Genomic DNA, 144179 nt, shown 5'->3' with positions numbered 1-144179 from the left:
GGCGAATAAATCAAAATGTCATCCAAATACACAACCACATTCTTACCAATCAAAGGTCTCAGGACGTTGTTAATAAGGTTCTGAAAAAATGCAGGTGCATTGGTAAGACCAAAAGGCATCACCAGATTCTCAAAATGACCTACCGGAGTGTTAAAAGCAGTTTTCCATTCATCACCCTCCTTCACTCGAAACAAATTGTATGCCCCCCGGAGATCAATTTTGGAGAACCACTTGGCTCCCACTAACTGGTTAAACAAGTCTGGAATTAACGGCAATGGGTAGGAATTGCGTAAGGTAATCTTATTAATTTCACGAAAATCCAGACATGGACGTAAACCGCCGTCCTTTTTTTTAACAAAGAAGAATCCAACTGCCACAGGCGACTTAGAAGGTCTAATATGACCAGCAGCCAGGCTAGTCTCCATGTACTCCTCCAAAGCCTTTCTTTCAGGGATAGTCAGATTAAACAAGCGACTTTTGGGAAGAGTAGCACCCGGAACAAACTCAATGGCGCAATCATAATCCATATGAGGAGGTAAAACTTGCGACTCCTCCTCCGAAAAAACCCTCCAAAAATCTTGAATACTCCTGCAGAGCGTAAACAAGCTATACGGGCGTAACTGACCTTTTTTTTTTCTTTACTTAAATGACGCTCACAATACTTAATCAAATGGTCAGCTTTACCACAATAAAGACACAAACCCTCGGCGAATATCCGGTCTTTTTCCTGAGAGCGGAGTGACATCGCCCCAACCTCCATTGGTTCTCCGCTGTCAGAGCAGATTTTCTGGGAACTAGGACCTGACGTTACAGGAGTTTTTACATCATTCACCCTGGACCTCAGTCTCCTGTCTATACGAACAGCTAACTACATAGCTTCCTGCAGAGTCTCAGGTGCAAGGAATGCAATTAGCAAATCTTTAACCCTTTCACTCAGACCAGCAAGAAATAAACATTTCAACGCAGAATCATTCCATTTAACTTCTGAGGCCCATCTCCTAAAGTGTGTGCAATAATTTTCAGCATCATCTGACCCCTGATTCAAATGTCTAAGTTCTGATACAGCAGATGAGATTCGATCAGGATCGTCATATAATTGCCCCATAGCAGAAAAAAATTCTTCAACAGACCTTAAACACGGATCATTAGGCTGGAGAGAAAATGAGTGACAAAAGTGACATAATAAAACCAATGCGCTGTGATTCATTCCCAGAGGATCTTGGTCTCAAACGAAAATATAACAAACAAGCATTTTTAAAGGAAAAAAAATCTTGCTGTTTACCATTAAAACATCAGGCAGTCCTACCTTGGGTTCGACAAAATGCGCTCCAGAACAGCTACTCACGTGTTGCTGGAGCTCGGCCACCTCTAGAGACAATCCCTGCAAGCGTTGAGTCAATTCCTGGATGGAAACTGTTGCATCGGCGTCTCTGCCTCCTGCTAAGCAGAGACGCCGTCCCTCACACCTTCCTGCCCACCGCGCGGCGTCCTCCTGCGCTCCTTCCCTCGCTGCTGCCGGCGCGCGCGCTCCTTCCCGGGCACTGTGCTTAGGGCGCGCGCACGCTCCCCCTCTCTTAAAGGGACCGCGCGCACCGTCCTAAGGAGTCCTCGGCCAATAGCTGGAGGACTTCCCATATATAAGGCACCTCCTCCAAAATGGAGGTGCCTGAGCAAAGTTGTTGCAAAGCATACTCACCTCTGCTTCAGCCCTCAGTTCCCGTTGCCAGCTTGACTTCCAGTCCTGTCTGCCTGCTTGTCTTCCCTTCAGCCCGACAGTCTGTCTCCTGCATCCACCAGTCTGTCTATGGGCAAGTCCACCTGTGGAACAGGAAGCACCTGCCGGTTACCTGCCTGCTACCTGCCGTACCTGCTAACCCGCTCACCTTGGAGCGCTCACCTGCTACCCGCCTGCTAGCCTACCTGGAGGCTCCGCCGTCACTTGCCGTGACCACCTGCCTGCCAGCCAAGAGACTCTTACCCGCTCACCTGGGAGCGCTCACCTGCTACCCGCCTGCTAGCCTACCTGGAGGCTCCGCCGTCACTTGCCGTGACCACCTGCCTGCCAGCCAAGAGACTCTTACCCGCTCACCTGGGAGCGCTCACCTGCTACCCGCCTGCTAGCCTACCTGGAGGCTCCGACGTCACTTGCCGCGACCACCCGCCTGCCAGCCAAGAGACTCTTACCTGCTCTTCCGTAACTTCCCGTGACCACCCGCCTGCTCACCCAGAGACTGCCATCTACCTGTTGTGTCCACCCGCTACTCCGGTCAGTCCCTGCTATCTGACCCGTGGGAGCCTCCGGCTCTAATACAAAGTCGTCTTCAGTATAACACCTGCCCCTCGGGGTCCCTCCTTGTTCCAGGGCACAGAGGTTCCACCACCCGGCCCCGTTACAGTTTGCTTGGGCCATGGAATCCGGTGGCGCCCAAGCTCCCTCGCTCTCTGACCTGTTCCATGAAGTCTCCCGTCAGAGATCCCAACAGGAATCCATCCTGAACCACCTGCGCAATGTCAACTCCCGCCTGGACACACTGACTGCTCCACCTGCATCTGCCTCCAGTCGTACGACTCACGTCCCGGCAGCACCGCTACCCATCAATGTCATGGTACCCGGTCCGGGTCCCCGGCTCTCTGCACCGCCTCATTTTGCTGGAGATCCCGCCTTGGCTCGAGGCTTCATTAACCAGTGCACCCTGCATTTTGAACTCTTGACACATCACTTTACCACCGACCGGGTCAAAGTGGCTTTCATCATGTCCCATCTCACTGGGGAAGCACTGGCTTGGCTAAATCCCCTGTGGGAGAGAGGGGATCCCCTGGTATCCAACTTGTCAGCTTTCCTCACTGCTTTCCAGAGAGTCTTCGATGAACCGAGACGAAAGACCTCGTCAGCCTCCTCTCTGCTACGTCTCCGCCAAGGGAGTCTCACCGTAGGCCAATATGCCATACGGTTCCGTACCCTCGCTTCTGAGCTTGCCTGGGATAATGAGGCCCTGCTGTCCGTCTTCTGGGAGGGTCTTTCCGGTCGGATTAAAGATGAACTTGCCGGTCGGAACATCCCTACCACCCTAGACGACCTGGTGTCACTTACTACCCGGATTGACATCCGGTTCCAGGAACGTACCAAGGAGACCACCCGTGAGAGAAGGTTTCCCTGACTTGCTCCTAACTTCCAGAGACCTGTCTCTTCTTCAGTCACTCCCCGGGCGCACTCACCCGAGCCCATGCAGGTCGACCAGACCAAGTTGGTCAAATCCCGCCAGGAGTCACGCCGGGCCGAGGGGAGCTGTTTCTATTGTGGCAGTAAGGAGCACCTGATCCGTTCCTGCCCGGAGAGGCCGGGAAACGCCGGTGTCTAGGATCACTCGGAGAGGTCGTCCTAGACAAAAGTAAGTCCTCTCCCTCCCTGACTTTGTCTGTCTCTCTCTCCTGGGGAGAGAATCGGCACTTTGAAATCGCCCACCTGGACTCTGGAGCTGCTGGGAACCTCATCTCCCAGTCCTTAGTAGAGAGATACCATATTCCCACCAAGCCTCTCACTGAACCTTTGTCAGTTGCCTCCGTGGATGGTAAACTCCTTCCAGCGCCCATCCTGCTCGTCACTGAACCCTTAACTCTGCAGGTGGGAATGCTGCACTCTGAGAAGATCTCCTTCCATGTGCTATCCGGACTCTCTTACTCCCTGTTGCTAGGTCTACCTTGGCTCCAGACACATGAACCCGTATTGAACTGGCGATCCGGTGAAATACTCCAGTGGGGTCCAGACTGCCATAAAACCTGCCTGGTTCCGGTCCGTCCAGCTCGCCCTCCGCCTACTCCAGCTAATCTACCCGGTCTCCCGGCTCCATACTGGCCCTATGCGGACGTCTTCAGTAAAAAGGAAGCAGAGACGTTGCCACCCCATAGGCCATATGACTGCCCGATCGACCTAGTACCTGGCGCAACTCCTCCCCGTGGGCGTATCTACCCGTTGTCTGCGGCCGAAACCCGGGCCATGTCAGAATACATTGAAGAAAATCTGGCTAGGGGATTTATCCGAAAATCTACCTCCCCGGCTGGAGCCGGATTCTTCTTTCTCAAAAAGAAAGACGGCTCGCTACGTCCCTGTATAGACTACAGAGGACTCAATCTAATCACTGTAAAAAACAAATACCCCCTGCCGCTCATCTCCGAATTGTTTAACCGTCTCAAGGGCGCTAGGATCTTCTCCAAGCTGGATTTACGAGGAGCATATAACCTGGTCCGTATCCGTCAAGAAGACGAGTGGAAGACAGCATTCAATACCCGGGACGGTCACTATGAGTACCTTGTGACGCCCTTTGGTCTCTGTAACGCCCCCGCTGTCTTTCAAGAGCTGGTCAATGACATCTTCCGTGACCTCCTGTACTCCTGCGTAGTGGTATACCTGGACGATATCTTGGTCTTCTCTCCGGATCTCCCCACACACCGGAGGGATGTTCGTCAGGTCCTGCTTTGGCTTCGGCAGAACCACCTCTATGCCAAATACGAGAAGTGCCTCTTCGAACAGACCTCCCTTCCATTCTTGGGCTACGTTATCTCCCAGACAGGTCTGCAAATGGATCCCGATAAGCTCTCTTCTGTTCTTAAATGGCCCCGTCCTGAAGGTTTGAAGGCGATACAGCGATTCCTGGGCTTCGCCAATTACTACCGTCTTTTCATCCCACACTTCTCGTCCCGGACTGCCCCCATATCTGCGCTTACCCGTAAGGGGGCAAATCCAAAGGTATGGTCGCCTGAAGCCGAGGAGGCCTTCCTTTCCTTAAAGAGAGCCTTCGTCTCTGCCCCCGTCCTGCACCGTCCGGACTGTAATAAGCAATTCTACCTGGAGGTTGATGCCTCCTCCTCCGGAGCCGGAGCGGTACTCACCCAAAAATCTTCTACCGGGAGAATGATAACCTGCGGCTTCTTCTCCAAACTCTTCTCCTCGTCTGAGCGCAACTACTCCATAGGAGACCGTGAATTGCTAGCCGTCAAATTGGCATTGGGGGAGTGGCGCTATCTGCTTGAAGGGGCTCTTTACCCGGTAATCATCTACACGGATCACAAAAACCTGGCATATCTCCAAAATGCGCAGAGACTCAATCCTCGCCAGGCCCGGTGGTCGTTGTTTTTTGCCCGCTTCGACTTCATTCTTCATTTCCACCCGGCGGACAAGAACGTCAAAGCTGATGCTTTGTCCCGGTCCTTCCTGTCCTCCGATCAAGAGGAGGAGCCTACGCACATCATTGACTCCTCCAAGGTGATGAATGTGGCCCCCTTGGATTTGACTCGTCTTCCACCCAGTAAGACGTTTGTAGCAGTACCAGATCGGGAGAGGGTTCTTCGCTGGGGACATTCTTCTAAACTAGCTGGCCATGCTGGCCAAAAGAAGACCTTCCAGCTCATTACCTGGCATTACTGGTGGCCTACCCTGCGTAAGGACGTTGTAGACTTCGTCACGGCCTGTTCATCCTGTGCCCGTAACAAAGTTCCCAGACATCTACCAGCTGGCCATCTCCTGCCCCTGCCCGTAACTGCTGCTCCATGGCAGCACATTGCTATGGACTTTATCACCGATCTTCCTGTTTCTGCTGGTTGTACAGTCATTTGGGTGGTCGCTGACCGCTTTTCTAAAATGGCCCACTTCATTCCCCTGCCTGGTCTCCCATCTGCACCCGAGCTGGCTAAAGACTTTATCCGCCACATCTTCCGTCTCCATGGCCTACCCCTCCACATCGTGTCGGATCGTGGGGTTCAGTTCACCTCACGCTTCTGGAGAGCCACATGTAAGCTGCTAGACGTCACCCTGGATTTCTCCTCCGCTTACCACCCACAGTCCAATGGTCAAGTGGAGCGGATGAATCAGATCCTGACCAACTACCTCCGGCACTTCGTTAATGCCCACCATTCGGATTGGGTGGATCTCCTACTATGGGCCGAGTTCTCTTATAATAACCATGAGAGCGAATCCTCTTCCAAATCCCGGTTCTTTATAGTCGGTGGCCAACATCCCCGGATTCCAGTTCCTGTCTCCGCTTCTGTGGACAACCCTGCCGCAGAGTCTCTTGTCAGCGAATTTTCTACTATTTGGGAGAGTACCAGGTCCGCTCTTCTTCTGTCCTCCGAGCGGATGAAGAGATATGCTGATAAGAGACGTCTGGATCCACCTCAATTCCGTCCGGGAGACAAGGTTTGGCTCTCTTCCAAACATGTGCGGCTCAAAGTACCCTCCTACAAGTTGGGCCCTCGGTTCATCGGACCCTTCGAAGTCCTCAGGCAAATTAACCCAGTGGCCTACAAATTAAAACTCCCGGCCACCCAACGCATTCCCAACAACCTTCAACGTATCCCTCCTCAAACCCGTTGTCCTTAACCCTTTTTCCGACAATCCAGGTGCTCCTCCTACTCCGGTTTCTGCTGAGGACGTCTTTGAAGTGGAGAGTATCCTGGCCACCAAGAGGGTAAGAGGGAGAACCTTTTTTCTGGTGGATTGGAAGGGGTTTAGTCCTGAGGAAAGAACTTGGGAACCCAGGGAGAACATCAACGCTCTGCTTCTCCTTGAGAAATTTCTCTCTGGCCTAAAAAAGGGGGGGCCTAAAGGGGGGGGTACTGTTGCATCGGCGTCTCTGCCTCCTGCTAAGCAGAGACGCCGTCCCTCTCACCTTCCCGCCCAGCGAGCGGCGTCCTCCTGCGGTCCTTCCCTCGCTGCTGCCGGCGCGCGCTCCTTCCCGGGCACTGTGCTTAGGGCGCGCGCGCGCTCCCCCTCTCTTAAAGGGACTGCGCACACCGTCCTAAGGAGTCCCCGGCCAATAGCCGGAGGACTTCCCATATATAAGGCACCTCCTCCAAAATGGAGGTGCCCAAGCAAAGTTGTTGCAAAGCATACTCACCTCTGCTTCAGCCCTCAGGTCCCGTTGCCAGCTTGACTTCCAGTCCTGTCTGCCTGCTTGTCTTCCCTTCAGCCTGACAGTCTGTCTCCTGCATCCGCCAGTCTTCTATGGGCAAGTCCACCTGCGGAACAGGAAGCACCTGCCGGTTACCTGCCTGCTACCTGCCGTACCTGCTAACCCGCTCACCTGGGAGCGCTCACCTGCTACCCGCCTGCTAGCCTACCTGGAGGCTCCACCGTCACTTGCCGTGACCACCTGCCTGCCAGCCAAGAGACTCTTACCCTCTCACCTGGGAGCGCTCACCTGCTACCCGCCTGCTAGCCTACCTGGAGGCTCCGCCGTCACTTGCCGTGACCACCTGCCTGCCAGCCAAGAGACTCTTACCCGCTCACCTGGGAGCGCTCACCTGCTACCCGCCTGCTAGCTTACCTGGAGGCTCCGACGTCACTTGCCGTGACCACCCGCCTGCCAGCCAAGAGACTCTTACCTGCTTTTCCGTCACTTCCCGTGACCACCCGCCTGCTCACCCAGAGACTGCCATCTACCTGTTGTGTCCACCCGCTACTCCGGTCAGTCCCAGCTATCTGACCCGTGGGAGCCACCTGCTCTAATACAAGGTCGTCTTCAGCATAACACCTGTCCCTCGGGGTCCCTCCTTGTTCCAGGGCACAGAGGTTCCACCACCCGGCCCCGTTACAGAAACCATATTGATCCCCGAATTTCTTTACTTTTAGTTTTTTCTGGGGGGGCTGGACTTACTGTTATGATCTGAAACAAGAACTAAGGAAAGATAGGGGAAAGCTGTCCCTACAGTAAGACTAAGCTGAATCCCTACGATGTAGCAGGCTGCCTGTTCCTAGTGAACAGACCCGCTTTTGTCCTCGGTTAATCTGAACGAAGACCTATAGAATTAAGGGAGGGGTCCCTAAAAGAACTAAGGACTGGGACAAAAATGGGACACCTCCTAAACAGAAGTTGTTGTAGAACACAAAAGACAAACTGACAAAAATGTACCAGAGGTCCCAGAGGACCAAGCGAACTGACAGAGATAGGCACCGAAGCACCAGGCTAGCAAAACAGTCAAACAACACTGAAGTCCAGCAAAGCCAGAAGGGCGGAGCTGGAATATATAGGCAGATGGTCACGTGACCGCAAAACACAAGATAGAAAAAACTAACAGGAGGGTTCTGTTACGCTCGCGCCCGGACTGACTGGTGTGAGCGTGATTAGTGATCCCACTGTACCATGAACCGAGGAGTGCCTGGAGGGGCGTAACTAAGTATCAACCCGATCCGACCAAGGTCGCACGGCGGCTTAGTCGACTCCGTGGACCAAAGAGGAACCGAGCAGAGGGACCAGGTGCGACTCCAGGTCAGACCCCGGTCACAGTTGTTGACCCATACCGGGGAATGCAGGAACAGGCAGGTTAGACTGGTATGCAGACAGGTGGGCACTGGCAAGCATGGCTGGTATGCAGACAGGTGGGCACTGGCAAGCACTGCTGGTATGCAGACAGGTGGGCACTGGCAAGCACGGCTGGTATGCAGACAGGTGGGAACTGGCAAGCACGGCTGGTATGCAGACAGGGAGATACTGGCAAGCATGGCTGGTATGCAGACAGGGAGATACTGGCAAGCACGGCTGGAGTGCAGACAGGGAGATACTGGCAAGCACGGCTGGAGTGCAGACAGGGAGGTACTAGCAGGTTGGAGCGCAGGCTGGATAGGGTCCAGTACAGACTGGGAGACAGGTACAGAGCCGCAGATGCGGTAGACAAGCAGAGTAAAGCGAAACCACCGGAGCGGAGGACAAGGCTGAGCAGAGAGGAACTGCTGGTGCGGTGAGCAAGCAGAGCGGAGCGAAAACCGCAGGTGCGGTGGGCAAGGCAGAGCAGAGCGGAACCGCCAGAGCGGTGGGCAAGGTAGAGCAGAGAGAAGCCGCCGGAGCGGTGGGCAAGGCAGAGCAGAGAGAAGCCGCCAGAGCGGTGGGCAAGTCAGAGCAGAGAGAAACCGCTGGTGTGGTGAGCAAGGCAGAGCAGAGAAACCGCCGGAGCGGTGGGCAAGTCAGGGCAGAGAGGAGCCGCCAGAGCGGTGGGTAAGGCAGAGCAGAGGGAAGCCGCCGGAGCGGTGGGCAAGTCAGAGCAGAGAGAAACCGCCGGAGTGTGGGTAAGGCAGAGCAGAGGGAAGCCGCTGGAGCGGTGGGCAAGTCAGAGCGGAGAGAAACCGCCGGAGCGGTGGGCAAGACAGAGCGGAGCGAAACCACAGGTGCGATGGACAAGGCAGAGAGGACAGGGCTCTGTTCACATGGAACAGACAGGAAAATGCAGGAAGATGGCTAGAACACAGGAGGAAGATACAGAGGAAGGGAAAAGGGAGAAGCAGAACCAGATACACACAATGTACTTCACATGAAGTAGCAAGTGGACACAAAACTCACAAACAGAAGTACAGAGACAGCGAGTTGGAGTTAGGTGCAGGTTCAGATACTGCAGGAAAAGGGAAGGTACGGACATAGAGACAAACAGGTAACAGGCTAGGATACAGTTCAGACAGGAACTGCTACTGCAATGAGATACAAGAACGAGCCTGGGTATACAGCCCCCAGAGTGGCGGAAACAGACTAGAAGTCACAGGTAACAGGCCTGGGAATACAGCCCCCAGACTGGCGGAAACAGACTAGAAACAGGACAGGACCTGGCAATTCAGTAGCAAAGACTAACTGAGTGAAGGTGTTGCTCAGGCACCTCCTACTGGGTGGAGGGGGTTTAAATATCCAGTGACTCACAGCAATAGGCTGGAGACACCTTAGGGGTGCGCCCACAGCAGCTATAAGAATCAGGAAGTAACTGGGCCACCGCCCTAAACAGTCAGTCGAGAGACATGCACATAGTATGAACTGGAGCAAGGTTTGTAGGCTGGACTGACAGGTAAGATTGCAGTCTTGCATAGTGGGAGGTGGTGCACTATGCAAGCACGCCGCCAGGGATGTTACAGGTTCTAACAATTACAAGGTATATACACATAAAGTATATTGAAAAAAAATGACTTCACTTACAATCAGCAGCTGGAACATCCAAGGCATAAACACATTGGCTTTTGGATGTAAAACAAATGACACTGACTTCATATAAAATCTGAAAAATACAGACATTCAGATCCTCATGGAAATATGGATCAGAGCTGAAAATGAATCCATGGTACCCATCGGAAACAGGGAAATTTCTGTCCCTGCCCAGAAAAATAAAAACATCAAACAGGGTCGCTGCTCAGGCGGAATATTGTTCTGTTATAAGGAAGAGCTCCACCAGTACATCAAACCGGTGAAGGGAGGGGACAACCACATATGGATCAGAATTAGCAACTCCATCCTCACCTCTCAGTCTGATGTCTTCTGCACCACCTACATACCGCTGCCAGAGTCACCGTACTTCAATCCAGTTAGCTTTGAGACTTCACAAGGAGAAGCCGCCCATTATCAGGCCCTGGGCAAAGTTCTCATCTTTGGAGACCTCAATGCAAGAACAGGGAGAGAAAAATACTTCTGACCTTCTGATGGAAACATCTATATATTTGGAGCACAGACCGACGGCCACGACTCAGTATGGAGGGAAATAGCTATGACAGTACAGTAAATACAAGTGGCAAAAAGCTCCTGAACTTATGTGGAAGTTTAGAACTTCATATTCTTAATAGCCACAGCAAGGGAGATGCTGTAGGAAGGTGTACACTAAACTCGCATGTAGGAAGGGGAGTGTAGTAGATTATGCCTTTACAAGTATGGACCTGGCCAATATCGGCGCCTTCATAGTCACCCTACAAACGCACCTGTCAGATCATAGTCAACTTCTTCAGTACATGAAATCTACAAAGAAATCATCCACACAAAAGCCTCAGCAGAGCAGCCTCTTCAAACTGCCTTCATCCTATAAATGGTTCAAGACATCGGCAATAAAATATAAAGAGGCTCCCAGCAGACCCAAAATACAGGAGATGCTCCACCACTTCTACAACTACAAGTACAAGTCTAACCCAAAGGGAGTGAGTCAAACTGCAAAACACCTTAATGATATGTTCTACTCCATGGGCAGATTGTCTGACCTTACAAAAGGCAACTACAAGAGGCCAAAAGAAAAACAGATCAATGGTTGGTTTGACAGAGAATGTAAAGCCGCATGGAAGACTCCGAGAATAGCTTCAAACAAGAAATACAGAGGCCCCAACCACCCAGGTCTGAGGGATGTCTATGACACCATACAAAGGCAGTACAAAACCATCCTCAGGAGGAAGAAGCAGAGTTACATCTCTACCAAACTTAACCAGCAACAAGACACCCTCGAAGACAACTCCTTCTGGGAACTATGGAACCACATGGACATAAAAAGCAAGACCGAAAACAACATCGATATCCAAAATGGCAACATCTGGCTCCAGTACATCAGATACCTCTACAAAGACATCCGGAAGGAAGGACTGAGCCAAGAACAGAAAAATCTAACGGCAAAATTAAAGGCAATGGAGTAAGAGTATGTGAGACAAATACACCTACCTGGGCCTGGAAATTCACCAGTCAGGGTGCTTCAAAAAAGCCATAGAGACCTTGAAAGATGAGGCCTGGAAAACCTTCTATACCATCCAAAGGAAACTCTACCAGCTGAAGCCACCAGTGAGGGTCTGGCTAAAAATCTTCAATGCTATCATCACCCCAATCCTTCTGTATTGCAGCAAAGTCCAGGGCCCTGACACATACCCAGACTGGTCAAGGTGGGATTTCAGCCCAACAGAGATATTCCACCATGAATTCTGTAAGCACCTTCTCCAGGTCCATCGGAGAGCACCTCCAACAATGTCTGTCAGGCTGAGCTGGGCAGATTCCCACTGCACCCAGAAGTTCTGAAGAGTATGCTGTCATGTCGGGCTCACCTACATGGTAACAATCCAAGCTTCTATCACCATAAAGCTCTGCTAAATATATAGGTGGTCCACACGAACCAGCTCCCCCCGGAAAAACTCACCCAAACCCAACCGGACCAAAATACCAATCATAGCAGCCTGACAAAAGTCAGAATGAGGAAGATGGTAGACCAGGGTCAGGAGAGGTATGTCAGTGACTGGATGAACGATATCATCACCTCACAGAAACTGAACATGTACAGGAGTCTACAGAGAGACTACAGACTGGCCCCATCTCTGGAGAAACTTCCGGACCCCAGAGACCACAAGTTCCTGAGCCGAGATACAGTGGCATGTAAAAGTTTGGGCACCCCTGGTAGAAATTGTGAACAATTAAGCAAGTTGAAGATGAAATGATCTCTAAAAGGCCTAAAGTTAAAGATGACACATTTCCTTGCATTTTAGGCAAACAAATATATATATATATCTATATATATATATATATATATAGATATATATATAGATATATATATATAGATAGATAGATATATATATATATATATATATATATATATATACGTATATACAGTACAGACCAAAAGTTTGGACACACCTTTTCATTTAAAGATTTTTCTGTATTTTCATGACTATGAAAATTGTACATTCACACTGAAGGCATCAAAACTATGAATTAACACATGTGGAATTATATACTTAACAAAAAACTGTGAGACAACTGAAAATATGTCTTATATTCTAGGTTCTTCAAAGTAGCCACCTTTTGCTTTGATGACTGCTTTGCACACTCTTGGCATTCTCTTGATGAGCTTCAAGAGGTAGTCACCGGAAATGGTCTTCCAACAATCTTGAAGGAGTTCCCAGAGATGATTAGCACTTGTTGGCCCTTTTGCCTTCACTCTGCGGTCCAGCTCACCCCAAACTATCTCGATTGGGTTCAGGTCTGGTGACTGTGGAGGCCAGGTCATCTGGCGTAGCACCCCATCACTCTCCTTCTTGGTCAAATAGCCCTTACACAGCCTGGAGGTGTATTTGGCGTCATTGTCCTGTTGAAAAATAAATGATGGTCCAACTAAACGCAAACCGGATGGAATAGCATGCCGCTGCAAGATGCTGTGGTAGCCATGCTGGTTCAGTATGCCTTCAATTTTGAATAAATACTCAGCAGTGTCACCAGCAAAGCACCCTCACACCATCACACCTCCTCCTCCATGCTTCACGGTGGGAACCAGGCATGTAGAGTCCATCCGTTCACCTTTTCTGAGTCGCACACAGACACGGTGGTTGGAACCAAAGATCTCAAATTAGGACTCATCAGACCAAAGCACAGATTTCCACTGGTCTAATGTCCATTCCTTGTGTTCTTTAGCCCAAACAAGTCTATTTTGCTTGTTGCCTGTCCTTAGCAGTGGTTTCCTAGCAGCTATTTTACCATGAAAGCCTGCTACACAAAGTCTCCTCTTAACAGTTGTTGTAGAGATGTGTCTGCTGCTAGAACTCTGTGTGGCATTGACCTGGTCTCTAATCTGAGTTGCTGTTAACCTGCTGGTGACTCGGATAAACTTATCCTCAGAAGCAGAGGTGACTCTTGTTCTTCTTTTCCTGGGGCAGTCCTCATGTGAGCCAGTATCTTTGTAGTGCTTGATGGTTTTTGCAACTGCACTTGGGGACACTTTCAAAGTTTGCCCAATTTTTCGGACTGACTGACCTTCATTTCTTAAAGTAATGATGGCCACTCGTTTTTCTTTACTTAGCTGCTTTTTTCTTGCCATAATACAAATTCTAAATCTATTCAGTTGGACTATCAGCTGTGTATCCACCTGACTTCTGCACAACACAACAGATGGTCCCAACCCCATTTATAAGGCAAGAAATCCCACTTATTAAACCTGACAGGGCACACCTGTGAAGTGAAAACCATTTCTGGTGACTATCTCTTGAAGCTCATCAAGAGAATGCCAAGAGTGTGCAAAGCTGTCATCAAAGCAAAAGGTGGCTACTTTGAAGAACCTAGAATATAAGACATATTTTCAGTTGTTTCACACTTTTTTGTTAAGTATATAATTCCACATGTGTTAATTCATAGTTTTGATGCCTTCAGTGTGAATGTACAATTTTCAAAGTCATGAAAATACAGAAAAATCTTTAAATGAGAAGGTGTGTCCAAACTTTTAGTCTGTACTGTATATATATACATTGCTCTGAAAAATAAAGGGAGCACTTAAACAACAGAATATAACTCCAAGTAAATCAAACTTCTGTGAAATCAAACTGTCCACTTAGGAAGCAACACTGATTGACAATCAATTTCACATGCTGTTGTGCAAATGGAATAGACAGCAGATGGAAATTATTGGCAATTATCAAGACACCCTCAGTAAAGGAGTGGTTCTGCAGGTGGGGATCACAGACCACATCTCAGTACCAATGCTTTCTGGCTGATGTTTTGGTCACTTTTGAATGTTGGTTGTGCTTTCACACTCGTGGTAGCATGAGACGGACTCTACAACCCACAGAAGTTGCTCAGGTAGTGCAGCTCATCCAGGATGGCACATCAATGCGAGAAGGTTTGCTGTGTCTGTCAGCGTAGTGTTCAGAGGCTGGAGGCGCTACCAGGAGACAGGCCAGTACACCAGGAGAAGTAGAGGGGGCCGTAGGAGGGCAATAACCCAGCAGCAGGACCGCTATCTCCGCCTTTATGCAAGGAGGAACAGGAGGAGCACTGCCAGAGGCCTGAAAAATGACCTCCAGCAGGCCACAAATGTGCATGTGTCTGCACAAACGGTTAGAAACCGACTCCATGAGGGTGGTATTAGGGCCCGACGTCCACAGATGGGGGTTGCGCTCACAGCCCAACACCATGCAGGACGCTTGGCATTTGCCACAGAACACGAGGATTGGCAAAGTCGCCACTGGCGCCCTGTGCTCTTCATAGATGAAAGCAGGTTCACACTGAGCACATGTGACAGATGCCGGAGTCTGGAGACGCCGTGGAGAGTGATCTGCTGCCTGCAACATCATTCAGCATGACCAGTTTGGCAGTGGGTCCGTAATGGTGTGGGGTGGCATTTCTTTGGAGGGCCACACCGCCCTCCATGTGCTCGCCAGAGGTAGCCTGACTGCCATTAGGTACCGAGATGAAATCCTCAGACCCCTTGTGAGACCATATGCTGGTGCGGTTGGCCCTGGGTTCCTCCTAATGCAGGACAATGCCAGACCTCATGTGGCTGGAGTGTGTCAGCAGTTCCTGCAAGATGAAGGCATTGAAGCTATGGACTAGCCCGCCCGTTCCCCAGACCTGAATCTGATTGAGCACATCTGGGACATCATGTCTCGCTCTATCCACCAACGTCACATTGCACCACAGGCTGTCCAGGAGTTGGCGGATGCTTTAGTCCTGGTCTGGGAGGAGATTCCACAGGAGACCATTCGCAACCTCATCAGGAGCATGCCAAGGCATTCTAAGGAGGTCATACAGGCACGTGGAGGTCACACACAATACTGAACCTCATTTTGACTTGTTTTAAGGACATTACATCAAAGTTGGATCAGCCTGTAGTGTGTTTTTCCACTTTAATTTTGGGGGTGACTCCAAATCCAGGCTTACATTGGTTAATAAATTTGATTTCCATTGATAATTTTTGTGTGATTTTGTTATCAGCACATTCAACTTTGTACAGAACAAAGTATTCAATGAGAATATATATAGTCTTATTTTTTATTTTTTTTATTTTAAAAATTACAAAAAGGAAAATGGGCCAATGCAAAAGTTTGGGCACCCTTGTGTGCTCCGATAACTTTGACCGTGGTTTCAGACCATAATTAGCCTGTTAGGGTTATGGTTTGTCCACTATCATCGTTAGCAAAGGCCAGGTAATGCAAATTTCCCAGTTTTTTAAAAACCCCGCCTCCTCTAACCTTGCCAAAAAACAGCAGCCATGGGTTCTTCTAAGCGGCTGCCTAGCACTCTGAAAATGAAAATGGTGGAGGCTGACAAAGCAGGAGAATGCTGTAAGGTAGCAAAGCGTTTTAAAGGTGCTCTTTCCTCAGTTCGAAATGTAATTAAGAAATGGCAGTGAATAGGAACAGTGGAGGTCAAGATAAAGTATGGAAGACCCAGCAAAATTACAGTGAGAGCTGCTAGTAGGATTGCTAGAGAGTAGTGACGATCGAGTATGCCTCATTAACCCTTTTGGCGAGCATGCTCGGGTGCATGCTGAGTATTTTGGCATGTTCGGAGTTTCATTCATTGTCGCCGCGCCTGCAAGTGCATGCAGAGATAGCCTGGCGAACAGACATGGAAAAGTCATCAGAAGAAAACCTCACCTGCATCCTCACCATAAAATTCAGCATCAGAAGTATGCAAAAGAACATCTAAACAAGCCTGATGCATTTTGCAAACAAGTCCTGTGGACCGATGAGGTTAAAATAGAATTCTTCAGCCACAATGATCAAAGGTATGTGTGGAGAAAAAAGGGCACAGAATTTCAGGAAAAGAACATCTCGTCAATCATTAAGCATGGGAGTGGATCAATCATGCTTTGGGGTTGTGCTGCAACCAATGGCATGGGGAACATTTCACGGGTAGAGGGAAGAATAGATTAAATTAAATTTCAACAAATTCTTGATGCAAACATGACACCATCTGTATAAACGTTGAAGTTAAAAAGAGGATGGCTTCTATTAATGATCCTAAACACACGTCAAAATCCACAATAGACTACTTCAAAAGGCGCAAGATGAAGGTTTTACAATGGCCCTCACAGTCCCCTGATCTGAACATCATTGAAAATTTGTGGCTAGACCTCAAAATAGCAGTGCATGCAAGATGACCCAGGAATCTCAGAGAACTGGAAGAATTTTCCAAGGAAGAATAGATGAAAAACCCTTAAACAAGAATTGAAATACTCTTGGCTGGTACAAAAAGCATTTACAAGCTGTGATACTATCAAAATGGGGTGCTACTAGGTACTAACCATGCAGGGTGCCCAAAATTTTACATCGGTCCATTTTCCTTTTTTGTAATTTTTAAAATGTAAAAGATGAAAATATATAGATTTCTTTAGCCTAAAATGCAAAGGAAATGTGTCATCTTTAACTTTAGGCCTTTTACAGATCATCATCTTCAACCTGGACCTGGAGGTGAAAGCTCTGGAGCTTTATTTTCAAGTGAAGGTGACGCGCCCCCTGGGCCGTGTGTGTAGGGGAATACCCGGAGCCGAGTCTTTGTGTAACGCTGGGGGTTGTAGTCTCCGTGGCTGCGACCCGGTCCCGTGGCTCAGGGTGGTCAAACCAGTGGCGGATCTGTTTATTTGGGTTTTGTAATGCTTGAATGTCCGACTACGCCACCCGTGGATTGCGGTCACTGAGAACCGCCACTGCGGGCAGACCGCTGAGGCTGATGTTGTGTGCGCAGCAGGGGGTAGTATAACTCCCCACGGGAGGAGTATAGCCTCAGGGCAGTGAGTGCGGATGGTGGGGGTGATGGTGCGTGGGAGCAGCATAATGACTCAGAGTCCAGTGATGCAGTCCAGGGTCTTTACTCACAGTTTTACACTCCAAGCCACTTCTGCAGATGATGGCTGCCCACGTCGTGCTGTGCTCACCAGGTGAGGGGCTCGGCCAACTCCCAGGTACCTTTGGAGTGCTTTTCAGGACCCCCTTCGTGTGTCCTTTCTCTGGCCTGTCGTACCCCACAATTGACCACGTTTCTGTCCAGCTGCTTTGAGCCTTGGCGGGCAAACGTATGTTCCGTTTCCCTGGGCCCTATGTGGTGCCTTCCTAACGGGTGTAGTGAGGGGCCGTAACATGTGCAATGCCACGGCCTCCGGTTACTAGCTGAGGGTAGTTGCTCTCCTCCACTAGATGAGGGATCCGGTTCCCTTTTCTTGGCCTGACCCCCCTACTCTGGTAGCGGGGGGTGTGCAGTGGCGGCTGGCCGGTCCGCACCCTTGGGGTCCCTTCAGTCTTCTCCTAGAGCTTCCTCCATTCTTCTCCCTTCCTTCCTTCTCCTTCAGGCCCAGGCCTTAAGACTTGGCCTGCCTGCGGAGCAGAGCCCATGCAGAGCCTCTGCTCCAAGCCTCCTTCTCTTTCTCTGCTCTCTCTCACTTTCTATTCCTTTCTCCTCTACTCTAAGATGGTGCCCACCATATATACTCCCCTATACAGTGCACCCGGGATCTACTCTCCCCACCCACACACTACCGGGTTTCCCCTTTCTAGGTGTTCCCTCCCCCACTCCAGCCAGGGACAGGGACAGTTGTGCTCACTCTTGGGAGCATTGTCGCCCTGTCCCCCGGAAATGTGGGGTAGTGCATGTGGGTGTTAGGGTCCTGAGCCATACTCCATCCTTACCTGGAAGTGAGATATCACACCTCTGGGTGAGATGCAATACCTGTGTAGCAACCGAACCCTCGGGGCGCTACAAAGGAAAGCTAAACCTTGTGCTGTTTGTTCCTGAAGTGGGCAGTTTCTAGTAGCCACAAGGACTGTTTCATACATTATGTTTTGTTTTTCCTGTTAGGCTGGGAAGGCCATTTTTGTTTTGCTAACGTTGCCGTGGTTTATGCAGTACTCTTAGTAAATCAGGGGAAGATGTAAAGAGACAGTGTTCCTGTGTCTACCTGTCACGCACAGTGTGGGAAAGACTAAGTGCAACACAAAGGGATGAGGGGAGGGTAGCCCAACGCTAGGGAAAGGGGGAGTGGAGACCCCTAGGCAGATCTAATATCACCCTACCTGTCCTACTGTCTGTAGAGAGGGTCTGCATCTATCGCCGAACAGGAAACCTAATCCCTGTATATCCCTAGAGCTATGCCCTAAATAGGGAGGGGGGTGAGGACTGGTCAGTACCCATTATAAACTAAAGACAACAAGGGAGACAAACAAAGAGGGGAAAACTTAGCTTCAGCAGACACCAGAGATATAACACCAAACGTCCTCCAAGGGCACCAGAGAGGAATCTAGCCGACTACTATTGCGCCAAGCCTTCACAAGGGAAAATGAGAATATCACCGGCGACTACCTGAAGCAGACTGACAGTTTATAAACACCCAGACCAGGGTGAGTCAATCAGAGCAGGAGGGAGATTGCCGCTGAGTCCAAAAGTCAAAAGGATTAAAAAAGCGTCTGCAATGCCAAACGCAGTGACCTTCTGCAGCCAGATCCAGAGAGACTGTCTGTTACATCTGACACACCCGTGACACTACCTCTATGTGCAGCCAAGTTAGCCGATCTACCACAGTTGGTGTCAGAAGTGCGGGTAAGATCCCCAGGAAGTGATGGCTGGGTAAAAACTGCATGTCTTGAGTGAAAGTGGCTGTAAGAATTGAACAACGGTCAGACAAAATGGAAGAGCCACTGGCGTACCGTCCACAGTGGCAGACCCTGCGGCCGCTATGGGGCCCCTGAGCTGGGGGGGCCGTTGTCAGGGTTTTTATAAACAGAAGCAGTGTGTGGAGGGAGCAGTAGGAGGAGCGTCTATTTGACTGGCAGCTGAGAGAGGCAGCCGGAGCTGAGCCATAGGAGGGCAAGACTCCAAAATCCGGCTGAGCCCGCGCTCCTGCAGTTTTATCCCCAGCCATCTCTGAGCAGCAGGAGCAGTTCCGCGCCGGGTGAGTGTCAGCCGGTGCTACTGAAGTATCTTTTTGAAAGTGTCCTGACAGCTCCAGTCCAGACATACAGGAACAGCATCGTCGGTGAGTCAGCTGTGTGCTCACTGACAGTATCAGCCATACTATCGGCACAATAGCGGGCTCACTGAGGATGCTGTTGTGTCCTGACCCTGACCCCTGTCAGCTATAGATCCCGATAAGCGCAGAGCGCGGTCTGTGTTGGTGACCCCTCACCTCCTGCAGAGAAGCATTAGGCTGGCTGTGCCCAATCTGCCCCTTGCAGGACACAGCAGCCCCACTCAAGATTCCCACAGATGTCATTTACACTCCCAAACTGCTCTGAAAAACTTCAGTCTTCAGAATTGAGCTGCCAGCCTTATGTCTCTGCAGGAAGTGAGGGTGAGGGGGTCACCAGGACACTGTGCTCATCAGGATTTATAGCTGAAGAATAGATTCACCTTCCAGCAATGTCATATAAACACTATATATATATATATATATATATATATATATATACACACACATGTGCCTCCTGATGAAGGCATTCCGAAACGCACGTCGGGGCGGACGCGCAGGCCCCTGGAGTACCCACATCAGGTAACATACCCTTTCATTTGTATGAGGCATATTTATGCCTATTGTTTATTAAATATGCATGGCTTACTATCGCCAGTGACCCACTGGTCACACCAAGATTAATTATTCTGCTTGGTAGCCAATGTGGGAGGGTTTTTACTATGCACTATAGTGGTCTTATTACATGAGCTATTATATGTGCCACTTACACTATTTTGCTATTTGCTCCGGTCCTGTGCGCCCTATTGCTCACTCTGCACATGTGTCATGTTTCTTCGCCTGTTGTGATATTTTTAAATAATAAATTGATACTGTTTTTCACCATAATTTTGACTCTTGATAATTTTTTTCTCAACCCCCCCCTCCTCCCCTTTATGGTTATTGTAATGATCTGTCCATAACTGTCCATTACTTGGCAGCTATATTATTTGTAGTCCGATCTGTTAAGATATTATAATCATTATGCTGCTACTTTCCATGAATCTCCTTCAACACACGTGTGTGTATATATACTTGTGTGTATATACATGTGTGTGTATCTGTGTGTGTATTTATTTATTTATTTAATTCACTTATATGGCCCCATTAAATCCACAGCGCTTCTACGTGTGTGCATATATATGTGTGTTTGTATGTATATACATGTGTGTGTATATACACGTGTGTAGATACTGTATATATGTACACGTGTGTGTATGCGTATGTATATAGGTGTGTATATGTGTGTGTATCTATACGTGTATATATATGTGTGTGTTTTTGTGTGTGAATATATATATGTGCTTGTGGGTGTGTGTATATATATATGTGTGTGTGTGTGAATATATATATAGGTCTTTGTGTTTGTGTGTGAATATATATATGTGTGTTTGTTTGTGTGAATATATATATATATGTGTTTGTGTGTGTGTGTATATATATATATGTGTGTTTGTGTGTGAATATATGTACATGTGTGTGTATGTATACATATCACAAGCATAGTATATGTAGAAATATGCGAAAATTCCACAGTATTGCAAAAAAAAGTAATTGAGGCAGAACTTCAGCATGAGAGAGGATGATTGGAGAAGATCTGCAGAGAGTAATAAAGGCTTTTATATGCCAGTGTGGGCGAGGCCTAACACGGTCGAGTGCTATCTGATGTTTTGCATGATATCACTTGGACCAATGTTATACTATGGGGCAGAGCAGATCTGCAATTTTTTCTACATACCAAATTGGTCTGTGGAAAAAAATCACAGTATGCTGCGAGCCACTCTGGAATTCGGATCACACGCACTCACTCAAGTCTATGGATATGTGACCCCGGCTTTGCACTTTTTCCCTCTGCACTTTGCAGTGCTGCCTCAATTCTTTTATATAACTTAATTAGTCTCAGAGCAATAAGTCGCCAGAGGAGTCTGGCAGTGGCTGTCCTATAGAGGAGTCTGGCAGCAGTTCTCCTATAGAGGAGTCTGGCAGCGGCTCTCCTATAGAGGAGTTTGGCAGCGGCTCTCCTATAGAGGAGTCTGGCAGCGGCTCTCCTATAGAGGAGTCTGGCAGCAGTTCTCCTATAGAGGAGTCTGGCAGCGGCTCTCCTATAGAGGAGTCTGGCAGCGGCTCTCCTATAGAGGAGTCTGGCAGCAGTTCTCCTATAGAGGAGTCTGGCAGCGGCTCTCCCATAGAGGAGTCTGGCAGCGGCTCTCCCATAGAGGAGTCTGGCAGCGGCTCTCCCATAGAGGAGTCTGGCAGCGGCTCTCCTATAGAGGAGTCTGGCAGCGGCTCTCCTATAGAGGAGTCTGGCAGCGGTTCTCCTATAGAGGAGTCTGGCAGCGGCTCTCCTATAGAGGAGTCTGGCAGCGGCTCTCCTATAGAGGAGTCTGGCAGCGGCTCTCCTATAGAGGAGTCTGGCAGTGGCTGTCCTATAGAGGAGTCTGGCAGCGGCTCTCCTATAGAGGAGTCTGGCAGCAGTTCTCCTATAGAGGAGTCTGGCAGCGGTTCTCCTATAGAGGAGTCTGGCAGCGGCTCTCCTATAGAGGAGTCTGGCAGCAGTTCTCCTATAGAGGAGTCTGGCAGCACTTCTCCTATAGAGGAGTCTGGCAGCGGCTCTCCTATAGAGGAGTTTGGCAGCGGCTCTCCTATAGAGGAGTCTGGCAGCGGCTCTCCTATAGAGGAGTCTGGCAGCAGTTCTCCTATAGAGGAGTCTGGCAGCGGCTGTCCTATAGAGGAGTCTGGCAGCGGCTCTCCTATAGAGGAGTCTGGCAGCAGTTCTCCTATAGAGGAGTCTGGCAGCGGCTCTCCCATAGAGGAGTCTGGCAGCGGCTCTCCCATAGAGGAGTCTGGCAGCGGCTCTCCCATAGAGGAGTCTGGCAGCGGCTCTCCTATACAGGAGTCTGGCAGCGGCTCTCCTATAGAGGAGTCTGGCAGCGGTTCTCCTATAGAGGAGTCTGGCAGCGGCTCTCCTATATAGGAGTCTGGCAGCGGCTCTCCTATAGAGGAGTCTGGCAGCGGCTCTCCTATAGAGGAGTCTGGCAGTGGCTGTCCTATAGAGGAGTCTGGCAGCGGCTCTCCTATAGAGGAGTCTGGCAGCAGTTCTCCTATAGAGGAGTCTGGCAGCGGTTCTCCTATAGAGGAGTCTGGCAGCGGTCTCCTATAGAGGAGTCTGGCAGCGGCTCTCCTATAGAGGAGTCTGGCAGCGGCTCTCCTATAGAGGAGTCTGGCAGCGGCTCTCCTATAGAGGAGTCTGGCAGCGGCTCTCCTATAGAGGAGTCTGGCAGCGGCTCTCCTATAGAGGAGTCTGGCAGTGGCTATCCTATAGAGGAGTCTGGCAGCGGTTCTCCTATAGAGGAGTCTGGCAGCAGTTCTCCTATAGAGGAGTCTGGCAGTGGCTGTCCTATAGAGGAGTCTGGCAGCGGCTCTCCTATAGAGGAGTCTGGCAGCAGTTCTCCTATAGAGGAGTCTGGCAGCGGTTCTCCTATAGAGGAGTCTGGCAGCGGTCTCCTATAGAGGAGTCTGGCAGCGGCTCTCCTATAGAGGAGTCTGGCAGCGGCTCTCCTATAGAGGAGTCTGGCAGCGGCTCTCCTATAGAGGAGTCTGGCAGCGGCTCTCCTATAGAGGAGTCTGGCAGCGGCTCTCCTATAGAGGAGTCTGGCAGTGGCTATCCTATAGAGGAGTCTGGCAGCGGCTCTCCTATAGAGGAGTCTGGCAGCGGCTCTCCTATAGAGGAGTCTGGCAGTGGCTGTCCTATAGAGGAGTCTGGCAGCGGCTCTCCTATAGAGGAGTCTGGCAGCAGTTCTCCTATAGAGGAGTCTGGCAGCGGTTCTCCTATAGAGGAGTCTGGCAGCGGTCTCCTATAGAGGAGTCTGGCAGCGGCTCTCCTATAGAGGAGTCTGGCAGCGGCTCTCCTATAGAGGAGTCTGGCAGCGGCTCTCCTATAGAGGAGTCTGGCAGCGGCTCTCCTATAGAGGAGTCTGGCAGCGGCTCTCCTATAGAGGAGTCTGGCAGCGGCTGTCCTATAGAGGAGTCTGGCAGCGGTTCTCCTATAGAGGAGTCTGGCAGCAGTTCTCCTATAGAGGAGTCTGGCAGCAGTTCTCCTATAGAGGAGTCTGGCAGCGGCTCTCCCATAGAGGAGTCTGGCAGCGGCTCTCCTATAGAGGAGTCTGGCAGCGGCTGTCCTATAGAGGAGTCTGGCAGCGGCTCTCCTATAGAGGAGTCTGGCAGCGGCTCTCCTATAGAGGAGTCTGGCAGTGGCTGTCCTATAGAGGAGTCTGGCAGCGGTTCTGCTATAGAGGAGTCTGGCAGCGGTTCTCCTATAGAGGAGTCTGGCAGCAGTTCTACTATAGAGGAGTCTGGCAGCAGTTCTATAGAGGAGTCTGGCAGTGGCTGTCCTATAGAGGAGTCTGGCAGCGGCTCTCCTATAGAGGAGTCTGGCAGTGGCTCTCCTATAGAGGAGTCTGGCAGCGGCTCTCCTATAGAGGAGTCTGGCAGCAGTTCTCCTATAGAGGAGTCTGGCAGCAGTTCTATAGAGGAGTCTGGCAGTGGCTGTCCTATAGAGGAGTCTGGCAGCGGCTCTCCTATAGAGGAGTCTGGCAGCGGCTCTCCCATAGAGGAGTCTGGCAGCGGCTCTCCTATAGAGGAGTCTGGCAGCGGCTGTCCTATAGAGGAGTCTGGCAGCGGCTCTCCTATAGAGGAGTCTGGCAGCGGCTCTCCTATAGAGGAGTCTGGCAGCGGCTCTCCTATAGAGGAGTCTGGCAGCGGCTCTCCTATAGAGGAGTCTGGCAGTGGCTGTCCTATAGAGGAGTCTGGCAGCGGTTCTCCTATAGAGGAGTCTGGCAGCGGTTCTCCTATAGAGGAGTCTGGCAGCAGTTCTACTATAGAGGAGTCTGGCAGCAGTTCTATAGAGGAGTCTGGCAGTGGCTGTCCTATAGAGGAGTCTGGCAGCGGCTCTCCTATAGAGGAGTCTGGCAGCGGCTCTCCTATAGAGGAGTCTGGCAGCGGCTCTCCTATAGAGGAGTCTGGCAGCGGCTCTCCTATAGAGGAGTCTGGCAGCAGTTCTCCTATAGAGGAGTCTGGCAGCAGTTCTCCTATAGAGGAGTCTGGCAGCAGTTCTCCTATAGAGGAGTCTGGCAGCGGCTCTCCTATAGAGGAGTCTGGCAGCGGTTCTCCTATAGAGGAGTCTGGCAGCGGCTCTCCTATAGAGGAATCTGGCAGCGGCTCTCCTATAGAGGAGTCTGGCAGCGGCTCTCCTATAGAGGAGTCTGGCAGCGGCTCTCCTATAGAGGAGTCTGGCAGCAGTTCTCCTATAGAGGAGTCTGGCAGCAGTTCTATAGAGGAGTCTGGCAGTGGCTGTCCTATAGAGGAGTCTGGCAGCGGCTCTCCTATAGAGGAGTCTGGCAGCGGCTCTCCCATAGAGGAGTCTGGCAGCGGCTCTCCTATAGAGGAGTCTGGCAGCGGCTGTCCTATAGAGGAGTCTGGCAGCGGCTCTCCTATAGAGGAGTCTGGCAGCGGCTCTCCTATAGAGGAGTCTGGCAGCGGCTCTCCTATAGAGGAGTCTGGCAGTGGCTGTCCTATAGAGGAGTCTGGCAGCGGTTCTCCTATAGAGGAGTCTGGCAGCGGTTCTCCCATAGAGGAGTCTGGCAGCAGTTCTACTATAGAGGAGTCTGGCAGCAGTTCTATAGAGGAGTCTGGCAGTGGCTGTCCTATAGAGGAGTTTGGCAGCGGCTCTCCTATAGAGGAGTCTGGCAGCGGCTCTCCTATAGAGGAGTCTGGCAGCGGCTCTCCTATAGAGGAGTCTGGCAGTGGCTGTCCTATAGAGGAGTCTGGCAGCGGTTCTCCTATAGAGGAGTCTGGCAGCAGTTCTCCTATAGAGGAGTCTGGCAGCAGTTCTCCTATAGAGGAGTCTGGCAGCGGCTCTCCCATAGAGGAGTCTGGCAGCGGCTCTCCTATAGAGGAGTCTGGCAGCGGCTGTCCTATAGAGGAGTCTGGCAGCGGCTCTCCTATAGAGGAGTCTGGCAGCGGCTCTCCTATAGAGGAGTCTGGCAGTGGCTGTCCTATAGAGGAGTCTGGCAGCGGTTCTGCTATAGAGGAGTCTGGCAGCGGTTCTCCTATAGAGGAGTCTGGCAGCAGTTCTACTATAGAGGAGTCTGGCAGCAGTTCTATAGAGGAGTCTGGCAGTGGCTGTCCTATAGAGGAGTCTGGCAGCGGCTCTCCTATAGAGGAGTCTGGCAGTGGCTCTCCTATAGAGGAGTCTGGCAGCGGCTCTCCTATAGAGGAGTCTGGCAGCAGTTCTCCTATAGAGGAGTCTGGCAGCAGTTCTATAGAGGAGTCTGGCAGTGGCTGTCCTATAGAGGAGTCTGGCAGCGGCTCTCCTATAGAGGAGTCTGGCAGCGGCTCTCCCATAGAGGAGTCTGGCAGCGGCTCTCCTATAGAGGAATCTGGCAGCGGCTGTCCTATAGAGGAGTCTGGCAGCGGCTCTCCTATAGAGGAGTCTGGCAGCGGCTCTCCTATAGAGGAGTCTGGCAGCGGCTCTCCTATAGAGGAGTCTGGCAGCGGCTCTCCTATAGAGGAGTCTGGCAGTGGCTGTCCTATAGAGGAGTCTGGCAGCGGTTCTCCTATAGAGGAGTCTGGCAGCGGTTCTCCTATAGAGGAGTCTGGCAGCAGTTCTACTATAGAGGAGTCTGGCAGCAGTTCTATAGAGGAGTCTGGCAGTGGCTGTCCTATAGAGGAGTCTGGCAGCGGCTCTCCTATAGAGGAGTCTGGCAGCGGCTCTCCTATAGAGGAGTCTGGCAGCGGCTCTCCTATAGAGGAGTCTGGCAGCGGCTCTCCTATAGAGGAGTCTGGCAGCAGTTCTCCTATAGAGGAGTCTGGCAGCAGTTCTCCTATAGAGGAGTCTGGCAGCAGTTCTCCTATAGAGGAGTCTGGCAGCGGCTCTCCTATAGAGGAGTCTGGCAGCGGTTCTCCTATAGAGGAGTCTGGCAGCGGCTCTCCTATAGAGGAATCTGGCAGCGGCTCTCCTATAGAGGAGTCTGGCAGCGGCTCTCCTATAGAGGAGTCTGGCAGCGGCTCTCCTATAGAGGAGTCTGGCAGCAGTTCTCCTATAGAGGAGTCTGGCAGCAGTTCTATAGAGGAGTCTGGCAGTGGCTGTCCTATAGAGGAGTCTGGCAGCGGCTCTCCTATAGAGGAGTCTGGCAGCGGCTCTCCCATAGAGGAGTCTGTCAGCGGCTCTCCTATAGAGGAGTCTGGCAGCGGCTGTCCTATAGAGGAGTCTGGCAGCGGCTCTCCTATAGAGGAGTCTGGCAGCGGCTCTCCTATAGAGGAGTCTGGCAGCGGCTCTCCTATAGAGGAGTCTGGCAGTGGCTGTCCTATAGAGGAGTCTGGCAGCGGTTCTCCTATAGAGGAGTCTGGCAGCGGTTCTCCCATAGAGGAGTCTGGCAGCAGTTCTACTATAGAGGAGTCTGGCAGCAGTTCTATAGAGGAGTCTGGCAGTGGCTGTCCTATAGAGGAGTTTGGCAGCGGCTCTCCTATAGCGGAGTCTGGCAGCGGCTCTCCTATAGAGGAGTCTGGCAGCAGTTCTCCTATAGAGGAGTCTGGCAGCAGTTCTCCTATAGAGGAGTCTGGCAGCAGTTCTCCTATAGAGGAGTCTGGCAGCGGCTCTCCTATAGAGGAGTCTGGCAGCGGTTCTCCTATAGAGGAGTCTGGCAGCGGCTCTCCTATAGAGGAGTCTGGCAGCGGCTCTCCTATAGAGGAGTCTGGCAGTGGCTCTCCTATAGAGGAGTCTGGCAGCGGCTCTCCTATAGAGGAGTCTGGCAGCGGCTCTCCTATAGAGGAGTCTGGCAGCAGTTCTCCTATAGAGGAGTCTGGCAGCGGCTCTCCTATAGAGGAGTCTGGCAGCGGCTCTCCTCTAGAGGAGTCTGGCAGCGGTTCTCCTATAGAGGAGTCTGGCAGCGGCTCTCCTATAGAGGAGTCTGGCAGCGGCTCTCCTATAGAGGAGTTTGGCAGCGGCTCTCCTATAGAGGAGTCTGGCAGCGGCTCTCCTATAGAGGAGTCTGGCAGCGGCTATCCTATAGAGGAGTCTGGCAGCGGCTCTCCTATAGAGGAGTCTGGCAGCGGCTCTCCTATAGAGGAGTCTGGCAGCGGCTCTCCCATAGAGGAGTCTGGCAGCGGCTCTCCCATAGAGGAGTCTGGCAGCGGCTCTCCCATTGAGGAGTCTGGCAGCGGCTCTCCCATAGAGGAGTCTGGCAGCGGCTCTCCCATAGAGGAGTCTGGCAGCGGCTCTCCCATAGAGGAGTCTGGCAGCGGCTTTACCATAGAGGAGTCTGGCAGCGGCTCTCCCATAGAGGAGTCTGGCAGCGGCTCTCCCATAGTGGAGTCTGGCAGCGGCTCTCCCATAGAGGAGTCTGGCAGCGGCTCTCCCATAGAGGAGTCTGGCAGCGGCTGTCCTATAGAGTCTGGCAGCGGCTCTCCAATAGAAGAGTCTGGCAGCGGCTCTCCTATAGAGGAGTCTGGCAGCGGCTCTCCTATAGAGGAGTCTGGCAGCGGCTCTCCTATAGAGGAGTCTGGCAGCGGCTCTCCTATAGAGGAGTCTGGCAGCGGCTCTCCTATAGAGGAGTCTGGCAGCGGCTCTCCTATAGAGGAGTCTGGCAGCGGCTGTCCTATAGAGGAGTCTGGCAGCGGCTCTCCTATAGAGGAGTCTGGCAGCGGTTCTCCTATAGAGGAGTCTGGCAGCGGCTCTCCTATAGAGGAGTCTGGCAGCGGCTCTCCTATAGAGGAGTTTGGCAGCGGCTCTCCTATAGAGGAGTCTGGCAGCGGCTCTCCTATAGAGGAGTCTGGCAGCGGCTATCCTATAGAGGAGTCTGGCAGCGGCTCTCCTATAGAGGAGTCTGGCAGCGGCTCTCCCATAGAGGAGTCTGGCAGCGGCTCTCCCATAGAGGAGTCTGGCAGCGGCTCTCCCATAGAGGAGTCTGGCAGCGGCTCTCCCATTGAGGAGTCTGGCAGCGGCTCTCCCATAGAGGAGTCTGGCAGCGGCTCTCCCATAGAGGAGTCTGGCAGCGGCTCTCCCATAAAGGAGTCTGGCAGCGGCTTTACCATAGAGGAGTCTGGCAGCGGCTCTCCCATAGAGGAGTCTGGCAGCGGCTCTCCCATAGTGGAGTCTGGCAGCGGCTCTCCCATAGAGGAGTCTGGCAGCGGCTCTCCCATAGAGGAGTCTGGCAACGGCTCTCCCATAGAGGAGTCTGGCAGCGGCTGTCCTATAGAGTCTGGCAGCGGCTCTCCAATAGAAGAGTCTGGCAGCGGCTCTCCTATAGAGGAGTCTGGCAGCGGCTCTCCTATAGAGGAGTCTGGCAGCGGCTCTCCTATAGAGGAGTCTGGCAGCGGCTCTCCTATAGAGGAGTCTGGCAGCGGCTCTCCTATAGAGGAGTCTGGCAGCGGCTCTCCTATAGAGGAGTCTGGCAGCGGCTGTCCTATAGAGGTGCCTGGCAGCGGCTCTCCCATAGAGCAGTCTGGCAGCGGTTCTCCCATAGAGCAGTCTGGCAGCGGCTCTCCTATAGAGGAGTCTAGCAGCGGCTCTCCTATAGAGGAGTCTGGCAGCGGCTGAGGAGCTGATCAAGCATCTGGTCCAAAGCCAGTACCAGCAGCATCAACAGCACCTGCTGCAGGAGCACCGGGAGCAGCAGCAGCAGCACCAACAGCAACAGCAACAGCACCAGCAACAGCTCCGACAACAGGAGCAGCAGAATGATTTACTCACAGAGGCGGTTCGTGGCACAGCAGTAGCTCCGATTCCAATGTCAGCTGATGATTTCTCTTTCCGGAAGGCGGTGAGGAGAGCCTTGCAGAAAATGACCCTGTGGGACGACATAGAGGCTTTTTTAACCGTTTTTGAAAGTGGCGCTGATAGTAAGAAACTCCCGCCAGAGCAGTGGGCAGAAGTCACACTTAACGGGGGAGCCACGGGAGGCCTACTATAAGTTGGCCTTACAGGATGCTAAAGAATATGAAAAATTGAAAACAGAAATTTTGGCGCGCTTGGGAGTGAAAGTGTCTGTCAGGGCACAACAGGTCCACGCTGGGCATATCAGTCTGCTGCACCTCATCCAAAAGTGGCTACAGACGGAGTCCTTTACACCAGCGCAGATGGTGGAGCGAGTGATGATGGACCGGTTCGTGCATTCCCTTCTGAGCCCGATGCAGACTTGGGTCGCCCAGGGAGATCCCCGGAATGCCGATGACTTGGTTGAAAAGTATCAGGGGATCAATGGGTCCTTGGGGAAGCAACCCACTCCATACAGGGGGGGTGGAGGTTAAAAAAGGGGTGGGGCATCCAAACTCCAAGGAGGCGGCGGAGGTCATGAGGAGGACCTCATTGGGGGATGCAATTTGCTGGAGATGTCACTGCCCAGGTCATGTAGCTGCCGATTGTACCCTGAACACCGAGCGAATGGATGCCGATGTTCATTCTACGCATATCCAGCTTGCAGCGTGGACTGTCCACCTGGCGAGGGTCCTCAAACGTGGCCTGTAAAAGTGAATGGTCTGCAAATGACTGGACTACTAGACTCAGGGAGTTTGGTGACCTTTATGAGGGCCACACTCCCCCTCCAATTGATCCCCGGGAAGAAGTTGGATGTCCGCTGCATTTACGGGTATGCTAAAGACTATCCGGTGGCCAGAGTGGTCATTGAGACGGCCCGAGGTACTGAGTCTCATGAGGTCGGCGTGGTCCAGGATTTATTGCACCCAATTATCATAGGCCAGTACTTTGTGTTGTTTTGGAACTTGGGAGGGACGGAGACCTCGATTGCTCGGGTTAGAAACAGGTTGGCCCTAAAAAAGTCTCACCAACCCCAGAGTCTGACGAGTTTCCCTCCTGTGTAGTGGGTGAAGAGGAGAAGGTAATATCCCCTGAGGCAGACATTCCTGAGATAGGGGTGATGTCACGCACTGTCTAGCGCTGAGTATCTGCCGTCTATTCTAGATGCCGCTGTAACTTTAACTGTGTTATTTCGTACTGCATGAGTTAATGCCAGTTCTATTGCCGTGTCCTGGTGGATGTGAGTTAATGTGTGAGTCTCCTCCCCCTAGCCTTTAAGTAGCCTCTCCTTCCACCAGGTGGGGCTGCTGATAGAGTTTCACTCTATAGCTGGAAGCCATGCTGTGCTGACCTGCCCGTTTGTGCCGCTGAAGTCCTTTCCTTAGAAGTTGCTGTACCTTTTTCAGTGGAGGGAGGTGAGGGGGATTAGCGCAGGACTTGTGGAGGAGTTAGGGCTTAGGGTGGAGACCCGAACCTTCTCACCACCAGAGATACCTTCGGGGTCAGGGCTACTCAGGTTTCCCAGTCCAGGGACAGACTAGTTTTCCCTGCTCACCCAGCCCGTATCTGCCATTTTCTCACCAGCATTCCCCCTACACCGTGACAGAAAATTTTGGGCTCACCCAACATAGGGAACTAACTCTAAAAGAGATGTTCAATAAGGTAACCGCTATAAACGGCATAACACAGGAGTCGGGCTGACACCAGGTTTCCCTATTTCATATTGAGTGGGGACTTATTGTACTGGGTTACTAAGCTGAGGGAGGAAAGAGTGGAGCAATTGTTGGTATCAGGACCCTATAGACAAAGGGTGTTGGACAGGGCCCATTCACATGTCTTGGGTGGCCATCTGGGGGTGGATAAAACTGAAGAACGAGTCATGTGGAGATACTATTGGCCCAGATGTCACCGTGAAATCCTAAGGTATTGCAAATCCAGTCCCACCTGTCAGTTAACTGCTACCACCTCTCCCTTCCAAAATTCTCTCGTGCTTCTAGTCATCAAGGCAGGGCAACAGAGAAACCAGGTTGAAACTCCATGTTGGCTGGACGGGCCAGAAGGGGACACTAAGGATGTCACCGTGGCAGACACACTGTCAACGGCACAGAAACAACAGTGTAGAGAACTGCTTCAGCAGAACCAGGACCTGTTTTCGGAGTTGGTTGTACACAGGTTGTTGAACATGGAGTTCTAATGGAACCACATGTGCAGGTGAACCAAAAGCCATATAGAATCCTGAAAGACCCCCACAAGGTGATTTAGAAGGAGGTGGCTAAATTTGACGCATATCCGATGCCCTGCAGCGATGAACTCATAGAGAAGCTAGGGTCATCCAGATACATCACCTCCCTGGACCTAATGAAAGGTTACTGGCAAATCCTCCTCCCTCAAAGTGCCAAGGAGAAGATGGCCTCTTTTGTACCTGACAGTTGCTTCCAATATACCATTTGGACTGCAAAGAGAACCAGCTACCTTCCAGAGGGCCATGGACCGGCTCTTAGCTCCTCAAAAAAGTACGCCGCAGCTTACCTCGACAATGTGGTGATATTCAGCCCAGATTGTGGAAGCCATCTGCAGAAGATCTAGGCCGTGCTGGATACGCTGAGGAAGGGGGGTTTTACCATAAATCCAAAGAAGTGTGCCATTGGGAAAAAGAAGGGAAAATACCTGGGCTACATCATCAGAAGAAGCAAAGTAAAACCGCAAGTGAATAAGGTGGAGGCAATCCAAAATTGGCCGAAACCGGTAAACCGGTCTCCAAGAAACAGGTTCCGGCATTTCTGAGAATGGTGGGATACTTTTAGTGCTGTATCCTGAATTTCACCATGATAGCCACACTCCATCTTCTTAAGGGCACGAAGACGTCGATGGCCAAATGGTCTCTTGAATCAGAGATGGCATTCCAAGAGTTGAAACTCAGGTCTACAGGACTTCAACTTTCAGGTGGAACACAGGCCTGGGAACCTGCACGGTAATGCTGATGCCCTGCTTATACTTCCCTATTTGGTGACCGAAGGTAAGTCACTGGGAAAGTACTGGAGGAGAGATATGTAGCATTGAGATTGTTAGCTCCAGTAATATAAACAGAGGAAAATGCTCCAGCACATAAAGTGCTGAGAGGGGTTAATCAGCCATGTTTAGTGCTAGGGTGATTAAACAGCTACAGAGTGGGAGGAGTCCAGAGGATAAATACCCAGCCTTCTAGAGCATTTAGTGTGGGGTGGGCCTGGTGGTGAAAGCTCTGGAGCTGTATATTCTTGTGAAGGAAAGCTAAACCTTGAGTTGTTTTGTTCCTGAAGTGGGCGGTTGCCCATAGCATCAAGGACTGTGCCATACATTATGTTTTATTTTTCCTGTTAGGCCGGGAAGGCCGTGTTTGTTTTGCTAACATTGCCATGGATTATGCAGTACTCTTAATAAACCAGCGGAAGATTTATCTCTATGTGCAGCCGAGTGAGCCGATCTACCACACACTGTAGACTTAGTGTCCACGGTTTTGCCATCAAATCCGGCCGGCACAGACAGAGCTATAAGCCCAAGGAGGACAGACTGTGCCCACACTGTGACCTGGAGGATGAGACCCACTTCCTGCTACACTGCACCAAATACTCAACAATGAGGGACACTCACTTCAGGAGACTTTCCAAACTTCACAGATTTCAGCTTCATGAAGGAGGAAGAGAAAACGTATCTGCTGCTGGGGGAAGAAGAAAGTGTGATGGAGATAGCAGCACAGTATGTGAGCGCATGCCAGAGGCTGTGAGAAAGAGAACTATGATATGCCATGGACTTCCATAGCCCACATCCTGGATGTGCTCCATCCATCGTTCCTACAGTCCCATTCCCTACCCATTATTTCCACAGCCCCTATTCATATTCCCTATTATGCACTTGCTTTGGCAAAACTAATGTGTATTTAATCCTGCCAATAAAGCTTCTTTGAATTGAATAGATAGATAGATATGTGATAGATAGATGATAGATAGATACATGATAGATAACTAGATAGATATGTGATAGAAGATAGATAGATACAATAGATAGATAGATAGATAGATCGATTGATCGATAGATATCCAGAGAAATGGAAGCAGCTCTCCAAAATCCAAATATATGAGTTATTTATAGATAGATAGATAGATAGATGCCCAAGGAAGAAGAATTGAACATGAGGTCATAAAAGAAGTAAAAAACAATTAACTCAAAAGTAAAAAACCTTTATTAACAAACAATACAATACAAGCACTGTTGAAGACGGGTGCCCACACGAAAATAAAAAACAACAATTATTCATCTATAGCTGTATATACATGGATATATAAAAGGCATATTAAAAACCTCACAGGAAGATAGATAAGAAAAGCAGGCAGCACTTCAAAACATAAATGAGAAAGGTTGTTCCCAACGTTGCCACACTATATGGGCTAATAAAGTCCACCTTTTTCACATTTATTTTTTGGAGTGCTGCCTGCTTTTCTTATTTCTATTTTTATTACAAACGGATAATTGTTTGGGAGGCTTTGCCCCAACAGCTATTTCTACGGTGCTGTTCCAACTTCTCCTTATAGCTAGATAGATATGTAATACATAGATATGTGATAGATATATGGATAGATAGATAAATAGATATATAGATGGATAGAAAAATAGATTATGGATAATAGATAATGAGATACAGTGGTGGCCAAAAGTTTTGGCACCCCTGCAGTTCTGTCAGATAATACTCAGTTTCTTCCTGAAAATGATTGCAATCACAAATTCTTTGGTATTATTATCTTCATTTAATTTGCTTGCAAGGAAAAAACACAAAAGAGAATGAAGCAAAAATCAAATCATTGATCATTTCACACAAAACTCCAAAAATGGGCCAGACAAAAGTATTGGCACCCTCAGCCTAATACTTGGTGCCTTCTCCAAACTGCCATTTTGAGATCTCTCCACAGGTGTTCTATGGGATTCAGGTCTGGACTCATTGCTGGCCACCTTAGAAGTCTCCAGTGTTGTCTCTCAAACCATTTTATAGTGCTTTTGGAAGTGTGTTTTGGGTCATTGTCCTGCTGGAAGACCCATGACCTCTGAGGGAGACCCAGCTTTCTCACACCCTACATTATGCTGCAAAATTTGTTGGTAGTCTTCAGACTTCATAATGCCATGCACACGGTCAAGCAGTCCAGTGCCAGAGGCAGCAAAGCAACCCCAAAACATCAGGGAACCTCCACCATGTTTGACTGTAGGGACCGTGTTCTTTTCTTTGAATGCCTCTTTTTTTTTCCTGTACACTATGTTGATGCTTTTTCCCAAAAAGCTCTACTTTTGTCTCATCTGACCAGAGAACATTCTTCCAAAACGTTTTAGGCTTTCTCAGGTAAGTTTTGGCAAACTCCAGCCTGGCTTTTTTATGTCTCGATGTAAGAAGTGGGGTCTTCCTGGGTATCCTACCATACAGTCCCTTTTCATTCAGACGCCGATGGATAGTACGGGTTGACACTGTTGTACCCTCGCACTGCAGGGCAGCTTGAACTTGTTTGGATGTTAGTCGAGGTTCTTTATCCACCATCCACACAATCTTGCGTTGAAATCTCTCGTCAATTTTTCTTTTCCGTCCACATCTAGGGAGGTTAGCCACAGTGCCATGGGCTTTAAACTTCTTGATGACACTGCGCACGGAAGACACAGGAACATTCAGGTCTTTGTAGATGGACTTGTAGCCTTGAGATTGCTCATGCTTCCTCACAATTTGGTTTCTCAAGTCCTCAGACAGTTCTTTGGTCTTCTTTCTTTTCTCCATGCTCAATATGGTACACACAAGGACACAGGACAGAGGTTGAGTCAACTTTAATCCATGTTAACTGGCTGCAAGTGTGATTTAGTTATTGCCAACACCTGTTAGGTGCCACAGGTAAGTTACAGGTGCTGTTAATTACACGAATTAGAGAAGCATCACATGATTTTTCAAAGGGTGCTAATACTTTTGTCCACCCCCTTTTTTAGGTTTGGTGTGGAACTATATCCAATTTGGCTTTAGGACAATTCTTTTTGTGTTTTTTCATTGAAGACAAATTAAATGAAGATAATAATACCAAAGAATTTGTGATTGCAATCATTTTCAGGAAGAAACTGAGTATTATCTGACAGAATTACAGGGGTGCCAATACTTTTGGCCACCACTGTAGATATGAGATTGATAGATATATAGATATGTGATTGATAAACAGATAGATAGATATAAAGACAGATAGATATGTGATAGATAGATATGTGATAGATATATAGATAGATTTGAAATTGTATCTTGTGATTTTTAGAATATGGTGAGTACATTACAAATAAAGCGTAAGTAGAGCCAATTGTCTGTACTGCGAGTGACACTAGAGAGAAGAGGCGCTGATCTTACTGCAGCTACGTTTGCGTTGTATTAAACCGCCACTTGGAAATGTGTACACAACTGAATCTCCTGCTTCCTCCCCCTATACAAATGTGTGAGGAAGGAGCTCACACTGCTGCCATTTCAGTTTGTTATTTCAACACCTTTGTGGTTATAGAGGGAGGAGATGGTCTTTAGCACACATCCGGTTGTGTGGTCTTAGCAGAACAGGAAAGCTGAAAACTGTGTTGCTATGTAAAAGGTGAGAAACCAGCAGCTGCTTTCTTTTCTAGGCATGTGACATGAGTCTTTCCCACTGACAGTTATCAAACAGCCTATATTAATGCTGAGGCCTAAGGGGTAACCCTTTATATTGCAAGACTCATTAAAGGGTTGATTGTGACTTGTAGGATTGCTGATTCCAATAGGTGGCGCTATAGAGTTCAAGTCCTCTTTTTCTCTGAACTGGCGATTTGCAAATTAAATTTCCCAGAGGAGCATTGCATGGCGAATAAGCCTCCTTACCTTGGCATGCCAGAGCCGGTGTGTCACTCTCCACAAGGAGAAACATTACCCCTTAGACCTCAGTCCAGAGCCTCTCACCTAGCTAAAATCAGTTTTCATACCGACGAGGGCCAGTAGCTTGAAACACCGTGTCTGCAAATTAAGATTCTGATTTAGCTATTATCCTAAGTCATATTGCACGACTCGTTAAAGGGTTGATAGTGACTTGTAGGATCGCTGCTTCCAACAAGTGGCGCTATAGAGTTCAAGTCCTCTTTCTCTCTGAAGAGGCAATTTGCATATATTAATGCTGTATTTTATTATGGTCCATGCAGGGGCGGACACTGACAGCTTGGAGTCCCTGTACAAGAAATGTGTTTGGGCTCCTCTCCTTTTATGGCGACAAAGCTAAAGATATATATGTATAGCCACACATACATATATACCTCTTACATAGTCTCCTTTATTATGTATATTACCATTCCGTATTACACAGTGCACTCTCTTGGTATGTACAGCACCGTCACTTACATATTGGATTATATAGCGCCCTGTTTTTTATTACATAGCGTTCTCTCTTGTTAGGTATATAATGCAATCACTGCTGATGGAGCATGGGAAATCTTCTTCTTGGTCTTCTGGTCAGATGCTGTCATGGGTGTGTAAGAAGTGACAGATAGTCGCCCTGCAGTGGGTTACAGGAGATCTCTACGTTTGACATTGCAGACATCTTCTTAGAGGCTGTCTCTAGGACCCAGCGGCTACCTTCCTCTGGCTAATTAACACCCTGGCCTGGGTGTATAAATACCTGCTGTGTTCCAGAGGGAGGTGTTGGCGATATTCATTACTTCTTGTGAAGGCTTTAGCAAGAGTAGTACTTCCTCTCTGGTGCCTGAGGATATGTGCGCATTTGTCTGGAGTTGTCTAAAGCTAAGCTATTTCCCCCTGTTTGTCCTCCCTTGTTGTATTTAGTGTTCAGTGGGGATCGACTAGTGCTCATCTCCTCCCTTCCCTAGCCTTAGCCAACGCCAGGGAAAGACAGGGCGAGGAATGCGTGTGGCGATTGGTGAAGAGCCAATACAGGGATGTTAGGGGAGACAGGGTGATATTATATCAGTCAGGAGGTCTCCACTCCCCCTTTTCCCTAGAGTCTGGACTTCCTTTCCCTCTTCCCTTTGTGTTGCACTAAGTCTTTCCCACACCTTGCGTGACGTATGCTGCCCCATCAGCAGTCATTTTATATCTAACAAAAGAGGACTATGTAATGAAAGAGGGCGCTGTGAATAACAAAAGTAACAAGAATACACTATATAAGGGACAGCATTGTACATAACAGCAGCGGAAAGGCACCATATATAACTAGAGAGGATGGTACATAATAAGGGACGGTGTTATACATAACAAAAGAGGAAACAATGTTACTAAGGACAGCGCTATACATAATAAGTGAATACACTATATTCTAAGGGACTGTGCTATACATAATAAGGTTTGCCTTCTATGAGGAGGTGAGCTCACAGCTGGACCGGGGAGAGTCAGTGGATGTTGTATACCTTGACTTCTCCAAAGCGTTTGATACCGTGCCACACAAAAGGTTGGTATATAAAATGAGAATGCTTGGTCTGGGGGATAATGTGTGCAAGTGGGTAAATAGCTGGCTGAGTGATAGAAAGCAGAGGGTGGTTATCAATGGAGTAAGCTCAGGGGGTGTCAGGGTTACTAGCGGGGTGCCTCAAGGGTCTGTCTTGGGCCCTATATTATTTAATATATTTATTAATGATCTAGTGGAAGGGTTGCATAGTAAAATAGCAATATTTGCAGATGATACTAAACTTTGTAAAGTAGTTAACACAGATGAGGATAGGGCACAGCTACAGGAGGATTTAGATAAATTGGGGAGTTGGGCCAAAAAATGGCAAATGGGGTTCAATGCCGATAAATGTAAGGTCATGCACATGGGAAAGAAAAACAGCAGTCACCCATACATATTAAATGGGAAATCGTTGGGGAAATCTGACATGGAGAAGGACCTGAGCGTCTTGGTTAATAGCAAATTAAATTGGAGTGCCCAGTGTCAGGCAGCAGCTGCGAAGGCAAATAGAGTCATGGCATGCATCAGAAGAGGAATAGGGGCATATGATGAGAACATTGTTCTTCCTCTGTATGAAGCGCTGGTAAGGCCGCACTTAGAATATTGTGCACAGTTCTGGGCTCCGGTGCTCAGGAAAGACATATTGGAGCTATAGAGGGTACAAAGGAGGGCGACTAAGGTAATAAAGGGAATGGAGGGACTAGAATACCCAGAGAGGTTGTCAAAATTAGGCCTATTTACGTTGGAAAAGAGAAGGCTTAGGGGAGACCTCATAAACATGTATAAATACATCAGGGGGCAGTACAGAGATCTCTCCCATGACCTGTTTATACCAAGGATGGTGACAAAGACGAGGGGGCACACTATGCGTCAGGAGGAAAGGAGCTTCCTGCACCAGCATAGAAGGGGATTCTTTACGGTCAGAGCCGTGAGACTCTGGAACTCTCTGGGAGAGGAAGTGGTGATGTCCAACTCACTTAATGAGTTCAAGAGAGGCCTGGACGCCTTTCTTGAGAACAATAAAATTACATCTTATGCTTAGTGATAGTTAATTAATCCAGGGATTTAATCTGACTGCCAGATTGGAGTCTGGAAGTGAATTTTTTCCTCAATGATGTAAATTGGCCTATACCGCATGGGTTTTTTTTGCCTTCCCCTGGATCAACGCTGCGGAATAGCTGCAGTGCACAAGAAATAGGCTGAACTGGATGGACGCTTGTCTTTTTTCGGCCTTATAAACTATGTAACTATGTAACTATGTTACATTCCTGTATCCGTGTGCAGTGTCTGTGTGCTGCCTGCTTTTACAGACGCATTGAGCATGTCCTATTCTGATCCTCAAAATTGGATCAGAACAGGACATTCTCTGACCCTCTCAGATCCATAATTTTCACAGATGTGTGGAATGGACCTATAAAACTCTACATGTCCTTGTGCCGTCCAATATAAAAATCTGTCAGCACACGGACATTTCACACAAATGTGAGAATGCAGTCTAAGGGATTTTACAGATAACATTACCACTCCAAGTCATGCAGTACAGATATAGAATAATATTTACATCCAGGAACTTAACCACTGACGTCTCATCTGATTTGAGTTGTATTTTGCTGTTTCTTCTCCATCTGGTCAGACCTTCATGTCGACATCTTCCAGTCACGAGTCGTCTTGTCACGATGATCGTCGCAGCCCTGGACAAGGACAAATATATTGTATAGATACATGTGTCTCACCCGCACTGCGCCCCTGAATACAGATATGTACCCCACCATTAACATGGTATTAGCCACACACCAATCAAAATATAAAGTGATAAGCAGCACTGTTCCCCCCATTAACTATAATCTCTGCCACCCAATAATATAAATTATTCAGTCTCTGTGGCTCTCCTCAATTAACTTTAAGGCTATGTGCACACGGAAAATATGCAAGGCTTTACAGAACCAGCAAAGTGAATGAGGTCCCTAAAGTCTCATGCACATGTTGCTTATTTTTTCCTTGTAGATTTTCAGCAGATTAAAATCTGCATAATGTCAATTATTTTAGCCTATTTCACCTATACTAATGAGTGGGGGAAAATATGCAACAAAAGTCATGTCAAAAATGTGGCAAAAAATTGTATTTTACACAGATTTCTTTCTGCCAACACATTAGGATATGCAGCAGAATTTTAAGTCCCTGATAGTGTCATAATGAATTGTGAGATGGGGAGGATGCTATCATGGACTTAGCACTTTCCTCCACCACCCAATTCATTTTACATCCATATCTAACGTCCTTCTCCCCCTCCACCTATTCATAAGTCCATTAAAAGTCCCCCTTAATCCCATCCCAATCCAGCACCCCTCTCATTGTCCTCTCCCCCAACCCCCTCATTGTCCTCTCCTCCACATCCATCATTGTCCTTTCACCCACCCCATCATTGTCATTTACCCCACCCCCATCATAGTCATCTCCCCCACCCCATCATTGTCCTCTCCAACATCCATTATTGTCCTATCCCCTTCCCATTATTGCCCTCGTCCCCACATCCTGCATTTTCCACTCCCCTACCCCCAGCATTGTCCTCTCCCCCACCCCATCATTGTCCTCTCCCCCACACCCACAATTGTCTTCTCCCCCACCCATCATTGTCCTCTCCCCCACATCCATCATTATCCTCTCCGCCGCCCGCATCATTGTCCTTTCCCCACCCCCATCATTGTCCTCTCCCCCACATCCATCATTGTTCTCCCTCACATCCATCATTGTCCTCTCCACCACCCCCATCATTGCTCTCCCCCACCACCCCTCATTGTCCTCTCCCCAGTGTATTGGTAAAAAACAAACACAACAACACTCACCTCTCTGTCCGTTCCCCCGCAGCATCATCGTCGCCAGCAACTTTCTAAATGATACAGACGTGCTTCATGCTGACATCATCAAGCCGCACGCTCCTGTGTCAGAGAGAAAGCGCCAGGCAGGAACCAGAGGACATGTTCCTGCAGCTCCGCTGCCATTTTCTGTTGTAGGCAGCGGAGCTGCAGGGATTGCTCTCTGCCCGCCGCACATAATGAGAGCAATCTGGCCAAGGGCCCCGAGAAACATTGCCTCATTATTACCCGCACTGCAAAGGCCCCCCTCCACCTCTGGGCCCTGATGCAGCTGCACTGGCAGTATTTCCTCCCCTGGGTCCATGTTCTTCAAGAACTAAGAAGTTAAAAAAAATCACAGAAAACAAATGTATGCATACAGTTTCTGCAACCCTGAGGGATGTTAAAGGGATTTTCCAGGAGTTAAAAGTTTAAGATTTTCTATAAACAGACGCACTTACCTAAAGGCTGTGTTTAATACTGAAACTCAGCTAAATTAAATCCTGTATTATACCTTTAAGGGTTCGTTCACACGACGGTATTTTCAGTCTGAGGGCAGTCCAAGGTAAAAAAAAACAATGTTATTCAATGGGGCAGTGGAGATGAGTGACTTTTTACCGACTGAATCTGTGTGTGAAAAAATCTCAGCATGCACTAGTTTTTTTCCTCATATTGAATGAGACTCACCCATGCAGGTTTATGGGTGCGTAAAAAAATTGGATGCTGTACAGAAACAGTATATTTTTTACAGATACATTGCAGTTCGTAACACAGGAAGATGTAAATGGTCTTGTAAATAATTAATAGCTGTTGCTGTTAAAAAAAAAAGATTGTATATGGACTGCACATGGATGACAAGTGAGAAAGAAATCGTCCAACTTTTCTGGGTGAAACTCTGAACGATTTTTTTTATACACTCGTGTGAACCCACCCTAAGGCCACGGCTCCACTATCAGTATTTGGTCAGTATTTTTCTCAGAAGTGGGAGCCAAAACCAGGAGTGGGTGATAAATGCAGAATTGGTGACTTGTTTCTATTATACCTTTTCTCTGATTGTTCCTCACCTGGTTTTGGCTTCCACTCCTGAGAAAAAATACTGACCAAATACTGATAGTGGGGTCGTAAAATACAGGTAACCTAATTAAGCTAATAGATGCAAAATCTGCAATATCAGAAACTCACCAAATACTCATAAAGTGGATCACTCACAATATAAGGCTAGGATCACACTATCGTATATTCTCTCATACGATAGAATCAGGCTGATTATGCTAACCACACTCTGATCCGAGTGCAATCGAGTGTGATCATAGTGTGATCTGAGACGCCCTCCCTGAGCGGTGGGGTACCCGGAGCCGGGCCAATGTAGGGTGGCGGTGTGGGATGTCATCGTGGCCGTGACCCGGTCCATGCCCAGGGCTGTCTCATGAAAATAATGGGCTTGTTGATGAGTGGTTATTCGACTATGCCACCTGTGGTTTCTGGTGAGGAGCCACCAGCGCTGCAACAGTCCTCTGAGGCTGATGTTCTGGCAGCTTGGTTGGAACTACTCCCCACAGGCGGAGTAGGCCTCAGGGCAGTGTCAGAATGAACTGAGTGGAGGGATGGTGGGGGCGCAGTGCCACGCGGGAATAACCAAGCGGAGACAGTAAATTAAGTCATCCAGGTTTTACTCACTTTAGTGAAGTAGCCGCTGTAAAGCTTCTCTCTGCTTCTCGTGGCGTGCTGCGGCCACCAGGAAGGGGGTTCAGCACTACCCAGGTAGATCAGGAGCACCAATCCAGACCCCGTCGGTGTGTTCCTCTCCTTCTCCCTCTCTTCTCTCCTTCTCCTCCCTGCTTGTGTCCCTCCCTGGGATCCACTAAGCCGCCGGGCTTTTCCAACAGTGACGTGAAGTACACAGTCAGATATCGGGGGCCGGTCACCCCTTTTGCAGCAGGAATCCCTCTGGCTTGGCCAGAGTGAAGAATACAGGTGGCGACTCCGCTCCGTCCGTATCCCCCTGGGATCCTTTTGCCTGTGGAGCCTATCTCCTCTGCTCCCCTCCAAGGCCTTCTTAGAACGGGACCCTGACCGGGCAGAGACACTGGTTAACTCTGACCCGCTCCTCGCCTCAAGGCCTGAGAACGAGGACCGTGAATCTTCAGCCAGCTACAGCCTCTTGCTGGACCCTGACAGAAGACCACAATCAAAAGACCTTGAACTTAAGATGGCCGTTGGTTATATATGATTCTATTAGTGGACTGTTAAGTGTTTCCTCCACCCTCACCCACTACTAGGTTCCCCCTATCTTTGGTTCCCCCCCATCTCCTCTATCCCGGACCGGGGCAGCACCCTGGTGCATTTAGGCCTCCTACAGGACAGGAGTGGTGTAGTGTTGAATGTGAAGTGGGGTCCTGGGTGATGCTCCATCCTTACCTGGAAGAGGAGATACCACACCTCTAACTGAGGTGCAGTACCCCTGTGGCGACTGAACCCTCAGGGGCGCCACATTCCCCCCTGGTGAAACACAGCACGTCCGCGGGCTGCAATAGAGCAATGTGTTGGTACAGACATTCAAAATTTTAAATGCTTTTGTAAACAATAAAACAATCTTCCCTTTATGGGAGGTTTGGACACTTTTAACGTTGCAAGATATATATAGTATAAATATATAAAACATTAAAGAGACATTATGCATGTAGAAAATACTGTAAGAAGTACGGTAGAAAGTGCTAGTTCAGCAGCATGAGGGACCTGCCCAAAACCCTCAACGCAGGCCCTGGGGTGGCTGCAGGGCATGGAGATCCCGAGTTGGACCTCCAGTAGGGCCACACCAGACAGGTTTTACTTCTGAGGTCAGAGGTAGTAGTAGAAGTGGTTTTTGCATAAAACCAATAGGGGGCACCTAGATAGGTGCAAACTATTTACAAAGTGGGTCTGTCTCCTACTCAGCGTCCACAGGGACAAATGTCTATTTCAAAAGATCCGGGTGCGATAAAACTTGAAAAACAAATAACAGTTCAAACAAAGGTAGGTGCATCCTCTGGGGCTGCTTAAAAGTGGTATCCCCACCGGGGAAAAGGCTCATTCTTGCCAACAGAGCCTGACCGGTCCTCTGTAGGTAGGTGCGTGGGGGCATCCTCTCTGAATACCCTGTGGACATCCAGGGCATACCACCCACGCTCCCCGTGGTGGCGGGTGTAAGATACTAAATCACCCGGGTAGAGGTTCTGGCTTGGGTGGCCCTGCTCCAGCTGTGGCTCGACATCCCGCCGGTTGACAAAGACGTCCCGGCTGAACTGTGGGCTCCGAATGAAGCCCCATCCTGCCTCCTGGTGGAAGCGCACAATAAGGCCTTCTTCCCGGGGGCTTGGACAGGTGGCCTCCGCCTGGCGGGCCTGTGTTTTCGCAGCTTTGGTGCGCACCTCCAGGCATTCGCAGCGGATCCTCCTTCCTCGCCGCTCCTTGTCGAGCTGGAGGATCTCTTTACGGCAGAACTCCTCCCGCCTCCATGCTTCAGACCGGGTCTCCTGGGGGAAGCCCATCAGGTCGCCCCCCTGGTTGTCCGAGGCATACTCTTCTGCCGCCGGGCAGGTGACCGGAGGTGCGGGGAGCGGCACTAGCGGGGCAGCTGCGGGCCCTCTACTGGTGCGGACCAGTCCGGGTTGGGGCAGGTGGACACCCAGGTAAGTGCAGGCGTTTCCGGATCGGGGGTCGGGAGGCATAGCAGGCCTCAGGGTGTGGCGGTGGCTTGGGCCTCGGCCTCCGGAGCCAGGAGTTGCTCCCATACGATGGCACCCAGGGATAGGGGTGCCGGCAAGAGGTCTAGGAGGGCCTCGGTACGTCCCGCGCCCGGGATAGGGGTTTCAGCCTTACCCGAACTTAGGCTGCTCAGGGCCTCCTGAGCTTCCTCCGCCTGTGCTGGGGCCTCAATAGTCAGGCGCGGTGAGCTCTGGCGGTGGGCCCTGATCCTCCGCAGCACGTCTTCTCTCCACTCGGCAGCGGCCAATCGTTGGGCCTCTTCGACCCTCCGGGTCAGGTCCTGCGTTTCACCGTGGAGGAACTCGGCCTTCTCCGTGGTCAGGTGGATTCCCTCCATATTGAGGGAGGTAGCAGCTGGTGGGCCAGCGACGGAGAGCTTCCCCTTGGCTGCGTCCATCTCTGCTGCAAGGTGTGGTCTCTTTCTCCTCCTCTTTTCGGGGCGGCTCCAGGGCGGCTGGCTGACGGGCACTCCTTGTGACGTCCCATCCGTCTTGACGGACACTACTATGCGGACAGTCTCTGCTGGAGGGGGCGGTCGGCACTTTTGGCGCCATTGGGGAGCCAGGCCCACGATGGGAGGTCTTTGGTTGCTGTTATTTTTGCACATAATGGCGTCCGTTCTTCTTGGGCGGGCGCCACATTGAGTGTGTAACGACAGTCTTTTGTGAAAGGCGCGCAGTACCCGGCGGCAATGGGGATTATCTTCTTCCGTTGCTGCGGGCACGCAAACCTGCTGACTACGCCAAGTTGAGACTCCCTCCCTCAGCGGTGGGGTACCCGGCGCCGGGCCAATGTAGGGTGGCGGTGTGGGATGTTGTCGTGGCCGTGACCCGGTCCGTGCCCAGGGCTGTCTCATGAAAATAATGGGCTTGTTGATGAGTCGTTATTCGACTACGCCACCTGTGGTTTCTGGTGAGGAGCCACCAGCGCTGCAACAGTCCTCTGAGGCTGATGTTCTGGCAGCTTGGTTGGAACTACTCCCCACAGGCGGAGTAGGCCTCAGGGCAGTGTCAGAATGAACTGAGTGGAGGGATGGTGGGGGCGCAGTGCCACGCGGGAATAACCAAGCGGAGACAGTAAATTAAGTCATCCAGGTTTTACTCACTTTAGTGAAGTAGCCGCTGTAAAGCTTCTCTCTGCTTCTCGTGACGTGCTGCGGCCACCAGGAAGGGGGTTCAGCACTTCCCAGGTAGATCAGGAGCACCAATCCAGACCCCGTCGGTGTGTTCCTCTCCTTCTCCTTCTCTTCTCTCCTTCTCCCTGCTTGTGTCCCTCCCTGGGATCCACTAAGCCGCCGGGCTTTTCCAACAGTGACGTGAAGTACACAGTCAGATATCGGGGGCCGGTCACCCCTTTTGCAGCAGGAATCCCTCTGGCTTGGCCAGAGTGAAGAATACAGGTGGCGACTCCGCTCCGTCCGTATCCCCCTGGGATCCTTTTGCCTGTGGAGCCTATCTCCTCTGCTCCCCTCCAAGGCCTTCTTAGAACGGGACCCTGACCGGGCAGAGACACTGGTTAACTCTGACCCGCTCCTCGCCTCAAGGCCTGAGAACAAGGACCGTGAATCTTCAGCCAGCTACAGCCTCTTGCTGGACCCTGACAGAAGACCACAATCAAAAGACCTTGAACTTAAGATGGCCATTGGTTATATATGATTCTATTAGTGCACTGTTAAGTGTTTCCTCTACCCTCACCCACTACTAGGTTCCCCCTATCTTTGGTTCCCCCCCATCTCCTCTATCCCGGACCGGGGCAGCACCCTGGTGCATTTAGGCCCCCTACAGGACAGGAGTGGAGTAGTGTTGAGTGTGAAGTGGGGTCCTGGGTGATGCTCCATCCTTACCTGGAAGAGGAGATACCACACCTCTATCTGAGGTGCAGTACCCCTGTGGCGACTGAACCCTCAGGGGCGCCACAGATCCAATTCTCTCTGATGAGGAGAGGATGAAGAAAAAAAATGTCTCCATCTTCTCCATTCTGTCAGTCCGTGAAAATCGGATCGCACTCAATGTCATCTGAGTGCAGTCTGATGTTTCCCATGCACTCATTGACTTGCGTGGCCGAGTGCGATCCAAATATCGGAGGCAAATCGGGCATGCTGTGATTTTTTTCTCGGACCAAGTCGGACATATGCCCCATTGAATAACATTGGTCCGATAATACGGACATGTGCATGAGCCTTCCATGGCTTACATTTAAGGAAAACTATCATCAGAAAATGGCTTATTGTTTAAATCAGGTTTTGTGTTAACATGCCAATGTTTTTTGTTTTTTTTATTAAAAAAATAAAATTAGTAATCTCACAATTTTCATGAAATCACTGGGGCATTTTTAGACTCTTACTTCTTGTCCTTTGAGGAAGTGTAACGGGGGGCAGGGTGATAGTCGTGCTCAGGTGGCACTTCTGTTACTAATTCATCACCCCGGCCCACTGCAGAAATTGGGGACTCAGTGAATCCCTGGGTGTGTGTGGGAAGCAGTGTTTCTGTGACAGTCATTTTCACGCTCACTTCTGATTCACCATCTGCGGCACCGATTCTTTCAATTATCAGAATGAGATAGCCAAGCCAACTTTTAAATGCAAAGTCCTCTTTACTTACAAACACAATTACATACAGGGTATGGCATGAAGTACATTTTCCTTATTCTTCATATACAGTCAATGACACTTTCCCAGTGGTCATGGACACGGACACAGTTTGTGCAATATTTGCAGAGTGTTTCAGCCCTAAGAGAAACTCCATTTTCTGGAACTTGGAAGTAAGGGAGCTCCTGCTATCACCCTTCTGCTCCCACTACCCGACTATCCTGGATCCACCATGTTCATAAGGCACGTATGTGGAGTCCCCAAATTGGCTTACTTGAGGTACACTGTCCTGCTTGTCCCCGCTGCTGTTGGTCCCTTGTATTTGCTGCCACACACACAGCCGTCTCCTCTTGTTCTTGTCTAGTTCATCTAGCACAAGTGTCTCCTCCTCTGAGACTCTCTCACTGTCTCCTCCTCTGAGACTCTCACTGTCTCCTGTCTTCTCTAAGACTCACTGCAAACTAACACTAAGAAGGCCGCCCCAACTCCCAGAGATCTTTCATTCTCTGTCACTGAGGCCAGTCCAAACTGGTTAACTCTGTCCTGCACCAATTGGACATCACAAGCACAAACATATTGCTGCCATCTAATGGCCATATCATAAACAACTTATTTTATGATCACTATAATACACATATAATAAAACAGCTTTAGAGGGGAGTGGGAATCCTCAACCACCCCCTCACACATGAGTTTACAGGAGTTTGTTTTCTTATTAGCAGAGGCAGGATTACAATGACAGGTAACACCTCTATACACAGCTGATAACCCAGGATCCACTAATCACAATAGATGATGTCACACCTGAGAAAAGGAAGTTCCAGGACTCGTCTTTAAAGATGAAAATGTCACAGCTGACCCTGCTCTCCCTCCCTTCACAATTACCTTTCTGCAAGCTCTTTAGATACTTCAATACAAAAGATAGTAACAGAGTAACATAGTAACATAGTTTTTAAGGTTGAAGGAAGACTAAGTCCATCTAGTTCAACCCATAGCCTAACTTGTTGATCCAGAGGAAGGCAAAAAAAAAACCATGTGACAAACACTAAGCTCCACATTGGGGGAAAAAATTCCTTCCCGACTCCATACAACAATCAGACTAGTTCCCTGGATCAACGCCCTATCAAGGAATCTAGTATTTATAACCTGTAATATTATACTTTTCAAGAAAGGCATCCATGCCCTTCTTAAATTTTAACAGTGAATCACTCATTACAACATCATGCGGCAGAGAGCTCCATAGTCGCACTGCTCTTACAGTAAAGAACCCCCGTCTGTGATTATGATTAAACCTTCTTTCCTCCAGACGTAGAATATGCCCCCTTGTCCCCGTCTCAGGCCTCAGAGTAAAAAGATCAGTAGAAAGGTCTTTGTACTGTCCCCTCATATACTTGTACATAGTAATAAGATCACCCCTAAGCCTTCTTTTTTCCACAGTAAATAACCCCAAGTGTAATAACCTGTCTTGGTATTGCAGACCCCCCAGTCCTCTAATAACCTTGGTCGCTCTTCTCTGCACCCGCTCTAGTTCAGCTATGTCTTTCTTATACACTGGAGACCAGAACTGTACACAGTATTCTAAGTGTGATCGCACTAGTGACTTGTATAGAGGTAAAATTATGTTCTCCTCATGAGCATCTATGCCTCTTTTAATGCATCCCATTATTTTATTTGCCTTTGCAGCAGCAGCCTGACACTGGCCACTAAACGTGAGCTTGTCGTCCACCAATACACCCAGGTCTTTTTCAGTTACAGTTTTGCCCAGTGTTTTACAATTAAGCATATAATTATACATTTTATTTCCTCTGCCCAAGTGCATTACCTTACATTTATCCCCATTAAAGCTCATTTGCCATTTATCAGCCCAAGCTTCTAGTTTACATAGATCCTCCTGTAATATAAAATTGTCCTCCTCTGTATTGATTACCCTGCAGAGTTTAGTGTCATCTGCAAATATTGAAATATTACTCTGTATGCCCCCTACAAGGTCATTAATAAATATGTTAAAAAGAAGGGGGCCCAATACTGACCCCTGTGGTACCCCACTGTTAACTGAGACCCAGTCTGAGTGTTTTCCATTAATAACCACCCTTTGTTTGCTATCACTGAGCCAATTCTTAACCCACATACATATATTTTCCCCTATCCCCAATGTTCTCATTTTATGTATCAACCTTTTGTGTGGAACCGTATCAAAAGCTTTTGAAAAGTCCATATACAGAACATCCACTGCATTTCCTTGGTCCAGTCCAGAACTTGCCTCCTCATAAAAACTGATCAGATTAGTTTGATAGGAACGGTCCCTCGTAAACCCATGTTGATATTGGGTCATGAGGTTATTCTTCTTCAGATACTCTATCATAGCATTTCTTAGGAAACCCTCCAGGATTTTACCCACAGTAGAGGTTAAGCTTACCGGCCTATAATTTCCAAGTTCAGTTTTTGTCCCCTTTTTGAATATTGGCACCACATTTGCTATAGGTCAGTCCTGTGGTACAGACCGTTATTATGGAATCTTTGAAGATTAAAAATAATGGTCTATCTATGACATTACTTAATTCCTGCAGTACTCGCGGGTGTGTCCCATCCGGGCCCGGGGATTTGTCAACTTTAGTGATTTTTAGGCGCCGCCGTACTTCCTGCTGGGTTAAGCAAGTGACATTTACTGGAGAATTTTTGTTATCACTAATCATGTTTTCTGTCATGCGATTTTCTTGTGTAAATACGGTTGAAAAAAAATCATTTAGCATATTGGCTTTTTCCTCATCCTCATCCACCATTTCACCCAGACTATTTTTAAGGGGGCCAACACTATCATTTTTTAGTTTTTAACTATTTATGTAGTTAAAGAATATTTTGGGGTTATTTTTACTTTCTCTGGCAATGATTCTCTCTGCCTCAATCTTTGCTGCCTTGATTTGTTTTTTACATAATTTATTTAATTTTCTATATTTATTTAATGCCTCATCACTACCTACTTGCTTTAGTTCTCTAAATGCTTTCTTTTTGTCACTTATTGCGCCCCTTACAGCTCTATTTAGCCATAGTGGTTTCCTCCTATTTCTAGCATGTTTATTCCCAAGGGATAGGGTCAGGTTTCAACCATTGCGGCTATGTACATGTGTTATTTCCTGAAGCATCAGAAAGATACAGTCTAAAAAGCCCGAATGGCCCATGTTAAAATTGCAAGATTTCTGTCACGATTCCACCCCAACACTCACGGTGTCCTAAGGACGCTGTAAGTGACAGCTCATCCGCCCTATAGGATCAAGGGTGTGCTGAGCTGTCAGTATTGTGAGTGACAGCACAGTCGTCCAATCTGAGGCAGGGATGTGCTGGGCTGTCAGTATTGTGAATGCCCAGCTGTCCAATCAGGCTATGCCTGTGGGGTTTCCTCCAGGTGTCACCCATTCAGGATGATTACCTGCCTATTTAGCTGGCTGGAAAAGTGACTCAGTGTTACAATTTCTATTTTTTTTCTTAAATGCATTTTGTGTTATGTAAAAATAAATGCCAAAATGTTTTTAAAAATACATTTAACGCAAAAATCTGATTGCATGAATAGGTAATTTTTTGATGATAGCTTCCCTTTAAATAGATCTCTTAAACCTAATGAAACTGCTGTACTTATTTTGAAAATCTATTTCAGAATAGCTGGACTGTTTCAGCCATTCTGACATAGATTTTCAAAGTAAATCAGGTTTATTGTAAACACTGGTGCTAGATCCTCCTTAACCCCTTCAGGGCTGGCTGATTTTTCCTCCATTACTTCCATAAGTTATTTTTTCCCATTGATATAGCGTACGAGAGGTTTTTGTTTTTTTCTGCAAGATAAGTTGTAGTTTTGAAGTATACCATTCCTTTTATCATATCATTTAATAAAAAATAGGAAAAAAATTCCAAGTAGGCTGAAATTGTGTAAAAACTGCAAATTTGTCATTGTTTTTGGGGTTTCGCTTTTACAGAGTTTACTGTGCAGTAAAGATGACCTGGTAGTGTCTTTCTTCAGGTTAGTATGGTTATGGCATTACCAAGCTTTTATAGTTGTTTTTTTTATATTTCGGTAGTAAAACATTCTGAAAAAAAATAGTTTGAGTTGCCCTTTTCTGAGACCTGTAGCTCTCTTAACCACTTTGCGCCAGAGCCTGTTTTTGCCTTCGTGACCGGGCCAATTTTTTCAATTCTGACCACTGCCAGTTTATGAAGTAATTACTCTGGAACGCTTTAACGGATTCCCCTGATTCTGAGATTGTTTTTTTGTGACATATTGTACTTCATGATAGTGGTAAAATTTCTTCGATATCACTTGCGTTTATTTGTGAAAAAATCGGAAATTTGGCGAAAAGTTTGAAAATTTTGCAATTTTCAAACTTTGAATTTTCATGCCCTTAAATCAGAGAGATATGTCACACAAAATAGTTAATAAATAACATTTCCCACATGTCTACTTTACATCAGCACAATTTTGGAACCAAACTTTTTTTTGTTAGGAAGCTATAAGGGTTAAAAGTTGACCAGCTATTTCTCATTTTTCCAACAAAATCTACAAAAACATTTTTTTAGGGACCACATCTTATTTGAAGTGACTTTGAGGGGCCTTTATGACAGAAAATACCCAAAAGTGACACCATTCTAAAAACTGCTCCCCTCAAGGTGCTCAAAACCACATTCAAGAAGTTTATTAACCCTTCAGGTGTTTCACAGGAATTTTTGGAATGTGGAAGAAAACAATGAACATTTAACTTTTTTTCACAAAAATGTTACTTTAGACCCAATTTTTTTATTTTCACAAGGGTAACAGGAAAAAATGGACTATACAATTTGTAGTGCAATTTCTCATGAGCGCGCTGATACCCCATACGTGAGGGAAAACCACTGTTTGGGCGCACTGCAGGGTTCGGAAGGGAAGGAGCGCCATTAGACTTTTTGAATGTAAAATTTGTTTGAATAATTAGCGGACGCCATGTTGCGTTTGGAGCACTCCTGATGTGCCTAAACAGTGGAAACCCCCCACAAGTGACACCATTTTGGAAACTAGACCCCTTAGGGAACTTATCTAGATGTGTGGTAAGCACCTTGAACCCCAAGGTGCTTCACAGAAGTTTATAATATTGAGCTGTAAAAATAAAATTTTCACATTTTTCCCACAAAAACTTTTTTCATCCCCTAATTTTGCATTATCTTAAGGATAACAGGAGAAATTGCACCATGAAATTTCTTGTGCAATTTCTCCTGAGTACGCCGATACCCCATATGTGGGGGAAAACCACTGCTTTGGTGTACGGCAGGGTTCTGCAGAGAAAGGAGCGCTTTGTTGGCTGGGATAGGTTGCAGACACCATGTCACATTTGAAGAGTCGCTGACATGCCGAAACAGCAGAAACCCCCACAAGTGACCCCATTTTGTAAACTACACCTCTCAAGGAATTCATCTATGGAAGTAGTGAGTATTTTTTAATTTTTAAATTTATACCATTGGGCAGTGAAGAAAACATAATTATATTTTTACCACAAAAAAATGTTTTACCCTCAGATTTTACATTTTCACACATAGCAATGGGTAAAATGGTGCCGAAATGTGTCACACAATTTCTTCTAAACGTGGCAATACCCCATATGTGGCTGTATCGTGCCACTTAGCCATACAGCGAGATCTGGGAGGGACGGAGCGCAATTTGACAATTGGAGAACAAATTATTGTAGAATAGGCATTTGGATTTGGGAGCACAAAATTTTCTGAATTTCTTTTGGGGGGCAAGGGCCATTTCACTTTTCCAGAGCCTTTCTGCTACCAGTAACTTGGAAGTCCCTTATATTTTTAACAGATAACGGACCTGAGTGGGGACTAGCTTTTTTTGAGGACTGAGTTGAAGCTTTTATTGGGAACATTTTACATATTGTTTATCCGGCGCTCTATGCTGAGCACTTACATCGGGGTTTCCATCTAAATTTCCAAGTGATGTAATTCAGATGAAACCCCTGCGGGATCCATTCACTATAATGAGGCAGCAGAGTTACTCTGGACTCCGTCTGGCCTCTGTTTAGCCGTGTCATTTTTTTCAGAAGTGCACAAAACTGTGGCCAACCGCACTTTTATGCACGCCTAAAAAAAACTGACACCATGGGATCACAGGCCAGAAGGCATCTACAGTGGCCTATATCTGCCTCATTACAGGGAATCTTCCGTCATGGGTTCCGTCTGAATCACGTATTTCAGAGATTTACACGGAAACCCTGATGTAAGCGCTCAGCGCAGAGCGCAGGATAAATGTGAGCAGAGCCTTACTGCGATCTTTGGAAGACATAATAAACAAATCAGTAGCAGGTGAAGAATTGGTTTTATTTATTTTTTACCCCGTTCATCGTGCGGTGTAAGTGATGAGATTACTTTATTCTTCGGGTCGGTGCGATTACAGAGATACCAGATTTATATCGGGTTTTCATGACTGACAGCTGTCACACACTAAAAGACGCTTTTTTGCAAAATCTAGTTTTTGCATCGCCATATTTTGAGAGCTATAATTTTTCCATATTTCGGCCGATAGAGTCATGTGATGGCTTGTTTTTTTGCGGGACGAGTTGACATTTTTATTGGTTCCATTTTTGGGTACGTGACATTTTTTGATCGCTTTCTATTCCATTTTTTGGGAGGTAAAATTAATAAAAACCAACAATTCAGGAATTGTTTTATGAGGGTTTTTTTATGCCGTTCTGCGTGTGGTAAAAGTGATAAGGCAGCATTATTCTTCGGGTCAGTACGTTTACAGCGATACTACACTTACTGTATATTTTTTTATGTTTTGGCACTTTTACACAATAAAACAATTTTATAGAAAAACTATTTTTTTTGCATCGCTTCACTCTGAGAGCTATAACTTTTTTATTTTTCGGCTGATGGAGCTGTATGGCGGCTTTTTTTTGCGGAACAAGATGACGTTTTCAGTGGTACCATTTTTTTACACTTTTTGTTTGGCGATATGATGAAAAAGCATAGTTTTTTGCTCCGTTTTTTTTTTTTTTTTTTTTTACGGTGTGCACAGAAGGAGTTAATTAGTGTGACAGTTTTATAGATCGGGTTGTTTCGGAAGCGGCGATACCAAATATGTGTACTTTTTTTGTTTTTGTATAAATATACTGATTTATTGGTTTAATATTTTATTTATTTTTTATTTTTTTATTTATTTTTTTTTAACAGTTTGAAAACATTTTTTAGACTTTTTTTACATTTTTACTTAGTCCCTGTATGGGACATTAATTTTTATTTTTCTAATCACTGTTCTCATGCAATGCGATAGACATGTATTGAATTGCATGAGAGCTGTGCTGACAGTTTCACACTGTCTGTCTCCTGCTAGACTTCAGCTGCAGGCTGAGCCTAGCAGGACACCATATATGGCAGATCCGGAGGCGGTCATGTGACCTCCAGCTGCCATGACAACGGCAGGTCTTGTAAGACATCAGGGGGCCATCGGAGAGGTAAGTGGACGACCCCCTCTCCTCTCACTAACTTCTAAATGCCACGATCACTATAGATCGCGGTATATAGAAGATAGCAAAGGGTTAACATCATTGGGACCTGATCCAATCAGGTCCCGATGATGTCCCCTGTCAGAGCTGTTGCTCTGCACCGCAGCCGCAGCGCTTGCAGGACCCTGGGGGTCCTGAGGGCTGCGGGACCACCGACCGTTCAGGCAGCGCCGACGTTTATGTACAGTGGGCGGTCTAGAAGCGATTAATTTTCTGTCTTATTGGAGCTGTGTCAAGGCTTCTTTTTTAGGTGCCGAGTTGTAGTTTTCATTTATACCATTTTGGGGTACATAGGAGATACAGATCACTTTTCATTACAGTTTTCAAGGAAACTGGTGACTGAAAAAACACAAATTTGGATTTTTCGTTTTTTTAATATTCATTGTATGTTTTAAATAAATTTATATTTTGATAGACTGGACTTTTCTGGATGTGGCGATGCCAATTATGTTTATTCTTTTTTTTTCTCTATTTTAAAACTGGGAAAAAGGGAGTGAATTAAATTTTTATCTATTTTTCTTTTTTTAAACATGTTTTTATTTTTTTATTTTATTTTTTAGGGGGTCAATAACCTGCAATAGTATATAATATAAATCTCAGTCTCCTTTGAAGCTCAGCCTATAACTGAGCTTCAGAAGAGTACCAAGCTGGCGGTGACTGCCATGGTATTCTATCAGTCTTTAGTGACTAGCTGGTGGCCGGTTGGGACTGATGGTCGTGCAAATTAAATGCCGCTGTCAGTGATTGACAGTAGCATTTAAATAGTTAAACAGCAGCAATTGGCGTAACCTGCGATCGGCAATTGCTGCTGTTACAGGCACGTTTAAGATATTCACCAAATATACTGTATGGATAACACTCCAACAAAAAAAAAAGAAAGAAAGAAATTAAGATCACAGGAAGGTCAAATCATTGCAAATTTCTAAGAGGTGGAATTGAAAACTTATTTCTGCTTTGATATATGCAGCACTCTGGCACAACCACAGCGTTTCTCACAATGTGGCTTATTAGTAGTAGTAACACAATTGTGGGTGTCTTTTCAGACAGTGCCATAGTGTGCATTTACCACCTAGAAATCTACTGGTGCATTTGTTACACAAACCAAAATCCCCAATTCACTAGGCAGAGGACCAAAAATGGTCCTACTGGCCTCCAGTCACCAATTAACAAGATGCCAGGTCACATTTTACTTGTGCTACTGTGAGCAGCCTGCATGCTACCATCGCCTTCAGCATCTCCCGACCCGTCTTCCATTGAGTACATCTACCACGTAACAGCAAAGGCAGCGGCTGGCAGCAGATCTTGGTGATTTACTTACCCAAGTGGATTCAGCGGGGCTGAACGTTCTTCAGACAGCCATCAATAACCTAAATGAAAGTTGTGTAAGTGCAAGAGTTCGTCGCTTTCTCCTCTTACTTGATACTGAATAAATCGAGTTATTTTAAACATTTTATTTCCATATCTTCATCATTTGAACAACATTAAGATATCTATTAGTACCATACATTCATGACTTTTCTTTCTTGGTTTTGCAGTTTCAATGTTGAGGAATATAATAATTTCGTTCATTTGTACCTGATATAATCATCTCTCCCACTACAAGCGATGATGTGCAGTCTTAGTGCTGGTGCAGATGTTGTGATGTAATTTAGGTCCTATGCAGCTTGTGATTTGCCTGTGTAAGTGGTGTAGCAAGGAGCTGATAGCTCTATGCTCCACTACAGTGAACAATCTACACATCCTGAGAATACGGATACTGTAAAAAGTGTTACGATCAAAGTGGCCTACTTGCATTTGCTAAAATTGCCAGATGGCCAGTCCGTCCCTGCAGACAAGTACAGCGCATGACTATGTCAGTCACATAGGCTTTAGAGCAGCACTGCATATGTACAACAGCTGCTGCATACAAGGACACAGGACCCCAGTTTTCATGAGTGGCGGGTGTCCCATGTATTACATAATCTGTGGATTGGGGACAAGTTGTCATTCAGGGAACAGTCCCTGAATGTCATGGTAGCTTTAAAATATTCTATTACATACTCACCCTGAAGGACAGGAATATTATACACATGGGGCCACTACATGCCAGGACCATTTGCTCCATCAGCCACCTACATCATGGTTGTTTTTCTAGTAAGATGGCATCCTCTAGCACCCCTCACTTTTCTTACAAGCTGCCGCTTTACATAATGAGAGATGTGTACAGTGGGATAAATACTTGACCTTCTGATACAAGAGTCCATTTGGGAAATGGGCAAACATTGTCCTTGCATGCAACATCTTATCCAGGGTAGGTAGACTTAATGTATTCTAATATACAGACAACCAGATACAGAAGCACAAGGTAATAATCTACCGCCGTTCATCACACGCAAACCCCCAAATTCCAACACAACTGGCAAATCAGCTGTAAATTAACAAACTAATAAACAATAGTAGCAGAATTAGAACATTGGTATATTCACAGTGCTTTAAAAAGTTCTGTCACCAGGCCAAAAGTGAGCAGTTTTTGCCTGGTGACAGTTTTGGTAAAGACCATAAAAATTAGAACTAAATAAAAAGTCCCATATCGTTGGAACAGTATAGCAAGAAATGAAAACCTGAATGCTCAGGGGGAGCAGCAGGGATACAATAAGAGCAAAACTGCCCACTTTTGACCTTGTGACAGGTCCACTTTAAACTTCATGAAAATTCATTCAAGTATGTATAATAATGTAAAATATGAAATAATCATTTGTGATTGGGAATAGATAAATCCAATAACAGTCATTAGTAAATTCTGCTGCACGCTGTTTGCATTTCAGTAATGTCCAACTTTATTGTGCTTCTTGCAATCACAAAAGACAGACTGATTTACATCAGCGGATAAAGCAATTTTCTAGGTGGATTCCTTATAATAAAAAAGCCTGCATATGAAAATACAGTGGTAAGCATTCCACCATTGAAATATTTTGCATCCATATTTAGGATGTGTGGTAGAGCTCACTAATATGCCTCGATGCATGCGGCCTAACACTAATGGCTGTATATTAAAGCTCTTTAAAATCCATTTGCCTGTGACTACACTCCATGCTACCGCGAGGTCACACTGTAGGTTTTGCACTAGCGCTCTCTGCTGGGCACGAACATTATTTCTCTGTTATTTTTGTGATGCGTTAACAGACAGGAAGCAAACTACATGTTTTTAAAGATTATAAAGTCATGAGTGCTGCCGAACTAACAGCCAATGCTTACTGTCTGATAATGTTTCTTTTGAGTATCATTTGAGACATATTCCCTCCCTTTATGATAATTTATTCAATTCTACCATTAGAACTCTTCACGCTGTACTAAATTGTAACGGCTGCAAGTTCCATTGATATATCACTGAAATACAATTCTCTGTCCCTACGTCATGCTGCTCTCAGAGTAGGAAAAACCTGATGATTGATTCCTTTTAAATTATTAGAATTAGGACTTAAAGTGGAAAACTAAAGAGCTCCTTGTATCATATCCTTAAGAATATTAATCTGATATCCTTCTTGTTTCGTGGCTCTGAAATATGTATGAATGTCTGAAGACCTCTGGACCCAGAAGACACTGTTTTCTTTTTACCCAGGAAATAGGTTTGTGGTTTGACAACTTGGTTTTATGCTCTTACTGCAGATATAGAACCATAGACAAAAAGACATGAAGGAAGAAACAAACCTTTTTTTATTTTTGTTGTCTGGACCAGTCAGGGTCTATTCTTTTTATTTGGCATAATAACTTAATCCAGATGTTAGTTACTATCTATAAGCCAAAAAACAAGAAAATTGAAGAAATAATTTTAAGCTACATGATCAATTAGGATCTATTACAAAATGGCTCAACACAGATCTAGTCAAATCCACAGTGGAATTTGGTACTCTATGTAAGGCGGCGGTGTTCACACCGTGCAGTAACTGAGGCAGGGACCCAAGCAAGTCCAACATAAACAGCTTTATTCAGCAGACTCATAGGTAAACAGAAAGTCCTCCGGTTCGCAGCGGGTTAACACAAGTCCATAACAATGGTTGCCCCGGGCAACGGCCGCGCCGGGCCGCTCAGAGCCTGATGGGTGCAGAGCCTTACCAGGCATGGGTTCAGCTACTCACAGGTCCGCCGAGCTTTCCTGCTATCCTCCTAGCAGGTCCCAACACTGAACAACACTAATCCTTAGTGCGGAGTTTTTAAAGGACCTGTGGCAAGAGCCACTGGAAAACCCGGGTTGGAGGGAGGAGGCCACCCCACTGCCTTCCTGTAGCCTCCTCCAAGAAATGAAGGCCCTGCCGGGTTTTACTTAATCTGCCTTGCCAGATAGCCTGACCAGGTCAATGCTCACCTTCATTCCTGCATTGCAGTCGCAGCTGTGTCTGTGACTGCAATGCACTCCAATGGGTTTAATAGGTCTCTGTGCACATTCTGGGGGATATATAACGTCCCTTGTATACTATCCCAGTCACTGCCTCACATATTCCCTCCCCTCTGTTCAAACTGTGGGGTTAAACATTTGTCACCATACAGGGTGCCCGGGACAGGGCATCCGCGTTTGCCTGCAACTTCTACAGAGAAACTGAAATTTTGCAGTGACAGAAACCACCTGGTGACTCGCGCATTCCTCTCCTTGGCGTTGGACAAAGGTCCAACTTCGACACTTCATTTAATTTCTGGAAATCGTTACAGAAGCATAACGATTCGTCTGGTTTCGGGATCAGTACAATGGGGCTAGCCCATTCACTCCGTGATTCCTCGATGACTCCTAACTGAAGCATTTGTTTTACCTCAGCAGTGATGGCTTGCCTCTGGGCTTCGGGTACCTGGTACGGTCTCATTCGTACCCTTACCCCAGGTTTGGTGACAATGTGATGTTGGATAACCGCAGTCCTACCCGGTAGCTCTGAGAACACGTCGGTATTCTGATGCACCAGTGAGAGAGCCTCCCGTCGCTGCTGTTTAGTGAGAGCATCACTTATCCTGACCTCTCCCCTAGATGCACACCTGGCTGAGGGTACACGTACTACCACCCAATCGCCCTTGTTAAAAGACCTGACCGTGGCGCTTTTATTATATGTGCGCCTCCGTGCTGCCTGGGCATCTAACAGATGTTCTTTCACGATGGGCATGACTGCCGCGATCCGGTCCTGCATACTAGCCACATGTTCAATTATACTCCTGTGTGGAGTCGGCTCTTGTTCCCACGTCTCTTTGACTACGTCCAAGAGACCCCTAGGGTATCTGCCATACAATAACTCAAAGGGAGAGACCCCTGTGGAAGCCTGGGGTACCTCACGGACGGCGAACATCAAATAGGGTACTAACATGTCCCAATCCCTTCCGTCCTTAGAAACCACCTTTTTTAACATGGACTTGAGGGTTTTATTGAACTGTTCTACTAGACCATCGGTTTGAAGGTGGTACGCCGAGGTGCGCAATTGTTTTATTTTTAGCAGTTTGCACAGTTCCCTTGTCACCTTGGACATGAAAGGGGTCCCTTGATCCGTCAGGATCTCCTTAGGTAGCCCAAGGCAACAGAACATGGCATACAGCTCCCGTGCAATCAGTTTCGCCGAGGTGTGGCGTAGCGGTATAGCCTCCGGGTACCGGGTGGCACAGTCGACGACCACAAGTATATGTTGGTGGCCATGAGCGGATTTTACAATGGACCCTACCAAGTCCATTGCAATCCATTCAAAAGGTACCTCTATCACTGGCGGAGGTACCAATGGGCTACGGAAGCTTGCGGTGGGTGTGGTCAGCTGACATTCGGGGCAGGATTCGCAGTACTTGCAGACCTTTCCGTAAATCCCCAGCCAAAATAACCGCTGAAAGATGTGCTCTTGCGTCTTTTTAACCCCTAAGTGTCCTCCCAGCAGGTGTGTGTGTGCCACCTCCAGAACCGCCTGACTGTACGACTGAGGTACCACTAACTGTTCCATGACTTCATCCCTGATTTTGCCTACCCTATAGAGCAACTCACCATTGACCACCATGCGTGGAATCACAGTATCTGCACCGGGCTGTTGAGCTACACCATTTACCTCTAACACCCCTTCCCGAGTCAGGGTGGGATCCTGTTGCGGAGCTGTCCCAAACGTACCCCGGGACACTTCCAGCTCGGGGATCAATGGGGTCTCTTTGACCTCTCCTGCCAGCACCTCTAGAGGAAACCTATCAGGGTCACACTCTGTCCCTAGGTTGGACACCCCTACGGCTGGTACCCCTGACTCAGGTTCTTCGGGTACAGTGCCCGTAACAAATTTTACCGGGGAAGAGTAGTTTTTGTTTTTCCACAGAGTCCAGAACAGGGCCTAGTCTCTTCCCAACACAATCCCCTCAGGGAAGAGTTTTTACCACCCCCACCACATGTTTCGTGTCCTCACATGGCGTGGACAACACTACCTCCGCGGTTGCGTATTCTCGGAGGTCCCCATGGATACACACAACCCCGACTCATGTACCAAAGTCACTAGGCTCCCCGAGTCTAAGAGGGCCTCCGTTGGGTACCTATTGTTATGTTCTGCTACCAAAGCTAAGGAAAGAGAGGAGATCTGTCCCTACTATAGGACTCAGCTGAATCCCTACGATGTAACAGGGAACCTGATCCTGCGATCAGACCTGCTAAAGTCCTAATCTAGTCTGTACGGAGACCTATAGATGTGGGGAGGGAATCCCTACAAGTACTAAGGACTGGGAGGAATATGGGACACCTCCTAACAGAAATAGTAGCAGACAGACGAACAAACAAAATAGATAGAACATAGAGGTCCGTAGACCAAGCAAACTAACAGAGCTAGATACAGAGCACAGGCTAGCTAGAAAGTAGATATACAATGAAGTCCAGCAAAGCCAGAAGGGCGGAGCAGGATTAAATAGGCCAACAAGGTCATGTGACCAGCAAAGGAAAAAAAACCTAACAGCAAGGTTCTAACAGTACCCCCCCTTCTAAGAGGATCCTCCGGATCCCCTAGGACCAGGCTTATCAGGAAATCTCCTGTGAAACGCTCTTATAAGTCTGGACGCGGAAACATCATCTGACCTCACCCAAGAGTTATCCTCGGGTCCGAAACCTTTCCAGGCCACAAGATACTGCAAACTACCTCTATACCGTCTAGAGTCAAGGATGCAAGAAATTTCATATTCCCCGTCCTCCACCACCGGAGGAACAGAGGCAGAGGCGTCACCATCCGACACAACAGCTTTTTTTAACAGAGAGACATGAAAGACAGGATTAATTCTCCAGGAGGTAGGAACCTCCAACCTAACAGCAGATTGGTTGACAACCTGAAGCACCTTAAAGGGCCCTACAAACTTGGGACCCAATTTCTTAGAAGGAATCCTCAACCGCAGATTCCTAGAGGACAACCAAACCATGTCACCAACAGCGAACAAAACCTCCTGTCGTTTCCTATCAAAGTAGTCTTTAGATTTTCTGTTGGCCTCCTGAAGATTACCACGCACATCCGTCCAAACTCTTTCCAAATCACCGGAAAAATTCTCCTCCTCAGGCACGGCAGATCCCAACTTGGAGAACGACCCAAACGACGGATGTCTCCCAGAACAACAAAAAAAAGGCGAACAACCAGCAGAAGAAGATGTATGATTGTTCAGAGCAAATTCGGCAAGTGGCAGAAACTCAGACCACCCCTCTTGATTGTCTGCCACAAAACAACGCAAGAACTGCTCAACATCCTGGTTTTTCCTTTCTGTCTGGCCATTAGATTCAGGATGATATCCGGACGAAAACGACAAATGAATTCCCAACCTGTCACAAAAGGCACGCCAAAAACGAGCCACGAACTGAGGACCCCTATCAGAAACAATGTCAGTAGGAACGCCATGAAGTCTGACAATTTCCTTGACAAAGGCCTTAGCGAGAGTTTTAGCGCAGGGCAGTTTGACGAAGGGAACCAAGTGACACATCTTGCTAAAACGGTCCACGACCACCCAGATGACAGTAAAACCCTCAGAGGGGGGAAGGTCAGTTATAAAGTCCATAGCCAAATGTGTCCAAGGAGCACTGGGGACCTCCAAAGGACAAAGTAACCCCGCAGCAGGAGTATGTGAGGACTTAGATCTAGCACATATAGTACATTGGCGCACCCACTTAATGACTTCCTTCTGCCATCCAGGCCACCAAAAACTGCGACCCACCAGTCTCTTGGTCTCAGAGATTCCGGGATGACCTGCCAACCGAGATTCGTGACACTCAACAAACAAATCTCTCCTAAAGGTCCCAGGCACAAACAACCTCCCATGAGGAGTGTTAGATGGGGCATTCTCTTGAGCTTTAAGAATCTCATCTTCCAAAACGGAGTCTAAAGCAGCTATCACAACACCTTCTTGTAAAATGTTTTCCTCTTTCTCAGCACCGACTATGGGAGAAAAACTGCGAGACAAGGCATCCGCCTTAACATTCTTAGTACCAGGGATGTAAGTAACGGAGAAATTAAACCGCGAGAAAAACAGTGCCCACCTAGCCTGACGGGCATTCAGGCGCTTGGCAGCATCAAGATATATCAGATTTTTATGATCCGTAAGAACCTGAACGGGAAATTCCGCACCTTCCAAGAAGTGGCGCCAGTGTTCAAATGCGAGTTTAATAGCCAATAATTCCCGATTACCAATATCGTAATTCAATTCAGTCTCCGAAAATTTTTTTGAAAAAAAGGCACAGGGATGTAATCCATCCCCGTTATCCTGAGACAATACTGCGCCAACCCCCACAGAGGAAGCATCAACCTCAACCAAAAACGGCCTAGTAACATCAGGCTGCATAAGGATGGGAGCAGAGGTGAACCTCTCCTTGAGATACACAAAAGCTTCAATGGCCTCAGAAGACCACTGAACCGCATCAGCACCTTTCCTGGTGAGATCAGTCAGAGGTTTGACAATACTAGAAAAAATTTTTATGAATTTTCTATAGTAATTGGCAAAACCCAAAAACCTCTGTATCGATTTCAAACCAATAGGCCTAGGCCATTCCTGCACAGCCTGAACCTTAACCGGATCCATCTCAAAACCTTTGCTGGAGATAATGTAGCCCAAAAAACTAATTCTCTGTACAGCGAACTCACATTTCTCCAGCTTAGCAAAAAGCGAATTGTACATTAATAACTGTAATACCTCACGCACGCTCCGCCAATGAGACTCCAGATCTGGCGAATAAATCAAAATGTCATCCAAATACACAACCACATTTTTACCGATCAAAGGTCTAAGGATGTCATTAATCAGATTCTGAAAAAATGCAGGAGCATTAGTAAGACCAAAAGGCATAACCAGATTCTCAAAATGACCCACAGGAGTGTTAAAAGCAGTCTTCCATTCATCACCCTCCTTCATACGCAACAGATTGTATGCCCCCTTAAGGTCAATTTTAGAGAACCACTTGGCCCCCAATAACTGGTTAAACAGATCAGGAATCAATGGCAGTGGGTAAGGATTGCGTACCGTAATTTTGTTAATCTCACGAAAATCCAGACAAGGACGTAAACCGCCGTCCTTTTTTTTTACAAAAAAAAATCCAACCGCCACAGGAGACTTAGAGGGCCTAATGTGACCGGCGGCCAAACTTGTCTGTATGTATTCCTCCAAAGCCTTCCTCTCAGGAATAGTAAGGTTAAATAAACGACTTTTAGGAAGAATCGCTCCAGGGACAAATTCAATAGAACAATCATAGTCTCTATGGGGAGGCAAAACCTGCGATTCTTTCTCAGAAAAAACTCTCCAAAAATCCTGAATAGGAACAGGCAATTCTCCCCTATCCAAAGCTGCAATACGCCCGTTACAACACTTGTCATAACATTTATGGCTCCAGGATTTAATTTCACTGGTAGACCAATCCAGTACAGGATTGTGAAATTTTAACCAGGGCAAACCCAATATTACTGGAGAAGGCAAGTTATTCAACACTACCAAATCCAATTTCTCATGGTGAACACCATTAATAGTGAGAGGAAATTCACTGACCTTGAGAGTAATATTCTTCAAAGGGGAGCCATCCACAGAAACCACAGCAATGGGGGATGATAAAGGTTCAGGTTTTAAATTGAGTTTTTCCACGAATCCCCCATCAATTACATTCAGTGTAGACCCGCAATCAACAAACACCCGAAATTCCATTAATTTTTCCTGAGCAATCGTGGAAGCAGCTAAAAATATACCCTTGGAATTTAAACAGGCAATACGGGCGTGACTGACCATTTTTTTTTCTTTCTTCATACGAAGCTCACAGCCTTTAATCAAATGACCAGATTTTCCGCAATAGAAACACAAGCCTTCCGAAAAACGACGGTCTTTTTCTTGAGAGCGAGGTGCCACCGATCCAATCTCCATCGGTTCACCACTGTTAGTACATACATTATTATAACCAGAAACTGACATAGCAGAGGATTTGCTCTCATTAACCCTAGCACGCAGTCTTCTATCCACCCGTATAGCTAATTGCATAGCCTGTTGCAAATCCTCAGGTGTAGGATAAGCAATTAGCAGGTCTTTAACCCTTTCACTGAGCCCAGCAAGAAATAGACTTTTCAGAGCAGAATCGTTCCACCCTGTTTGAGTGGACCAACGACGAAAATGAGTACAATATTTTTCCACATTACCTGATCCTTGTTTTAAACGTCTCAACTCAGTCTCAGCTGATGCCACACGGTCAGGATCATCATATAATAATCCTAAAGCAGAAAAAAAACTATCCACTGATCTGAAGCATGTATCACTAGGTTGCAAAGAAAAGGCCCACTCCTGAGGCTCTTTGCGCAAAAGTGACATTATGAACCCTACGCGCTGGGATTCATCCCCAGAGGACTTGGGTCTCAAACGAAAATACAATAAGCAAGCATTTTTAAATGAAAAAAATTCTCGATGTTCACCAAAAAATAAATCCGGCAAACATACCTTAGGCTCCAAGAAATATGCTCCAGGACAGTTACTCACGTGCTGACGGAGCTCGGCCACTTCCAGAGAGAGTCCCTGCAGGTGTTTAGCCAAATCCTGAACTGACACCATGATGGAACAAAAAAAAAAAAACCTTTCCTTAGAGAATTTGCAGGCTGGACTTACTGTTATGTTCTGCTACCAAAGCTAAGGAAAGAGAGGAGATCTGTCCCTACTATAGGACTCAGCTGAATCCCTACGATGTAACAGGGAACCTGATCCTGCGATCAGACCTGCTAAAGTCCTAATCTAGTCTGTACGGAGACCTATAGATGTGGGGAGGGAATCCCTACAAGTACTAAGGACTGGGAGGAATATGGGACACCTCCTAACAGAAATAGTAGCAGACAGACGAACAAACAAAATAGATAGAACATAGAGGTCCGTAGACCAAGCAAACTAACAGAGCTAGATACAGAGCACAGGCTAGCTAGAAAGTAGATATACAATGAAGTCCAGCAAAGCCAGAAGGGCGGAGCAGGATTAAATAGGCCAACAAGGTCATGTGACCAGCAAAGGAAAAAAAAACTAACAGCAAGGTTCTAACACCTATTAACCAATACCTGGCACAGTTGGGGTTCACTGTCCGGGGGGTCGGCACTCGCAGAGCAGACTGTCTGGGTGTACAGTGAGACCCAGCGGTTTTACTCACAGTCCATGGGCTCTGTAGTCAGGGGGCAGTTAACAACCACATGTCCTGACCCTGACACCACCAGCATCTAATAGGGGAGGTACTGTTAGATCTTGGGATGATTTGGGAGGGACCCGGTCTCCTGCCACTCTCACTCCGGGGTTCCCCTTCAGCACAGGTACGGTGCTCACTGTCCTCAGCAGAGGGACGCGACCCCTTTTCCGGTTCCTGGTTTGGCTGGGTCCGGCATGACAGCCGCGAGGGGGCCGAGTCCCATATAAAGTCCTGAGTGTCCGAGTACCACTCGATCAGGCTGACCACATGGTCGAGGGTGCTGGGGTCCCCTTGGCCCACCCAACGTTGGATAGCGGCCGGCAGAGTCCTCAACAGCCAGTCGATCACCACCCTCTCCACCATCTGGGCTGGAGTCAAAGTCTCAGGCTGGAGCCACCTCCTTACTAGCTGCAGAAGGTCATAAGCCTGAGACCGGGTGGGTCGGGTCTCCACAAAGGCCCATGAAAATATGTGCTGAGCCCTCACGTATGTATTGACCCCCAGTCGGGCAAGGATCTCACCTTTGAGCCTCTGGTAGTCCTGAGTGTCCTCCCAACTGAGGTCGAAGTAGGCCTTCTGGGCATCGCCGACCAAAAACGGAGCCACCACTTCTGCCCACTGGCCGGCTGGTAGGTTTTCCCGCTCTGCTGTGTGTTCATAGATGGACAGGAAGGCTTCCATGTCGTCCTCCGGTCCCATCTTCCTCAATGCTGAGCGAACCTTGTCCCGGGCCTCTCGACGTTCCGGGATCGGCGTTGTGGCCGTTTCCCGCAGGGCAGCATTCTGTTGCAGCATCAGTTCATTTGTTTTTTGCTGGTGCTGATACAGTAGCTGCTGCTGCGGATTGTGCTGCTGTTCCAGCTCCTGCTGTTGCCGCTGAGACTGCAGCTGTTGCTGCTGGGATCTATTACAAAATGGCTCAACACAGATCTAGTCAAATCCACAGTGGAATTTGGTACTCTATGTAAGGCGGCGGTGTTCACACCGTGCAGTAACTGAGGCAGGGACCCAAGCAAGTCCAACATAAACAGCTTTATTCAGCAGACTCACGGGTAAACAGAAAAGTCCTCCGATTCGCAGCCGGGTTAACACAAGTCCATAACAACGGTTGCCGGGGACAACGGCCGCGCCGGGCCGCTCAGAGCCTGACGGGTGCAGAGCCTTCCCAGGCATGGGTTCAGCTACTCACAGGTCCGCCGAGCTTTCCTGCTATCCTCCTAGCAGGTCCCAACACTGAACAACACTAATCCTTAGTGCGGAGTTTTTAAAGGACCTGTGGCAAGAGCCACCGGAAAGCCCGGGTTGGAGGGAGGAGGACGCCACACTGCCTTCCTGTAGCCTCCTCCAAGAAATGAAGGCCCTGCCAGGTTTTACTAATCTGCCTTAGCCAGATAGCCTGACTAGGTCCACGCTCACCTTCATTCCTGCATTGCAGCCACAGCTGTGTGTGTGACTGCAATGCACTCCAATGGGTTTAATAGGTCTTTGTACACATTCTTTGGGATATATAACGTCCCTCGTATACAATCCCAGTCACTGCCTCACATCTGTTATTAGAAAAGGAACTGTATCACACATTTTACTTTAAAGGGCATCTATCAGTAGAATCAACAATTCTCCTAAGCTGTCTATATGGGCATGCAGGTTATAGCAAACTGAATAAAATGATACTTTGATATCTGAAATCTGATGTCTTGTTCCAGAGAAATCCACATTTTTCTTATATGTAAATGAGATGTTAAGATCTATGGGCCGGACACTGATCTCCCTGAGAATCTGCTTCCAGAGCTTATTGTAAATGAAAGGGGGAGTTACCAGTGTGATACATGTAACTAACACAGAACAATAGAACTAAACTTTGTCTTCTTACAAACACATTTGCTGCAGCTCTCACAGTGCATTTATATATAATATAAATGTCGATTTCTCTGCAGGAAAACATTGCATCGCAGATATCAAGGTATCATTTTATTCTTCTTCCTATGACCTACATGCCCATATAGATGGCTTAGGAGGGTTGATCCTGCTGACAGATTCCCTTTAAATACATTTGCACAACTAATTTTTTTTAACTTGCACAACAGGTTACCCTTGATGTTTTGAGAGAAATCTGCCACATAACTCTTACCCAGATAATTTTCCAAATAATTCAAGCAAAATGCTGCAGAAATGCTTTGGTTGACTGGTTACAGGATGTGTGGAGCAAAGGTTCTTGTGATGGGGCACCTATAGTATCTATATATGTTACCTTTGTTTGCTTCTGTAAGGATTACCTTGTTGAGTATACAGCTGCAGGCTTGTGCAATGGAAGGACTATCTTTAGCAGCCACCAGATGATGCTGTATTCTAAACTATATTGTATGACTTCTCTGTTATTTTTGTCTTGTTCTTCCTGCAATCCTCCATGTAGATGGTGGCTGTCGTATATTCCAAGTTAATTCTCCCACAACGTACGAGTGCTGGCAATTTTCCTGAAAGCTTCAAATCTGCAATGTGCCTGACCTGGTTAATTGAAGGCTCTGCAAATGGGGATTGCAGAGCATAAGATATATACATCCTTTATTACATCCATGACTGGCTGCAGTTTTTACCCTATACCCTTCTTTTGCCTGTTATATCTCCTTTTCGATGGCTACACGTGTTTTTTTTATTTAGTTCATTACATCTCTACAGTGTTTTAGATGAACAGTTTTTCTTAGCGTGAGATATTCTCTATGTGGTTAACAGGACATCAGTCTATAGACTTGAAACCATGAGCAGGAAACATTGTGGGTGGAAATCATGTGTCACAAGTCCTAAGTAAACCTGGTCTATACATTTCAAATGTACTGTGTTCACTGTATTTCTTTCTACAATGCTACCACTAATGTAAAGATATAACTGGACATAACAACAGGATGGGAATCCAAAGTACTGCATGAAGTTATAAGTGTGCTCCTCGAGTAGTGAAATGTATTCAAGAGCATCAAACTTAGAATCTTCCTAATAAAAAGTACCTTATCATTACCATTATATAGTGCTTTCATTTTACACTTTACTATGTTAAATGTGTCAATAATTTGTCTTTTTTCTATTTATTTTATTAAATAACAAACATTCCAGCTTTCTAAACCACAATAGTCATATAAAAAAATCCTTATGATGCTTGAAATCATTCTTACTATTTGGTAATGTAACAGCCATTCTACTTGGGGTTCTTCTATTTCCCCATTGCATCTTTACCTCGCTTTTTTGTTTTTTAAATAATGATTCATCGCTATCTTTCTTGTTGGATTCTCAGGTAGCAGCGCTGTTATATAAATGTCCTTGTTCCGCATGACATAAGTCAAGTGTGACTAAATCTAGAGTTATCACCAATCATTCTGCATTGTGAACAGGATTCTGGAGACAGAGATAAAAGTCTTTTAAATGGAATCTGTCTCCAGATTTTTGCTATGTAATCTGAGATCAGCATAATATAGGGGCTGAGACCCTGATTCCTTCCAGCGATGTGTCATTTGCTGGTCTGCATGCTGTCATTTTCATACAATCACAGTTTTCTCTACTGCAGAACTAGTAGTGCTCAGAATGCTGAGCCCTGTAAAACCCCACCCACATCACTGATTGACAGCTTTCTGTGTACACTGTGCATAGGCAGAAAGCTGCCAGTAAATTGTGGGGTGGAGTTACAGAAAGCAGTTAACTATGACGCACAAGACACATAGTCCTGTAGTGATAATCTCCGGCTGATTTGATCAGCAACACAGTGGCACATAACTGAAATCAGGGTCTTAGCCCCTACATCATGTTGCTCTCTGATTACATAGCAAGAACCTGCTGACAAATTCCCTTTAGGTCACACAAAAGGACACAGTAGAGGAACCTGGCTGCGCTCTATGCAGCAGCATGCATGTCGCAGGCTCGAGTTCAATGCAGGAAGAACCAGAGATGACTGACTGGCAATGGTCATATGTAATCTATAGGAAACAGGACAGGAAGCAGTCCAAAGGAAGCAATCACAATAGCAGAATATACAGTATATGTGTTATTGACCCTCTTGATTCTTGCACTAGCCCAAACATTCTAGCCAATATTTTATTATGGAGAAACCTACAACATATAGGAATAACATCAATCATCATGATTGCATCTGGCCTTTCTCTATAAATATCATCAGATCTAATGTATGCTACATATAGCAACTGGAAAATGGAGCATAGTGAAAAAAGTAACATTATTGACTTGTGATTGTGACATGCCTTATTACTGTATGAGTTTCTGAAACTGAATACAACTCGTTAAGAAAGTGCTCTCAATTGTGTTAGGTTTGAATGAATATGGTTGGCCCCTCAGAAAACCTGTCACAAGACTGCACAATGCAAACTGCATACATTATTGAATAGATCATTTAGACCTAATGGGGCTGGCGTACTTATTTTGAAAATCCATACCAGAGTTACCATATAGTTGTTTTTGAGGATTTTCCAGACTAATATTAAAGTTAGCATTTTTGGGCCCAAAATGCACGTCATGATATCTGACATGGATTTTCAGAGGATTCACATCAGGTCTAAGAGTTCTACATTTTGTAGTTTGGTTTCTGAAATCTGGTTACCTCTCCTGCTTTAGAGTGTAATTTACTTTTGCATTATTTTAGGTGATAAAATAAAGGATATAGTGATCTGCTGTAGCCAGCTATGGGACAGTTACATGGACTTGTTATGGGATGCCATCGCTGCAACTGGAAGTAGAGGGGGGCAGAAGACTGTGTGTGGGAACAGGGGCTGTGAGGGATCAGGTAGGTGCGTATGGCTTTTTTGGGGGGGTTTTAAACCAAAATTGTCATTTTGTAAAAAGGTGTATTCCACATAAAACCTAAATGTTAATAAAATAAATAAATTCAAACATCACCAACAGGACAACTGTGATGCAGTAATCTTTATTGAAGATTACAGAATGACAAAATAAAGAGACGTCATCGGGTTTTAAAATCATTTTACTCGTCTCTTCTTGCCGTGCTTGTCAGCAGAAGAGGGTGACAGCTGGTGAGGGGGCTTTGCTCTCCTTCAGCTGCTGGCTGGCGCGGGGGCAGGTGCAGCAGATGCTGCCGCTGCTGGGGCTGGAGCAAAGCAACCACGCTTGTGCCACTGCATGTCACGGATCCGGCGTACGGACTGTATCTGAGGTTGGTTGGCCTCCCAGTCGTTCCAGTGTCTGTATTCATTCTTCTCAAGTACATACTGACGACCTCTGTAGCCAGGGTATTCATACCCTACCCAACTGTAACAAAGAAGAAACACAAGTAAGTCTTATTGCGCCTAGACATCAATTATAGTTCTGTTTGTGTATGACAAAAATAAAAGATATGGCAAATGTTTTTGGTTATTCTCCTTATCATGAACATACCTGGACTGCTTGTTTTTCTTTAATTAAAGGGTTGGTCCACTCAGTATAACCCCAGTCTATGTATCCTATAAGTGGACTTCATTGTTAGGGTGTCCAAAGTTTCTATTACCAAGAACTTGCACCTGCTGGGTAATAGAGGTCATCTCCCACTCTTGAGGGCTTCATACACTAATGTATTACATGGGTGCCCAAAAACTTCACTAGGCACCCTGCAATGAAAAGATTTGGCTGCATGGGAAGTATAGATGTGCCGACAATTCTCCAGGTGATAGGAACTGATGAAGCTTTGTGTTCCTAGATACCACAGTCATCTCACCATTAGAAAAGCTGCATCAGGAAAGGAGATGGAGACGCTAGTCCCAATTGTAGCATTTTAACCCCTTGGATAGTGCAGTCAATAACAAATTTACAGACAAGATTCAACTGTGTGCCAGTGAAGGTTTATAAGGATAGAATGAAGCGAAACAAAAACCATTAGATCATTGTCTAAAGCAAACCTAAAGGGTGTGTTTCCACTAGCCGAAGGTGGCCATTAAAGCACCACTCTGACAATATTTTTTTATTTCACCACCGGCATGGTATCACTACTGTTAGTTCCTACTAGTGATGAGCGAGCGTATTCTGTTAACCCTTTCGGCAAGCATGCTCGGGTGCTCGCCGAGTATTTGTGGCATGCTCGGGTGTTATGTTTGAGTCACTCCGTGTGCATGATTTGCGACTGTTTGACAGCTTTAATACATGTGAGGAATGCCTAAGAAACAGGCATTCCTCACATGTATTAAAGCTGTTAAACAGTCGCAAATCATGCACACGGAGTGACTCAAACATAACATTCGAGCACCCTGAAGATACTCGTAAAACACCTGAGCATGCTCATAAATCTCAAGTAACGAGCATGATCGCTCATCACTATTCCCTACCTCTAGTAATATACTTACCAGCCACCGTCTTCTTTTGTTGTTGGCACCGCTCCAGTGATCTGCTGTTTGTGACCTGCTGGACCATTCCAGTGTTTGCTGGGCGAGCCGGAGGTCACTTCTCACTCGCCAGAGAGCCAGAACGAGGCCAGAACGAGGCTCTCAGACTTACATTGAGAGCCTGCGACCGTTACCTCTGACTTTTGGTCAGTCAGAAGTTGCGGTCACAGGATGGCGCAGCGCCTAAAAGAGCAGAAGACAATGGCTGGTAGGTATATTATTAGGAGCAGGGAACTTGTATTAGTGATACCACTCTAGTGGTAAAAAAAAAAAAACAGCTGGAGTGGTGCTTTAAATAACCACCATTCATCTACATATTTGCCAATCAGCTGTCATTTAATAGAGTTTTTAAACAGGGTGACCGCACTCTAATGCACACAAAATGATAAGTCATAGATCCTTCTGTGTGCATAAACGATCATTTTTCTCGGTGCACATGTCCTGTTTACACAGGATGATGTGCTGCCGAGAACAATGATTTTAAAGCAAGCTTAAAAATCATTTCACTCAGCAAACAAGCATTTTCCTTATTTGTTATATGATTGGAAGCCTATTTACACTGGCTGATTATCGAAAAATAATCATCCTGGGAACGCTCATTCACAATAATTGGCCAGTTTAAATGCACCTTAATTTTCCTCTTTGAAGAAGATGTTTTAGCAGAAATTATGAACACCTGATGGTAAGTGAGGACATTTTGGAGACACATTATATGGTTACCAAGATGTAAAATTAGTTTAAGCACACATTATAATAATAGAAAAAACATAATACCATATGTGAAAAACGGGCTCTTACGTTCCATTGAGGACCTTTATACTGGCCACCCGGTCCTGGAAGCCATGGGCCCACAGACTGGGTACATCATCATCCACAATCTCCATCTTCCTTCCATTATAACCAGCATTTTCAAATAGGTGAATCTTGTGCTCTGCGCTGTCCTATATTAGAACATTAACAAGGTAGATGAAAGTGGTTACACGGAAAGCCTTTCTAGCATATCATTTTAAGCCATGTAGCAAAAGAAAAGAGCAAGGAAACTAAGGAAAGCAAAACAAGCAGTATGTACAGAATTATTATATTAGCTGAGAAACTATACACTCTATTTAAGAAGTTGGAGCAAGTACTACACTAAATGATATTAAGGGGTGTAACTATACCAGTTTTGGCTATTGAATTGGTGATAAATGTTATATTGGTAGGGGTCCGACAACTAGTACTCCTACTGGTCACTAAGAGCTTCCATAAGTGCCATAGATTGCAGTACATATGCTCTGCCGCTGCTCCATTACAATCTCTCCTTGAGACAGCCTTGTTAAGTGTAGAGCAGTGTTTGAAACTCTGCTAACATCTATATCCTATCCAGTGGGTAGGTGATATATGGTATGATTTATGCTGGAATACCCCTTTAAAACAAGGTACATCAACATTGACATGTATGATTTCATAAAAGATGGTTACTACAAAATAACAAATAAAACTAAAAGATTTTGGCCCTGATTCATCGAGTCTGGTGATTTTCGTACTGGTCTTGATGGTGTGTTGGATCAGATGCTCCTGATTTACTAAGAGACGTACTCCACTGACGAGTGACATGCGCCTCCAGAAATCTCACTCTGGTCCGAAGGCCAACTCCAAAAGTCCCCAATTTTTGCAACTTTTTAAAGTTGGCAAAATTGCTTTAATAAATCAGGGCCTTTATCTGTTAAAAGGGTTGTCCAGGCATAGGTATTTGGTGAACTATCTACAGTATAGTAGATTTCCATGGGTCCAACACCAGGTGACCCCACCGATCAGCTGTTTTTTGCTCTGGCGGTGGCTAGTTGTAAACACTTTGAACAGAGGTGCTAAGCACAGCTCCATTCAAAGTATAGCAGCCATTGCCCACCATTGCCTGCTATTACTGGTGTTCTTTTGAATAGAAACTGTAGTGAAATAACCATAAATGGCCAGAAGTGGCCATTATACTTTAAAAGGCACATCTGACCATTGCCAGAGCAAAAAACAGCTGATTGGTGGCATCAGATGTCAGACTCCCAATGATCTGCTACTGATGACCTTTGCTATTGATCCTGTAGATAGGTCATCAAAATACCTATGCCCGGACAGCCCCTTTAACTATCCCATACTTCTGGGAATTGTAATAAATGCTATATTGTCCAAATTATATAATCATAATAATAAAATATATTGCACTAAACACCGACAATTTTCCGAGGTGCTATACTATACACAGCAGACAAAGTCCTCCTAATTTACACCACAAAAGTGGTGTAAATTAAGACTGAAATGTATTTGGTCAACGCTTTGGCTATGTTCACACATCATGGTTTTTTCAGCGCTTTTTGCTGCAGATTTTTATGCAAATTTTCAGCTGCCTTTTGCAGTACCAATAAAGTCTATGAGAAACCAGAATTTTCTGTTCACACATCATGATTTTTTTTTTGTTGCCTATTTTGTGCCTTGCATCCTTTTTTGGAAAATAGAGCATGTCACTTCTTTCAGTATTTTTTCAGCGTTTTTTCATCCATAGGAAGTAATGGGTATTGAAAAACGATGAAAAAAACATGATGTGTGAACATAGCTATCAGGTTTTGTTGTGTTTTTAGTGAAAATAAGCAAGCACAACAGTATGTGAAACACATTTATTTTTGTGATTTTACCATCTTGTCTTTGTCACTGAGATGGTAGTTTGTAAGGAGTGTTTAATTAAATTAGTGATGTGTAGAGTGTAAACATTGGCTGAGCTAGGTGTGAGCTTAAACAATACCTGTGGCCCAGGGAGGTGTGAAATTTAACAATGCCTGTGTAACTGAATGGCAGACCCCATAGTGTGAAAGTAAATAGTGTCATGCACACTGGCAGTGCATTGAGTTTGCTAGTTAAACTATTACTGAACAATTCATCTCCCCCACTGTTATGCCAAAATCAGAATGAGATTTTTTTTTCACTGAATTTTATGTACATTCATAAAAGAGACAAAGCATGAACAAGAGACACAATTCTGCAAAAAAAAAGCCTAAAAAATGCACCAAAAACGCATCAAAACCTGTGTTTTTGACGCAGCTTCTTTCATATCAAAGATCAGGTTTTGCTGAAGATTTGTGACACAAAAAAACCATGATGTGTGAACATAGCCTTAAAGTTGCCCAAATTCATTAAGAGGTGAATGCATTTTCATGAATTTAGAGCATCTTATCCAAATGGACCCCTCATCAAGACTAACGTACAAAATGTCAGTCTTGATGAATTGGCCCTATAATATTCTAACATTTCCTGTCTTGTAGAAATCATTTCTCAGATTGTGCTGTGCACACTGTGTGCACAGGTTGACATGCGCAGTACAAACTAAGGTCCCCTTCACATGTCCACTTAAAAAAATGCACACGTGAGACTGTCCCTTTTTACTATCCGTGTGGTTTTCTGTTGGCTGTCTTTGTGTATGTGTGTACCATCCATGTGCCGTCCGTGTGCCATGTATCGAAATAGAATGCAGAATAGAAATTACAGATTTTTAGGTGTGAAAGATTTGCAAAGAAATAAATAATGATTGATATATAGATAGATATCTGTGAGATACTGTATATAATTAGTGCCTTCCATGTGTAGCTTACTGTACATGGATTAACGTAATAAATAAATAACCAGCAAAGGTAAAGCAGACAACTGTGTGCTCATATTATCAGGCTGGGAAGGTCCATGGCTATTGGACCCTTCCCAGGCTAAAAATAGCAGCCCGCAGTTGTTTCAGAAGTGGAGCATCACATTAGATGCTCTAATTATGGCACATTGCCCTGCTCTTTCTGATTGCTCTGGTGCATTGATAACTGGGGTAATGGGCGCCTAAAAAGGAGTGCAAAAAAAAACTAGAAGGAGGGGCAGTGGGTAACACGACAAGAAGAACGCCCTTAACAGCCAGTACTACCCTTGCCTGCTCCACACACTTTGCTCATGATATGTGATGAAAATATACATCATAGGTCTTTAAGGGGTGAAATCCATATGAAAACAGAAAAATATAACAGATGATACAGATAAAAAGAATTAGGAAAAACTTAATAAAAACATTTCATATTTTTTAAACTTTTTCCAAATATTTTAATCTGCATTATCTAACATTTTTTTCTATGTTTGTATGGATTTAAATTACATTGGTCTTACAAATGCTGTTTATTCGTAGGCATATTAACTATTTGCATATGATCAGTACAACTGTAGGACGCGTTTATAGTTAAATGTCATAAAACATGGCCACAATTCTTAACACACAATGTAATGTAACTCACAATGTTCAAGGGACGGATGGACATCAAATAGTCGCTCTTGTGGCTGTTAGACCAGGTGTCCCATCTTGGATAGTCGCCCTTTTCTAGGACAAACTGTTCCCCACCAAACGTTTGTCGTTCAAAACTGAGCCATCTATATGTGAAGAATGAATGAAGAGACCGTAAAAACTTTACTATAAATGTGTATATATATAACCTGCAACATATGTTACAACATAATCCTATGTCACATGAATATATGTTATAAGTTTTGGGATTTTCTTCAACTACTAAAATCCATAAAATACTTTTCTTTATACGTATCTTGGATTCTGCTTAGGAGAGCGTAGGACTACAGACGTAGGAGCGAAAGCCTGTAGGTATGTCAGAGAAATGCTCCTGACATACAGTACTGTGTAAAAGTTTTAGATAGGTGTGAAAAAAATGCTGAAAAATAAGAATGCATTCAAAAATAGAAATGTTTATATTAATTAAAAAATTCAAAGGGAATGAACAAAAGAAAAATCTAAATTAAATCAATATTTAGTGTAACCTTTGCCTACAAAAGAGCATCATTTCTTCTAGGTACACTTTCACATAGATTTTGAAGGAACTTGGCAGGGAGGTTGTTCCAAACATCTTGGAGAACTAACCACAGATCTTCTGTGGATGTAGGCTTGTGTAAATCCTTGTCTTTTCATGTAATCCCAGACAAACTTGATGATGTGATCAGGGCTCTATGGGGGCTATATAATCACTTTCAGGATTCTTTTTTTTCCTTACACAGAAGGTACTACTTAATGGCATTGGCTGTATGTTTGGGGAGGTTGTCCAGCTGCAAAATAAATTTGTGGACAATTAGATGCCTCACTGATGGTATTGCATGATGGATACGTATCTGCCTATATTTTTCAGCATTGAGAGCACCATTAGTCCTGACTAAAGCCCATTTGCAAAATTGCAGCCCCACATTTGCACAGGACATCCACCATACTTCACTGTTTCCTTCAGACTCTCATTATTGTACCGCTCTCCAGCCCTTCAGTGAACAAACTGCTTTTCTGTTACAGCCAAATATACCAAAATTTTAACTCATGAGTCCAGAGCACCGTCTGCCAGTTTTGTCTGACCTCACATCCATGTAGAAGGTATGGTGTTTTGACTGAAGAACACTTCTGGCCAAACTTCTCCAAACAGTAGATGGATGTAGCTGGGTCCCACTGGTTGCTGCCAGTTCTGAGCTGATGTCATTGCTGGATATCTTCCGAATTTGAAGGGAAGTAAGCATGATGGCTCTGATACATCAAAGTGTTTATACCAGAAATTTGTTGAAAAACAATTTGAAAAATTGCTACATTTTTGCAACTTTTCAAGTTTTCAAGCCAGTTTTGCGCAGCTCTGCCAAAATTTGTGGAACAAGGGCAAGACGATGCCCTCTTGCTTAATTCATGGCGATTTGTGGCGTACCTTACACTACAAATCTTACTCTAGGACCCCAAAGACTGGAGTAAGATTTGTGGCGAGACACACTGAGACACACAATTGAGACATGCCTAATTCATTAAGAAACATGTGGTGCAACAACACCAGCATGAACAACATAAATCTTGATGAATCAGGGACTTGCATAGGGTTGAGCGAGCATGTTCTGTCCGAGTATGTTCTATTAACCCTTTCGCCGAGTATGCTCGGGCTGAGCTCCGAGTATTTACAGCTGCTCAGTGATATGGTTGAATCGCTCCCGTGTGCATGATTTGCAACTGTTTGACAGCTTTATTACATGTGAGGAATGTGTAAGAAATAGACATTCCTCACATGTAATAAAACTGTCAAACAGTCACAAATCATGCACATGGGAGCGATTCAACCATATCACCGAGCAGCTGTAAATACTCGGAGCTCAGCCCGAGCATACTCGGCGAAAGGGTTAATAGAACATACTCGGACAGAACATGCTCGCTCAACCCTATGCAAGTCCCTGATTAAATGCGTGTATTTAGAGCTAAATATACTTTTTGCCATTGGGTTTCATTACAAGTTTTGCAACATTTGCCGTCTATAACCTCTATGTTACATTGTCTATTGCTGGCTGCAGGATGAGTTAAATGAAAAGCCATCAGGAGGCTTGTTCTGACATTATTTTTCTAAGCTCCTTTTAGCTAATTTATTACCACAAACCACATCAAAGTTGAATGTGTTGAATATGCAGAGAAACAAAGAGCCTATAAAAGCCAAGCCATGCAACATAAAATAAATGACCCCAAAGGTGGACAACCCCTATAAGTGAAAAGCAAAATCAATTTTGCTAGATCTTTCTAAATCGCCCTTCCTTAGGGCAAATTTTTACTTATAATAATAATAATCTTTATTTATATAGCGCCAACATATTCCGCAGCGCTTTACAATTCAGAGGTTCATATACAACAGTCATAAGTAACATAGCTAAAGATAGTACAATAATTAAAGCAAAAATAATGATGACCCTGCTAGTAAGAGCTTACAATCTACAATGAGGTGGGGGTGACACAAAGTACAGGGGCTTATTTACAAGGATGGTCCAGCCTTCTTGAGGGGATGAGGGATAGATAAAGGCTGCATGAGCTCATCACCAGCCAATATCTGTAGTGCTTTTGGGTTCGGTGGAGACTTATGTTTGGAGAATAAAGGTATGGGCTATAAGAATATAAAATGACTTTGATTAGGGAATGTGATAGGCCGACCTAAACAGGTGTGTTTTTAGGGAGCGCCTAAAACTGTGTAAGTTGTGGTTCGTCCTAATTTCTTGGGGTAGAGCATTCCAAAGAAAAGGTGCAGCTCGGGAGAAGTCTTGAAGCCGGGAGTGGGAGGTACGGATTAGTGCGGATGTTAGTCGAAAGTCGCTTGTGGAGCGTAGAGAGCGGGTAGGCCGATAAACAGAAATGAGGGAGGAGATGTAGGGGGGTGCCACACTGTGGAGAGCTTTGTGGGTGAAAAAAAAAGCCAATACTTATGTGTTACTTAATACCACTGACAGGTAAAATAATCACATTGTGTAAAACAGGTTGTCCATGAAAAATGCTGTTTTTCGGCACATCAATGTAAAACAAGAATGACTATGCAGATAAAGTATATACATTTACGCATTCTACATTGGCTATTTCTGACATGCCACTAAGATTCACACCATGGTAAGTTCACACCGTGTTTTTGCATTCTGTTTGGGCTGTAGATTTTTCTTACAAAATAAATATACTGCAAAATAGCACTGAAAACAAGTTACAAGAATGGGCAGCTATTGACTTCCTGTTAAAACAATATTTGGATGTATGGAGTGTGTTGGCTCCTGACAATGGTTATGGGCAGCACGGTGGCTCAGATGTTAGTACTGCAGCCTTGCATCGCTGGGGTCCTGGGTTCAAATCCCACCAAGGAGTTTGCGTGGGTTTCCTCCGGGTTCTCTGGTTTCCTCCCACACTCCAAAGACATACTGATAGGGAATTTAGATTCTGAGCCCCAGTGGGGACAGAAATTATAATGTACAGTTAGGTCCATATATATTTGGACAGAGACAACATTTTTCTAATTTTGGTTCTAGACATTAACACAATGAATTTTAAACAAAACAATTCAGATGCAGTTGAAGTTCAGATTTTCAGCTTTCATTTGAGGGTATCCAGATTAAAATTGGATGAAGGGTTTAGGAGTTTCAGCTCCTTAACATGTGCCACCCTGTTTTTAAAGGGACCAAAAGTAATTGGACAGATTAAATAATTGTAAATAAAATGTTCATTTCTAGTACTTGGTTGAAAACCCTTTGTTTGCAATGACTGCCTGAAGTCTTGAACTCAGGGACATCACCAGACGCTGTGTTTCCTCCTTTTTGATGCTCTGCCAGGCCTTCACTGCGGTGGTTTTCAGTTGCTGTTTGTTTGTGGGCCTTTCTGTCTGAAGTTTAGTCTTTAACAAGTGAAATGTATGCTCAATTGGGTTGAGATCAGGTGAATGACTTGGCCATTCAAGAATATTCCACTTCTTTGCTTTAATAAATTCCTGGGTTGCTTTGGCTTTAGGTTTTGGGTCATTGTCCATCTGTAGTATGAAACCACGACCAATCAGTTTGGCTGCATTTGGCTGGATCTGAGCACACAGTATGGCTCTGGATACATCAGAATTCATTCGGCTGCTTCTGTCCTGTGTCACATCATCAATAAAACACTAGTGATCCAGTGCCACTGGCAGCCATGCATGCCCATGCCATCACACTGCCTCCGCCGTGTTTTACAGATGATGTACTATGCTTTGGATCATGAGCTGTACCACGCCTTCACCATACTTTTCTCTTTCCATAATTCTGGTAGAGGTTGATCTTGGTTTCATCTGTAAAAAGAATGTTCTTCCAGAACTGTGCTGGCTTTTTTAGATGTTTTTTAGCAAAGTCCAGTCTAGCCTTTTTATTCTTGATGCTTATGAGTGGCTTGCACCGTGCAGTGAACCCTCTGTATTTACTTTCATGCAGTATTCTCTTTATGGTAGATTTGGATATTGATACGCCTACCTCCTGGAGAGTGTTGTTCACTTGGTTGGCTGTTGTGAAGGGGTTTCTCTTCACCATGGAGATTATTCTGCGATCATCCACCACTGTTGTCTTCCGTGGGCGCCCAGGTCTTTTTGCATTGATGAGTTCACCAGTGCTTTCTTTCCTTCTCAGGATGTACCAAACTGTAGATTTTGCCACTCCTAATATTGTAGCAATTTCTCGGATGGGTTTTTTCTGTTTTTGCAGCTTAAGGATGGCTTGTTTCACCTGCATGGAGAGCTCCTTTGACCGCATGTTTACTTCACAGCAAAACCTTCCAAATGCAAGCACCACACCTCAAATCAACTCCAGGCCTTTTATCTGCTTAATTGAGAATAACATAACGAAGGGATTGCCCACACCTGTCCATGAAATAGCCTTGGAGTCAATTGTCCAATTACTTTTGTTCCCTTTAAAAACAGAGTGGCACATGTTAAGGAGCTGAAACTCCTAAACCCTTCATCCAATTTTAATGTGGATACCCTCAAATGAAAGCTGAAAGTCTGAACTTCAACTGCATCTGAATTGTTTTGTTTAAAATTCATTGTGGTAATGTCTAGAACCAAAATTAGAAAAATGTTGTCTCTGTCCAAATATATATGGACCTAACTGTATGTTAAAGCGCTGTGAAATATGTTGGCACTATATAAAAATAAAGATTATTATTATAGGCAACTGTGTGCAGCTTGTTAATATCTCCGAAGTAGCTGAAATATGAGGTGTGAATAAAGTCTAAAATTTCCAATGTAAGCAGCGGAATGTGGATAACACATATGACTATTTATATCTGTAAAGGTAATGTTTTACAGTGGTGTAGGTGTGATCATCCCAGTTTAGCAGCACCAGAAGCACACACAGGCTTTGAAAACTAGACAATGACAAGGTCTCTTTACATAGCTCCTAATCATTCTGGATCCAGCAGGACCGTCCTGAATTGGGGGAGATGTCCTGGGATCCTGGGAGGTCAGGGTTGTGTCCTGACTTCCATTCTGTATCTGCAATATCTGCTAGAAGTGCAGACTAAGTACATGTGTTACTGAGAAGAGGATGCTGCTGTAATTGTGCAGTTCCTCTGCCAACTGTGGGAGAGGGGCTGTCATCTGTCTGTGCTTTGTACAGACATTTATTTAATGAATTAATTTTTCCATTTTAAAGATGTGGACTGTCCCAGGATTCAATCTCACAACCTCTAGCATGGCAGGCAGCAGTTCTAGCTGTGAGCAACAGGCTGCACTGTCATGTATCAGAGAATTTTCTCAACTTGAATATGTAAATTGTATTCTTCTTCTTTACAGGCACATTGTAGTGGTATATACAGATACATATCTATATCATCAGTTTATCAGTATATATAATACCTGTATATTAGGGGTAAAATAAAAGTCAAATATCTTTTTTTTATAACATTACTAAATAATATATAAAAAAAACAATTATAATAATGACATTTAATGCACTTTTTAGAAAAAGATAAAAACACAAATCAGTAAATTATAAGTACATATTTGGATATCTCTATTCATAACAACTCATACAACACAGTCAATGAATTATTTATGTTGATCAGTAAATCCCATTAAAACAATTGCCTGATTGTTTTTTTACTCCAATAAACCCATACAAAATTTGACAAAAATGTAACATTTAAAGGGAACCTGTCACGTCATTTCAAGCATCTACACCAGGGGTGGGCAATTAATTTTCTAGAGGGGCCACATGACAGACCATGACTGTTGTGGAGGGCCGAACCAATAGGCTGAAATTAACTCTGCTCAACATTAATATTAACATATTAATATTATTTATGATTACTTTATATTAATATTAATTGTATCACTTAATATTGAGCAGAATTAAGTATGCTGACGTCCCCCTATATACTGTTTGAGCCCCCACATAGTCTCCCCGTGATCATCATGAGACCCACATAGCCTCCCCGTGATCAGCATGAGACCATATAGCTTCCCTGTGATCAGCATGAGACCCACATAGCCTCTACATGTCTAGCACAAGACCCCCGTAGCATCCCCATGTCGAGCACAAGACCCCATAGCCTCCTCATGTCTAGTATGAGACCCCCATAGCCTCCCCATGTCTAGCATGAGACCCATATGGTCTCCCCATGTCCAGCATGAGGCCCTCATAGCCTCCACATGTCTAGCATGAAACCCCATAACCTCCCCATGTCTAGCATGAGGCCCCTATAGCCTCCTCATGTCTAGCATGAGACCCCCATAGCCTCCCCATGTCTAGCATGAGACCCACATAGCCTCCCCATGTCTAGCACGAGACCCCCATAGCCTCCCCATGTCCAGCACGAGGCCCCCATAGCCTCCTCATGTCTAGCTTGAGACCCCCATAGCCTCCCCATGTCTAACATGAGACCCACATAGCCTCCCCATATCCAGCATGAGTCCCTCATAGCCTCCCCATGTCCAGCATGAGACCAACATAGCCTCCCCATGTCTAGCATGAGACCCACATAGCCTCCCCATGTGTAGCATGAGGCCCCCATAGTCTCCCCATGTCCAGAATGAGACCCACATAGCCTTCCCATGTCTAGCATTCTAGCATGAGACCCAAATAGCCTCCCCGTGTCCAGCATGAGTCCCACATAGCTTCCCCATGTCCAGCATGAGACCCACATAGCCTCCCCATGTCTAGCATGAGACCCACAAAGCCTCCCCATGTCTAGCATGAGACCCACAAAGCCTCCCCATGTCTAGCAGGAGACCCACATAGCCTCCCCATGTCTAGCATGAGACCCACATAGCTTCCCCATGTCCAGCATGAGACCCACATAGCCTTCCCATGTCCAGCATGAGACGCACATAGCCTCCCCATGTCCAGCATGAGACCCACATAGCCTCCCCATGTCCAACATGAGGCCCACATAGCCTCCCCATGTCCAACATGAGGCCCCCATAGCCTCCCCATGTCCAACCAAACATCCCATACACATGAAAAAAAACAAACACATACTCACCTGGTTCCCGTTCCTACGCTGTGCCTCTGCTCCTGTCTCCGGTGCTCAGTGCACAGCTTAAGCGTCATTGTGTCAACTTGGTGGAAGAAGGGGCCGGCGTCGCCATCTTCCGCCAATGCAGTCACCGCTGTCTGCATTCTGGGGATGCACATAAATGTGACAGTGGGCGGTGACGGACAGACGGGGGAGGGCGCAGTGTGGCTCATAGGCCACTGTTTTCAGCCAACGGCTATATCGTTCCGCGGGCCGGACGGGAACAGCCAGAGGGCCGGATGTGGCCCGCGGGCTGCACTTTGCCCAGGTCTGATCTAAACTGTCCCCAGTGTGTTGTTAGTGATGCAATGTGCATCACTAACACATTATTTTCATTAAAATCGGCAATCTAATCATGTCCCAAAAGCACTTTATATACTTATATTGTACCTGCTTGTTTAGTTATAGAGGAGTGTTTAATTTTTATTCAGTCATTGGCGTCACCGCCTACTCAATTTAACTGACTGTCCTGGAAGCGCCGACGTCACTCGAAACCATTGTAAAATCCCATGCTTGTGCAGAGTGGAGCGGGTCCCCGTGTTCAGTCATGGGCGTCATCGCCCACACAATGTCTAGCTTGGAGCAGCATTTGCGCAGTGTCAAGCTGGTAGCTGCTGGTCACGGCGCAAGCACGGGGAGCCGCTTGTCACTGCGCATGCGCGGCTCCCCAACGACACTGGTGCTACACAGGGCGCAAGCGCGGCTCTAAGCTACACACTGCGCAAGCGCAGCTACCCAATCTCAACACTGCACAAGCGCAGCTTCACACTCCAAACTCCACACACTCCACACTCCTATTGCTAAACGAGCAGGTACAATATAAGTATATGAAGTGCTTTTGGGACATGATTAGACCGCCTATTGTAATGAAAATAACATGTTAGTGATGCACATTGCATCGCTAACAACGCACTGGGGACAGTTTAGATGCTTGAAATGACGTGACAGGTTCCCTTTAAATACGTGTTGAATTGAACTTAAAAACAACTACAGCTCATCTAGCAAAACCTCATGTGGTGAAACTTTCAGAAAAAAATGTAAAAGCTATGGCTGATACAAATATGAATAAATGAGCAAAAAATAAATCCATAGGTCCTAAGCATCCTGGATACAGTGGGACACTCCCGGATTTGGCTCTCTGTCCCACTGTTCTGGGTGGTCTGTTGAAAGTCCCTCACTGCGATGCAATTGCAGATGCGCCCATAGGCAGCTATAACAGCATGTGGCTAACACTCATAGGAGACCAAGATTTGTAGTATAACCGGCAATATACTTGTATTTCAATACATAGTATTGCCGATCAGACGATTGCAGATTCGGAGGACTAAAAAATATAGTAAAAGGAAAAAAAATTTTAAAAAATATTTAAGAAAAACATAAAAAAATTGAATACCCCCCATTTTTCCTGATTAAAAATAAATAAACATATTTGATATCAGTGTGTCCATAAAAGTTCAATGTATCAAAATATAAAATTAATGCAATCGGTAAAAAAGAGAAAAAAATCTTAGCGGGAGAATTATGGTCTTTCGGTCTTTGCAAGGCCGCAAAAAAAAGGCAAAAAGATTAAAAGAGATTAAAACGTTGTGTATATTCTAAAATGGTATCAATAAAAACCATCAGCTCAGGGTACAAAAACAAGCCAATCACAGCTCCGTCGACAAAAAAATGAAATTGCTAAAGATCTTGGAAAATGACAATATAAGCTATTTTTTTTTCTGTTTATTTTTACTAGTTAAATAAATAATAATAAAAAATATGTATGTTTGTAATCGATGTAATCATACTGACCTGGAGAATCATATTACTGGGTCAATTTTACCGAACAATGGATGCCATAAAATCAAAACCAAAAAGCAATTGCAGAATTGCGTTTTTTGCACTTTCACCGCATTCAGATTTATTTTTCCCTTTTCATAGTGCATTGCATGTTAAAATGGATTGCGTCATTCAAAAGTACAGCTGTTCTCACAAAAAATAGACCCTCATACGTCTATGTCAAGGGAAATATAAAAAAGTTATGACTCTTGGGGAAAAAAAGAGAGAGGAAAAAATGAAAGAGCAAAAACTAAAAATCACCCAGTCCTTAAAGAGTTAATAAATCATCATGGATCTCATGCGTGCACCATATAAATTGTTAATTACTCTCTGTATAACCATGAGTGACAAGACGACAAGGCGTTGCTGTCTCTTCTTCATTGTCATGTGAGAATGTCAGAATACAGGTCAACGTTTATAGTATCCTGTATTCTTCTGTGCCATTTCACACATGTGCCAGAAAAAAAGAATAGCCCAAGAAGTTTGATTTGAATACTTGACTCCACTAATGCTTTTCTACTCTATTAACAGATTGTTTCTCAGACTTGAAGATCATATAGTGTAGGTCCATGGGAGCACAGTGCAGCAGGCACCCAGAAGACAGTCAGAGATCCTGACCTACCAAGGATACCTACACTGCACACTCTCCACCAAGTACACCTGGACGATGAGGGGGCATACTCATGCGGTGGCCTTCCATGACTGCAGGGGGAGGCACCTCAACAAAGATGCTGCCAAGTCTGCAGTTTTAGCGCCTGCTGGACCATACTGCATTCAATTGATTAGGAGTGGGAAGAGAAAAAAAATAGAATGATGGATCTATTGGAGGAGATGTGAGAAGGGGGGAACTGCTGTGTCCAGGGGATGGGGTTGGAAAGGGGATACATGCTACTTCTATTGAGGAAGGGGTAAAAAGAGGAAAAATGGTGTGTCCAGCAGGGAAAAGGTGCTTAGGCGGAGAATGGAAAGATGTGGGAAATGAGAGAGAGTGCTGCTTCTAGTGGGTTGAGGTGTTGAAGAGGGGAGAATATTACATGCAGTGGGGAAGGAATTTGAAAGGGAAAATGGTGTGTCACAGACCGCTCCTGCCAATGATTCTCCTGCTTCCTGTGATGTCACATCGACAAAGTAGTTCCTTCTCTTCTGTACTGCTTTGATGATGGGGCGTCACTACCGATTTCATGTTGATTGACAGACGGCTCCCCATTGTGTTAGGCTGAGCCGACTGTTAATCAACATGCCGTCAGCAGGGAAGCAATTACTAGATTAGGTCTTTCTATTCTTCACTTTTATTTCATGTCTTATGTTGCTGATGAAATTAATATATTTAAAGGATTGGCGAGATGCATAACCAAATGAAGTAAATATTGCAATGACGCACATTACACACCAGTTTTATACTACCTTGCCTAGATTGCAATACTGGATCCACCCCTATTGCACATGTAATAGTGAAGAAGGGTGTAACCTTCCTTTGGTACTAAAGTAGTTAAAATAACATGTTCCCATAGTTATGTCTCTCTGAACTGCTGTTAGGTCAAGTTAAGGGGTTAGCTTCAGTGGTACAGTCAGTAGAGTAGAGGGGAGAACGCAGTGTCTCGGTCAGGCGTGGAGTATATCTGGGGTTTAGTTTGGCATATTTCCTTGTGGGGCTGTAGTACTTTTAATCGGCCACAAGATGCCACTGTCGGGCGCAGCTGTTAGTGAGAGCCTGCTACCAGAATGACAGTGAGGAATTAACTGCCGCAGGGGGCGGCGCATCCTAGGTAACGTCTGGAGAATTTTCCAGAAAGTGTCAGTTGCAGTCCTGTCAGAGTTGTGACAGGAAGCCTTACGGACAGTCAGAGATATTGGCTGCTAGGGTAAACGGGAGCTCCCTACTCTCAGACAATGAATCAACAGTGTAAATATCTCCTCACGCAGTAGTCCCAATAGCCGGCCGGAGAAACTCAATGGAGGTATTGAGGACCCAGGGCACGTCTAGTCTGAAGGTAGCAAAGGAAGATAGGACTCCAGGCTAAGCCATGAGGGAGATATAGGATCCGGATACAGTGTCGCTGGTGAGGAAACTTCTCTTCAGCTAGAGAATAGAGTTAGAGAGATGCTTCACCTAAAGAGGGCACCAGGGCTGAAGATGTTTCTAGCACCTGTATGGGAGATGAAAACCTGTTGGGCCTTATCCAATGTACCCGACTGTAAATACTGTATATACTACTCTCCCCCAAGTAAAATCCCAGTTATGGTTAAGAACTTTGTGTCCTCTGAATTTATTGCTGCCCTGGTCCCAGAAGAGAAATGCCTGGAGACAGCCGCGATCAGGTGGTTTGAAGTAAGTGAAGAATGTCACATACCCAGCCACACATCAGAGGGAGAACACAAATTGTCTGTAGGGTGTCAAAGCGAGCAGGGACTACAACTCGCCCACGACTACTTCGCTGGGGCACCTTACACACACTCATACAGAGAAGCTGACAATCTATGCAATATGAATTCATGATCATAGACTAGAGAGGTATTTTGCAAAAACTACAGCAAAACTATATAGGTTCTATAACATACTGCCTACCCAAATTACAGTACTACAAGTACACTGACGAGTAAAAGGGTAACAATATTTTGAACTTTTGACTTTCAGGCTCCATATATGACCATCCAGTACTGATTCGAACATGAGCCTACCATAATTTTATAGACAATCAGTTTGACTTGCAACTATTTAGCATATGATTAGTTATGTAGATTCTTGTCATGTCACTGCATTGTTACTGTTTTGCTCCAAAAAAATTAATTTTAAGTTTTATTATTTTGTCAGTATTTTGTAAATCCACCTTTGGCTTTCAACACTGCCTGAATCCTTCTGGGCATGCTCGCAATCAGATTCAAATATGTCTCGACTGAGTTCTGATCCCAGGTCTCTTCTACATGTTTCTAAAGTTGGTGCATACTGGTCAACTCACTTGGGTATGTATACAATTTTTTCTTCAACTCTACCCACAAGTGTTCGATTGGGTTGAGGTCTGGGGACTGTGGGGGCCAATCCAGCACCTCTACTTCATTGTCATTGAACCATTTCTTCGCAAATATCAACGTATGCTTCGGATCATTGTCCTGCTGGAACAATATGTTATCCTTTTCATACCCATAGTACTCAAGTGTACTAAGTAACTTGCCTTGTAGGAAACTCACATATAGTGCAGCATTGAGACCACTATCGATCTTGGTCAAGGATCCAATGCCTTTGGCTGTGAAACAACCCCATATCATAAGGCTTCCTCTACCAAACTTGACAGTTCCTTCAATTTCTCGATCCGTATCCCCTTTTTCCCTTGTTTCTTCCAGACCCATTTGCACCCATCAGAGCCTAGTCTATTGACTTTCATCTCATCGCTCCAAATGACCCGTTTCCAATGTTCTACTGTCCACTTTTTGTACTTTTTTGCAAACACGAGCTGACGCTTCTTATGACAGTATTAAAGTCGAGGATTCTTCACCTTTTTTCGAGCCATCATTCTAGACTTGTGTAACAGGTGTCGCACAGTGATTGCATGGACGTCTGTGATCTCACTATTATGAAGCATACGAGCCATCTCCACTGCCGTGTTTGTTGCTCCAGAACTAATAAACCTTCATGGCTGCTCCTCGATTTGAACCAGTGACCTTTCGCTTGTGAATCAACCTAATAACACACTGAGCTATTAGGGAATATGCATAGCTAATCATATGCTAAATAGTTGCAAGTCAAATTTATGTATGATATAACCAAGATGATTGTCTATAAAATTATGGTAGTTTCACGTTCGAAGCAGTAGTGGATGGTGAGATATGGAACCTGAAAGTCAAAAGTTCAAAACATTGTTACCCTTTTCATTGTCAGTGTATATTAGGTAATTGAGGTCATGGCCTGGTCATAGTCTTCTACAACCACTTGTCTATATCCAACAATATGGAGGGAAGTTAATGGCATATTTGTAATTTATCTGCTGGCAATGTGTCCAAGTTAACATTTGTCTTAATGAAAGTAGTTTGCATTCGCCACTCACGGTCCAGATTCCACTTGGATGGATCCAACTTTCTCAAGTCCTTTCTCTCCCAAGTTCTGGCATTCTCCAGTGAGCTCACACTTCTTCCCCTGAAAATTCTCGAATTCATAGAGCGTGATCTGAGAATTAAGATAAAAATGATAAAATGATAAAATAGTAGTCTTTATCCTGTTTGAAGCTCTGCTGTTTGAAGTCTTATTGTATTATCATGGTTAGGCATTGTACCCACCTTGTGAATTATACAAGTTTGACATACAGTACAGACCAAAAGTTTGGACACACCTTCTCATTTAAAGATTTTTCTGTATTTTCATGACTATGAAAATTATACATTCACACTGAAGGCATCAAAACTATGAATTAATACATGTGGAATTATATACTTAACAAAAAAGTGTGAAACAACTAAAAATATGTGTTATATTCTAGGTTCTTCAAAGTAGTCACCTTTTGCTTTGATGATGGCTTTGCACACTCTTGGCATTCTCTTGATGAGCTTCAAGAGGTAGTCACCGGAAATGGTTTTCACTTCACAGGTGTGCCCTGTCAGGTTTAATAAGTGGGATTTCTTGCCTTATGAATGGGGTTGGGACCATCAGTTGTGTTGTGCAGAAGTCTGGTGGAAACACAGCTGATAGTCCTACTGAATAGACTGTTAGAATTTGTATTATGGCAATAAAAAAGCAGCTAAGTTAAGAAAAACGAGTGGCCATCATTACTTTAAGAAATGAAGGTCAGTCAGTCTGAAAAATAAGGAAAACTTTGAAAGTGTCCCCAAGTGCAGTTGCAAAAACCATCAAGCGCTACAAAGAAACTGGCTCACATGAGGACCGCCCCAGGAAAGGAAGACCAAGAGTCACCTCTGCTTCTGAGGATAAGTTTATCCGAGTAACCAGCCTCAGAAATCGCAGGTTAACAGCAGCTCAGATTAGAGACCAGGTCAATGCCACACAGAGTTCTAGCAGCAGACACATCTCTACAACAACTGTTAAGAGGAGACTTTGTGCAGCAGGCCTTCATGGTAAAATAGCTGCTAGGAAACCACTGCTAAGGACAGGAAACAAGCAGAAGAGACTTGTTTGGGCTAAAGAACACAAGGAATGGACATTTGACCAGTGGAAATCTGTGCTTTGGTCTGATGAGTCCAAATTTGAGATCTTTCGTTCCAACCACAGTGTCTTTGTGTGATGCAGAAAAGGTGAACGGATGGACTCTACATGCCTGGTTCCCACCGTGAAGCATGGAGGAGGTGTGATGGTGTGGGGGTGCTTTGCTGGTGACACTGTTGGGGATTTATTCAAAATTGAAGGCATACTGAACCAGCATGGCTACCACAGCATCTTGCAGCGGCATGCTATTCCACCCGGTTTGCGTTTAGTTGGACCATCATTTATTTTTCAACAGGACAATGACCCCAAACACACCTCCAGGCTGTGTAAGGGCTATTTGACCAAGAGGGAGAGTGATGGGGTGCTACGCCAGATGACCTGGCCTCCACAGTCACCAGACCTGAACCCAATCCAGATGGTTTGGGGTGAGCTGGACCGCAGAGTGAAGGCAAAAGGGCCAACAAGTGCTAAGCATCTCTGGGAACTCCTTCAAGATTGTTGGAAGACCATTTCTGGTGACTACCTCTTGAAGCTCATCAAGAGAATGCCAAGAGTGTGCAAAGCAGTCATCAAAGCAAAAGGTGGCTACTTTGAAGAACCTAGAATATAAGACATATTTTCAGTTGTTTCACACTTTTTTGTTAAGTATATAATTCCACATGTGTTAATTCATAGTTTTGATGCCTTCAGTGTGAAATGTACAATTTTCATAGTCATGAAAATACAGAAAAATCTTTAAATGAGAAGGTGTGTCCAAACTTTTGGTCTGTACTGTATGTGTCAGGAAATCTCCTACCACATACCCCTAATATATCTGTTGCGTGGTGGTAACCGCAGGCGAGGCACCCATCTTCTCCTTTTATGTCCCGGCACGCTACATGAAAGTGTGGGTCCTGGCTGGGTGTGTGAGTTGATGCTGTGAGGGCCTTGCGCCCGTGCAGGCCGCCTGTAGCTGGTGGTGTTGGCAGGCCAGGACCATAGGTTCCACAGTTCAATAAAGTAGACTCAAGTTCTAAAACATAGTCTTTATTGAACGGTAACTTAGTAAGGGTTATGTACAAGGGATAGTGGGTACAAAGTCTTATGGATGTTCCCCTTGCAGTATAAAGCACTTTCATACACACAGTATTCTTCCTCTGTAGTCTACTCCAGAGCCGGTGAAGTACACTGTTTTGTCCTACTTTGTCACAGCCTAGCTTGTCACCACGGTTCTGATCAGCAAGTCTCTCTACTCGCTCAGCAGTTCTACGTCCTATTTCTTCCACTACTGGCGCCCTGGATCTACCACACGGGACCCCCACTAGTCTCATGAACTCAGTCCTGTTTAGGTCCGTTACCTTCGTCGTTTAACAAGCTCAGGGTTTTTCCTCACTCGTCATCCTATCCAATGACCCTTTTCTAGAAGGCCACTCTGTCTCATCGGTCACTTCAGGATCTCGCTATTCCCCTGTCCTTTAGTCTCCTTTACTTGTAGGTCACCCGAAAAGCAGCACTGCTCACATAACACTTGCTACTTACACTTGAACTAAACCCTACCTAGCTATATACAGGAAGCAGTCACTTGCCCTAACAGTAAGCCCACCCCCCCCCCCACTATGAGCTAGTCCCAAACATTAACTGTCTCTCACCCTGCAGTCTGTTGCTGGGCAGACTTAACCTTTCTATGCAAACATTATGACACCTATCTCTACCATGGGTTACATACTATACATTATAATACCTTACATTATTACATCCTACATTATACATTACTAACATTACCTATGACACTGCAACACACTATGCATATTGTACTTACAATACTTATCACACTCTATACGTTACACAGGAACATATTGTATTTCTACAAGGAACTTGTTTCTTCAAGAGGGGAATGCGGTGAGCCTGTCCATATCCTTACATATCCACAGGGCTCCATACATCTCTCATATACAAAAACATCAGCATTTGGGGACAGTATGCATCAGAATTCCTTTTTTTTTACGGTAAAGGAAATCATAGTATACTGTGATACAGTAAAAAAAAAACTTTAGCACACTTTATATGTTGGGTTTTTTAACAATAGGAATGAAAGTGTGATGTTTGCCACTGTAGACCTATAAAGTAGTATAATGTACATTGCAGACTTCCATCCATGTGTATAATAGCTACAATCATAATGTGGTCTCAGTTTTCTGTGCAAGCAGAATTAATCGTGTGCCAATACAAGCTATTTTTAAATCTGCACTGATTTGCAGCTATAAACCCCCCCTAATGATGACTCCCCACCAGGATCTTTTTAACTTCCATTGCCTCTAGACCTGTACTCCAGTAGTGCTAATTCTGTCGGTCGAGCATGCTCAGATGTACCAATGGACCCTGTCTAATAAAGCCTCTGTCAGCTAGTTGTGGCACAGCTCAGATATGCTAATATAAAGATTCCACTGATACCAGCTGCATTTGCACTTAATGACCCTGTCCAATTCATGAAAAACAGATGGACCCTCTTAGGTTATGTTCACATGATTTGTGTTTGATGCAGTTTTCAGAAAATCGCTCCGCTATACTATACTCAGCTCCTCTATGCATAAAGGGCAGAGCGTGATCCTGCTCTGAAGATCCCCATGAACCACCAATGAATTGTGGAGTGTGTAAATAGTAAAAATATTGGTCACATGATAATTCAAACTCATTTAAAACTATGAATGGTCACGTCATCCATATAAATAAAAATTGCCCATGTTGATATCCGCAGCACTGAGAAGAAGCAGGGCACTACTGGAAAATGTTATTTTAGCAGTTCAGATCATGAGTAGCACAGGTTCTCAGTGGTTAGCAGTGATGCTTTTCAGTGCTGAGGTCCTGGGTTCAAATCTCACTAAGTACAACATCTGCAAAGAGTTTGTATGTTCTCAGCTCACAGAAAAGGACAAGAATTCAAAAAATCATCACAGAAAAAACACCCTTACCAACACCAGGTCAGATTACCAAAGCACAAGCAGGACGCGGCAGACCCCTATGATAAAGGGGGGGGGGCAGCACAGGTGCAAAATACTGAAGCGACAGCCACCCCGTCCATGAATTGGCAGATATGTGAGTGGCTGTGTAGTATTAGAAATGCACACAACTGCAGCTTGTATAGGACGCCAGTCAAACAGATAGGTGCAACTCTGGAGCGCTTCAACGGATCCCACTGATTCTGAGAATGTTTTTTCATGACATATTGTACTTCATGATAGTGGTAAAATTTGTTCTCTATGACTTGCATTTCTTTGTGAAAAAAAATCTGAAATTTGGAGAAAATCTTGAAAATGTTGCAGCTTTCAAAAGTAAATTTTTTATGCCCTTAAACCAGAGAGTTCTGTCACACAAAATAATTAATAAATAACATTTCCCACATATCTACTTTACATCAGCACAATTTTTGAAACGTAATTTTTTTTTGTTAGGAAGATGGGTTAAACGTTGACCAACAAAATTTACAAAACCATTCTTTTAGGGATCACATCACATTTGAAGTGACTTTGAGGGGTCTATATGAGAGAAAATACCCAAATGTGACAACATTCAGAAAACTGCACCACTCAAAGTCCTCAAAAACACTTTTAAGAAGTTTATTAACCCTTCAGGTGCTTCACAGGAATTAATGGAATGTGGAAGGAAAAATAAACATTTAACTTTTTTCACAAAAAATTTACTTTTGACCAAATGTTTTTATTTTCACAAAGGTATCAGGAGAAAATGGACCCCAAAATTTAATGTGCAATTTCTCCTGAATATGCTGATACCCCATATGTTGGGGAAAACTACTGTTTGGGCGCACAGCAGGGCTCGGAAGGGAAGGAGCACTGCTTGATTTTTTGAATGCAAAATTGACTGGAATCGAGAGCGGACACCATGTCGCATTTGGAGAGACACTGATATGCCTTAACAGTGGAAACTTCCCACAAGTGACCCCATTTTGGAAACTAGACCCCTAAAGTAACTTATCTAGATGTGTTGTGAGCACTTTGAACCCCTAGGTGCTTCACAGGAATTTATATCATTGAGCCATGAAAATAAAAAAATCAAATTTTTTTCCACAAAAATGTTCTTTTAGACCCAAATTTTTTATTTTCACAAGGGTAACAGGAAAAAATGGACCCCAAAAATGGTTGTGCAATTTCTCCAGAGTACACAGATACCCCATATGTGTAGGAAAACTACTGTTTGGGCGCATGGCAAGGCTCGGGAGGGAAGGAGCACTGTTTGACTTTTTGAACGCAAAATTGGATGGAATCATTAGAGGATGCCATGTTGCTTTTGGAAAGCGCTTGATGTGCCTAAACAGTGGAAAACCCCCACAAGTGACCCCATTTGGGAAACTAGACTCCTCAATGAATGTATCTAGATGTGTGGTTAGCATTTTGAACTCCCGGGTGCTAATGTAGATCTGTGAAAATTTAAAAAAAAAATCACATTTTTCCCACAAAAATGTTCTTTTAGCCCCAAATTACAGTTGTGCTCAAAAGTTTACATACCCCGGCAGAATTGTTGCTTTCTTGGCCTTGTTTCAGAGAATATGAATGATAACAAAAAAACTTTTTCTCCACTCATGGTTATTGGTTGGGTGAAGCCATTTATTGTCAAACTACTGTGTTTTCTCTTTTTAAATCTTAATGACAACCAAAAACATCCAAATGACCCTGATCAAAAGTTCACATACCGGTTCTTAATACCGTGTATTGCCCCCTCTAACATCAATAACAGCTTGAAGTCTTTTGTTGTAGTTGTGGATGAGGTTCTTTATTTTCTCAAATGGTAAAGCTTCCCATTCTTCTTGGTAAAAAGCCTCCAGTTCCTGTAAATTCCTGGGCTGTCTAGCATGAACTGCGTGCTTGAGATCTCCCCAGAGTGGCTCAATGATATTGAGGTCAGGAAACTGAGATGGCCACTCCAGAACCTTCACTTTGTTCTGCTGTAGCCAATAATAGGTAGATTTGGCCTTGCTTTTTTGGATCATTGTCATATTGGAAAGTCCCATACGCAGCTTCCGGGCTGATGACTGCAAATTTGCCTCCAGTATTTGCTGATAACGTGCTGCATTCATCTTTCCTTCAACTTTTACCAAATTTCCTGTGCCTTTGTAGCTCACACATCCCCAAAACATCAGCGATCCACCTCCGTGCTTTATGGTAGGAATGGTGTTCCTTTCATCATAGGCCTTGTTGACCTCTCTCCAAATGTAACATTTATGGTTGTGGCCAAAAAGTTCAATTTTGGTCTCATCATTCCAAATTACCTTGTTCCAGAAGTTTTGAAGTTTGTCTCTGTGCTGTTTTGCGTACTGTAGGCGAGATACTTTGTGTCATTTGCACAGTAATGGCTTTCTTCTGGCGACTCGACCATGCAGCCCATTTTTCTTCAAGTGCCTCCTTATTGTGCATGTTCAAACAGCCACACCGCTAGTTTTCAGAGAGTCCTGAATTTCAGCTGATGTTATTTGTGGATTTTTCTTTGCATCCTGAACAATTTTCCTGGCAGTTGTGGCCAAAATTTTTGTTGGCCTACCTGACCGTGTTTGGTTTTTACAGAGCCCCTGATTTTCCATTTGTTAATCACAGTTTGAATGCTACTGACTGGCATTATCAATTACTTGGATATTTTTTTGTATCCCATTCCTGTGTTATACAGTTCAACTACCTTTTCCCGTAGATCCGTTGACAATTCTTTTGCTTTCCCCATGGCTCACAATTCAGAAACGTCAGTGGCTGGATGAAAGAGTCTGTCTGGATCCCAGAAACTCACTCAGCTTTTATGCACACACACTGTGAAAACAGGTCACAGGTGTGGATGTTGCTTTTAGTAGCCATTCAAACCCATTTGTGTCAAATTCTGAGCATGTTATCAGGCCAAAATCACCAGGGTATGTGAACTTTTGATCAGGGTCATTTGGATGTTTTTGGTTGTCATTAAGATTTAAAAAGAGAAAACACAGTAGTTTGACAATAAATGGCTTCACCTAACCAATAACCATGAGTGGAGAAAAAGTTTTTTTTGTTATCATTCATATTCTCTGAACCAAGGCCAAGAAAGCAAAAATTCTGTCGGGGTATGTAAACTTTTGAGCACAACTGTATGCATTTTCACGAGGGCAGCAGAAGAAAATGCACTGTACAATTTGTTATGCAATTACTCCTGAGTATGCCTATACCCAATATGTAGAGGAAAACTATTGTTTGGACGCACATCAGTGGCTCAGAAGGCAAGGAGTGCCATTAAACTTTTTGAACGCAAAATTTGCTGGAATCATTAGCGGATGCCATGTCGGGTTTGTGATGTGTTCAAATAGTGGAAACCCCCCCACAAGTGACCCCTTTTTGGAAACTAGAGCCCTGAAGGAATGTATCTAGATGCGTGGTGAGCACCTTGAACCCCCAGGTGCTTTACAGAAGCTTATAACATTGACCTGTGAAAATAAAAAAACAACTTTTTCCCACAAAAATGTTCTTTTACCCCCAATTTTTTTTTATTTTCACAAGGGTAACAGGAGAAATTTTACCATACAATTTGTTATGCAATTTCTCCTGAGTACACTGATACCCCATATGTGGTCGACAACTACTTTTGAGGCACAGTTCAAAGCTCAGAAGGGAAGAAGCGCCATATTAGAGTTCAGATTTTGTTGGAATGGGTTGAGGGTGCCATGGCACATTGGCAGAGCCTCTGAGGTGCCAGAACAGCAGAACCCCCCCATAAGTGATGTCATTTTACAAACTACACCTCTCAATGAATTAATCTAGGGGTGCAGTGAACTTCTTGACGCCACATATGCTTCAGAAATTTATACCATTGGGCGATAAAGAAAGAATAATTAAATTTTTACAGCTAAAATGTTGTTTTAGCCCCAAATTTTTAATTTTTATTAGGACTTATAGGAAAAAATTTGCTTGTTTTTTTCGGAACAAGATTATGTTTTCAGCTATACCATTTTTATTTACATTCATCTTTTCGATGGCGTTTTATTCCACTTTTTGTTTGATGGTATGATGAAAAAGCATTTTTTTTATTTTTTTTATTTATTTTTTATGGTGTTCACTGAAAGGGTTAACTAGTGAAACAGTTTTATAGGTCGGGTCATTCTGGATGTAGCGATAGCAAATATTTATTTATGGGTACAATATATTTTTATTTTTTTATTATTATTTTGTGATTTTTTTTAAAAAAAATATTTTTTACAATTTTTTTTTACTTTCTTACTTTGTCCCACTATGGGACTTTCACTTTTTTCAGTCTAATAAGAGTTATAAAGCATAGCAATGCAGGAGTATTGCTATGTTTTATAACCTGTCAGTGCTGCAGACACAAGTCAGTTAGATCATGCATTGCATCTAACTAACTTGCCAGAGCCTGGTGATCTGGGTTTCGTGATGACATCAGGTCACCATGACAATGATCGGGCCCTCGCGATGACATCGCGGGGGCACCGATCGGAGTGCAGAGGGAGCACCCCCTCTCTGCTTGCCTTCTAAATGCTGTGATCGATATCGAATGCAGCATTTAGCGGGTTAAACTGTCGGGAGCCGGGTGTCAGCTGTCATATAATTTCCTGCGCACGCAAAATTGCCATAACAAGGTCGGTAAGTACTTACCAACCTGGACGTATGGATATGTCCAAGGTCATGAAGGGGTTAATTAAAAAAAGGTACATTTTAGTGTCCCTTGAATATGTGCTGAAATCGTGTGAGAAGTCAATGGGCTGAACCAATGTGCAACACATAACAAGACACAATGTAACAAGCACAATCTAAGACTATTACAAATACTTAAGGCATCACATATTCCAATATATGAGATTCAGTAAAATATCTAAGTGAAGTTTGGACATGACAAGCTTGTGGTCCATAATGTAAACTATTAAGCAAAATGCTACTCAAAAAATAAAATGAAGTGGAAATACATCAGAATAGCATCCCCTGCTGATCAAAAAATGGCGCTGCAGCAGGTAATCTTCAACACTTGTTAAATGAAACTGGAAGATTCATCCCATGGTGGATCCCAGAGACTATGTATGAGCCTCGTGTGCTAAATGTTTAAAAGACTGTTACATTTCTGTGTTCTAGAATTCCTACATGTTTCCAAGCATTGGGGAACAGACAAGCAATGTACAAGTTACACTACCAATATATTGCATTTCATTGAAATATATATATATATATATATATATATAATATATATATATATATATATATATATATATATATATATATACAGTACAGACCAAAAGTTTGGACACAACTTCTCATTTAAAGATTTTTCTGTATTTTCATGACTTTGCTGCACTAACATCAGCTCCAGAGGTCCTGCTCTGCAGCGGCGGCTCCCTTTAGCCGCATACCACAGGTGGCGTCATGAACTTTGTACATAAATCCCCTATAAAAAATCCCCTTTTGAATGACCGCCCTGGGTCACAGACCGGGTCGCCACCACTGTGACATCTCCCTTAGCAAAGACCGGCCCGGCACCGAGTACCCCACGGCCCAGGGGGTGCATCATCTTTGGTGTCACAAACAGGATATGAACCCACCCGTTATCACCGGGTATTGTGCGCCTAGAGACTGTGTTTGATACTGAATGTGGCACCCGCCCCAGAAGACCGGGCGCCATTATGTGCGTGATCAAGGACAACAAAGAACCTCCCATCGTGGGCCGGGTTCCAGAATGGCGCCAAAAGCGGAGCCCGCCCCAAGCAGCAGTGGCCATGTCTATAGATGTGTCCATCAAAGTGGGGGGACCGCCCCTAGGAGTGACCGACAGCAAGCTGCCATGGAACCGCCCCCGAAAGGGGAGAGGAGGAGGAGAGAAACAGTGGAGACAGGGTGTGGTCTCCAGCAGACCAGCCAGACCGCACCCGGAAGCTGGCATGGACGGAGGTCAGGACCGAGCTCCCGCCCATGGCCTGCAGCAGCCCGAGACACCCCTTACCCTGGAGGGGATGATCTCTAAGCTGTCCCTGGAGGATACCGTGTTCCTCCAAGCTGAGGTGCACGAGCTGAGCTGCAGAGTGGAGGAGGCCCAGCAGGCAGCAGTCGCGAGATGGAAGGAGGAGTTGCTAAAGAAGATTGCTGCTCGGCAGCAGAGAACGCTATGTGCCACCAGCAGCATTCCAGCCCCGGCGGAGTCTGATGAGCTCCAGGAGGCAGCGTGCAGCACAGGAGTGGCCGTGGGAGCAGGTAAGAAGAGTCTCCCTGTCCCAGGTGCTGAAAGCGCTGACCTGCTCCTGGGCCTCCTGCAGAATCCTCCGTCCCCGGGCGTGTTCACCCTAGAGCAGCTCCTGGGCCCAGAACCCGTAACTCTGGGCGCCCATGCCGCGGACCTGCTACTCGGCCCCCTTCCAGAGCCACCTGCCCCTGCACCCGAGTGGGTGTACGGACGTACCACCTACGACTGGTCCGACAAAGTAGAGGACCAGCAGGGACCCCCTCTACTACCTGCACCAGCGCCCGAGGTTGCCTGCCAAAGAGGAGAAAAATTTCGGTGGGATGACCGGGAGGGCAATCTTATGGGGTTCCCGCAGGAGACCCAGGCCCAAGCCCTCAGTAGGGAGGAATACTGCCGGCAAGAACTCCTGCAGCTAGAAAGGGAGCTGCACACCTGGCGGGTGCTCTGGGAGCAGATGGAGGCCCAGAATATGGCAGCCAAAGCTCAAGCCCGCAAGACAGAATCCGTCACGCCCAGTCCCCGTATGGAGGGGCTTATAGTCAAATTTGACCTGGAAGCCGGATGGGGATTCATAAGAGATCTACAGATAGCCCGGGATATATTTGTGAATCGGCGGGATGTCGAGTCCCATCTTGAGCAAGGACATCCCGACAGGAACCTCTACCCCGGTGATCGTGTCACTTTCACCCGACATAAGGGGGAGCGCAGGTGGTACGCCCTCCAGGTGTACAGAGTGGTCGAGGAGGAAGAGAACCTGCCCCCGCAGTCTAGGGCTGATGACCCGGCTGGGTCTGCCTGCAAAAATCAGGTGTTTCCGCGTCGGGGACACCACTACTAAAGCATAGCAGATGGAACTGAACTGTAAATAGTTACCTGGAAAGGTACAGAAAGTTTTGTTCATTTAGTTACCCGGTAAGGGTATAAAGACATTAAGGTAGAGGACGGTGATCTCCTTAAAAACTTTCCACTGTACATAATTGCACTTCTTAAAGTGCCCCTTATTGGTTTTATACAACGACTGACCTCAGAACAAAAACCCGTTTGGCGTGGCCAAAGACGTGGTCCAACACCTGGATCATCCATGCCCTGCAGCCACGCCCAGGGCCTACGTTGAGGGTTTTCGGACGGGACCCTCATGTTCGTGTTTGCACCTTAATAAAGAAAATGGACACCCGGTTACAGATCGCGCTGTAACCTGTTGACAAATGTTTTATATGACAAATGTTTTATGTAAAGAAATGTTTTATATGTATGAAGAAAAATGTTCTTTGAAGTCTTGTAATGTTTTGATAAAAACGTAACCAGTAACGTTCAAGAAAAAGTGCCTCTCATAAAGGGAAGAAAAGATGTTATGTTTGTGATCTTCTATGTGATGCATCTAAAAATTTGCATGTCTGTAACATACCCTGTTTTTGCTCTGTTCCAGCCCGCGGACATGCTGTATTTTACCAAGGGGGTATGTGGCGCCCCTGAGGGTTCAGTCGCCACAGAGGTACTGCATCTCACCCAGAGGTGTGGTATCCCACTCTCAGGTAAGGATAGAGTGCTGCCCGGGACCCTAACACCTGCATCCAACACATTCACTTCAGTAGGGCAGGGCGAGATTGCTCCTACGGGAGAGCACAGTCCCTGGTCCCTGGCTGGAGTGGAGGGGAACCTAGTGAGGGGGAACCATGTAGTGGGTGTGGGTGGAGGAAGTAGATAAGGGAGCATGAAAGGAAGCTGTATAAAAAGGGGAACCATCTTAGAGAGGAAGTTCAGTTCAGTCCAGTCAGAGAGTTGAGTCTGAGAGGAGGAGTGGAGGGAGCAGGGGCTCTGCACGAGCTCTGCCCCAGAGTGGGCCTAGCGGAGAGGCCCAGGACTGAGAGAGGAGATGGAGCAGGAGAAAGGCTCCAGGAACAGAAGAGATCCCAGGGGTACGGGAAGTGCTGGAGGCCACCCGTACGCCCGAATCTGCCAGGCGGTGGAGGGATCGAGCCGCAGAAGGGACCGGCCCCTAAACTAGTGGAGAACTACAAGGCTCTGCTAGAAACCGGAGGCTGCTGTACTTGCAAGGTGCAATGGCCACAACCACAATTATATCGCCATGAAGGTGGCCACAGAGGGTCCAGGGGACTGCAGGTCGCCCGACAAGACCCGAGGCTACCGGATTGGGACACTGATTGTGAGGCGCAGGGCAGGAGGGCGACAGCCAGCGCAGGAAGACGACTGAGAGAGGGGTCATTTAGTCACCTGATGGTCACGCGACCGCTGACATCGGCGGTCAGGTGATGGTCGCGTGACCATCAGCTGACTAAATGACGTCACCACAGGTCCTGACAGTACACTGCGGGACGCTGAAGACAGAAGACGCAGCCGGGAGCAGACTGGAGAGCAGACCGGGGGCCGCCGGAGAGGTGAATATACAGGTTTTTTTTATTTTTAACGTTTTAATTCTTCTTTTTTACTATAGATGTTGCATTTAAAGCATCTAAGTTGTTCACACATTATAAATCCATGAAGACTCCCTCTCTGTCTTACAGTAAACTGATATGTGGACATTTGTCTTTTGAACAATGGTAACGTGCCTGGGTGCCGAATGGTCCCAGGCATGTCAGCCTGAAAAGAAAAAGAGATTAATTCCCAAGTGTGTGGGGAATATATTTTATATTGTGGGGAATATATTTTATATGTCCTCATTTATCTGGGATATACTTCTCAATTCTCCGTCTCTTATGACATATTAACAATGGAGAATGATTGTACGAGACTTAAGAAGTATCAATCGATTAATATACATCAGCCACAATTGATTTGAGTAAATAAATTGTGGGGTTTGAAAAGAATCTTTATGTAGATGTAATCGATGGATACTGTATATATTATTTTTGGATCTGATAGGTCTATATATACAGTGCCTACAAGTAGTATTCAACCCCCTGCAGATTTAGCTGGTTTGATAAGATGCAAATAAGTTAGAGCCTTCAAACTGCAAACGAGAGTAGGTTTTATGAACAGAAGCATAAATCTTACAAACCAAAAAGTTATGTTGCTCAGTTGAATTTTATTAAATTTTAAACATAAAAGTGTGGGTCAATTATTATTCAACCCCTATGTTTAATATTTTGTGGAATAACCCTTGTTTGCAATTACAGCTGATAATCGTCTTTTATAAGACCTGATCAGGCCGGCACAGGTCTGTGGAGTTATCTTGGCCCACTCCTCCATGCAGATCTTCTCCAAGTTATCTAGGTTCTTTGGGTGTCTCATGTGGACTTTATTCTTGAGCTCCTTCCACAAGTTTTCAATTGGGTTAAGGTCAGGAGACTGACTAGGCCACTCCAACACCTTGACTTTTTCCCTCTTGAACCAGGCCTTGGTTTTCTTGGCTGTGTGCTTTGGGTCGTTGTCTTGTTGGAAGATGAAATTACGACCCATCTTCAGATCCTTGATGGAGGAGCGGAGGTTCTTGGCCAAAATCTCCAGGTAGGCCGTGCTATCCATCTTCCCATGGATGCGGACCAGGTGGCCAGGCCCCTTGGCAGAGAAACAGCCCCACAGCATGATGCTGCCACCACCATGCTTGACTGTAGGGATGGTATTCTTGGGGTCGTATGCAGTGCCATCCAATCTCCAAACGTCACGTGTGTGGTTGGCACCAAAGATCTCGATCTTGGTCTCATCAGACCATAGAACCTTGAACCAGTCTGTCTCAGAGTCCTCCAAGTGATCATGAGCAAACTGTAGACGAGCCTTGACATGACGCTTTGAAAGTAAAGGTACCTTACGGGCTCGTCTGGAACGGAGACCATTGCGGTGGAGTACGTTACTTATGGTATTGACTGAAACCAATGTCCCCACTGCCATGAGATCTTCCCGGAGCTCCTTCCTTGTTGTCCTTGGGTTAGCCTTGACTCTTCGGACAAGCCTGGCCTCGGCACGGGAGGACACTTTCAAAGGCTGTCCTGGCCGTGGAAGGCTAACAGTAGTTCCATAAGCCTTCCACTTACGGATGATGCTCCCAACAGTGGAGACAGGTAGGCCCAACTCCTTGGAAAGTACCCCTTGCCAGCCTTGTGACCCTCCACGATCTTGTCTCTGATGGCCTTGGAATGCTCCTTTGTCTTTCCCATGTTGACCATGTCTGAGTGCTGTTCACAAGTTTGGGGAGGGTCTTAAATAGTCAGAAAAGGCTGGCAAAAGAGATCTTTAATCCACACATGTGAAGCTCATTATTCTTGGTGCCTGAACTACTTCTTAATACTTTAGGGGGACCAAACAGAATTCTTGTGGTTTGAGGGGTTGAATAATAAATGACACTCTGAATTAACTTTTAACGTTTTTAAAAAAACAACAAAAACAAAACAAAATTAAAATTTGCTGCAGTGCATTTCCCACTTCCAGGCTGATCTACAGTACAAATGTCACAATGCCAAGTTAATTCCGCATGTGTCAACCAGCTAAATCTGCAGGGGGTTGAATACTACTTGTAGGCACTGTATATACTATATGATCGTGTTTTATTCAAATTTTAATAAATTTGCCTTCTCAGGTATATCAACAGCCAAAGATTTAGAGGAGTGGGATGAAATTTGGAATTCATTCATTAGCATTAAAATTCCTGCTATCCTTTATACTTTTCTGGTATCATCTTATAATAATATCCTGTGAATACAGGTATATTGACATTTTGATTGGCTGTTATACCTGTCAATCCTGACAGGATGTATAAGCATCCTGAGGAGGCAGCCGATCCCGCCCTTAGAAAAAGCCGGTAACCCCAGCGAAACGCGCGTCAGGGACGATCATCCTGATATTTTCAATATGCTAGCACACTAAAGTTTCCCATGCTATCTCCTGGCCTTGCCATGTACCGCCACTACTTTGCTGCAAACTATACTTTGTCGGCTAAATATAAATATATTAAGCGGCACTGACCGCGTGCGTACCACCTGATCAGAGTGAGAACGCTGCGGGAGAGACAGGGTAATTTGATCTCCACGAGATCGATCCCGTTGGTCAAACTAGCGGCATTGACCGCGTGTGTACTACCTGCATGAGATCAGTGTGTGGGTCCTATTTGAGAGGGGATACCAGTTGCTCAAGCTGATCTAATTGCTGCTTGTATGACAACTCCCCACTATAGGATCGCACAATTATAATAACAGACGTCTCTTCACACAATATTGCCATTGACTCACCAGTCACATATACATAACTGAGAGGTTAATAGGAGGCTGTATAAGGGTGATTCCAATGACTATTTCTTACATCGAGATGGTACTTTACTATATGGCATATATACTACAAAAATAATTTGATAGGTACAGTGAAGGTAGCTGGGACAATTAATTTACAATACTCAACCAAATAATTGTAGGGACACTGGTTGTGGATAATTTATATCAGTGCTATCTTATTGTAATCAGGATCTTGTGTGCCAACACTGCTTAGAATTCATTATAGCAGCGGCCCAATATACATTTTTTGATGTATGATAATCAATTTAACAAAAATTTTAAACAAATCTTTTAATTGTATTAATAAAAGTTAAATTTTATTCACACACCTTTTTTTCTCTTGATACCCCTCCCAGTTTCTAATAAATCCATGCCGGTTGCATGGATTTATATTGTGTGATCAACTTGTCAAGCACTTTTCCAAGTGATGCTCAAAATCGCTTGGAAAAGTGCTTGAAAAAACGCATGCGAAAACGCTGAAAAAAACTATTCTCTCTGGCAGAAAAAACGCATGTAAATCTGCATGCGTTTTTTTCTGCCAGAGAGAGGCAAAAATGCTCAGCATCAAATCTGCTACGTGGGCACATAGCCTTAAAGAGGTTTTCCACTACTAATTTCACCCCCTTTGTCCTAACACTTTCTAACAATCAATTTTCTAATATACTTCCATTACCTGCCCTGCTCCTGTAAGCTAATCTCTATATGGGTCATCAAGTCTTTTGTTGTGATTCTGGCTCTGTTACTTCCAATCTGGAAATCCAGAATTGGACAAACTGAGTAGCCCACATCATTGGTGGGGTGGGGCTAACTCTGTGAGAGACAGCAGTCTGAGTACACATGTTCAGATCAGACTTCACTCTCCTCCTCTACCTGTATACTGCTGATGCTTTGGAGTGCCGTGCCTTCAGCTGACAAGTGCTGAAATATACTGCTTGTTATTAGAAAGCATATCACATGGTTTGTCAGCTGAAGGGACGGCACTTCAAAGCATTGGCAGAGTCTGTCTACACCACACATGACCGAACTCAGATCAGGCTCTAACTCTCCTCTTTGTTTTGACCCTGCCAATGCTTTGAAGTGCCATCCCTTCAGCTGACAAGCCCTGTGATTTGCTTTCTTTGGATCAGCAGCACATCGCTGCATTTGTCAGCTGAAGGTATGGCACTCCAAAGCATCGGCAGGATCTAGGCAGAGGAGGACTGTGAAGTCTGATCTGAGCAGACTGCTGTCACTCGCAGAGGTAGTCCTGCCTCCACCAATGATGTGTACTCTTCAGTTCATCAGATTCTGGATTCTGGACTAGAAGTAGAAGAGCCAGAATCAAAACAGACTAGATGACCCACATAAAGATGAGCTTAAAGGAGCAGAGCAGGTAATAGGAGTGGAGAAAATTGATAGGAAGAGTTGGGGTATATGAAAGCAAATTAAATAAGTAGTGGGAAAACGTCTTCAACCCCTTTACCCCGAAGGCTGTTTTAACCTGCCTGACCAGACCAATTTTTTTAATTCTGACCAATGTCACTTTATGCGGTAATAACTCTGGAACACTTTAACGGATCCCGGTGATTCTGTGAATGTTTTTTCATGACATATTGTACTTCATGATAGTGGTCAAATTTCTTTGATATGACTTATGTTTATTTGTGAAAAAATCGAAAATTTGCGAAAATTTTGCAATTTTCAAACTTTTAATTTTTATGCCCTTAAATCAGAGAGTCATGTCACACAAAATAGTTAATAAATAACATTTCCCACATGCCTACTTTACATCAGCACAATTTTGGAAACATTTTTTTTTTTGTTAGGAAGTTATAAAGGTTAAAAGTTGACCAGCCAATTCTCATTTCTACAACAAAATTTACAAAACCATTTTTTTAGAGATAACATCACATTTGAAGTGACTTTGAGGGGTCTATATGACAGAAAATATCCAAAAGTGACAGCATTCTAAAATCTGTACCCCTCAAGGTGCTCAAAACCACATTTAAGAAGTTTATTAACCTTGCAGGTGCTTCATAGGAATTTTTGGAATGTGGAAGAAAAAAATTAACATTTAACTTTTTTTTCACAAAAATTTTATTTTAGACTCAATTTTTTGTACCTTTCAAAAGGGTAACAGGAGAAAATGGACCCCAAAATTTGTTGTGCAATTTCTCTTCAGCACACCGATACCCAATATGTGGGGGGATAACCACTGTTTGGGCACACGGCAGAGCTCAGAAGGGAGGGAGCACCATTTGACTTTTTGAATGTAAAATTTGCTGGCATAATTAGCAGACGCCATGTCGCATTTGGAGAGCTGCTGATGGGCCTAAACAGTGGAAACCCCCCACAAGTGACACCATTCTGGAAACTAGACCCCACAGGGAACTTTAATAGATGTATAGTGAGCACCTTGAACCCCCAGGTGCTTTACAGAAGTTTATAATGTTGAGCCATGAAAATAAAAACTATTTAATTTTTTCCACACAAATGTTTTTTATCCCCATATTTTGCATTTTCACAAGGGTAATAGGAAAAATGTTACCATGCAAATTGTTGTGAAAATTCTCCTGAGTACACAGATACCCAATATGTGGTCGAAAACTATTTTTGAGGCATAGTGCAAAACTCAGAAGGGAAGACGCGCCGTATTGGAGTTCAGATTTTGCTGGACTGGTTTGGGGGTGCCATGTCACATTGGTAGAGCCCCTGAGGTGCCAGATCAGCTGAACCCCCATAAGTAACCCCATTTTACAAACTACACCTCTCAATGAGTTCATCTAGGGGTGCGGTGATCATATTGACACCACAGGCGAGTCACAGAATTTTACACCATTGGCAAGTGAAGAAGAAATAATTAAAATTTTACCGCCAAAACTTTGTTTTAGCTCCAGATTTTACATTTTCACACTGACAAATGTGTAAAAATGGTCCAAAAATTTGACGCACATTTTCTGCTGAATGTAAAAATACCCCATACGTGGCTGTGCAGTACTGCTTAGCCATACGGCAAGACTCGGGAAGGAAGAAGTGCTTTTTGCCTCCTGGAGCGCAGATTTTCCTAAAATAGTTTGCGGACTCCATATACAGAGCCGCTACGTGCTAGAAGAGCAGAATCCCCCTCAAGTGACCCCATTTTGGAAATGATGCCCCTTTGTGTATTTATCTACAGGTGAAGTTATGATTTTGACTCCATGGGTGTTTTCCAGAAACAAGCAGCAGTGGATGTTGCTAAGTGAAGATTGCAAACTGCTGTTGTAGTGACCAAAACATTGTAGTGACCAGTACGTTGTAGTGACCAGTACGTTATGCCCAGCTTGTGCTTCTGGATACACGCATCCATAAATTAGGCGTGCTCTCATCGCTACAGAAATGCCAAACATGTGGACGCTAACTGCAGTTTAGGCACACTGTGGGGTTCAGAAGGAGGGGGGGGGCATTTGGATTTAGGAGTGCAGAATTCGCTGATTTCTTTTGGGGGGCGAAGAGCCATTTAGTTTTTCCAGAGCCTTTGTGCTACCAGGAAAGTGGAAGCCCCTATATTTTCATTAACAGAGGACGGACCTGATTGGGGACTTGCTTTTTTGTGAATGGAGTTGAAGCTTTTATTGGGAACATTTTACATAACATTTTGGATCACATTTATCCAGCGTTCTACGCTAAGCACTTATATCAGGGTTTCCATCTAAATCTCCCAGTGACGTGACTCAGATGAAACCCCCGATGGATCCATTCACTATAATGAGGCAGCAGAGTTACTCTGGACTCCATCTGGCCTCTGTTCAGCGTCGTCCTTTTTTTCAGAAGTGCATAAAACTGTGGCCGATGGCACTTTTGTGCATGCCTAATAAAAGATGGACACTGCTGGATCATAGGTCAGACAGCGTCCACAGTGCCTCCATCTGCCTCATTAGAGGGAATCTTCCACCAGGGATTCTGTCTGAATCACGTATTTCAGAGATTTACACAGAAACCCTGGTGCAAGCGCTCAGCGCAGAGCGCAGGATAAATGTAAGCTGAGCCTTACTGCAATCTTTGGGAGGCAGAATGAACAAATCAACAGCAGGTGAAGAATTAGTTTTATTTACTTTTCATGCTGTTCCTCGTGTGGTATAAATGATTAGGTGACTTTATTCTTCGGTGCTATTACAGCGATACCAGATTTATAGCGGGTTTTTATGATTGGCAGCTGTGACACACTAAAAAACGCTTTTAAGAACAAGTTTTTGTATCGCCATATTTTAATAGCTAGAATTTTTAAATATTTCTGCCGACAGAGTCATATGATGGCTTGTTTTTTGCGGGAAGAGTTGACGTTTTTATTGGTACCATTTTCGGGCACATAATATCTTTTGATCGCTTTCTATTCTGTTTTTTGGGCGGCAGAATGAACAAAAACAAGCAATTCAGGAATTGTTTTTTGGGGATTTTTTTTATGCTGTTCTGCATGTGGTAAAATTGATAAGGCAGCTTTATTCTTTGGGTCAGTACGATTATAGTGATACCACATTCATATAATTTTTTTATGTTTTGGCGCTTTTACGCAATAAAAACTATTTTATAGAAAAAAATTATTTTTTTTGCATCGCTTTAGTCTGAAAGCTGTAACTTTTATATTTTTCCGCTGATGGATCTGTATGGCAGCTTGTTTTTTGCGAGACAAGATGACATTTTCAGTGGTAGAATTTTTATTTACATACATCTATTTGATCGCGTTTTATTCCACTTTTTGTTTGGCGGTATGATGATAAAGCATCGTTTTTTGTCTTGTTTTCATTAAAAAAAATTTACTGTGTTCACTGAAGGGGTTAACTAGTAGGACAGTTATAGGTCGGGTCGTTCCGGAGGCGGCGATACCAAATATGTGTACTTTTTTTGTTTGTTTATTTTTTTTATACAGATAAATGTATTTATTGGATTAATATTTTTTCTTTTTTTTTGTCTTTATTTTGTTTTTTTTTATATTTTTATTAACTTTTTTTTCACTTTATTACATTGTCCCGCTATGTAACATCAACTTTCTCTGCCACCACCTTCCTGCAGGACCCTGAAGGACCCCACGACCATCTTGGGACCAGGGATCACCATGGGACCATCAGCACAACGCAATCGCATTGCGTTGTGCTGATGGGAGCAGACAGGGAGTCCACTCCCTCTGCAATGCTCCTCTATGTCGCTGTCACTATTGACAATAGCATCAGAGGGGTTAAACGCCCGCGATCAGTTCTAGCACCGATCGTGGGCGTTTCTGCGGGCGTTGCTGACACCAGCACACGATCGCGTCGCCACTCAGCGTGAGCCTGCGCGATTGTAAAGCAGTATATATACGGCAGTTTGCAGGAACACAGCTCCCGCGGCGCCGTATGTACGCCACATGTCGGGAAGGGGTTAAAGAGAACCTTTAGTCTGTTTGAGCATGTTAAACTGGCCACATCTTGGCACAGTGAACGCACAGCTGAGTAAAACATAATTTTTATTATTTAATTTGTCCCTTCTGTTGTGGAGATACTAGCTTAAGTTTAAGTTATATATTATGTTAAGTCCAAGGAGGTGTGTCCAGTGATTTGTCTCTGGGGACATCTATGTCTTCCTCTGCATGAGAAATACCAATCATAAGCAGGCAGCATTATACAGGGGAAAAAAAGAACACCCCTCCTCACTGATTTATTTAGTTACTGTGTAGAGAATAGAGATACAGCAGAGGTTACTTAGGTATCATTACAAACACTTCCAGATCTCATCTGACAGTGCGTTCAATTCTCACTCTCCCCCCACACTGAATGTCAGATGAGATCTGGAAGTGTTTGTAATTATACTTAACTCAGTTCTGCTGTATCTGTCCACAATAGCGGCAGAGATCAGTGAGGAGAGGAGTACATGTTCTTTCTCCCCTATATAATATTGCCTATTTATGAATAGTCAAATTTTATGCAGGGGAAGAATTACAAGCCCCCAGAGACAAATCTTTGGTAATGTCCTATTGAACTATAACATAAATTATGATAAAGGAAGGTGTTCCAGCGTCAGGATAAGGTTAAAATCTTGTAATTTTATTAATGAAAAATATGTAAAAACATCACCATAGGTCATCAACTAAACCAGAATATAGTTAACAGCAAACACGTTTCAGACTTGCGTCTTTAATCATTGCCTTCATTTGGACCTCTGCTGCACAGCTAGTTCCGAGCATCGGATTGTCATGAGGGTGAGCTGACATTTCCTCTCTTATTTCTAATAACCTAAAATATAACTTAAATTTTACAAGCTAATATCTCCGAAACGGGGAGAAAGTTTTTTTTAAAACAAATAGATTTTCGTCGGACCTGCGGCTACTCTTCCATAATGTAGCCAATTTGACATGCTCAAACTTGTGAAAGGTCCTCTTTAGGACAATCATACACATTAAACTAACATTGGTCAAACCTGCCGATATTGATGTATCCGGCCAATAGTCCAAGGTGTATGGGTCCCTCTCAACTATCCCCTGATATAATGATGTTAGGGAACAGAAGGATCCAGAGACAGATGTATGACAGTGGCTCTCTCTTAGAAGCCAGAAATGTCTGACAGTGGCTCTCTTTTGCAAATCAGAAATGTCTGACAGTGTGTCACGAAGATACCGAGACAGAGAGGGGCCAGAAGATCGTGGCTTCTGGTTACCCGAACTCCTGCACTGGTTAGAACTACTTTACCATCATACTAAACATTGCTCTGGCATTGCTAGGGTTAATCTGTTCAGTTGATCTCCTGGAGCTCTCCATCATGGATTGCCTCAGCTGTTCTATGTTCCACACTCCCTTCTGGTATATATGCTTGCCACTTGCATTTGGGAATTGCCAGTGATAGTTCATTCTGCCTGATTTGGAATTGAAGGAGTTATTCAGTGTTTGGAAAGTTGTTCTGGAGATTGTTGTGTGGAGTTTGTTTGCATGTTCATCCTCATTCTCTGCTAATTAGTTTCACCTACCTTACCCTCCTCCGTGTTCCACTCTGTTGATTGGTGAGTGTATTTGTAAGGGGGAAGACCGGGGTGTAAGTACTTTCAGAAGAAGGGATCCGGAACTGCCGGGGCCGTACCTCTGGTTGCAGGGGGAAGACAGACTGCGAGCACAGGAGTCAGGTGACTGGGAAGCTGGGGGCATGTCCAGAGTGAGAGCTGGGAGGTCAGATGACCGGGAAACTGGTGGCGTGGCTAGAGAGAGGGAGAGACGAGGACTTTTGCGCGGGAAAGCGGCAAGAGAGTTCTGCTCAGGAGAGCAATGTGAGAGGGTCCAGGCTCCTGGCTCCAGTACTGGGAGCAAGATCCGAGTGCAGTGGACCGGAGGAGTCAAGCCGACTAGAAGGAGAAGAGACGCAGGGTCCGTGGAGCCGAGCACGTGAGGTGCACTGTTATGGACTAGGGGCTCAGCGGGTAAAACCGTAGACCGCCCACTGCCGCCAGAAGACGGAGCATTGTTTGGGCGGGGAAGCCTAAAGAAAGCGTCACCAGCATCAGCTGGCAACTGCCTTTTGGAGGATAAAAGTCAGCTAAGTGTAAAAACTGTAGTTTACAACCGGTTTCACTCTGCTACATCTAGTTAAACTGTGAACTGTCAGTTGTAGACTTCTACCTGCTATTTCCCTTGTTTTTCCCCATATTTTCCCCTGTTACTCCCTGCGTGGAGATTTACCCTGTTATCATAAACCTCCCCTGTTTATTAACCCTGTATTGGCTGCTCTGTGTTTCTGTGTCACTGCATCTAAAGTACCCGTGTTACAAATTTTCTGTGATTGCAGTGTTCATTTATCTCTGTCTGTCTTCCCTTGTCTTTCTAGCTAGTGTAATCCTATATACTTTGGCTTCACACGTCCCTGGGGGGGGGGGGGGACAGATAAGGGTAAGGGAACAGATAAGAGTAAGAAAGGAGCATAGCAATGCATGTAATCCCGGCGTCTCCATCTTTCGGGGTAGTCTGGCAGACAATGATAGACTAGGGCACCCCCTAGCCAGAGAGACAGGGAAGGAGCCCTTTGCCCCGAGAAATCCTGCAACAGTACAGTGACACAGTGGCTCTCGCATAGAAAACACAGGAGCATTCGGCCAGCTGAGAGTTGTGAGAAATATCTGTTGGCCGAATGACAGGCTGAACCAACGTTTTTCCAACATCTATTTAAAATTCATAGGGAGGAACGGGGGGGGGGGATAGCTATTACCTGTAGTTGCTATTTGATTCAGAGTCAACTCCAAATGAAGTTGATGTGGAGCAGACATGAAAGTATGAATCTCCAGTAAGATGAATGGCAGCATGATCTGTATTGACCTAGAACTGATAATGGGCATGGAGGATCTTAGATATAAGGAAAGACTAAAATAATTACTTTTATTTAGTCTTGAGCAGAGACACCTAAGGGAGAACATGATTAACTCGTAAATGGCCCATACAAAAAGCGGTTTCATGTAAAACCCCCACAAATGACAGGAGGGAACTTTTACAGTGGCATGTAAAAGTTTGGGCACCCCTGGTCAAAATTACTATTATTGTGAACAGTTAAGCAAATTAAAGATGAAATGATCTCTAAAAGGCCTAAAGTTAAAGATGATATATTTCCTTTGTATTCATTGTATGTAGTGATGAGCGAGCATGCTCGCTACTCCTCGGTGCTCGCCCGAGCATCTCACTGCTCGACATGCTTGGCGCTCGCAGAGTATTTCCGGGTTGCTCGGGCGGGGACTCGGGTCCCCTCCCTGCATGTTTGGCGCTCTTTAGAGAGCCAATGAACATGCAGGGATTGCCTGCCATGCACTGTAATGCCGTAGCCATGTTGGTTGTGGGCATTACAGTGATTGGCTGGCCGCACAGCGTCATCAGGTCTATATCAGACCTGGCGCCGCCATGCCGTCAGTCACTCCGGATCAGACAGTGTAGGGAGAGCTGCTGCTGTGTCAGGGAGAGATTTGATCGTGTATTAGGTAGTGTAGGGAGAAAAACCGTACATTACACATATCCATCTTAACAAACAGTACTTCTGAGGACTAATCCATCTGCAGAGATATCAGGCAGGCAGGGTGTATAGGCATGCGGTGTATATAGCAGACTGCAGTGCATATAGCACAAGAGGCTCCATTCCAATTCTGCCTTCTGTTGCTGTTAGATATTTCTATACAAAGGCCCAGGTCTCAGGGGCCAGGAATACTTTTCTTTGGATCTTAATCCTCATTATTTGCTTAAAAAGCAATCCAGAGAACACCATTTTTTCCGGGCCATTTGCTTGTTGGCACTGCAGAATACAGCCAGGTCCTTTCCATATTAGAGCGCTAGTAATCCAGATATTTAAAACTGTGTTTTCTCCATCAAATGGATCACATATACGTTGGCAGTATTTCTGACATTTATGGCCTCCATCAAAAATTTCCTTTAGTGTGTCATTGAAGCAATTCACCGCAGTTTGCTGTTCAAACTACTTACCTACAGGCCAGGTATTTAAAACTCTGTTTTCTCCGTCAAACGAATCTCATATATGTTGTCAGAAAATATTGCCATTTCTGGCCTCCATTAAAAATTTCCTTTAGTGTGTCAGTGAAGCAATTCACACCAGTTTGCTGTTCAAACTATTTACCTACAGGCCAGGTATTTAAAACTCTGTTTTCTCTTTCAAAAGGATCACATATAAGTTCGCTCCATCATTTGTAGTGAGCGTGGAAAATATTGTCCTCCATTTAAAATGGGCAAGGCACGTGGCAAGGGAAGGGGAACTGGACGTGATGGTAATGGTGCATGCAGAGGCCGAGGACAAGGCTGTGGGCAAGCCGAAATTGTGCCACAACAAACACCCACATCTTCTCACCTGACCTTCCTGTCCCAATTTCTAGGGGACCTCAGCACACCACTATTGAACACAGAGCAGTGTCAAAAGGTTGTTGGTTAGATAGCGGATAATGCTTCCAGTCACTTAGCCACCACCACCACAACCACCCTGTCTTCCACACGGTCAAGTCTCAGTAGCCGTGAGTCTGGACCGCATATTCCTCACCCTGATCCTCCTTCCTCCCACCATGACGAGTACCCAGAGACAACTGATCCCACACTTGGACACTCTGAAGAGCTGTTCACTTTTCCATTTATAGATGCGGGCCTCTCGCCCGGTCCACTTGAAGCGGGGCAAGAGGAGATCGCGTGTAGCGATGCCCAAATATTTGAGCAGCCACGGTCACACGAAGGCGACGGTGGGAAAGTTTCACAAGAGTTGGACGATGATGAGACAAAATTGCCAGAAAGTCAGGAGGAGGACCAGGGTGCGGAAGAGGAAGACGAGGTGGTGGATGATATAGTAACTGACACAACATGGCAGGAGGACATGCAGAGCGAGGACAGCAGCACACAGGGGGGGGGGGAGGCATAGCACCCCAACAGGCAGGAAGAAACAGTGTGGTGGCCGCAGACAGAAGGCAGGCAACCGTTCCCCGTAACACCAACACGAAGGAAGTTGCCAGTACAACTGTTAGGTCTTCCCGAGTCTGGTTGTTTTTTAAAGACTGTGCCGATAACCCCAAAAAGGCCATTTGCACCACCTGCCAGGCCAGCATCAGCAGGGGTGGCAAAACGACCAGCCTGACCACCACCAGCATGATCAGGCACATGGCAGCAAAGCACCCGACTTTGTAGGCCGAACCCCAGGGTCCAGGAACAGTGTCTGCGGGTGGCACCATTGCTTCTTCCGCTGTTGTGCATACAAGCCAATCCCCTGTCAATGGTGCATGCGAAGACGCCTCCTGTCCTTCACCTGTCGTTACACACTCTCAAGTAGCAGCATCAGGAAGCACGTCCATGTCCTTGTCCCAGCGCAGCGTTCAGTTGTCCATACCCCAGTCCTTGGAACGCAAGCGCAAATATGCAGTCAACGCCCCACAGTCCACACTACTAAATTCTCACATTTCACAACTGCTTGCGCTCGAAATGTTGCCTTTTAGGCTCGTGGAGACGGAAGCATTCAGCAACCTGATGGCGGTGGCCGTCCCTCGGTACTCGGTCCCCAGCCGCCACTATTTCTCCCGGTGTGCCGTCCCCGCATTACACAAGCACGTGTCCCAAAACATTAGCCGTGCTCTCAACAACGCAGTTACCGGTAAAGTCCACCTAACCACGGACACGTGGACAAGTGCTTGTGGGCAGGGACGGTACATCTCGCTGACGGCACACTGGGTTAACATAGTGGAAGCCGGGACCCAGTCGGACCTTGGGACGGAACACGTCCTCCCGACGCCAAGGATTGCGGGCCCTAGGTCAATCAGGGTTGCCCCCACGCTCTACTGCTCCTGCACCTCATCTTCCTCAGCCTCCTCCTCCTCTTCAGCCTCCATCTCCGAAATGACCACATCAGTCACAAGCTGGAAGCACTGCAGCACTACCTCGGCCAAGCGGCAACAGGCTGTACTAAAGTTAATATGCTTAGGTGAAAAACCACACAATGCTGAAGAGTTGTGGACAGCTCTGAAAGAGCAGGCAGATCTGTGGCTCACACCGCTGAACCTACAGCCAGGCATGGTCGTGTGTGACAATGGCCAGAACCTGGTGGCGGCTCTGAGGCGAGGCGAGCTCACACACGTACCATGCCTGGCCCATGTGCTTAACCTCGTGGTTCAGCGGTTTCTCAAATCCTACCCGGAGCTGCCGGATCTGCTTGTTAAAGTACGCCGCCTGTGTGCCCATTTTAGAAAGTCAGCTACAGCTTCCGCCGCCTTTGCAGTGTTTCAGCAGCGTTTGCAGCTTCCGGTTCACAGACTGGTGTGTGATGTCCCCATGCGTTGGAACTCTACACTGCAGATGTTGGGAAGGATTTGTGAGCAGAAGAGGGCAGTTGTTGAGTACCAGCATCAACAAGGCCGTCGGTGTTCAGTTCAGACTCCACACATAAGACCTCAGGAGTGGAAATGGATGTCAGACATATGTACCATCCTCCAAAACTTTGAGGACTCCACCAAGATGGTGAGCGGCGATGATGCCATAATTAGCGTCACCATCCCGCTTCTCTGTCTTCTGAAACGCTCTCTGCTCACAATCAAAGAGGATCAATTGCAGGAGGAGCACGATGAGATGGAGCAAGGAACCATACAGGGTGATTACACACAGCCAAGCCTCATCTCATCCCAACGTGGATTGGGTGACAATGAGGAAGAGGAGGAGGAAGGACAGGAGCTAGTTTCATGCACTATAGACGGTACTACCAAAACAGCTGTCATACCATCTGTTCAGCGTGGATGGCCAGAGGACAGAGAGGAGGAGGAGAGCATGGTCAGTCATCCTCTTGGTGAGGACACAGAAGTCTTGTCTGTTAGTAGTCTGGCACGCATGGCTGAGTTTATGTTACGCTGCCTTTCCCATGACCCTCGCATTCTCAAAATTTTGGGTGACAGTCATTACTGGTTGGTGACACTTCTAGACCCACGCTACAAGGAGAACTTTATATCTCTTATTCCTGAGGCGGACAGGTCTACAAAAATGGGGCAGCACCAGAAGGCCCTTGTTGTGGAACTATTAAAAAAATTCCCATCTGAAAACGCTGGCGGCAGAGGGCACACTTCGTTGGACAACCAAGGAGTACAGGCGAGAGAGACACAATTTCAATACAGCAGAGGCAGGGGAACACTGTCAAAGTTCTGGGAGAGTTTTCTCAGACCCTCCCATCGCACAGGCCCTGAGGCGCGGGGTACTCTCACAAGGAGTGCAAAGTTTGGGAAGATGCTGAGGGAGTACCTTGCCAACCGTACCAACGTCCTCCGTGATTCCTCTGTGCCTTATAATTATTTGGTATCCAAGCTAGATATGTGGAATGAACTGGCTCTCTATGCATTGGAGGTCCTGGCCTGCCCTGCTGCCAGCGTTTTATCAGAGCGGGTTTTTAGTGCCGCTGGTGGAATTATAACTGATAAGCGCATCCGCCTGTCAACTGAAAATGCTGACAGGCTGACTCTTATTAAAATGAACAAGGGCTGGATTGGGCCAGACTTCTCAACACCACCGAATGATAGCAGCGTAACATAAACTCAAATCCAGTGTTTTTCCTTGGGAGGTATATTCCCATGCACCTTTTCACACCCACACATGGGTATACGCTTCCTGATTTTGTATATTTGCTCTTGTCCCTCTCCTTCTCCTCATTCTCCACCACCATATCACCAGGGTGACCGTGGTCCGTGATGCAACACCCACATAATTTTTTAAAGGGTGTTTATGATGCCCGTGAAAATTTTTTTTATACAGTATGTTCATGTATACCCCCCAGGGGTAAATGTTTGTCAGCCCATACACTTAGTGCATGGGCATTACAAGTATAGGAGGCCCACTCCTTTCTAATGGGAACATTTTTTTATGAGGCCCTCCTCCACGTCTCTTCCAAGGGGCATTGAAGTGCCTCCAAATTTTTGGCAGCCCTTGCATTCACTGCATAGGCCAACACTATGGGAGACTCTCTCCTTTCTAATGGGAATTTGTCGTTACTGTGGCCCTGCTCTGTGTGTCTTTAAATTCTTAGTGGGGTTTTTCCTAAAATTGGTCAGCCGTTGGACTCACTGCATACCCTATAACTGTATAGCAGACCCTCTCCTTTCTAATGGGAACATATCGCACTTGTTACTGTGGCCCTGCTCTGTGTGTCTTTAAATTCTTAGTGGGGTTTTTCCTAAAATTGGTCAGCCGTTGGACTCACTGCATACCCTATAACTGTATAGCAGACCCTCTCCTTTCTAATGGGAACATGTCATACCTTGTTATTGTGGCCCTGCACTATGTGTCTTTAAATTCTTAGTCGGGTTTTTCCTAAAATTGGTCAACCGTTGGACTCACTGCATACCCTATAACTGTATAGCAGACCCTCTCCTTTCTAATGGGAACATGTCGTACCTTGTTACTGTGGCCCTGCTCTATGCGTCTTTAAATTGTTAGTGGGGTTTTTCCTAAAATTGGTCAGACGTTGGACTCACTGCATACCCTATAACTGCATAGCAGACTCTCTCCTTTGTAATGGGAACATGTCGTACTTGTTACTGTGGCCCTGCTCTGTGTGTCTTTAAATTCTTAGTGGGGTTTTTCCTAAAATTGGTCAGCCGTTGGACTCACTGCATACCCTATAACTGTATAGCAGACCCTCTCCTTTCTAATGGGAACATATCGTACCTTGTTACTATAGCCATGCTCAATGTGTCTTTAAATTCTTAGTGGGGTTTTTCCTAAAATTGGTCAACCTTTGGACTCACTGCATACCCTATAACTGTATAGCAGACCCTCTCCTTTCTAATGGGAACATGTCGTACTTGTTACTGTGGCCCTGCTCTGTGTCTTTAAATTCTTAGTGTGGTTTATCCTAAAATTGGTCAGCCGTTGGACTCACTGCATACCCTATAACTGTATAGCAGACCCTCTCCTTTCTAATGGGAACATGTCGTACTTGTTACTGTGGCCCCTCTCCGTGTGTCTTTAAATTCTTAGTGGGGTTTTTCCTAAAATTGATCAGCCGTTGGACTCACTGCATACCCTATAACTGTATAGCAGACCCTCTCCTTTCTAATGGGAACAAGTCGTACCTTGTTACTGTGGCCCTGCTCTATGTGTCTTTAAATTCTTAGTGGGGTTTTTCCTAAAATTGGTCAGCCGTTGGATTCACTGCATACCCTATAACTGTAGAGCAGACCCTCTCCTTTCTAATGGGAACAGGTCGTACCTTGTTACTGTGGCCCTGCTCTATGTGTCTTTAAATTCTTAGTGGGGTTTTTCCCAAATTTTGGCAGCCTTTGCAGTCACAGCATGGGCATTACCACTATAGGAGACCCGCTCCTTTTATAATTGGAACATTTTTTTTACTGAGACCCTCCTCTATGTCTCTTCAAAGGGGTATTGGGTTGCGTCCAAATTTTTGGCAGCCCTTGCAGTCACTGGATACATAATAACAGTATAGGAGACCCACTTGTTAATAATGGGAACAACAAAGCATAGCCGGCTGATGGGTCTCTAACAATAGCTACGGCCGACTGCTGGCATTTTAAGAATAGTAAGGGCCGTCTGATGTCCCTGTAAAAATAGGCTTTATGACTTTTAGAGTCCCTCCATCATAAATAAAAAAGGAGTGTCTGATGATGTGTTACACACCACATTGCCAGATAAGGTTGTAAAATGTTAAAACGACATTTCCCGGTGAATGCATTTGTCTTAAAAAATAACGTAAAAAAAACAAAACAATAGGATCTTTCTTTAGTATAAAAAACAGCGTCACCAATTTAACCTCAATGTAATCACATTGTTCAGCTCATGCACCTCCTCCTCCATCTCCGAAATGATAACATCAGTCACAAGCTGACAGCACTGCAGCACTGCCTTGGCCAAGCGGCAACAGGCTGTGCTGAAGATAACATGCTTAATTGACAAACCACCCAGCGCTGCAGAGTTGTTGAAAGCTGTAACACAGCAGCCTGATCTCTGGCTCTCATTGCTGAACATACTGCAAGGCATGGTCGTGTGTGACAATGGGCGGAACCTGGTGACGGAGAAATGACAGCCAGGGTAGATACAGTTTCCCTCTATGCCAGTCCTTTCACCGAGCTAAAGAATATGGCTGTGGTGAAATACAACTCCCACTGAGAAGCTGTTTCAGATTCAAAAACATTGTGCCCACCAGAGGATTTGATTCTGAGGGCTAACCTTTCTCACCCGCTCAAGAGCCCCATAGCAGCTGCAAAGTTAGCGCTATCATGAACTCTCCTGAGGTAGAAGCCAAGGCACACCAGAGGATTCTCTGGTGGGAACGTCCAACCCTGCTGAGAAGCAGACCTGGCTAAGAAAAGTGTGTGGAAAGGTTCCCGGACACTTTATGGCTGCTTTTTTACTGAGGAGGAAACACACGCAAACACGGGGAGAACATACAAAGTCCTTGAGATGTTGTCCTTGCTGGGATTTGAACCCAGGATCCCAGCGCTGCAAGGCTTCAGTGCTAACCACTGATCCAATGAGCCCTCTAATATCTAACAGGCTGGAGAAACTGGTACCTACTGCCACTCTATCTTCAGTTCCTTTGTGAGAAAATGTATTTGGGCAGCCACTCAGTCTACCAAATAAAATTCCTGAGAAGGAAATCGGGGATGGCTTCGCTACTGGTACTGGGGGCAGTGCTAATACCATGGCGTCGTACCATAGTTTGCTGGAAATATTCCAGGCTGGTAGGAGGCAAGCAAATTCCCACAGAAAAGTACCAGCAGTAATGTTCAGGCCACATTTCAAGTGCAAGCGGCTTTAGAGGACTTCCTGGGAGAAATGACACGCAGGGTACATACGGTTTCCCTCTATGCCAGTCCTTTCACCGAGCTAAATACAACTCTCAGCCAAAAAAGTTGTGGACTGGCTCTGTACCGTCTCTGGCCACATTCACCTGTCCACGTGTTTGTGGTTAGGCGGTCCTTCCCAGTAAGTGCACTGGGGAGGGCACGGGTAATGTTGTGGGACCCGTGCTTGTGGAAGGCGGAGGCGATACCGGGAAATATAGTGGCGACTGGGGACCGAGTATGGACACCCGGCCGCCGCCGGCATGAGGTTGTGAAAAGCTTCCGCCTCCACGAAGTTAAAAGGCCATATTTCAAGTACAAAGAGCTGCCCAGAAATCTGGCAGTTTAGTGTTGCAGCCTGTGGGTGGGTGGGTGGCTGGCTGCATACTTGCACTTGCATTCCAAATAACAAAACTAAGCAGATTGTGGCCTCTATCATCATCATGGCCTCACCTCGGCACTATGAACTCTCCTGAAGGAGAAGCCAGGGCCCGCCGGAGGAGTCTCCGGTTCTCTGGCGAGCCCGTCCAACTCTGCCAAACAGCAGTCCTGGCTAATAATAGTGTGGGGGAAGGTTCCCGGACACTCTATGGCTGCTTTTTTAATGTGTATCGGCCATGCTTATTCATGTTATTTCTCAAAACTCATTACAGATCAGGTCATTGTCCAACTCTGTATTCAAGAAATTAAATGCGCAAAGAAAGATGTGTGTGTGTGTCAAAGCACCACCGACAAGTGCGAGTTGATGTTGGACGGGCTGCCATTGCTTCTGCAACAAGCTCAATTACAGGACTTCCTGGGAGAAATTGCACGCAGGGTACATATGGTTTCCCTCTATGCCAGTCCTTTCACCGAGCTAAATACAACTCTTAGCAAAAAAAGTTGTGGACTGGCTCCGTACCGTCCCTGGCCACATTCACCTGTCCACGTGTTTGTGGTTAGGCGGTCCTTCCCAGTAAGTGCACTGGGGAGGGCACGGGTAATGTTGTGGGACCCGTGCTTGTGGAAGGCGGAGGCGATACCGGGAAATATAGTGGCGGCTGGGGACCGAGTATGGACACTCGGCCGCCGCCGGCATGAGGTTGTGAAAAGCTTCTGCCTCCACGAGCCTAAAAGGCCACATTTCAAGTGCAAGCAGCTGTCACAAATTTGGCAGTATAGTATTGCAGCCTGTGGGTGGGTGGGTGGCTGCCTGCATACTTGCGTTTGCATTCCAAGGAATGGGGTAGGGACAACTGAACGCTGCAGTGGGACAAGGACGTGGACAGTGATTGTTGCAAGTCTGCCACGACAGGTGCATGGCGGGAGGCATCTTCGCATGCGCCAAGGATCACTTATGATGGGGACACTTTTAGGCAGTGACCTGGGAGTCAGAGATGCTTCCAGAGGTCTTCCCCATGCTGTTCCCATGTCTTTTCAGCACTGTATGCATGTGTCTGATGATGTGTCACACACCACATGGCCAGATAAGGTTGTAAAATGTTAAAATGACATTTCCTGGTGAATGCATTTGTCTTGGTTGAAAGAAATTCAAAAGTGCAAAAACGCATCAAAAATGCTACGTGTGAACATAGCCCAAGTTGTGGAGGAGTATTTTTGTTTTTGGTTACCGTATTTTTCGGACTATAAGACGCACCGGACCATAAGGCGCACCTAGGTTTTAGAGGAGGAAAATAAAAAAATAAAAATTTAAGCAAAAAATGTGGTCATGATGCACTTTTAAGGGGGAGGGGGTCTTCTGCTGACACTGGTATAGGGGAAATGTCCCCTAATTCTGACAATATCCCCCATCCTGGTATATATGCCGCCCCCCTTCCTTTTATATGTGGTCCCCATCCCCATCCTGGTATGCCTGGCACCCCTCACCCTTATCCTGGTATGCATGGCACCCCTCATACCTATCCTGATATGCATGGTACCCCTCATCCCTGTCCTGGTATGCATGGTACCCCTCATCCCTGTCCTGGTATGCATGGCACCCCTAATCCCTATCCTGGTATGCATGGCACGCATCATCCCTGTCCTGGTATGCATGGCACCCCTCATCCCTATCCTGGTATGCATGGCACCCCTAATCCCTGTCCTGGTATGCATGGCACCCCTAATCCCTATCCTGGTATGCATGGCACCCATCATCCCTATCCTGGTATGCATGGCACCCCTCATCCCTGTCCTGGTATGCATGGCACCCCTCATCCCTGTCCTGGTATGCTTGGCACACCTCATCCCTGTCCTGGTATGCTTGGCACCCCTAATCCCTGTCCTAGTATGCATCGCACCCCTAATCCCTGTCCTAGTATGCATGGTCCCCCTAATCCCCATCAGGCTGCACATTAAAAAAGAAAATAAACACTCCTACTGACCGCTCTTCTCTCCTCCAGCGCTGCGTCCGGTCTGCCTGCACTGATCTCTCCATGTGAGCCGCGCATGACGTCACTGCCATGCGCGGCTCACAAGGAGAGATCAGCTGCCGGAAGTCACTGATCCCCACGCCGGGATTGTGTGCACGGGGAGCAGTGACTTCACTCTCCTTCATAGCCGGCACACTGCGGCTGCTGCTGCTGCCGGCTATCTCCTGTGCCCGCTCATTAAAGGTCATGAATATTCACCCCCTCCCCACGCCCATGGGCGTGGAGAGAGGTTGAATATTCATGCCCTTTAACAGAGGGCACAGGAGATAGCCGGCAGCAGCGGCAGCGCGGCTACACTGGATACCGCTATTAAGGAGCATGAATATTCAGGAAAATCCATTTTGGTTTCGTTTTTGTATGTTTTATTGTGAGTCCGTAAAAGTGGTGTAATACTCTGACCACGTTGCTGACAGCAGTGATCTGGGAGTCAGAGGTGCTTCCAGGGGTCTTCCCCATGCTGTTCCCATGTCATTTGAGCACTGTTCCCATCGATTTGGGCAATTTTAGGCCCTCTGCAGACCGCCAGGGGGGGCCGTCTGAAAAATGCTCGAGTTTCCCATAGACTTACATTAGGCTCGAGCAACGAGTACCCGAGCATTTTAGTGCTCGCTCATCACTAATTGTATGTCTTTAAGTGGTATTCTGGTAAGCAGAAGTTATCAACTATCTACAGGTTACATAACTTCTTGATCATAAGGGTTTATCCCAGGGACCCCCACTGATTGCCAGACTGGGAGGCTTCTGCAGCCCTTTTGAATGGAATGGCGGTCTGCATGCTTATTTGCCACTCAATTCAGTCACTATGAGACTGCCAGAGACTGCCAAGTAATATTCACATCTTCAATGCCATAGACTTAGATTGTAGTTGTGTATAGTATGTGTATAGTATGCACTACCGCCATTTCAATCCACTCCTTAAGACCTCAATCTTGCGACCAGGGACCAATGGAGCACACAAGTCCTCTGTTGTGGCAATCAGCTGGCCCCAGCAGTGAAAAGGTATTCATTTATACAGTGGTGTGAAAAAGTGTTTGCCTCCTTCCGGATTTATTATTCTTTTGCATGTTTGTCACACTTAAATGTTTCGGATCGCAAAATAAATTTCAATATTAGACAAAGATAACACAAGTAAACACAAAATACAGTTTTTAAATGAAATGTCTTAATTATTAAGGGAAAAAGAAATCCAAACCTACAGGGTCCTGTGTGAAAAAGTGATTGACCCCTAAACCTAATAACTGGTTGGGCCACCCTTAGCAGCAACAACTGCAATCAAGCGTTTGTGATAACTGGCAATGAGTCTTTTACAGAGCTCTGGAGGAATTTTGGCCCGCTAATCTTTGCAAAATTGATGTAATTCATCCACATTGGAGGGTTTCCAAGCATGAACCGCCTTTTTAAGGTCATGCCACAGAATCTCAATCGGATTAAGGTCAGGACTTTGACTAGGTCACTCCAAAGTCTTAATTTTGTTTTTCTTAAGCCATTCAGAGGTGGACTTGCTGGTGTGTTTTGGATCATTGTCCTGCTGCATAACCCAAGTGCGCTTCAGCTTGAGGTCAAAAACAGATGGCTGAACATTCTCCTTCAAGATTTTTTGGTAGACAGCAGGATTCATGGTTCCATTTACCACAGCAAGTCTTCCAGGTCTAGAGGCAGCAAAACAGCCCCAGACCATCACACTACCAGCACCATAGTTTACTGTTCGTATGATGTTCCTTATCTAAAATGCTGTGTTACTTATACGCCAAATGTAAGGGAACATACACCTTTCAAAAAGTTCAACTGTTGTCTCGTCAGCATTCTCCCAAAAGCATTGTCGATCATCAAGATGTTTTCTGGCAAAAGGAGACGAACCTTTATGTTCTGTTTGCTCGTCAGTGGTTTGCGTCTTGGAACTCTGCCACGCATGCCATTTTTGCCCAATCTTTTTCTTATAGTGGAGTCATGAACATTGACCTTAACTGAGGCAAGTGAGGCCTACAGTTCTTTGGATGTTGTTGTGGGTTTTTTTGTGACCTCTTGGATGAGTCGTCGCTGTGCTCTTGAGGTAATTTTGGTCAGTCGGCCACTCCTGGGAAGATTTACCACTGTTCCATGTTTTTGCCATTTGTGGATAATGGCTCTCACTTTGGTTCGCTGGAGTCCCAAAGCTTTAGAAATGGCTTTATAACCTTTTCCAGACTGATAGATCTCAATTACTTTGTTTCTCATTTGTTCCTGAATTTCTTTGGATCACAGCATTATGTCTAGCTTTTGAGGATCTTTAGGTCTACTTCACTTTGTCAGGCAGGTGCTATTTAAGTGATTTCTTGAATAAGAAGAGGTGTGGCAGTAATCAGGCCTGTGTGTGGCTAGGGAAATTGAACTCAGCTTCCCAAAGATGTGATAAACCACGGTTAATTTATGTTTTAAGAGGGGGCAATCACTTTTTCACACAGGGCCCAGTAGGTTTGGATCTCTTTTTCCCTTAATAATAAAGACCTACATTTAAAAACTGCATTTTTGTTTACTTGTGTTACTTTTGTCTAATATTTTCATTTGTTTTGTGATCTGAAACATTTAAGTGTGACAAACATTCAAAAGAATAAGAAATCAGGAAGGGGGTAAACACTTTTTCACACCACTGTATATACTAAAATATATACTAATATACCTCTTTAAGGATGAAGCTTCCTTTTAGTTTCTATTCTAAAATACATTTTTGCAGTTTTAGTGTAGTTTGTATGCATTTTTGCTAGTGAAAGTCAGGAATGGATACAAAAGTATCAGTATGAGGAATTTAAGAGTTGTATGTAAGAGTGGTAACTAAAAAGCCTTCTTATTCTTCAACACTATTGGTTGATTTAGAAGACAAGTATCAGACAAATAATTTGTACGCATAGAAATCATTGTCCTTGGCAGCACATCGCCCATAAGATGATATTCTATGCACACAGAACAATTGATGGTTGTGTGCATAGACAGTGTAGATCGGGTCATGTACCAGGGCTTTAGGTGGGTAAATACAAATTAAACCTAAACCTGGAAAACCGCTTAAAAGATGTGCAATGCACTAAACTATTACTGAGATTGCGTTAGAGTAAACTTTTTTATAATAAATTAAAAGGGGCTTTCAATATATTTTAAATGTTTTTGTGCTGTGCCCTTTATCCTCTATACTGATCTCCTTACATTGGCTGCAGTGGTGACACCCCACATGACCACTGCAGCTCATCACTGGTTTCAGCAGAATCTGACACAAGACCAGAAAAGGCCAGTGATAGATTTATTGAGTTGAATTATATAAATGTAAATAAAAAATGTTATTTACTGTATATAAATATTTTGTATATAGAAGGGTTTATCAAAATGTCCTCTGAACTACTAGCTGCTCAATTACCCTGCAGCAGCCAACGCTATAGTATTACACGTGGTCTTAATGGCCTTCCATGTGATATGCGGATGGACCAGGTATGCAAAGTAAAAATCACTGCAGGATGATAGAGATGAGACTGAGCTGGAGACCCCGCTATGATATTCATGTATCTTAGCAGGGCATACACAGTGAGGAAAATAAGTATTTCATACACTGACAATTTTGCAAGTTTTCCCACCTACAAAGAATGGAGAGGTCTGTAATTTTTATCATAAGTACACTTCAACTGTGAGAGACAGAATCTAAAAATAAAAAAACAGAAAATCACATTGTATGATTTTTAAATAATTAAATTGCATTTTATTGCATGAAATAAGTATTTGATCACCTACCAACCAGCAAGAATTCTGACTCTCACAGACCTGTTAGTTTTTCTTTAAGAAGCCCTCCTACTCTGCACTCGTTACCTGTATTAATTGCACCTTTGAACTCATTACCGGTAAAAAATACACCTGTCCACACACTCAATCAATCACACTCCAACCTCTCCACCATGGCCAAGACCAAAGAGCTGTCTAAGGACACCAGGGACAAAATTGTAGACCTTTACAAGGCTGGGATGGGCTACAAGACAATAGGCAAGCAGCTTGTTGAGAAGGCAACAACTGTTGGCGCAATTATAAGAAAATGGAAGAAACACAAGATGACTGTCAATCTTCCTCGGTCTGGGGCTCCATGTAAGATCTCGCCTCATTGGGTAAGGGTGATTCTGAGAAACGTCAGGAATCAGCCCAAAACTACATGGGAGGATCTGGTCAATGACCTAAAGAGAGCTAAAACCACAGTCTCAAACATTGCCATTAGAAACACACTACACCGTAATGGATTAAAATTCTGCAGGGCACGCAAGGTCCCCTTGTTCAAGCCAGCACATGTCCACGCCCGTTTGAAGTTCACCAATGATCATCTGGATGATCTAGAAGAGGTATGAGAAAAGGTAATGTGGTCAGATGAGACCAAAACAGAACTTTTTGGTATCAACTCTACTCGCCATGTTTGGAGGAAGAAGACGGATGAGTAAAACCCCAAGAACACCGTCCCAACCGTGAAACATGGTGGGGGAAACATCATACTTTGGGGGTACTTTTCTGCAAAGGGGACAGGACGACTGCACCGAATTGAAGGGAGGATGGATGGGGTCATGTATCGCGAGATTTTGGCCAACAACCTTCTTCCCTCAGTAAGAGCATTGAAGATGGGTTGTGGCTCGGTCTTCCAGCATGACAATGACACCAAAACACACAGCCAGGGCAACTAAGGAGTAGCTCCGTAAGAAGCATTTCAAGGTCCAGGAGTGGCGTAGCCAGCCTCCAGACCTGAACCGAATAGAAAATCTTTGGAGAGAGCTGAAACTCAATGTTGCCCAGCGACAGCCCTGAATCCTGAAAGATCTGGAGAAGATCTGTATGGAGGAATGGGCCAGAATCCCTGCAGCAGTGTCTGCAAACTTGGTCAAGAACTACAGGAAACGTCTGACCTCTGTAATTGCAAACAAAGGTTTCTGTTGAAAATATTAAATATTTTTATATTGTCAAATACTTATTTTATGAAATAAAATGCAAATGCATCACTGATGAACACCAGGATTTCTGCTCATATATTCTCAGCTTATATTTCTAATGTCAACTTTTTTGCTTTTATGCCTGTGATGGCTCTAAAATGCTAGTGTACCACAGAAATAGCACAATACCTTGTAGTTACCACCAATGCCACCATGACTCTTGCCAGCTGCCATCTGTTCTGGGGTACTTTGTGGTTCACTCATGTTTACCTGGACCAAAAATAATTGTGTTAGTAATTATGACACACCAATAAATATACATGGGAATATATCATATAAATGTAGAATATAGGACATCTGGTGGAGATGGAATCACTGCACAGGTAGTCATTATTTGGTAAAATGAGGCCCCATTGTGATCATAGGCTGCCTCTGTGATACATACACTCTTGTATATGCAATAAAACCTGCAGAAGATTTAGGTATGACAGGGGTAATGGAAAAAGATAGGTGTCTATTTTCCAACACATGAAACAGAAACACATCATCTCATATTTTGATCTTTATCACATAACCATATAGCTGGTCTGGCTGAGAACACTGAACAACTGTTTTCTGGGCAGTTTTAGGTAATCCTGTAATTCGATGAATGTGACTTTATATCTCGCCTACACATCAGAGTCTTGCTTAGGACATATTTTAAAACTAATAAGCAGTTTAGGTTGGGGTAATAGATATTCACAGAATCTGTAGGCGTTAATAAAAAGACCATCTGTGAATATGAAACTTATGACCTTTAAATCACATGCGACTGTAGGATGATAGACATTACACTGTCCAGACTGCCGGCTCGTAGAGTGATCCAGATGAATGAGCTCCAACAAAAAGATCTCTATGTTACTAATGTAAAACGTGTCTACAGCATACAGTGCAGGCAGATAGAAGATCCAATGTACAATATTTAAAGGTGTTTTCTGGAAAATCCCTGTCCTCCGGCTGCAGTTTAGTTAAAAAAAACTGTGCTTTTCTTACTCTGCCAGATTCCAGCGTTGAGTCCCCGCCGCATCGAGAGCGTGGCAGCAAATCAGTGAGCACACAGAGGCTCTTGGCGTCAACTCAGAGAGAGCCGCTAAGCTCACTTATTTGCTGCTGCACTGTCAAAGTGATGTCAGACTAAGCACTGGACCTGGGGAGGATGAATAAAGCACAGTTTTGTTTTTTTCCAAATAAACTGCATCTGGTGACAAGGGTTTTCTGAAACAAAAAAAACCCTTTTAGGACATTTAATCCACATCAATCTCTATCATCATAAACTTTTACTCTTACCACTAAAGGGCCAGGCTGGTAGACTGCAATATATGACATCTTAAAGATTAATGTAAAGCAACACTAGGCCCAGAAAACGCACAAAACATTTTAAAATATCCCAGAAATTCCTTCTATAATTTCCTTCTTTTCTTTGATCCCATTTTGTCTCATCAGTGTGTTTTAGGAGATCAGCCATATCCCCGTCCTCACTTTCCTGTGTCTGACTGTAAGACAACTGACTGCAGCAGAAGCCTCCCTGCTGTGCTCTGCCTGCAATAAGACAAAGAAACACTAAACCACGCCCACATACACTAAGGGGGTGGGGCTTGTGTCAGTCACCAGCTGGAGAATGATCTCTATGTTCTCTGCAGGATTTCTACCAGACTGACTATTTTAGGATTGTACAGAACAGGCTGCTGTTGGTATATATGACTTTAGGGCCCCATGTATAATAGATAGCTGTCAGTTGATCATTTGGCCAGCAGCTATCTCTTCTGACTCCACCATGCACAGGAACGCTCGCTCTGTTGAGGAGGTTTGTCTCGCCATTAAAAAAAAGGATTGGCAATCCAAGAGCATTACCCTTACAAGATAAAGTCGGGGTGGTCCCCATAAATTACAATGTGACTTACATGAATGACTGTAGGTTATAACAGTGAATTCCATGCAGTAAAAGAAATACCAGACTAAAATATTTACCATTTGAAAAGATATGTACAATTTTTTGGACAACTATACTGTTAAATTGTAATCTCTGAATTTACAGCTATAACTTCACTAGTAATAAATGGATCAAGGCACAAAAGTTCTATCACAATCCCAAATAATCTGCATCCGTCTCGGTAGCCATACCATGAAACTTCCACAGCCTCTCAAAGTTACAGAGCTTCTGCACGCTATGAAGAAAGGGGTCCGCATTTATCCTGAACCAGTACTGCAATTGTCTGTGTGCAGTGTCTGGTATTGGCACTCATCCTCACTTCAAGAAGCACAAGTTTGCATCCTCTTAGTATATTGCAGTCATCATATTCTATAACACTGTGTACTTACAATTGCTCATTTTACCCTTCTACCCAGTTAATTCTTCTCTTTTTTTATCTGCTCTATGTAGAAACAGGAAGTCTCTTGTTCCTGCATGAGGCATCCCCCTCTTTAACTCCTGACCCAGCTGCTCCGCTACTCCCTGCCAGGAACTTTTGCAGTGATGACTCATGCAGGGAAAAGAGACCTCCCGTTTTCGTCAGTTTTAATCACAATATGTCATAGACCTAATGGAAAACAGAAAAATTATCTGGGTAGAAAGGCAAAATGAGCAATTGTAAGTACACAGTGCTATATAATATGATGACTGCAATATACTAAGAGGATAAAAACTTTGATGGGAGTGTTTCTTTAAGTGAATGCTGCAATACCATACACAGCCCATTGAGATTGCTATCCAAAATAGGGCTGTTTTGCCCCAATTCCAGTAAAACAGCAGAGTTTTGTTTGCTTTTTTTTTCTGTGATTTTTAAAAACTGCAATGTGACCACAGCTTGTGAAAGCAGCCCTGCAGAACCTTTTTTGTTATCCTGTACAACCAGTATAACTATTCCAACTGTTAAAAGGAATCTGTCACTAGGTTTCAGTTACATAATCTGAGAGAAGTGTGATGTAGGGGCAGAGACTCTGATTCAAATGATGTGTCACTTATTACTGTACTGATTGTTGTAGCTTTTTTTTAGCCGGAGATTATCACTAGAGGACTAGTTGTCTCATGTCATGTAGTCCTCCTGACATGTGTAACCCTACCCTCATAACTGATTGGCAACTTTCTGTGTACACTGCGCGTAGGCAGAAAGCTGCCAATCAGTGGTGTGGGCGGGGTTATACAGAGCTCAGCATTTAGAGAACGGCTAGATCTGCAGCAGAGAAAACTGGGATTTTATCAAAACAAGAAGCCCAAGAAGTGACTCATTGCAGGAATCAAGGTCTCTGCCCCTCCATAATGCTGCTCTCAGATTACAAAGCATAAACCTGGTGAGAGATCCCCATTAACAAAATGAGCCACAAGTTATTCTCTATTGACATGTCTTCTACACGCAGTATAATTTCCTCAATACCAGATCATGCCAATGTCATCTTCACTAAACTTTGAGAACTATGAAAGATTAGTGCAAGTCTTTAGCATTTAGGGGACATACGAAACAGCATGGTCCACACAAAGAAGACAAAACATTTTCCATTTGAGACTTTTCTCAAACCAGTCAAAAACTTAGCAAAGCCCCCTTATATAGCACAATCTGTATAGAGGAGTCTAAACTGTCTATAATCCAACGTGTTTGGTCCATTCAGGGTCCCATTCACCTGAATGTTATACGCTGCCAGGTACTCATTAACTCCTTGCATGGTGCATCAATAGTCCTTCAAAGCCAGTGCCCTAAAGGGGGTAGAACGATTGCTGAAGTTTATAAAACCTGGATCATAAGCCACAGCATAAAGCAAACCCAGATCAAAGAGCAATGCATGTCCCAAGACCAAGAAATGAAGAACTCCAAAGATCTGCATTGCAGAAAGCGACTGGACCACCGTACCTCTTCTGCTGACTGTATTCTGAAATGACCATGTCCCATTGAAGAGATGGACCATATATATATAATAGCAATGAATGGAGCTTTAGATGACAAGGGTGCTGAGGCAGCAACTGTGTCTATCCCATTGTCTCCATCAGATTTCACATGAATAGTCTGCGCTGGGCATCCACTGTGCACACCAGACACAGCTCTACCTTACAGCTCACAGCTCATTTTCAGAAGATTAGTGATGGGCTTTGGGTCAGCATGTTCAGACGGCCTCACTCTATCATTCCATGCCAAATATGCAGGCTCAAATGCCACTATCAGCAGTTTGTAAAGTACCATTCTGTTGTATCCCACAAAAATACACAAGAGGAGGAAAGCGAGGACAGACCAAATAACATCCCATCCTCGCAGACGTGACTGATTCAAAAAATATATGTATAAAAATATAATTGCAGAAAATGTATACATATTGGTTTTCAAAATAATAAAATGCAGCATTCAATTTTACGTTTTTATTTATTAGACGCCCAGAAACCCAGACCTTACTTGTATGTCCACGTAATAACTAAAGCATCATTAAAGGCAGGGGCGTACCTAGAAATCACTGGGTCCCACAGAAAGGAAATTTGCCCGTCTCTTGTAGTCTTAAGAGGTTGTGAGAAACCCCTGGGGAGGAAAAAATGAGTTCACGTCCTTTCTATAAAAGAAGAGACTTCTGGCGGCTTCTGCTTGGAAACCTGCACAATGTAATATATATAGAAAGACAACGCAGCAAAGCCACCGCAAAAGATGTCTGAAAAGACGCTAACAGTTTTCTGAAGCATCTTCTACTTAAAAAAAGGTGCAGACAGCCATGTATTCTCTCATCTGAGATAATAGGTTCTATTATGCAAATCAAACTCGGTTCAGAGTTGATCACATTGTGCTACGATTCATTCGGATGAGAAGAAGATGGAGAAAAAACTGCCTCCATCTTCTCTATTGTCAGTCTGTGGAAATTGGACTGCACCCAGATGCCATTCGAGTGCAGTCCGATGTTTTCAACAAACTCATGCCCAAGTGCGATCCGAATATCAGATCAAACTCGGGCATCAGACAGCGAATTTTTCCTTGGACTGATACAGTCAGAGAAAAAAATTGAACATGTGCACTGCCCCATAGAATAACATTGGTCCGAGTGCGATATGATGTTTTGACAGATCACACTCGGACCGAAAATGCAGTCATGTGCATGACACCTAAGGCTGAAAAATAAACTTCAGGGAAAAAACTCTCCCAAAACTCTTGGTAACTTGTTCATGAAATGCTTCAGGAAAACAAAAACTCCTCCAAAACCTCATGAATTTTGAACTCCTGAGAAAGCTCAGAGTGAACATAGCCTAATGCGCAGCCACAAGAACCTCTTAATACTGCTTTTGCTCCTTTATGGTGAGCTGCCTTAAAAGGAATGTGTCATCAAAAAAATATTTTTTTCAACAATAAAATGTATAATACTAATATTTTAATTTAACAAAAATATATTCACTTTTTTAATGATATAAAAAGTGAAAAATAATTTAAACAGTTTTGATATTTTCAACACTACAGGGAGCAGCTGCTGAAACTTGCCATGAAAACCTAGTGTAGCGCTAGCTCGCACTATGACCGCAGTAAAAGTGGGCAGAATCTGGTCATATGTGCGAAGGGAAGATAAAGTTTAGGATCACAGTGCGGAGCCATTTTGCTGGTGACTGAAAAGTGATACTGAGACGTGGACTGTATCACGCGTGGGGATTCAATACGCTCAATGTATAGCACAATTGGATTAGATGCACTATTGAGTTAACTATATCACATGAGAATCTATGGGGTATTGTCAAGAGGAAGATGAGAGACACCAGACCCAACAATGCAGACGAGCTGGAAGCTGCTATCAAAGCAACCTGGGCTTCCATAACACCTCAGCAGTGCCACAGGCTGATCGCCTCTATGCCACGCCGCATGGATGCAGTAATTGATGCAAAAGGAGCCCCGACCAAGTATTGAGTGCATTTACTGAACATACATTTCAGTAGGACAACATTTCGGATTTTAAAAACATTTTTCAAGCTGTTGTTATAAAGTATTCTAATTTACTGAGATAATGACTTGTATTTTAATTGGCTGTAAGCCATAATCATCATTAACAGAAATAAACACTTGAAATAGATCACTCTGTTTGTAATGACTATATATAATATATGAGTATCACTTTTTGTATTGAAGAACTGAAATAAATTAACTTTTTGATGATATTCTAATTTTGTGAGAAGCACCAGAATGGGATTAGATACAGAGCTCAGCGGACCACATCACACAAAATGGGATTAAATGCAGTGCTCAGCAGACCATATCCCACATGCTGGGATTAGATGAACGGCTCAGGAGATCATATCACACAAAATGGGGTTAGATGCATGGTTTAGCGGACCTAATACATATGATGGGATTAGATACAGGGCTTAGCGAACCATGTCACACAGGATGGAATTAGATTCCCAGCTCAGCGGATCATATCACACACGATTTGATTAGATGCATGTGTGTCACCCTGGCCTGGATGCCACAAATATAATAAAGCTGTGTCTGAGAGCAAGGGGGAGGTTCTCTAGTCAAGGAACATTAGCATGCAATACCTCCTGTCCCAGGCCAGTAGGGGGAGCAGGCTGCCCCTATAAAATCTGGAACTGGGGGCAGGGTTAGGGAGAACTGGACAACCTGTCTCTGGATTGAGAGGTGTCCCAGAGCAGGGACAGACAGTTGTGTTGCAGCCTAAGAGGCCGTGTGGCAGTAGGAGAGCCACGAGCCAGGGACAAAGGCGAAGTGAGCCTGTCCTGGCAGATAAAGAAACTAATCTACCAGACTTTGGTGTCTGAGGCTGGGAGGATTCCAGGTCCTACAGCAGATAACCAGTCCGCAGGGGACTGTATGTTCCTTGGCCTAAGAAGCCCGGAGGCGCCGCCACAGCAGAAGGGACCAGCAAAGCTGTACCAGGCCGGGAGTAGAAAGTGACCCAAGTTGCAAGCCATACGGGCGAGAAGACACGGTGAGCTCAGGAACGTGGGCTGTTACACTACAAGAAGGGAAATAGCCAGAAGGAGCACAGAGAGCACAGTAGGCCTACACCCTCACCCTGACCAGGGCCAGCTTCCCACTTGTTCTCCGACATCCAGGCCCCCTCCTAGCCGGACCTGTTTCTGGGTCATATTACCTGTTCTAATAAAGACCCTGAACTGTTTAAGAGGCCTCCGTTTCCTGGCTATCGCGGTCGGAATCATCCCCTCCATCATCCATTATATATACTGCCCTGGGGCCATACTCCTCCCGTGGGGAGTTGAACTATTCAGTGCTGCACCTTTATATCAGCCCCAGTGGTCTGCACTGCAGCGGCGGTTAGCCCTGACCGCATTCCACGGGTGGCGTAGTCGGACATTACCCACAGCACATAGTAGACTACCACTGGTCTGACCACCCTGAGCCACGGAACCGAGTCGCCACTACTACGCCCAGCATTGCCCTGAAACCCGGTTCCGAGTGCCCCACGGCCCAGGGGGCGAGTCAGCTTTGGCGTAGTCGGCAGGATTGTAACCAACCCGCCACCAACGGGTATTGCGTGCCTGAAAAAGACTGTACACGTACCTGAAGAAGAGGTTTCCCGCCATCCGGAGCCGTTTCCCGCCATTTTCAGCCGTCTCCCGCCATCTTCCGTCTGTTCCCGCCATCTCCAGCCGTTTTCCCGCCATCGGACGCCATCTTCAGGACACCGCGCGGGAAGAAGAGGGGCGTGGACGTCCAAACCGCGCGAGACCCGAAGCTCCGCCCCACACACTGACGCTGCGCAAGGTCCTGGAAGGGAGAGAGCGCAACGCTGATGTCACCAGGACGCGATGCAAGGTCCTCGTCCGGAGCAGCACCAGCGGAGCCGCGGCCTACAGAAGAGGATCGTCGGAAGGTAGGCCACGCTTAACTAGGGGGGAGGAAGATGTCGGACACGGAGGCGCCCACTACCACCAGCACAGCTGCAGCAGCGGTGATGCCATTTTCCCTGCCCTACATCCCTGGAGCGGCCTGGCTGCCTAAGTATTCAGGGGAGCCTCATGCCCTAACTGACTTTAAGGAAAGGCTATACAGTTTGTTCCAAGTTTACCCCCTGACAGAGGAACAGAAGATTAGCATACTGACAGGGCAGTTAACTGGCGCAGCCTAGCGGGAGGTAAAGTCATGGCCCGCTGAGGAGAAAAGGACCGTGAAGGACATTCTGGCCTGGCTGCGGGGTACCTTTGATACACGTACCTCCGCTGAAATTAAAATGCGGTTCTACGGATGTAAGCAGCGGGCACAGGACAGCATCAGAGACTATGCCCTAAATTTGCAGGAAGCCTTGAGAGCCATCAAACAAGCTGACCCTGGCAGCGTGCAGGATACGGATAAGCTACTAACAGAACAGTTCATAGAAGGTCTGCTGTCTAGCGCCCACAGGACCCAGCTGCGCCTTATATTCTTTCAGAACCCTGATCTGACTTTTGCCCAGTTTAAGGACAGGGCCATAAGGGTGCTCCGTGAACCCGCAGCAAGTGGCGCTATAAACCCCTGGCGCCCTGCTCTCACCTACCACCAGGAGGCGGCGCCCTCCTCTATGGACTCTGTGGGGGCCGATGCACAGGCCCTGAACCAAGCCCCATCGAAAGATCTGCACCACCAAGTCCAGGAGCTGACCAGGAGCGTCGCGGCGTTGACCAGGACCGTCCAGGCGTTGCAAGTGGACCCGTCAAGACCCATCGAGTTGGCCTCAAGTCCGGAGGATGTCCCGTGGCGTAGACAGAGGAGGATCCCGTCGTTCCGAGGGAGGCCCACAGACCGCTACGCAGAGGATGGACAGCCCATTTGCCGTCGATGCAACCAGCCCGGACACATTTCCAGGTACTGTAATTTAAACGGGTCCAACCTGGGGCAGAGGGCCAACCCCCAGGCATAAGATCACCAGGCCCTTACAATTGGCGTAATAAGTACGCTGGGGGGCGCCCGGTTTTACCCGTGGTGCTGGACGGTATCCCCATGAGCGCCTTGCTGGATACCGGGTCGCAAGTAACTACTATCCCTTATGTACTTTTTAAGCAGTATTGGACTGATGCTGATATAACACGGTATCCAGACAGTGACTTGAGCATCATCGCCAGTAATGGCTTGCCCGTGCCGCAGATGGGGCTCAAGGAGATGACCATTAAAATTGCTAAAGTTGAACTACCGGCACAGGGAGTAATTATTGTGGACATTGACCATCGTGAAAGTCACCCTAAAATAACTGTGGGTACTAACGTGATTGAAAATTGTCTTTCAGAGGTAATTGTAATCTTACAACAGGTGGCGGTGAATGCTAGTTCCAGCCAACAGAGAGTCCTCAACAAGGAGATAAAAGCCCTGATGAGACGGCAGCAGGTAGTCTGGTGGTGAGATCGGTAACGTAAGACTGAGTGACCCATTCCCCATTTCCATGCCTCCCAAAAGTGAAATGATGATCTGGTGTCGGACTGCAATCGGGTTGAGAGGTAGAGACTACCAAGCCATGGTAGAACCCGTGTACTCAGACAGCAGGCCCACCATTTTGACAGCCCGGGGGGTGGTTGATGTCCGTCATGGGAGGGTGCCCGTTAGCATTCTCAACATTGGGGAGAGGGAGGTACACTTACCCAGGTACGCTACACTTGCCAAACTGTTTGCTGTCGAACACAAAGCTATCAGGGCCGTGGAGCCTTTGCCTCCATCTCCACAGGCGGAGGGTAATGGCTCCCAGAAACAAAAGGAGGACTGGTGCCAGAAACTCCATGTGGGTGCTGACTCCACTCCCCTGCACCAAAAACAAGGAGTCTACCGGGTGGTCCAGGAGTGCGAGAGAATTTTTAGTAAGCACCCGCTAGACTTCGGCAGAGTAAAAGGGATAGAACACCATATCCCCACGGGGAGCCACCCACGAATAAAAGAGAGACACAGGCCTGTACCCCCTGCACATTATCAGAACGCCAAGGGTATGCTGAGGGAAATGAAAGAAGCTGGGGTCATTAGAGATAGCTGTAGCCCCTGGGCAGCCCCCTTGGTTCTGGTAAAAAAGAAAGACGGCACCATGAGAATGTGCGTGGACTATAGACAAATCAACCGTATCACCCACAAAGACGCATATCCGCTGCCTAGAATAGAGGAGTCTTTAGCCGCATTAAAATCAGCTAACTTCTTTTCTACTTTGGACCTTACTAGCGGGTACTGGCAGGTTCCTGTGGCAGAGGCTGACAAGGAGAAGACCGCCTTCACCACCCCGATGGGACTGAGCGAGTTCAACTGTATGCCCTTCGGGCTCTGCAATGCACCAGGGACCTTCCAGAGGCTGATGGAATGCTGTCTAGGGCACCGAAACTTCGAGACGGTCCCCCTTTACCTGGACGACGTGATCGTCTATTCGAAGACTTACGAGGACCATCTAAAGCACCTGGCCGAGGTGTTCAAAGCCCTGGCAGGCTATGGCCTGAAGGTGAAACCATCAAAGTGTCACCTGTTGAAACTGAAGGTCCAGTACCTAGGGCACGTGGTAAGTGCGGAAGGAGTAGTCCCCGACTCTGACAAGGTCACGGCAATCAAGAGCTGGCCAAGCCCTTCGAACATCAAGGAAGTGAGGCAATTCCTCGGGTTGGTAGGCTACTACCGAAGGTTCATCCCCGGGTTCACTAAGATGGCAGCTCCTATGCAGGACCTCCTGATAGGACAGTCTAGGTCCAGAAGCCAAAAGCCACCCTTCAAGTGGGATAAACAGGAAGAGGAGTCCTTTCGCCAGTTGAAGATGGCCCTCACAGGGGATGAGATCCTGGCCTACCCTGATTATGGCCAGCCTTTTATTCTCCACACAGACGCCAGTAATGTGGGACTGGGAGCCGTACTGTCACAAAACCAACAGGGCATAGAAAGGGTGATCGCGTATGCCAGCCAGAAGCTGAGGCCCACCGAGAGGAACCCGGAGAATTACAGCTCCTTCAAGCTAGAATTCTTGGCGGTGGTGTGGGCCGTAATGGAACGCTTCAAGCATTACCTGGCATCCGCAAAGTTCACGGTGTACACGGACAACAACCCGTTAACACACCTAGACAGTGCAAGACTTGGTGCCATGGAACAGCGGTGGATGGCCCGTCTCTCCAATTATGACTTCGTGATCAAGTACCGGGCAGGCAAAACCAATGCCAACGCTGACGCCCTATCGAGAATGCCTCACTTACCTGAAGGTGACGAAGACCCACAAGAGCTGGAGGAGATAGAACTCCCCGCGTTTCACCGATATGGAGCCGCTCAATACTCCCACCGCGTGAAGGAGGAAGATTTAACAACCGTTATGATCAATCCCCTACCTCACCACAGCTGGGCCGAGACCCAAGATAGTGACCCTGCAATCCGCCTGGTGAAAGATCTGCTGACCCAGGAAGACGCCCGCTTAGATCCGGATGCTCCAGAGGAAGCCAAGCAGCTATGGATAGAGAAGAACAAGCTGTTCCTCTATGAAGGCAAGCTGTGCAGACAGGGTCGGACTGCGGTGTCTAGGGCCCACCAGGAGAATTGACTCTAGGGGCCCACACTACAGCATCCGTAAACGGTTGTATTACTCGTTCATTTTTCGGCTTCTCCCACTAAAACGTGTGCCTTTTGTGTAAAAGAGAACTGTTTTGTGTAGTGCACTATATCAAAGTGTTTCTTGTTAACCAACTTATTTATTGTAGTTAACAGAATCTGTAATTTACAATCAGTAGCGGTTTTTCTTACACATGGCCATTCCTTGTCCTAGGTAAACCACCCAGTCCCTCAGCCAACTTAAACAATTTTCAAAGTGAAGAAAAAGTCATAATCACATAGCCTCACTGCGCATGCGCTTTAACACGCTATGTTACCAGCGCATGCGCAGTGAATCTGCTAATCACAGAGCCTCACTGCGCAGGCGGCCGGACATCTACAAGTGCGCCTGCGTCCCACAATATCAGCGCTGGCCGGGAACAGGATTCAAATACATGGACGGCGTCAGCAGTGAGTGAATGCTGCTCCTGCCCATGACTGAATATGACAAGCACACCCCTATGACTGAAAAGGCAGGTAGGATATAAGTATATTAAACATTATAAATTCATTATAGCTGCACCGATTTTCATGAAAACAGCTTGCTAGTGATGCACATTGCATCACTACCAACGCTATGGGGGCAGTGTAGACGGCAGGTAGGACGCGACAGGTTCCCTTTAAAGTGTGAATGACTTGATGCTGTCCCCGCATCATCCCTGCAGTAACAAACCTACAACTCCCAGCAGGCCCTGGAGGATTAAATCTGACAGTGCATGCTGGGAGTGGTACATATCAGAGGGTAAACCACTCAAATTATTATTATTTTACATCTTATTTTAGCAGTGTAGTGTGTATATACAGATACTGAGAATTACACCCAGTATACAGGACAGGAGAATTGGTTCTATCCAGTGTATATACTGTATATACAGAATAATACATACACAGGGAATTACACCCAGTATACAGGACAGGAGAATTGGTTCTATCCAGTGTATATACTGCATATACAGAATAATATATACACAGAGAATTACACCCAGTATACAGGACAGGAGAATTGGTTCTATCCAATGTATATACTGTATATACAGAATGATACATACACAGAGAATTACGCCCAGTATACAGGACAGGAGAATTGGTTCTATCCAGTGTATATACTGTACATACAGAATAATACATACACAGAGAATTACACCCAGTATACAGGACAGGAGAATTGGTTCTATCCAGTGTATATACTGTATATACAGAATGATACATACACAGAGAATTACGCCCAGTATACAGGACAGGAGAATTGGTTCTATCCAGTGTATATACTGTATATACAGAATAATACATACACAGAGAATTACACCCAGTATACAGGACAGGAGAATTGGTTCTATCCAGTGTATATACTGTATATACAGAATAATACATACACAGAGAATTACACCCAGTATACAGGACAGGAGAATTGGTTCTATCCAGTGTATATACTGTATATACAGAATAATACATACACAGAGAATTACACCCAGTATAGAGGACAGGAGAATTGGTTCTATCCAGTGTATATACTGTATATACAGAATAATACATACACAGAATTACACCCAGTATACAGGACAGGAGAATTGGTTCTATCCAGTGTATATACTGTATATACAGAATAATACATACACAGAATTACACCCAGTATACAGGACAGGAGAATTGGTTCTATCCAGTGTATATACTGTATATACAGAATAATACATACACAGGGAATTACACCCAGTATACAGGACAGGAGAATTGGTTCTATCCAGTGTATATACTGTATATACAGAATAATACATACACAGAGAATTACACCCAGTATACAGGACAGGAGAATTGGTTCTATCCAGTGTATATACTGTATATACAGAATGATACATACACAGAGAATTACACCCAGTATACAGGACAGGAGAATTGGTTCTATCCGGTGCATATACTGTATATACAGAATAATACATACACAGAGAATTACACCCAGTATACAGGACAGGAGAATTGGTTCTATCCAGTGTATATACTGTATATACAGAATAATACATACACAGAGAATTACACCCAGTATACAGGACAGGAGAATTGGTTCTATCCGGTGTTTATACTGTATATACAGAATAATACATACACAGAGAATTACACCCAGTATACAGGACAGGAGAATTGGTTCTATCCAGTGTGTATACTGTATATACAGAATGATACATACACAGAGAATTACACCCAGTATACAGGACAGGAGAATTGGTTCTATCCGGTGTATATACTGTATATACAGAATGATACATACACAGAGAATTACACCCAGTATACAGGACAGGAGAATTGGTTCTATCCAGTGTATATACTGTATATACAGAATGATACATACACAGAGAATTACACCCAGTATACAGGACAGGAGAATTGGTTCTATCCAGTGTATATACTGTATATACAGAATAATACATACACAGAGAATTACGCCCAGTATAGAGGACAGGAGAATTGGTTCTATCCAGTGTATATACTGTATATACAGAATGATACATACACAGAGAATTACACCCAGTATACAGGACAGGAGAATTGGTTCTATCCGGTGTATATACTGTATATACAGAATAATACATACACAGAGAATTACGCCCAGTATAGAGGACAGGAGAATTGGTTCTATCCAGTGTATATACTGTATATACAGAATGATACATACACAGAGAATTACACCCAGTATACAGGACAGGAGAATTGGTTCAATCCAGTGTATATACTGTATATACAGAATGATACATACACAGAGAATTACGCCCAGTATAGAGGACAGGAGAATTGGTTCTATCCAGTGTATATACTGTATATACAGAATGATACATACACAGAGAATTACACCCAGTATACAGGACAGGAGAATTGGTTCTATCCGGTGTATATACTGTATATACATAATAATACATACACAGAGAATTACGCCCAGTATAGAGGACAGGAGAATTGGTTCTATCCAGTGTATATACTGTATATACAGAATAACATATACACAGAGAATTACGCCCAGTATAGAGGACAGGAGAATTGGTTCTATCCAGTGTATATACTGTATATACAGAATAATATATACACAGAAAATTACACCCAGTATACAAGACAGGAGAATTGGTTCTATCCAGTGTATATACTGTATATACAGAATAATACATACACAGAGAATTACGCCCAGTATAGAGGACAGGAGAATTGGTTCTATCCAGTGTATATACTGTATATACAGAATAATATATACACAGAGAATTACACCCAGTATACAGGACAGGAGAATTGGTTCTATCCAGTGTATATACTGTATATACAGAATAATATATACACAGAGAATTACACCCAGTATACAGGACAGGAGAATTGGTTCTATCCAGTGTATATACTGTATATACAGAATAATACATACACAGAGAATTACGCCCAGTATACAGGA

At 45.5% G+C, this 144179-nt stretch overlaps 1 protein-coding gene across 1 annotated transcript; it reads right to left on the bottom strand.

The window, feature by feature from the left end:
* Window positions 1-71033: 71033 nt before the first annotated feature.
* CRYBB3 (crystallin beta B3) lies at window positions 71034-133303 on the bottom strand. Its single transcript, XM_073653977.1, has 6 exons — window positions 133112-133303; window positions 129420-129500; window positions 90126-90244; window positions 76715-76847; window positions 73227-73369; window positions 71034-71325 (listed from the first exon to the last, which is right to left on the bottom strand). The coding sequence occupies exons 1-6, from the start codon at window positions 133148-133150 to the stop codon at window positions 71112-71114; spliced, it is 729 nt and encodes a 242-aa protein (XP_073510078.1). The 5' UTR covers window positions 133151-133303; the 3' UTR covers window positions 71034-71111.
* Between the last annotated feature and the right edge of the window lie 10876 nt (window positions 133304-144179).

This window comes from Phyllobates terribilis, unplaced genomic scaffold (genome assembly GCF_046119375.1).
Source record: "Phyllobates terribilis strain yellow unplaced genomic scaffold, ASM4611937v1 Scaffold_1__5_contigs__length_1240528914, whole genome shotgun sequence".
Taxonomy (NCBI): domain Eukaryota; kingdom Metazoa; phylum Chordata; class Amphibia; order Anura; family Dendrobatidae; genus Phyllobates; species Phyllobates terribilis.
The sequence above is the reverse complement of the archived record's forward strand: the minus strand, read 5'-3'. Positions and strand labels throughout refer to the sequence as shown.

Bases quoted from the DNA above. Each gene is read 5' to 3' on its own strand.
- CRYBB3 (XM_073653977.1), bottom strand. From the start codon at position 133,150: ATGGGACATGGTCATTTCAGAATACAGTCAGCAGAAGAG. The intron at 129,501-133,111 runs GTACGGTGGTCC...TTTTTGGTCCAG, and splicing joins GAATACAGTCAGCAGAAGAG to GTAAACATGAGTGAACCACA. The intron at 71,326-73,226 runs GTAAGAGCCCGT...TCTTTGTTACAG, and splicing joins ATAAAGGTCCTCAATGGAAC to TTGGGTAGGGTATGAATACC.